Here is a 120,403-nt window from a genome sequence, read left to right as displayed (position 1 = left end):
ATGCCAAAACTGGAGTTGAGAAAAATGTCCTCTTTTTTTATTTTGATCAAACTTCTCTTTGAATAGTTATTTTTGTTGTTGCTGCTGCATTTTTCCTCATCACTGATCATTTGTGTCCTGTTCAGAGCAGTTTTTCAGGTTTATGTGTTTTGAGTTGACCAGGACCTGTACATGATAAAGTGGCTCATGCAGTCCGAAGGTAAACGGACCAAAGGCCTGTGGTGTTGTCATACCGCCTTTAATTGGGATTTGATGAGAGCGAAGCGCTTATGCCGTGGAAATCACTATCTCATGCCGGTCCGAGGAGACGTTTTGAGATGCATGTTGCCTAAATCGCTTCAGAATCCACCACAATCCCGACTGACTAATACCTCCCTAATTAATCTGGACGGGGTTCTGCCGGATCCTCTGTGACCCTGGAGCAGCTCTGAGCGTCTGATGCCCAACACCACCTCAGGACACCTTATTACTATAATATCCCCAGAGATCTCCTGGCCAGTAATCTGTGCCACACGAGACAATTTTACTATTAATCCGGTTTAGCATAAGCATCTGTCAACAAAGTGGTTAAACAAATGGGAAACCATACATACGACACACACACACACACAATATGTACATGCAAATATTTTAGTGCACATATTTATAAAATAGAAATACACCTGCCATCATAATGCCACCTTGTAAACTGATGTTATATAAAAATTCATATGTAATGATGTAATAATAACATGATTTGAGATTCTTTTTTGGTTTTCAAACATAAAAAAACACAACAGCAAATAAGGGAAAGGAAGGCAACAAACTTATGATAGATAGATAGATAGATAGATAGATAGATAGATAGATAGATCATTGTTCATTATTCTCCTAGAACATCAGAATGGAATGTTTACGAATGTTTGTAATGTTTCGTGTTCTATTTGGAATCTTTAAAGAAACCTTCAGTGCTGAAGTCTCTCAGTTCTGGACGAGATCACAGTATTGTGTCTGACTGAGCGGCTGCAGACTGCATATGGCTCAAAACGAGTCTTAATCGTGCTTTGGGGGCAGCTGATGGTAAATCTTCACACGGACTGCTCAGTAAAGGTTGCAGTCAGGTGAAGGTTCAGATTTGGAGGCTTTTATCTGATCTGTCTAGAGCTACACTGATCTGTCATTATATGAAGGGATTTGTGTATTCTGAAAGTTATGTGTGTTTGTTGTGATGAAGCACAGAAGCCTTTGTTATTGCACTAACATCTGTTACCTGTGATAAATCACCATTCTGATGCACTCATAGAAGACTTGAACCAAATCTGTTTAACACGGTCAGAAATAGGGTCCATTTCTGTCCCCCAGGGGACAATCTACACTAACATACCTCATAGAGCTTATTATTGGACATCAAGGTAAGGGTCAAAAATGTACATACATGTTCCCAAGCCTATGCCAAGGGTACAAAAGCTGTACCCTTGAGGGTCCACCCCAGGTGACAAGCCGTTGTACCCCTAAAGTTACAATTATGTACTCTATTTTCTGAGAGTGAATAATACTTAAATGAGAATAAAACAAATGAGAAAAAGCCATTACTAAAAAGTATTACTATATTGGTTTTTTTCCAGCAGTAAAAAGTATTATCAAATATATAAATAGATATATATATAAGGTAAAATGTGATTTATCAAAATGTTGTAATTATATTTTATATGATTCTTATTATTAAATGAGGTGATCTAATTAAAATAAAACAAACATTTAAATTAAATGAAAACATTAAAGTGAGGAAATAAACAACAAAAGGAGAGAAATGAGCTCAGTGAAGATCATTTTCTACATTAATCTGACTCTCAGACACTGCTGTCAACACACACACACACACACACACACACATCAGACATATCACACACACACACACATCCAATCTGTTTTAACACTTTGAGAACAGACTGACTCCAAATCTTCTTAACCCTTCCCAAGCTTGTACAAGAGGATGAATCATAAGAAGAAGATGGGATGTGTGTGTGTGTGTGTGTGTGTGTCACTTATTGACTTATGGATCGATACTTCAGACAGTGAATGAGGCTGGAGCAGATCAGAGTAAAACACTTTCTTAATTGACTTGTAATCCAACATTTCTGTGGTTTTCATTTCTCCTTTAAACTGTAAAGCATTACGGCTGCTTTGAAAATTTTTAATTGTCCTTCTAAAACTTTATTTAATTCAAAGGTTCTATAATTAATTTTATAGAACCTTTGATTTATACAATTTTAAGCAAAAACATTATCTCTGTTTTAGAATTATTACATTTAATTGGTTTGAGTTAATATTATTGCTTTTTAAAAAAAAGAAAATAGCATTAAAATATTACATTTACATAAATTAATAAAAATAAAAACATTATGGCCATTAAAGAAATATTACATTTGTCCTGCTTTTTAATTTATTCAAAGGTTGGTTTTGTTTAAGTTAATGTTATTGCTTTTAAAATCACTTTTAATATGCAAAACCTTAAAAATATTGAATTATTAAATTGATATATATATAAAAAGTAATAGTTGCATTATCATCAATGAAAAATGCATTAGCTGTGCTTTCTGTCATTATTTATTTTAAATATTAAAATACAAAATTTAATAAAAGAAAATGAATTAAAACAATGTTTTAAATGTTTAAATTTATGTTTTTTCCAAACATTATTTAACATGCAAAGCAAATCTGCATATATTAAATTGAACTTAATAAAAGGTTATAAGTTAATTATAATAACTGAATAATGCTGCAGCATTTCTTTTCTTTTTTTTTTTTTCTGCAAACCAACCAGACCAAACATGAATACAGACAGATTAAACATTTACAAAAGCAATCAGATTCTAATTGTATGCACAATATGCTTATTAATGATCTGGTCTTTGTTTATATGAGTTATGATCCGATAAGCTGAGTTCATGAAGTGTCTCTTCACATTATTTCCAGTCTTGGCATAATTAATTAGGCTTAAGTTGGGCTACTTCTGCTGAAATGAGCTGTTAACACGGCCAGCGGGCAGAAGCCGCGGGTGGGATGGAGTATTACCTCGGCCTAGAAATCCACACAAACACACTTAACAAGTAAATGGGTGGAGAACTAATTAGTGTTATCTGCTTATCATGGAGCACCTCATTTACCCAAGACAAGAGCGACACACAATCACAAAAATGTGCTCAAGGGGTGAAACACACACACACACTAATACCCTATTGCAAACAGCTAATTACAAACTCGTTTGCAAATCAATGCCACACTGTTGCCGTATCCCCTCCTCCCTTCCACAATAAAAAACACAAATAAACACCCGCTCCACTTCCCTGTGTGTCGTTGTGGAGTGGAGGAGAAAAGATAAACTGTTTTTCAATCAGTGCAATAGGAAGAGTACAAACACACACACACACGCACACACATACACATGTTTGTTTTTTGTGAAAAGTGGGTTCATCCCATAGGCATAATGTTTTTATACTGCACATATAACTGTATATTCTATCACCAACCCTACACCTAACCCTAACCCTCACAGGAAACTTTGTGCATTTTTATTTTCTCAAAAAAATTCATTCTGTATGCTTTATAAGCGTTTCGAAAAATGAGGACATGGGTTATGTCCTCATAAGTCACCCTCTCCTTGTAATACCTGTGTCATACCCATGTCATTATACAGATATGTTGTCCTGATATGTCACGAGAAAAAGAACACACACACACACACACACACACATTTATATATATATAGACGGTTTCAACGGCATCAACATAAACAAACGTTACTGCGCGTGAGCGCTTTTGTGGACCTAACTTAACTTCCGGTAGACTCCAAATAGAATCAATAACAACAGCCAAGTCCCTCCAGAGTAGATATTTTTTGATAACAAACAAAATGTTTGCTTCGTGGATCAGGCGGACTTAATGAAAATGCTAATTCATTATTTGCCAACAGGAGATGTTTTAAAGCATAGACATAAAGCGCGAGAAATATGTTTCCCCAGTAACAGCTGTAAACGAAGCAGAGCTGGTACGCTCATACGCTGCTATCACGCATATAACATGCACGTCTTCTTTCAGAAATACAGCGATATAAAAACACCCGTGCCTCGTTTTGATATTTAAACATAAATGTAAGGAATTATTACTATTAAATGTGCAGTACGTTACGTTACTCATGTTTATTTAACGAAGCCTTTTTGAAAATCGATCAGTTTTAAAATTGTGGCGAGTCTCCAAAAATAAATAAATGTATGGGAAACGCATCCCGCAGCACAAACACCTGAGCCCAACTTCAGTCTACTCATCACCTTGGCTTTAACTGCGTTTGTAGATGGCACCGCAGCCAGACCGATATACACAACACAGACCGGAAGTTAACTTAGGTCCAGGCGCGTGCGCCCGATGAAACCGTCTATATATATATAAATATATATACATATATATACTATATATATATATATATAAACAATACAAGTCTAATTTCTAAGAATTTTAGGACATTGTATTAAGCTATTTTACTAATTGGGTAACTAATATCATTTTTATTTTTCTATACAATATAATGTAATATTCGTTCACTTTTTATCTTACTTATATTTGTATATTTATATTATATTATATTATATTATATATCGCACTGTTGTACTTACAGCAATAGTTTTACAGAAAATAAATTGAATCATTTAAAACAACTTTTAGTTTAACGTTAAGACGTGTGATGCAAATGCAAATTTATATCTTAATGTAACTTTCAGGATTTGTAAGCTTGTGAAGTTCATTTATTACAGTTACAGTTAAGCCTATTTTAAATTATATTAATATTTCACAGTGTTACTGATTTTACTGGATGTTTTTGATCAAATAAATGCAGTCTTGGTGAGCAAAAGTACAGTGTATATACAGTAGATTAGATGTTATGATTGGCTTTTCTTGACCTCTATGATATCTGATCATAACAGCAGCTTTGGTTCGCAGGACTTTTTAAGAGCTCAGGAATAAATGATTTGAATCTGCTGTTATTCTGTGATATAACAGGTGTTACTGGAATTGTTTAGGAATCCTGCAGGGCTCATCCTGACGGCTTATTCTCACCTAATACTTTAATACTCATTAAGGCCTGCCTCTGTGACTTCCACCATCACCCTGATCTGCTCACAAGCCCCGCCCACACTGGCCTGCCCATCACAGAACAGCAAGGAAATTGTTCTTTAAAGGTGCAATGTTATAATCTACAAGCATGAGAATGCAGCACTGTGTTAGTCTTTTATTCTGTTCAGGACGAAAGTTAAGTGTAGATTTTGCCCTGGTTTTATACTGTTTAACATCTGCATTGACTTACAGTAATAGAATATTCAAAAATGATAAATCTGTCTTTTATTCTCCTTTTCTGAATCATTTGACTAAAAAAACTATTCTCTTGCTGCTGTTTCCTTCAGTTATCAAACTTCAACTAAAAATTTCAGCTTTGGATAAAAAAGTGCAACCTTCTCTCTCACGCACAAGTATAAATGTAACTTTTAAAAAGGACTATGTTGTTTAGACCAATTTTTTTTATCAGACATTTCTTTTCCTAATCTTTTTCTTGGCAGTATTTTTTTATTAGGCGTATAATCTTTCAAAAAGGATTTTTTTCCATTGCTTGTGAACATGTGCATTTAAAACTGTATTCTTTATTCATCTGATCAAACTGTACTTTAAAGTGTTTTCATGTAAGCATTGCGTCATGTCCTGAAGTGCGCACCTGGGCGTCCATCTGTGTTTGTGTGAAATCCAATGATGCACAGGCTATAATGCTGCTGGACTGCTCTCCTGTGTCTCTCCTGCTGTTTTAGTGTCGTCTTTCATTAGAGCTGCCCTACACATGATCATGGACATGGTATTAGCAGGATCGGTTTAAAACACCGGCAGCCAAAGCATCCAAGCACATGTCTCACTGCCCCACTGATGACAGACAGCTTACCTTCTCTCAGAGCTGCCTGTGATTGGGTGAGATGGGTGTGGACCAAACAAAGTGGAGGTGCCAGATAGATAGATAGATAGATAGATAGATAGATAGATAGGTAAGTCGCTTTGGATAAAAGCATCTAAATTAATTAAAAGTATGAGGTGTCCAAGTCACAACATCTAACTACTGGGGTGCCTCAGGGCTCAGTTCTTGGACCACTTCTCTTCTCTGTCTACATGGCATCATTAGGTTCTGTCATTCAGAAACATGGCTTTTCATACCACTGCTATGCTGATGACACTCAACTCTACCTCTCATTCCATCCTGATGATCCGACGGTAGCTATTCGCGTCTCAGCTTGTCTAACAGACATTTCTTCCTGGATGATGGACCATCACCTTCAACTCAACCTTGCCAAGACAGAACTGCTTGTGGTTCCAGCAAACCCAACGTTTCATTACAATTTCCCCATGAACATGCTGCACAACTCCTTGTTCAAGCTCTTGTTCTGTCCAGGCTGAACTATTGCAATGCTCTCTTGGCAGGTCTTCCAGCCAGTTCTATAAAACCTTTACAATTAATCCAGGACGCGGCAGCAAGATACATTTTTAATGAGCCGAAAAGAATACATGTCACACCTCTGTTTTTTAATTTGCACTGGCTTCCAATAGCTGCTCGCATAAAATTCAAGGTATTGATGTTTGAATACAAAACCACCACTGGCTCTGCACCAATTTACTTACATTTTTATTACAGACTTATGTGCCTCTAGAAGCTTGCGTTCTGCAAGTGAACGTCGCTTGATTGTGCCATCCCAAAGAAGCACAAAGTCACTTTTACAGACTTTTAAATTAAATGTTCCCTCCTGGTGGAATGACCTCCCCAACTCAATCCGGACAGCTGAGTCCTTAGCCATCTTCAAGAATCGTCTCAAAACACATCTCTTCCATCTTTATTTGTCCCTCTAACTCTAACACTCAATATTCTAATTCTATTCTTAAAAAAATCTAACTACCTTTCTAATCTTTTTGTATTCTACTTTTCTTTTCATATATTATACAATTATAAAAAAATACCTCAAACAACTTGCTCTATTCTTTTTTTATTCTATCTGTTTTCTTTTTATTTATAACTAGCACTTATATATCATTGCTCTTTTGTTGTTTTTGATTGCTTCCATTGTCCTCATTTATAAGTCACTTTGGACAAATGCGTCTGTTAAATGCCTAAATCTATATGTAATGTAAAATATATATTTGATGATAGATCTCTGTGACAGCATCAGCCTCTCACCCCAATCTCTGTTTACTGGAGTCAGTAACAAAATCTGCTCACACTCTCGTGAGTTCCTTGCGTGAGATGAGAAACAAATCGGTCAACCGGAGGGAGATGCTGGGCCCAAACCCCCTCACAAGGCCCAGCTGTCCGAGCCGCACGGGGAGCGCCTGCCCTTCTCTCCCGGCTCAGGCCGGCTAATCTCAGGCCTGCCTCCCTCCTGCTAGCGCTGCTGCTAATTGCTTGTGTCATAAAGCTCTGTGACCCAAATAAGCCTTGCTCCCCAAAGCTGCTGGGATAAGCCCCACTTTACCTCACCAAACCTGCTTAATAAAACGTCTTATCCACACCAACCCCTCACCCATCATGCCTTCTGCTTCCTCTGCCACATTTCTTTAGGCAAGAGAAGAGAGAGAACAAGAGGCCCAATACAGGAATGTACCAGCAGAGATGACAGACGCTATACATTTCAGAGACAACATTTAAGTAACACTCCGTTATTCTGTAAATGGCTTGGATTAAAGAAACAGTTCACCCAGAAATGAAAATTTGCTGAAAATGTTCTCACTCTCAGGCTTTTTTATTCAGATGTGGAGAAATTACATCACTTGTTCACCAGTGGATCATCTGCAGTGAATGGGTGCCGTCAGAAAAGAGTCCAAACAGCTGATAAATACATAACAGTAATCCACACCACTCCAGTACATCAATGTCTTGTGAAGAGAAAAACGAAAAAAAAAACAAAAAAAAAAAACATAATTAAAACATTTGTATGCCAAACTTTTGCTTCCAGGTAAAATATGAGTCTTCCCTGCATAATGATGCTTTATACGGTAATAAAATTATGTAGAATAAAACTAAATAAATAAATGTTAACTATGACATCAGCACAAATATTGTCATTTATGAAATTAAAACACTTGTTCCCAGCCAACAAAAATATGTTGCTAAGTTATTAAAATGTTGTCGGAACTTCTTTTTATATGAACATTCCAAATAAATGTTTCGGGAAAGGAACGTTCTGTTAGCGTTACCGGAAGAACTCTGAGAGAACGCTCCCTGTCAGCTGGTGTCAGTATTTCACTACAGCGCAATTCGTCTCTCCAGAAACGTTAATGTCTTTATTATGATAAGAACTGAATGATTAAGGACGATGGCAAAATAATCTAGTAGACTGTGGCAGTTCAATCTCGTTGAGCAACTGAGCAGAACCGAAATAAACGGTTTGTCTGCGCGCTCCTCAGCACTGTTTACTGTTGTAAACGCGCCGATCTGCCAGACTCAAGACTGATCTAATCAGAGGAGGTGAAGAGCAGCTAAACCTTCTGACACACAGACACACAGACACTAATCCAGGCGCTGTAGTGCACGGAGTTTCGGGTAAAATACGACTAACATGATCCCACACAGGTGATCTGGAACATGAAACTCACACTTGGTGCCCCCTACTGGTTCACTTCTGCAACGACACGCGGACGTTTAGAAGTGTAGGCTTCACTGACTAATAAACTCACATACTATATGTCTATGCAATGAGACTTGTTAAAAAAAAATTACGTGATTGTGCGCGACTTCCGGTCAACTTTTTTAATGGCTTTGATCTACAACAGCGGTTGCCGTTTTTTGCTTTAGCACCCGGATTTTACATCAACAAAGTTGGCTACCTAAACAGTTTAATTTACTTCAGAAATAAATGAAAGCGTACTTAAAATCAAACATTCATAAAGTATTGCATTACTATTTAGACCCAACAATACACAAATTAGCACAGTTAATGTGTAAAACACATCTTCCATGTAGTTCTGTCTCTCATATAATTTTGTGAAATTATACAGTGCATCCAACCAAACTCTATATTTTGGCTGAAATGCATCTGCCTAATTTCACTACTTTCTGCCAAATGACAGATGCATTTTGTGCTTAAATGCCACTGAGTTTGACTGGATGCATGTTCCTGTCAACAAAAAAACAAAATAATAAAAAAATAATGGTTGTAGTGTTTTCTCCACCTTTATGAAAGATGATATATGTCTATTTAAATATCTTAAAAATTGCACAATTATATTGTTAATCACATTTAAGTTTTCCTTGCAGTCAAGCACCTAGAATACAACCAGATGAGCACTCACATATGCAAGAACACTATGTTGTAGATAGATACAAAACAAGCAAGTTGATATAATAACCAAGCAATTATTCACAAAATATCACCATTCAATAAAAACTAATCCGGAGTTAGTTGCATAATCATGTGCAATCAAATAATTACATGTCCACATGTCACAATTTTATAAAACTTAAAAAAAACTTTTTTTCAGTTTCACAACAAGTTTTCTGGATTAACAGCATTTTTCCAGTGTCACAACATTCATGCTTTCATTACTACACAACACTAACAAATAACCAAAACACTCCTTTGACAAAAATTAACAAAATATTATTAATGGAGACTAATGTTAAAAAAAATTAAAATAATAACACTATTGCAATCAGTAAACAATCTTATGAAGTAAAAGAAAATTGGTTATTTTTACCCAAAAACAAAGGATAATATATATAATCCCCATTCAAGTGTTAAAAACTACAATGCACTGCTTGTACTAAAACCTGTACATACCTGCATTAATCCAATGTTGCTTAATTGTCATCTACCCCTAATCCACAGTATAATTAAAACACTAATATGATTTTCAGACACCACTCCCCAGTTGTGTAATATCATCAGACGTCTTTAGAGTCTCTATTAGCATAAAAGTCTTAATATGTTAATAGCTTTAAATCTAATCTGTGGGTCTTTACGAGAGCTTGTCTCGACTGTAACTCAAACACGTGTGGCGTTACAGTCACTTCATGAGATACAGCTGCACCACACTCTTTCTCTTATAAACTATACTGTACAGACTCACTGTACTGTAATATGAACCATCAGTATTCAGCTACTGCTTAGCGGGAGAAACGTTTCTCAGACACTACAGGCTTAAACAGAGTTTTTCATGCACTGATTTTGGGCTGTTTGGCTCTTCATGACGTGTTGTTTCAGTCTAGTGAGAAGAACACATCCAAATATGCTTTTGGATGCTTAAAATTTGTTTTTAAAATATTGCAAATATGCTTTTGGAGTTTATTGCAATTTATCTATTTGTGTCTGTAGATTTCAGTTGCAATACATGCCTTTTTCTCAAAATGGTTTTTTTCTCTATACTTCAGCAGCACATACTTGGATTTGTTTATATAATACCATTCACCTGATTTTATACATTTGATTCCTAAACACTTTTGTAAAAATCTTCTGTAAAAACCCATTTGACTCTGACGTCAACCAAATTAAACAGTTTTGAATCCGGCTTTACCCATTTCTGCTCAGGAAATGTATGCATACTTAATTACATATTTAAACCTTCACAGTTTTTCAGAAAACATGTATATTATAAAAAAAAAAAATATTAAATGCAATTCTTAACATAATCAATTAACTAGAAAAGTATGATAATAAAGTCTCACATGGGAGTCTTGCCTTCAGTTTGGGGGAAAAAAGTGAAAAAATGTATTAAAATGCAGTGAAAACCTCAGAAAAGTGAGATGGAAAGTAGCATAAAAAATCTAATAAATAAGTTAACTTTGAAGACATTTATATCTTGTCCTCAAAACCCAAAGGAGTTACAAATGTACCGAAAACAAAACATATAAATAAAAAATCTTTATTTAGTTTCTCTCATTAAAAGCGTGAAGGATCATGTCCTCAGCTTATAGATCAAATAATGAGCGTTCAAGTACATCTCCTTTGACAGTACAGTTCTTCATGTTTTGAAACGAGTGGAGATTTGTGCATCACATTAAGTCTGGCAGATGTTGGTCAGGAGTCGGTGTGATCTCTCTCATTAGCATCTGTTTTCTCAGCAGTGGCGAGGTGAGGTCGGATACTTGGCCTTCAGGCTCTCCTTGAAGCTGCGGAAGAGGATGCGGTTCTTCCGGTTCTCCTCGTCCTTTCTGCTGTGAAACTCTCCCTGGACCTTGAACCCTTTGTGCACCACAAACGCATTGCTCACCACAGAGAACCTGTAACCGGCGACGTGAAGCTCACAGGCCTACAGAGAAGAAAGAAGTCAGTCAGTAGGTAACAAAGCAATTGAATGAATAATGAAAATGCATATTTGGTATGTATCACACCAGATCCCAGTCCATTTTCCATCCACATGAACCAAAATACTGATTAGTTTTTCAATACAGTATATACACTCACCGGCCACTTTATTAGTACACCTGTTCAATTGCTTGGTAACACAAAATGCTAATCAGCCAATCACATGGTAGCAACTCGATGCATTTAGGCATTTATAGATGTGGTGAACATGACTTACTGAAGGTCAAACCGAGCATCAGAATGGAGAAGAAATGGGTTTTAAGTGAATTTAAGTGAACTGCTGATCTACAGGTATATTCAGAAAAATACAGAAAATACAGAAAAATATATAACATTAAAAGTTTTACACCGATTAAAGTGCAGACCAATAGGTATCACTTTACAATAAGACCTCATTAGTTAACCATTAACATTCACAATGAGCAATAGCTAAATTTGCTAAAGAAGTTATTAATCTTTGTTAAAAAAATTACATTGTTATTAAATATTGGAAAACCTAAGATTAAAAAAAATTGGCAGTTTATATTAACTAATGCTAACTAATGAAGCCCTAATGTAAAGTATGAATATATTATAGCAATATCTAGAGCATGTAATGTAGTAGTGCAGAAGAAAATGAAGAAAATGTTTCAAATTAAATAGCCTATTAAGTCTAAATGCAAAAGTATTTTATGTTGCTGTAGCTCAAGTTGTAGAGCATTGAGTTAGCAAGCGCAAGGTTGTGGGTTAGATTCTTGGGAACACATGTTAGGTAAAAAAAAAAATTGTTAGCTTTAATGCAATGTAAGTCGCTTTGGATAAAACCGTCTGCTAGATGCTTAAACTTAAGTATTTGGTGCAGTGAGGAACATCATGGCGAATACACAAATCTGAATGGTTATTTAATATGATTTACATATGTTTTAGAAAGTAGTGCAGCTGCTTTATTTATGGGGTTTCCAGGCTGCATTTTCTGCAGTTTAGTGCCATCTGCTGTCAGAGAGTGAATAGCACGTCTCTCACGTGTTCCTCATGTGCTTCTCATGCATGCTTGTTTACATCAGAGCGCATGCTTTTTTTTTCGAGCAGCATACAGTGGTGTTGTGCATTTTGACCAGTGAATGGGAATAGTATTCTTCAAATGCATTCCAAATTCTGAATAATTTGTAATATATAATTATTCACAGTATTTTGAAGTGCCCACGATAACAATATCATGTATATTCATTACCGTGATTTATCGCATTACCGAATACCAACATGTCTAGTGTGTATATTTGTTCCTGCTCTAGTCCACCTATCGATCGACTCACCTGACTGATGCGGTTGAAGCCGTACTGCCTGAAGCTCTCATCATAAAGAGGAACAGATTGAGCACCGATGTAGAAAGGCTCCCACGGATCGGCCCAGTTGATGGTGTACGCCACCTCCAGGGGCCCAGAGCTCTTGATGGCCAGGTTGACCCACTGTGAGTAGTTAGTGGGAGCTTGACAGCGAGGGCAAAGCTCATCGTAGAACGGCCGCACCTCACCCACCTGATAGAGCTGCACCAGCTCCGACTTGGTCGCAGGCATCTTACGAGTGTGTCTGATCTCGAACGCAGGAAGCACGAGGACCTCGTCCGCGGCTGGTTCATGCCTCATCAGCATGGTCACGAACTGGTGGTGCAGATTGGCACTGGGTATCATGTCGATATCGATGACCAGGATGTAGGCAGCGTCCGTGCCGCTGCGGGCCACGTTGCGGAGAAGGTTGTTGGGGTACGAGACGTTGCTGCCGATGGCGTAGTTCTTATACCTGTCTCGGTGGGATTCGAGCTTGGCGAAGACGCCGGAGCAGCCCTTCTCCTCCATACCGGCGAAATGCTCTCGATCCTGGTCTGGAAAACTGGCCATTTCACCCGAGAGGCAAACCAGATGGAAGTCCACCAATTCTTGAACCTGTGGGCAGAAAATGCTGAGGGCGTAAACGAACGCCGTGGCGAACTTAACATCCTGGCCGTTGGCGAATATCGCGATGGATAGAGGATTCTGCCAGCGCTCCAACAAAGCGTTCAAATGGTGAAGGTTGTTGATAGTCGTATGCGTGGCCAAAGCCAGGTGGTGCGATCTGGGATCCGCTCCTGGCTTCTGATTGGTCAAGAAGTCGCTTTTGATTAGGTTTTTATACACACGGTACTGTCCGCTCCCATCGAAGATCCCACCTGTGGATAACGAGTATCTGAGATGTTCCCGTCTGGGGTTCTTCTCTCCTTGGTTTGCTGTCTTTTTGGAGCCGAAGAGCTCAGAATACTTGTATCGCTGCTGTTTGCCGTGCAATTTTGAGAGGAAAGACAGATATAAGAGCTGCAACAATGCAACAACAAGAAGTGCACTGAGCACCACCTTAAACACGGAGCATTTTTTTGAGAAATGCATTACAATTACTGGTACCTTTTGTTTAATGTCAATGAAATGTTCTCAATGAATGCTCGCACAGATCAGCTAGGGTTATCCAGCTCTCTAGCAGCCCTCATGCATGCAGCTGACATTGCATTGAATTGCAATGCAGCGAGATGTAGTGCAGGTCAGTTTAAAAGGGAATCGATTTACATGTTTATATACATGCACTGAAAACACGCCTGTAAAAAACAGAGGGAGAAACGCGTTCGCGTACAGCACGCACTGCGCATGGCGGCGTATATTTGTTTACCGTTCCGGTTACCGTAAACTCCCTACTAGAACGGGCTCGGCTCATCGCTCGTGTTCCGGCGTGCGTGTATGTGAGTAGAAAGATGGAACATCAATGAATCGTTTTTTACACACTGATTATTTGTAAGTATGATTATTTATTGATCAGATATAACATGCAGTCGCAGCAGACGAGGTGGCCGAGTGGTTAAGGCGATGGACTGCTAATCCATTGTGCTCTGCACGCGTGGGTTCGAATCCCATCCTCGTCGGAACACGTTTTTGACTTTTGATCTTGGTTTAAGAAACAACTCCTGGCGTTTTTGCACTATACTTATATTTTGTTTGTTTAAAATATAATATCGTTACAATAATAATAATATTATATTATAATATGAGGGCTGTGAATCTTTGTGTAGACAGTGGTTCCATTCACGATTCATAGGTTTTCGATTCGATTCAAGAACGATTTTTGAACAAATTCAGAATAATTCAATTCGATTCAATTATAACGATTGGATTCTGCATTCACAGGAATATTTAAATGGTTCCCCTAAATTATTTTAATTATTAGTCAGCAGGAAAATTACACAGCAGCCGTTGTGGTTACAGGGAAAAAAATTAAAATATGATTGTTGAATGATAACGTGGCATATGCAGAAAATTATGTAAGCCAATATACACAGTATATATAATGTTATAATACGAATGCTAGGCTGAGAAAAAAATTAAATTCTTATAAATTGTTAAAACACTTTTATAATTCAAATTAGCCACTTACATTTCTGCTCCGTCCATGCATCAAATGCACAGCCTTCGGTATGATGACCAAGAGCCTTTGAGAAACTACATAAATGCAAAACTACTTCACTTTAATATTACTGAACACGAGTCCTGAGGAAAGATCACGCAGAAGGAGAGATGCGAAGCACGAGGACTGTTCTTCCTGCTCGTATCATTTAAAGTTTATCTATTTTGAAATCATTGAATCGCTACAAAATTCGCGATTCATTCGATTCTTAGCGATTTAAATCATGTCCGAAACTGACGATTAGCGATTCAAAATCAATGTTTCAAGATCATGAATTGCATCGTCAAGAGCGTGTAATCGATGCATCGATTGAATCGTTATAGAAGGCATTTTTATTTTTCAGACTTTGGAGCCCCCTTCAGTTAACCCTGTGGAATTAACTGTCGTAAATACAGGCTGTCATTTCGTTAGTGATCATCAAACTAGTGAGCTTTTTTTCCCATGTTTAATTTAGTGATACCTTACACTGATAGATATTTAATATTAAAAACAATAATGGTAAAAATATAAGTAATAATAATAATAAAAAAAAAAATTAAACTTGCATTAGTGACATCAAATCGACATCATTTCTGAAACACAGAAGTCCTTATATATTGATTTTGCCTTTTCGTTCCTAAATGAAATTCCTTCAAGATACAGATAACTAAACAGATAAATCTCAACTTTACAGATTATGAACTTAAACAATGTGCTAAATTCACTTAAGCAACTAAATCCGCATCTGGAAGTAATTCGTCCTTGTGCAAAATTTCAGATTGTGTCAGTTCCTGTTGAAATAATAGGGAATATGGTGTTGTTTCATCACCCAAACTTAGTGATTCCCAAATCTTATCTAATTCAAACAAATCTAAACTATTTGATTTTATCTACCTTGAGACTTTTTATTTTTGTTAGATTTTTTTTTTACGGTATAGTGCTGCATGGTATGTACAAATTACATTATGATTACTTGAACTGCTATATCAACATTTCATCTCAAAACAATGAAACACATCATAGTCTTTGCATCGACTTTAAAGTGCATTTAGACCTCTTTCAGTTTTTAGTGAAGGTGTCTCAATCTGCATTAAAGCTGTTGTTACAAACAGCCATCTTGTATAATTGCAAAAGAATATTATTAGTAGCTCTATAAAAATAAATATACTACTAATAAAAAAAACGCATTTAAATTGGTATATAAATAGATTTATTTTACAGATTACTGGTGGTAAACAGCAACATGCGTGCCCTTTTTATTTTTTTACAAGTGTGTGATTGTACTGATGAAAAAAAACACGCAACACTCTGAACAGATTTCGTGCAATTCTGTATTTTTTAATTCAAAAACCAAAACCACCACAAAAACAAACCAAACATAAAAAGGCTTCGTCCGCAGGTGTACAACAGTGACATAATGAATGATGGAGGCTCACCGTATGAGAAATATCGTTCACTCTGCACCAAATATTACAAAAGTGAAAGTCAAGCCTCAAAAACTATTTGACATTATGAATTTATGCCATCCGTTTAGACATGAAACATGTTTACTGACTATTTATTTGTAACAAACTGGACTGAAAAGGAAAGGATGGAAGTTGAAGTTCATTTTGTGAAGTTGTGAGTTGTATTTTAATATTAAGGATGTACAAAAAAAACGTGCATGAAAACCGAGACTTTCACTCTCCAACTCAGTCTCTCCGCAAATATTAAACCCCCAGTGATTTCTACCCCTCTAAGAGTAGTCCACTAGGAGACGAGCACCCCGGCGCCTCCTTTAGAGCCTCCTCCTTCGCTGTCTTTGGCTTGACTGGCGTCCGCTTTGCCCTGTTTGTCGTCCTCTCCGACTAACCGGATGTTGTAGCGCTCGCGGTACTCCGTCAGCTCCCGCCCTTTCGCCTGCATCTGAGAGTTAAGCGAGTCCACGATCTTCGTAATCTGATTGGAGAGAGAGAAGTGAAAATCACGCGTCGTTTATGACGAGCAAACGTTTGTGAGTCCAGCGGCAGAGTCATACCTGTTCTTTATTGTTTTCCAGCGCGGGCATAACTTCTTTGACGGTCCTCTCCACCAGCACACCGCCAACTAAACGAAAGCACTTCCGCGACGGATCGACCTCCTTTAGCGTCTCAATGACGAGGCTGTGAGGAGGAAGTGATAGCATTACACCCACTGCTCACTAATGGATGCTCTGCAGTGAATGGGTGCCGTCCGAATGAGAGTCTAAACAGCTGATAAAGACATCACAATAATCCACACCACTCCAGTCCATCAGTTAATGATATAATATAGTGAAGTAAACTTAGGTGTCCCACCGAGGGGCCGGGTGGCAGTTAACTGATGGACTGGAGCAGTGTGGATTACTGTGATGTTTCTATCAGCTGTTTGGATCCTCATACTGACGGCACCCATCCACTGTGGGAAGGAAAGGTTTGACAGCACATCACTTCTATCAAACACACCTGTGTTCATTGATCTCCATCTCCAGCTCTGCAGCCTTAGAGGCCATGCCGCGCTGCTCCTGTCGCATCCGCTGGAAATTAGCCACCACCTGATTCACACACCAATAACACATGCATATTAATACTGTAGTAAGTTGTAAAATAATACAATTAAAAAATAATAGTAAGATAATCAGGTTCAAGTTTGTATAGGTAATTATAATAATTATATATGTTATGTATATTTTATATATCACAATATTCATAAAATAATAATAAAAATATATGTTTGTGTGTGTGTGTGTGTGTGTGTGTTGAAGGACAGAAATAGCGACAGATGCGCAGACGCTGTTCTGTCCTTATGGAGGCAGGAGGCATGTACTAGTTTATAACGGATGGAGACCTAGATTTAAATAAAATCACTGAGTCTTTTATCTCTCGTGCAGCAGATGTCTGAGGTTTGCAGTGTTATAAACCAGCACAAGCGCGTCTCAGTCACTACACGCGCGTCACACCCCACGAACGCGCTTCACAACGAGACCATTGTGATTAATACACCGTGGAGCGTCGGACGCTCGCGGCTCTGTTGTTTATAGCAGGCGCGCTCTGGTTCTGTCGCGCCGCGTAGATGAAGTGTTCGCGCGCTACTGTAATAAACACGATGCGCCGTTACCTGCTCGGCGGACGGCGTGGGCTGCTTTCCGCCGCTTTTACCGCTCGTGTTGTTGCTGCTGTTCGCCGCCATGATGAACTGCACCGCACCGCACGAGTCAGGACCCCAACGGTCACATGAGGGACTGACCTCGAACATTCCTGACTGAAAATACTGCTCGCTAAGGCGCTTTACTCGTTTTTTTAAACCACACACTCCCATATTCACCTGCCACATTATTAGTGTAATATCAATCACACACACACACACACACACACATATATATATTATGTGTGTGATTGATCCTTTGTGCTCTGCGCTGAGAAAAGTAACACGTAATACGTCACAGCGCGCTCTCAGGGCTTTTTCCTCAATTGTGATAATTTAAACCTAAATAATTCTGCTGTTAAATAGATTTGCATACCGATACTGGTGATAAAAAAAGAAAAAGAAAATGCAAGGTACGTAAATAAAAGTATAATTTAGGCCTAAACTACTGTCCAGCCTTTGAGGATCAGAAGGATACAACTGATGTTAGCATACTGGATTAATATGAAGGGACAAGTTGATAGCCACCCAGCTAAAGCTATCTTAAAAGATTGCTGGGAACATGGAAAGTCCGATTACAAAAGTTTTGGGTGGATTGGCGATGCGAAAGCTGAGAATATTGGGTTACATAAATTACAGTACTGTTCAACGGTTTCAGTCCCTCCTATTCCACCATGGTTTTTCCCTATACCAGATGTAGATTTAGGCATTCATAAGAAAATAAAAAGTAAGTCAAAGGAAGTAGCAGTGAGGGATATTGTTAAATATTATCTGGATATGCATTTCCCTAAAGACACATTCACAAGAATACAGATAATTTATCAGTATACACAACAGAGCTGGTTGCAATTTTGTTGGCCTTGGAATGGGTAGAGGGAAATGAGTTAAATAACTCAGTGATTATATCTGATAGTTATTCATCTTTAGAAAGCATAAAAAATGGGAAATCTATAAGAGATGATATAATTAATAAAATGTTTATGGTTTTGCATAAGTTAAATGCAAAGGATTTAAAAATCAGGTTTCTCTGGGTACCTGCACATGTTGGAGTGAAAGGGAATGAGGAGGTTGATAAACTTGCAAAACAAAGACTGAAACACAATAGAATATTACAAGTTCCATATAGTAAATCTGAAGCTAAAACATTCATTAAAGCATATGCAAGATCAAAATGGCAGGAGTATTGGGTGGATGAAGATAAAGGAAGGCATTTATATAATATACAGTCAGAAGTGGATATAGGAAGGACAGAGTGTAGGAGTAGAAGAGAAGAAAGTATAATTACACGGTTAAGAATAGGACACACTGGGCTCAATTCTTCATTGAAGATAATAGGGAAACATCCAACAGGGAACTGCCAATATTGCAGTCATTTAGAAACTGTAGAACATATTTTATTTCAGTGCACAAAGTATAGCCAAGAAAGAAACCAGCTTTTTCAGTCTCTCAGAAGTGTCAATCAGAATAATTTTACAATGCAAGGTTTATTAGGGAAAGCATCCAGTAACATTCATCAATTTGTTTTTAAGTTTCTTAGAGACACCGACTTAGCCAGTAGGATTTAATTATTATTATTATTATTATTATTATTATTATTATTATTATTTATTTATTTTTTTTTTAAGATCCAATATCTCCTGATTCACACTCCAGCCCAGTCGGTGGCGGTAATGCACCGTTAAGTTGGTTTGCCAACCGCCATAAAAAAAAACTAAAGAAGAAGAAAGAAGAAACTACTGTCCAATCAGAAGCAGCGTTCTGACATCTAAGCCCCGCCCACACGGAAGTATTATGATCGCACGCTTATTTAGCATAGACAGTAAAAGAATAAGTATTTAGCCAAATATAAACTGTAATTTAACATAAAACGACGGGGTTGTCCTTTAACTCACACTCGTATTCTGAGAGTAGAATACGCTCAATCCAGTGCCGTCGTGTTTTTTTAAATGCGGTTAGTTAGTTATTGTGGCTGAAATGGGCTCAAAGTTCAGTGTGAGCGAGTGATTAACTTACACAGTAAAAGAAAGGTAATAAACTGAGTTTGACAGTGTGTTGATGCGTCTGTTCGCTGCTCTGAGACATCGAGGGCTTTCAGCTGCTGTGGGTTTGTCGGCTTGGAGATTGAAGGCAGTGCGAGGACAGAGCAGGCAAGAACTAATGCATGTTGTTTTGTTTCAGCAATGCAATACTTCTCATGCTCTGGCATGTTAATATCAGAGCCTCTTTGTTGTGTTTTAGATGTGCACGAGCTTCTGATGACAGAAGTGTCAGGAAATACATGCTTTAACTTCATTTGTTGTTATTGCAATATAAATGGACAGCTATGACTTGTCTGGTTACTTTGCAGTGCAGTTTTCATTAGTGTCCACGTGAAGGCCTAACTGTGAAACTAAGGGTCACACGTGTGATCCTCAGCAGTCAAAACAGACTGAAGACATTATTATTATTATTATTTTGCTTTAATGAAATGCATGTACTATATTTAATTGTTTTTTAAATTATTTTATTTTATTATTATTATTTAATTTGAGATATCGTGGAACTACAGATTATGCACAATTTATTTATTTATATATATTTCTGAATTCTGTGTTTTACAAAAAAAATAAATATATGATCAAAAGTATTGGTACAAAAAGCAATGCATTAAACTTTAACAATTTAATTAATCTTTTAAATCCCAGGGAACACATGTTAGGAGAAAATTGTTATCTTGAATTCAATGTAAGTCGCTTTGGATAAAAGCGTCTGCTAAATGCATAAATTTAATTTAATTGACTTTACTATTATTATTATTTTTTTTGATCAAGGCCTTTTACTTTTTGGCAAATACAGTGCTGAACAATTTAGAAATTGTGAAATTCTTAAAAAAATAAACAAGAAAAACAATTGTAAATGTTTTTAAATAGTTAAAATTAATAATATTTAATAAATGTTATTATTACGCTGAGATGTACTTCCCTCTCTACAATAGTAATATATTTTTATATAATAATTTCTTCAAGTTAAACCAAACTGATATTTTGAGAGGGTTTGTAGTGAAGAGCTTTGAGTTTCTGTTTGTTTTAACAAACTGTATAGTAATAATAATAATAATAATAATTATTATTATTACTTTGAGATGTAGATTCTGTTGCGCTGTTGTAATTAAACTGTTAAAACAAACTCTTGTTTTGGCGGTTTGTGGTGAAGAGCTTTGAGTTTCTATCCGAGGCTGGTTTTCTCAAATGAAATGCACCTGAAATGAAGTCCTCAGGAGATGCTCATAGAAACACAGGCACATTCTTCATTTGTTTTGTCAGGATGTCGTCATCGTCATCACTTCCTGTGGCGGCTGTTTGTCAGATGACCTCCACCCCTGACAAAGAGGCCAACTTTAGCACTTGCACGCGATTGGTGGAGCAGGCCAAAGAGGGTGGGGCCTGTATGGTGTTCCTGCCGGAGGGCTTCGATTACATCGGCTCCAACCGCGAGGAGACGCTGCAGCTGTCTGAGAGTCTGGACGGTGACCTCATCAGCCGTTACTCACACCTGGCCAGGTACGACACGGAGCAGAGATACTCGACCGACCGCAGCTGAGGCTGAGGAGATGTCTGTGTGTGTTTCAGGAAGCTGGACGTGTGGCTGTCTCTGGGTGGCTTTCATGAGAGAGGACACGACTGGAAAACGGACCGGCGCATTTATAACAGCCATGTTATCATCAATGGACAAGGTACGTCGTCTCATGTCTGGTGCTTTGGGTGCATCACAGTTTTGGAGCTGTGCATTGCACGTTTGGCATTTTCTGTTGATAAATGAGGTGATTTATTACTGTAATGCATTATTTTTTTTATATTTAATTACTAAATAATAATCATATTTATTTAATAATTTATATATATGAAATATTTACACTATTAAATAGTTATAAAACTACTCTAATATGATTATTTAAAATATATATTTTGTATGAAATGTACAATATTTGTCTGAAAATACAAGTTTTTTTATATAATTAAAATCAGAAAATGCTACAATGGAATTTAAATTTAAACTAATTTAAGTTATGGTTTATATTTTCTGCATTATGGTAATGATTAATTGTTTGTTTGTTTAATTATTTCCATCCATATTTAAAAATAAAATACAGTAACTGTAATTTAAGCTTTTTTAGTGTACTTAATTGTCGGGAAAATATTGTTACACAGAAATAAAATGTTTTAAAAAATCGTCCTGGCATAGGCCTTTCATTTTCATAATTCTCAGATTATTAAAAGTGATTAATTACTATGATATTATTATTATATAAATGTTTTAAAAATATCGTAATGCATTGATTTTTAAATAAATAAACCCAGTGTGAATTAAAGACTCAACATCCTGTCATGTTTAAAGATAAGAAATACTCATATTAGATATTTATTGTATTTAAGTTGGATATAATTACAATATTTCAGTAAGTCAAATAATATTTTAGAATTTTTATTTACGGTTTTTATCAGCATCAATAGCAGTTTTCATAGCAAGATCAATGTTTATACAAGAAACTTATATTATTACCATAAGAAAATGCATTAATTGTCATGAAAATATTGACAAAATTCATAGTAGGAGATGGTTTTCTGCCACAGTCTGCAGTAGCGTGTGTGTGTGTGTGTGTGTTCAGGGGAGCTGGTGTCCGTCTACAGGAAGGCTCATCTGTTCGATGTGGAGTTGACGAGTAAAGGAGTGTCTCTGAAGGAAAGTGCTTTCACCGTCCCCGGACCTCGACTGGTGTCTCCCGTCCAGACGCCCATCGGAAAGGTGCTTGAGCCCAGAACAACCCCACAAGCAGCCGTAGGACTCTCAGCCTCTATCTGAAGGTGTGCTGTAGTGCTGTCATGCTGTTGTGTTCGTCGCAGGTCGGTCTTGGCGTCTGCTATGATCTGCGTTTTCCTGAGCTTTCATCAGCGCTGCGGAGACACGGAGCAGAGATCCTCACTTACCCATCAGCCTTCACCGTGGCCACAGGAACGGCACACTGGGAGGTGAAAACATGCCATTAAACCAAAACGTTGTATTGCATAAAAAGGCCTATCACTGATGATGATTTGATGATGCTAAGTTAACAGTTTGGTACCAATGGTTGTAATCAGGCTCAGAAATCATGTTTTCCTGGCGATTAATGGATAATTCAAGACCTTGCAAATGGTTGTCGAAAGCAAGACTGATATTTAGTAAGACATTGACCATCAGTGATGTCAGGCTGAGTGTGAAGCGGATGTCCCCCTGACAGGTGCTCCTGCGGGCGCGGGCGATCGAGACGCAGTGTTTCGTGCTGGCGGCGGCGCAGGTGGGAGCTCATCACCCGAAGCGGACGTCGTTCGGACACGCGCTGGCCGTGGACCCGTGGGGTGAGGTGACCGGGGACTGTGGGGGGTCAGATGAGGCTTTAACACTGGTGCAGATTGACCTGCAGAGACTACGGGACGTCCGGAGGGACATGCCAGTGCAGCAGCACCGCCGAGACCAGCACTTCTACTGCAGCCTGGACTGAGTGATAACAGCACACCTTTAAACAACACAGATGTGTTTGTGTTAAATAATATGCAATGGTGAATTACTGTGTGTTTAATCAATGACTCTGAACTGATGCTTATTAAATTTGAAGTTGGATCAGAAGTGCCTTGACTGGTCTGGTGTCATTTACTTTATAATATTCCGTTCTTTTTAATGATAATTTTGTTTTATTATTATTATTTAAAACCCTCCTTATTGCTCCATTGTTTACATTTTTTGTCACTTTTTTTTCATGTAATTATTAGTGCTGTCAATTAATCAATAAGTTTTTCTTTACATTATACATGTGTATATTATGTATGTATAAATACACACATACAGTATATTATTTTAAGTTATGTATGTTTATTCATTTATATATTCATATTGTTATATTTATATATTTAATATACATTTTTATGTACTAATATACCATATACATAATAAATATACACAGTTTTTAATGCGATTAATCCTTTACAGCATTATTAATTAGATTTTATATAGAAATCGCATATTTATGTAAAATTAAAATATAAAAATAAATTATAATTTATATATTATCAAATATTAATTATTCAATGCAGTATGCTTTATTTTGTAAAGATTTATTATTTTTCAGTATTATTTTTTATTACGTTTCAACCGTTCCTGTTACATAAGTCTTTTATTGCTCTATTGTTTTCATTCATTTAAATTTTTGCTGTAATTTAATATTAAATTATTCATAGCATCACAATACTATATATAGTACCAAAATAACACAAACAACGTCAACATATTATGCAGTTAACTTTTTTGCTCCATCATTATTCTAATGAACATTTATTGTTTTTTTTTTATTATTATTAATTGCTTTATTATTTAATTTAGCATTATGATAATATGTTTTAAATTAGATTATGAGTTTTTTTATTTATGTATTATGAATCTGGTTTCTCTTTGATGACGGAGGAGGCGGAGTGGTCACCGGAAGTGAACGTCACCGTCACGGGAACGGGCCAAAACAAGCAGCGCGACCACCGGTTCTCGAGAGGAGGATGTCGTTGCGTGTTTGATTCGTGCTGCTGGGATGATCTGCGTCTTCAGAGCTCGTCTCGGGGCATCGCAGAGGTAAGACGCTCGCCTCCGCGCGGTTCACAAGCACCTGTCGGTTCATTTCATCGGTGATAACATCAAGTGTCGCTTCACAGATGATCTCGTGCACGAGTGTGTGTTAAACACTGTTTATTAATGACACATGAGAGAGAGACATCAGACGACTGAGATGCACGTGCACATATTCAGGCAAGATGAGATTCAGATAAACGTGTGTATGTGTATTTTTAGGTGTGTGTGTGTGTGTGTGTGTGTGTGTGTGTGTGCGTGTGTGGGTTTGTTTGTTTGTGTGTGTGTGTGTGTGTGTGTGTGTGTGTGTGCCATAGAACATAGAATGATAAAGATATTTTGGAGTTTGCTGGTGATCAAACAGTTGGTGGTTCCCATTGACTTCCATAGTAGGGAAATAAATGCTATAGAAGTCAATGGGAACCACCAACTGTTTGATCACCAGCAAACTCCAAAATATCTTTATCATTCTATTTTCGAAATAAGAAAGCAACTCATACAGGTTTGGAACAACATGAGGGTGAGTAAATGATGACAAAACTTTAATCACATTTTGTGGACAATTTTGTACATTGTGTGTGTGTGTGTGTGTGTCTGTCTGTCTGTCTGTTGTGTGTGTGTGTGTGTGTGTGTGTGTGTGTGTGTGTCTGTCTGTTTTGTGTGTGTGTGTGTGTGTGTGTGTGTGTGTGTGTGCGTGTGTGTGTACAGATTCTGTAGTGAGTGGAGCTCTGTTCATTATCATGCTCGTCACTGATGTTGAGGCGCTGCTGTCTTCAGTAAAGAGTCACAGATGAATGTGTGAACTTTCACAACAAGTCTGTCACACAACACTGTGAAACATGACTGTGGTTTAACCGTAAAAGACTGTTAAAATGCTACAGTAAAAACTGTCAATTGGTTAACAGTAAGTTTCCATACTATATACAGTAGACTAAATAAATGTAAATACTGTTAAAATTACTATTTTTTTGGAGGAGTGAAATAAGGAAAAGTCATTATATGATTTAGGAAAAAATCAGAATCCCCTGCTGCATGACACTTCATATTTGGTGTTTTTTTTTTTTTTTTTTTTTTTTTTGTATCAGTTGCAGATATAAGTGTTTTACATTAGGTAAAAAATGTTAGCCTGAATGCAATGTAAGTCGCTTTGGATAAAAGCATCTGCTTAATTTAATTTAATAATTTAATTTAATTTAATTTATATGGAAGCCCGTTTCCGCCAATTAATAAAACGTAAAAAAATTTTTAAGTGAAAACAGAACATAAAATAAAAATCTAAATACTATCATATATTACTATAAACGAGTATTGAACCTTCTCATAGTAGTTCATATTTAAATCAGAAGTTTTCAAAATATTTAGAGAAAAACTGAGTAATTGAAAAAAATAAATAGATAGATAAATATTTATTTAAAAACGAACAAAACTTAGATTACAATTATAGGCTAGAATTGAATCTAATAAATAAAAATAAAAAAACAAACAAATTTGATTAAATTAGGAAAAGTGAAGTAAAAATAAATATTTACTAAAAAAGTAAATAAACACATACAGTGCTGGAATGAGTAGAAAATAATAATAATAATAATAATAATAATGAACTTTCCAAATAATATTAATTAAATATTATCAAAACTTGACATACTAAAATAAGAAGGTAAATGTAGAACTAATAAATAAAATCTATTAAATCTGTATAACATATATATATATATATATATATATATATATATATATATATATATATATATATATATATATATATATATATATATAAATTAGATATGTGTCACTGGAGCACAAGTCTCTGGGGTGTATTTGTAGCAATAGCCAAAAAAAAAATTGTACGGGTCAAAATATAGATTTTTCTTTTATGGCAAAAATCATTAGGATATTAAGGAAAGATCACGTTCCATGAAGATATTTATTACATTTCCTACTGTAAATATATCAAAACCTAATTTTTGATTAGTAATATGCATTGCTTAGAACTCCATTTGTAAATGAATAATTCATTTAATATACTATTAAAACTATAATAGTATATCAATGATAGCTGTTGTCAAATGGACTATATTAAAGATTAATTCATGGGATTTGTGTGTGATTTTCCCGTTCATAAAGTTCTGTAATGTCACTGAATGGCGCCACATTAATATTTTGGCATTAAGGAGCCAAATGTGTTGATTAAGGCTGTGTGTTTAATTTGAGTGGTTTAAAGTCATCTGGGTCTGGTCTGATCGTCAAACCGGCTCATATACAAAGATCTTCCACTTTCACCTTTGAGCATCTTCTTGCACAGACACAATTGAAACGAAAAAAAAAAAAAAAAAAAACTGACAAATGTCAGGTTTTAATATATTCACGGTAGGAAACTTACCTAATATCTTAAAGGGGGGGTGAAATGCTCGTTTTCACTCAATATCCTGTTAATCTTGAGTACCTATAGAGTAGTACTGCATCCTTCATAACTCCAAAAAGTCTTTAGTTTTATTATATTCATAAGAGAAAGATAGTCTGTACCGATTTATCCCGGAAAAACACGACCGGCTGGAGGCGTGACGTGTGGGCGGAGCTAAAGAATCACGAGCGCCAGTAGGCTTTTGCGTTGAGAGCGTTTGGAAGCTGTGACATTACCGTGAGGAAAAAAACATCATCCAAAACAAACCATGGCTAACAGTCAGATTCAGCGTATATTTATGATCCAGAATCAGATCCAGAGGCTGAAACTGAACGAGAGCAGCAGAAGCAACGACTCGCACCGAGCGGGGCTCGAACCCGGGTCTCTGGCATGGGAGGCGGACGCACTAACAAGGAGGCAGAGATATTTGAAGCAGTTTTACTCACCGCCTGCGGTTCCAACACACGATCGTGACCCTTTTTCGTTGCGACTGCATTATCCTTAAGAAATAAACGATACGCAAATCCGTCGTCAAACTGGTCCTTGTTTGTAAAACAAGCATCTTCGAAATGCAGGGAACAAACACAAACACTTACACAACTCCGTTGATGCTCTGTAAAAATAAACTCCATCCACTGGTCCCTTAATGCTGTTTCTCTTTTGGTAATCTGTGCAGGGTTGTCTTGCCCTGGCAACCAAAAACACACTCCTTTTGTGACATTTCACGACGCTCTCGCTCTGATCAGTGAAGTCTGTTGTGCTCTCAGTGCTCTGCTATACGGGAGCGCGCGCTCTTCCGGCAGAAGTGCCTCAGGACCCATATAAGGAAATTCCGCTCCATCTAACGTCACACAGAGCCACACTCGAAAAACATTTTCAGAAACTTGTGACAAACCGGGGAACAGAAATACTCCTTCAAACGTACAACTTAATTTTTGAAACTTTGTCCATGTTTAGCATGGGAATCCAACTCTTTAACAGTGTAAAAAACTCAGTATGCATGAAATAGCATTTCACCCCCCCCCCCCCCCCTTTAATGGAACGTGATCTTTACTTAATATCCTGATGATTTTTGTCATATAAGAAAAATTAATTTTGACCCATACAATGTATTTTTGGCTATTGCTCATGACCTCATCCCTGTCAAGACCTGATCGACACACTTACCAGGACCCGACAGGGCTGGCCAGCACATTGCCTATCTAAAATATAGTGCAGAGGAGGCGAAACAAAACTGTATGTATATGAATATCTATATGTGAATTATTATATGAAAAGAATATCTAATAAAAAGTCAAAGGAAATAATTTAAATGATTATCTGTAAGTTATGAGGTCTGTTTTCTGTGACTCTCTCCTGAACCCTGAGAAAGGTTCTTGGATCTTTCTGGGCATAAAAGAAAACACTCAGATTGAAGTAAATCAATTGAATTTCTTGCTTCAACTCGATTAAACCCGGGCCGTCCTCCAGACAGTTTGTTTCTTGACAGAGCGTCTCTTGTCTGGAGTCAGAGACCGGCAGGATTCACGTCTCATGATTTGCCTGACAGATTCATCTATCACCTGATTCTCCCTCTTCATTCAGTTACAGAGCAGCTTTAGACTGATTTCTGAAGATCATGTGACTCTGAAGACTGGAGCAGTGATGCTGAAAATACAGCTGTGCATCACAGGAATAAATTACAGTTTAATATATATTCAAACAGAAATCAGATATTTTAAACACAAAAGTTTACTTTCACAAAAGTACTATTTTTACTGTATTTGTATTAAATAAATGCAGAATTAATTAGCAAAAGACTTCTTTCAAAACATAAAAAAATCTAATAATATAAAATCATAAAAAAGATATTAATAATATTTATAATTATTATTATTCAAACCAGTATGATAAATAAAATATTTATTTATTTAATAATGCATTATTATTATTATTATTATTTATTACACAAGAATTATATTTAGAATATAATTATTCCAGAAAAATTATTCATGATTTTATTATTCATATTATTATTATTATTATTATTATTATTATTATTTGTATAATCATTATCCAAATGATCAACATCAATGTTTGATTACATAAAAAAATGATGATAATAATAATACTTATTATTTATTATTACTATTAATTTACTAAATATATATACATTTTTTACATGACTAAAAACAATGATAATTATAATAATAGCAATAATATAGTAATAATAATTAATTTTACCTATAAGGCTTTTTATTTTTATTTTATTTTGTTTTTAGAAATTATTTTATTTAGTTTATTATTAGTTCATTTGTTGATTGTTTATATTAACAACAACAATATTAATAATATTTTTTTCTCGTATCATGCTGTCACTTTTTCGGTCACAAGTGGAGTTTTAAACACGATCAGACGCTGGCGTTGTGAAGCTGGGTAATTATTTCCACCTTTATTGTTATTGTTATTATTATTGATGTGAGTCCAGAGGAGGCTTGTGATGAAGACTCGTGATTCAGAGAGAGAGAGAGACGGAGAGAGAGAGAGTGAGAGAGAAGGAGAGAGAGAGGTTTGAAGGAAATAGAAGAGGAGGGAAGCTCAGTGTGTTGTAATGAAGCGGACAGCGTGATGTTATGATGTGATTTGAGACGTTATGGAGAATAAACTCACACAGACTCCAGCTTCTTCTGTTCGGTGTCTGTTTTCTCTTTTCCAAGACTCTTATCAGTTGAGTACTGCGTCTGAAGTCAAATACTGTGTTTTCCACTCGTACAGGAGTATAACTTTACTGTGGTGAGTTTACATACACTGTACTGAATGATGAAACCTAACGACAATACATTTGATGTTTTATCTATTATTACTAGCATCCGTATTGTTATTATTCAGGCATACGTGACACAATAGTAATATTTATTTGTGTATTTAATAATAATATATATTATGTTATTACTTGTATTAAATATTTGTAATATATATGTTTTATAATATAACTATGTATTCAACAATAATAATAATAATAATAACAAAAAAATAAAATTTTTTGTTGTTTTCATGCAAACCTGTATTGCATTTATTTATCTATTATTTAATAATATATTTTTAGATTATTATTGTTTTTATGATTATTCAAACTTGCATGAAAAATAGAACAATTTATTTATGATGTACTACTAATAATAATTATTTATATTAAAATGTATTCAATAATAAGTGATTATTATTCAAACCTGTAAAACATTATGCATTAATGCTTTTATTAATATTATTAATAGTTATTAATATTTTTGCTATCATTATTCAAACTTGCGTAACACAAGTAGTAACATTTATGTGTTTATTAATAATAAGAAGAATATAGTAATAGATAGTATTATAATAATAGTATAGAATATAGTAATTGTTCTTGTTATTTTTGTGATTATTAGATGATAATAATATTGTTATAAAAACATTGCCTGAATCTGAGTATCTGACCGTCTGCACGTGTGACTTATTTACAAGCTTCCCGTTGTAATATGAACATGTTACAAATGTTTGCTGAAATATATTAAACACAGCTGTCATCAAAACAATGTTTCAGGAAGCGTTTGTTACACATTAAGAAGTGTTATATATCTGTTTGCATGATTAAATAGACTCTCATTCGTTGACGGTGTCTGTGAGGGTCTGTGAGGGTCTGTGAGGGTCTGGGCTCCTGGTTCTGCTGTGTTTGCTGAATCACGTCGGCTGAGCGTCTGTGTTTGTCTTCTCAGCGTGTCGTGCTGCTAGATGGAGTCGGAGCAGTTGTTCAGCAGAGGTTTGGGCAGGAACAGCTACAACAGCATCACCAGCGCCAGCAGCGACGAGGAGCTCCTCGATGGAGCCGGGGTCATCATGGACTTCCACACCACTGAAGACGACAGCCTGCTGGACGGGGACACGTCTCCAGGTAAAGCGGGTGCTCCTCACACACCAGACTAATCATCATCTGAGCTGCTTTTAGCACTAATACACATTTCTTAACAACTCTGCCTGAAAATATCCCCTTGATGTACTTCCTAAGATTTGACCTTGATATTTCAATAATTTAACAACACATTTACATTTTTTTTTGTTATTGCTCTTTGATGTCAGTTAATGCTCACATGACATGCAGGAAATAAAAAAATATATATATATTTTTAATAATGATATTTAATATTTATGTAATGTTTAAAATTACATAAATATTTAAAACATTATTAAAAATATATATATATTTAAGTATAAGTATGTAAATATTAATATTTATGTAATATATAATACATTGAATACAATGAATTTATTTAAATTAATATTTTTTTAAGTATTCAATATGCTAACTTGAACTAACGATGAAAAATGCAGGTAAACATAGAAATTAATATTATTTATTATATTCAGTATTTATTCATACTCAATATATGAATACATATTGAATCAAATTATTATAATTATAATGTTTTATATGAATATTTTTCCTTTGTCAATATTTTATAATATTTATAAAATACGTTTTTTTTTTCAATACAAAAGTAATTTATTTTTAGATTTATTCAGATTTTTGTAAATGTAAAACTAGCTGATTTAGTAAAAATAAAAACAGGAACTGTGAAAAAGCTGCTAAAAGACTAATTAAAACCAGCTGATTTAGAAATAAAAAAATAATAAAACCATGTAAGTCCAGCTCATTTAGCAAAAACAGCTAACAACCAGCTTAAACCAGCTGACTTAGCTAAGAAAAAAAAATTAAAACCAGCCTAAGCTGGATGTCTAGTCTTAGCTGGTTTAAGGTTGGGTAGTCTTTTTATCAAATCAAAATATAAGTGTAAATGAGGTAATGAGAGCTCCTCTGCTGCCATCTACTGGTTGCACTGGTCACTGACGTCTGTGTTTCTAATTTTACACAAGTGTTTTTACCTCAAAGCTTATAAAAATAACATTCAAATTGGATCTTTTTAGAGCTGTAAAGTGCTAAAAAAATGGTTGGTCAGAAACAATGTTTGTGCCTCCATTCGCTCGTAGTCTGGAGCCCTGATTTCGTTCAGACGGTGGTTCACTTCTGACGCACAGCTGCTGGGTTTCACACAGAGCTTCTTCTGTAAGTGTGTCAGTATCATCATCACCGTGGGATGAACACATGCCTAAACCCAGGTCTCAAGGCTGCGTCTGTTGCGTGAGATCTGAGTCGGGCTGCTCATTTATTCATGAGTCTCTCGTGGATCCCACACAACAAGAGCTTTGTGTCCGTGCAGCGGCGAGGAGTCGCCTTTCAGTGTCGCGCAACAATCTCTGCCCCGTCAGACTCTCTGGAAACTTACCCGTCCGACACGGGCCTGAGGCGAGGGAAAGTTTGAGACGCACACAGAGAGCGCCGAAACATCTGAGTGAAATATATCTCCACTTAGAAGAGAGAAAGGACACATGGGAACCTGTGAGCATGAAGTGCTGTCTGTGGGTGCAGGGTCTCTGGTGTGAGGGTCGCTGATGAAGCTGAAGACACCACCGGACTGAGACCACGATGCTGCTCTGATTTAAACACCACAGTGAAAGCCGAGAGCTGATCACATGATCACACGCTCCAGAGCGGTTACCTGGCAACAGCAGGATCACCGCTGAAGGTAGATGGAGATTTCGTGGTGTGTGTTTGGTCACCTTCAGTGTGTGCTACTGGTTCTTGCTCTGTCCTGGATACTGGAGTGAATCTGTGAGATTATTTTGAGACGGTCTACTTTGTTGGGCAGTGAAATAAGGCACCAGGTGTGTGTGTGTGTGTGTGTGTGTGTGTGTGTGTGTGTGTGTGTGTAACAGGTGGCAGTGAACAAATGTGGTTGCTGAGTGTATTTAATGGTCGACTTCAGCTGTGCTCAGCAGGAAACGTCTGTTCCTTCCTGAAATAGATATATATATAGAGAGAGAGAGAGAGAGAGAGATAACCCTTAATTATGTATATGTACAGAATTTTTATATTTATGTATATGTATTTATATCCCTAACCCTAACTTTTTATAGTTTCTTTTATTATTTCTTATATGTACACACCTATTTAGGGAGAGAGAGAGTGAGAGATAAAAACATTTATGAATATTAATATTTTAGAATAAATATTAATATAAATATTATTTGTATAGCAAAATATATAAAATTATTTCTAAATCATTTTAATTCTACAATTAATATTGATACAAATATTCAATATTATTATTATTATCATTATTAAATAAAAAGTTTGTATGTAAATGAATTTATATAATAGCTAAAGTATAACACACACACACACACACACACACACACATATATATATATATATATATATATATATACTTGATAAATGTATTATATTTATTAAGAAAAACATACATTATAATAATTTGTATAATTAAGTGCGTGTGTGTAATATATATATATATATAATATATAACATTTATAACATTTATGTAAATACTTGTGGTATAGTAACATTATTAAAAATAATTATTTGAATGTTAAATTGAAATGACTGGAGAAGCTGTGGTCAGAAAGGTCTGAAATGGTCTGTTTTATACACAGTGTTTTGTGAGCGGCTCTCATGTCTCGTGTAGGCTGAATGATCTCTGATATCTGTTTTATTTTCTCTTACGGATGACATTTGAAGACATCCTAATATCATTTTAGCGTGTAGTGAGCATTGCCTTGTCCAAATACCCACACTTGTGGTCTTGTCTATTTGAGAGTGAGTGTGCGAGACAGGAAGTAAGTGTGCGAGACAGTCTAGATCTTAAAAACACCAAAGTGCAGTCCCCTTAACACACACTTAATCTAAAACTAAAACTGGAGAGCGGTAATCAAGGCTTTGGTGTATCCCATCATGCATTATATTCTGGAAATAAATCACGAGACTTTGTGCCAAGATCGAGAGAGGTCACAGAAACCTTTCCAATGTATGTTAAATATTAACAATAATTAGATATTACATGTCATTTGGCAGTAAAACAAAGTGCTACACGTTTCATTGCTGCATGGATTAGTATATTTATTTTGTACAACATTCGGAGCTGCTTTTTATCACTTAATTAGAAGCACCACAAATTAAAATTGTCATGTTAGAGGGACTACTGAACAGACATTTAGAAGTTGATTTTAAAATGCAAAGTAATGAAATAAATCTATGTAAACACTTGCATTTTTACAACCATGTAAGTGTGTCCCATCAGTAATGAAGAGTTTGACACACTTGTGGTCTTCACGTTCTCTTGAACACTTGGGCCATATACAGGAAAATACATCATAGAAGTAGTCAAGTGCAGAGACAGTGAGTGTGGGGATGGATGCTGTCCCAAATAGTACCCTAAATCCTTGTGTTTTTTTTTTATTATTATTGAATCACTCAAATCAAACATTTTACAATAGCCAGGGGTTGACACAGAAAAAGAAATACAATGGAAAAAAAAATACATAAAAATATGGAAATGTTTACATTAATACACTTAACAGGTTTCTTGTTTATCAGATTGTAAATAGATGTTAGGTATTGCTTAATTTCTGATTTCAAAATAAGAAACAATGGTTTATAATTTCCGTATTTGCATTTATGTATTTAAACTAAACTTTGCCAGCAACAGTAATAAATTAATCAAATAGTATTCTTTATGGAATGACATGCAGTGAAAAAACAAACAAACAAATAAAACATTTTCAAAATAAAGGTCTACCTCGGAGTCAACACTTTCGTGACGCAATGCCGCTTTGACTGTCGGGTAGAAGTCTGCTGGCACATAACGTCCACAAAGGGAGCGCTCGCGAGCGCACTTCTGAACGCTAAAATGACAAATGTGACATCCCTCGGTCTCGTGGACTGAACAGTACGTAAGTGCATATGAAGTGCTCTTATTTGGGACAGGCCAAGGGGAGTGCGCAGAACGCGACGTGTAAATGCGTCCCGGACGCGCTGACGTCATCGGCTGCCGCATCGACGCACTGCAGTGACGCAGTGACGCTGGTGTTGGTGTTCTCGAGCGCAGCTGATCCGATCATGGCCGCTCGCGCTCGCCTGTGACCCGCGGATCAGGACCAGTATGGAGGAGCAGGACTCCGCCGACCCGTATCTCCCGTATGACGGCGGAGGGGACGCGATCCCCCTGCACGAGCTCAGAGGTACGGCGTTATTCACACACGCGCGGGTTCTGTCAATGTCACTGACGCTTCGGGTGTGTTTGCCGTGTGTGTTCTTCTGCGACACCGTCTTCATACACGCTTTGCATTTACAACACACAGTGAGACACATTCATATGGCTTTCATATGACACATTCATATGACATTCATAACACATGCAGTGTGTTAATCCTGCGTGTGTGTTTCAGAAGTAATAATACGTGTGTTTTCTTGATTCCTTGTGACGTGTTTTGTGCACGCATATGTGTGGCTCATAATCAGGCAAATCATTTACAATCAGCTGACGTGTTTGGGTTTGAGGAACAGATGAACACTGTGTCGTGTCGTGTCGTTTTGTTGTTGAGGATAATGTTGCATGAAAGAAACGTTAACTGAAATAAAATCATATATGTCGCATATAAAATCGCATCAGATTACCCTTTTTAAGCACTTTTTCTTACTAAACTGTTAACCAAATGGGATTTGTTTGCTATTAGTAATTGTAATAATAATAGTAAATGTGTGTATATAGATGTTAAATTAAAGAATTATATCATATTACATATTTTTTAATAGACTTTAAGTACATCTAAACAATTTTATAATAATAATAAATATGATGTAAGTAATTTATAATGATAATTATATCATTAATTGAATAAATTATTATTCAGCAATCACAAATCAGTGGAAAAGCCATTGAGTTTCATTGGTCTAAACATGTTGAATCTGTTATTACACAAAGGCCATGTTAAATTTTAGGATTTGGTCGTTTTTAACTTCATTTCCACTGAATTTCTCCCCAGATTCAGTATTATAGGAATCATGCCATTAGTGTTTCTGTATGACTGCTGCACAGAAGACATCGGTCTCTTTCTTCTTCTCTGCGCTGGTGATCTGCACAGGAAGCACATGCAGTTTGGGGAAAGCAGCTGTAAAGATGTGGGTTTTGGGTTGTGAAGGATGAGATTGGCGTTCGCACAAGCACAAGCTCTTTCCAGATCATGGGTCTCTCTGCTCCTTCAGCGAGGGTTTGATGTGTGCGTGAGTCAGCACAGGCGTGATCTAATCGCCGTATCCTCATCTTTCGCTCCGAGGGAGACGTGTGCTTCAGATGAACTGCATCTCCGCTGTGCATTAATATTGCTCCTGTGAAGACGTCGAGTGGGTTTTTGATGGACTTATGATCTTCAGGCGTCATGTTTCACTGGGACCTTTTCCTATGAGTTCTAACAGATGCTGTTAATAATAATAATAATAATAAAACAAGCTATTAATATTAATACGAAGCAATGAGAATGTTAATAAATATTCCATAACATTATTCATATTAATAAAGTATTACATAATAGCTATTGGTTATTGTTTATTAAAACATTAATGCTAATTAAATAAACAAAATGGTTAATAATTCATGCGTTAATCGTTAGAACAATATATTAATATTAAAACAAAGTATTCAGAATATTAATAAATATTATTAACATTAATAAATGACTAGATAATAGCTTTTGATTATTAAAAACATTAATAATATTTTAAAAATAATACATTTATTAAATAACAATGTTAAACAAGCTAATGCTATTAAAACAAAACATAGGAATATTTAATATATTATTAATATAGAATATTAATGAAGTATTAAATAAAATAAAAATACATTAGCTGTTTATTAATTTATCAATATTATTTATTGTTACTATTTGTACTTATTAAATATTAAGAGTACTAATTATATAATAAAAAATGTAATTAACAAGTATATAATTATAAATTAAGTATATAAAATATACTTATTTGTACTGTAGTATTTATTTTAATAAAGTATTTAAAATATTAATGTCTTTTTAGCTGTTATAAAAAATATATAAATTCTAATTAAATAAATACATGTAATAAATAACAAAACTATAAATCAATATTAAAACAAAACAATACAGATCTTAATAAATAATATTATATTTTTTAAGTATTAAAATAAGAATAGCCATTGATCATTAAATGTGATAATTGCTAATAAATACTTATACATAAGTAATGTTTATCAAATAAAATTCTTGCCTTTTTTTTGAAGCAGTTGAGTCATGCTTTGTTTGTTTGCGGTTTTGACCTGTAGCCCCACACACACTCTTCATCTCCTGCTGGTCTAAATGTAGATCTCTGCTGAATGCAGCCTGTGTTTGTCCTCGCCTCATTATGCATGTGTTTATATTAAGACCAGTATCATTTCTTGTGCCGTTTCTGGCTTTACGTTGTTTGTCTTTTCATTGGTTAGGTTGCTCACAGCGAGGTGCAGGCTTTCTAGAAAAGGGAAGTGTGTGCAAGCGTGTGTTTCTCGAGCGTGTGAAGCTGTGCTCTAGCAGCGGTGCGTGTCTCTCAGCTCACGAGATCTGAAGAAAAGACGATTAGCTGCTGATTATCCGCTGTGGTGCTACAAGTAGTTTTGGTGCCTCAGAGTTTAGTGATTCATTTATAGAAGGGTTTGTTCTGTTCACTAAATGCATCTAAGAAACGCTGCATAATAGGGGTGTAACAAGTCACTCCTGTTCTTGATGCAACAATTACAAATCCTACTTCTTGAAAACATGGATTTCTCAATCATGAATCCATTGCTTCAGACAAGAAAATGTGCTCTTCCTCGGGTCGTCGCAGATGTAGATGAGTTTGTTTCTTCATCAGATTTGGAGAAATGTAGCTTTGCATCACTCACTCACCAGTGGATCCACTGCAGTGAATGGGTACCGTCAGAATGAGAGTCAAAACAGCTGATAAAAACATCACAATAATCCACACCACTAATGTCTTGTGAAGTGAAAAGGTGTTTTTAAACTCAAACCGTTCGAGTTCATTGTTTCAGTTGTTTAGAGCCTTTCGGGGCATATTTCTCTCCTGATTCAGACGAGACGACTTTTTCTCTTGAGAACGCAGTATTATAGGCTTGTTTTTTTGGCAACAGTTTGAATTTAAAGTGCAGTGTGGATTATTATGATGTTATTATCAGCTGTTTGGACTCTCATTCTGACGGCACCCATTCACTGCAGAGCATCAACTGGTGAGACAGTGATGTGATGAAAAGTAAAAGACACATCTAGAGAAGCATTTGCACAATCCTTTGAAAATACTGAATCAGATCATTAATTGACATCATATCTGACTGAATTTAATCATTCTGAATTCGGGAAAATCGCTCCTGAATCGAATTAAAGAGCTATGAACTGAATCGACCCAAAGATTCACACCTAGCACTGCTTGTCTGAAAGCGGTTCTTTCCCTTACTCCTCTCTGTGTTTGTTTGTTTAGGGTCGAACTACGCCATGCCTAACGGAGGGGGCGGAGCCGGGGCCAGTAGCTCCACCCACCTGCTGGACCTGCTGGAGGAGCCCATTCCAGGTGTGGGAACCTACGACGACTTCCACACCATCGACTGGGTCCGAGAGAAGTGCAAGGACCGAGAGCGACACCGCAAGGTAACGGACTTTGAATGCCATCACATTTTGTTTATCTATTATTTTTACAATTCATGCATTAATTCATTTATGGAATCTTGAACTCAATCTTTTAAATTGTTTATTTATTGTTGTTGTTACTTTTTCATCAATAATTCAATCAAACATAATTCTTTTACTCCGTTTTTGTCTGTTTCCTCAATTATATTTGCTCTGCCACATTGGAATCCATATTTACTACTTTTTGGAAACTTGAACTCCATCTTTTGCATGCATTTATTCACATTTTTGGTTGTTGATTATTTTTGGAAACTTAAACTAAATCTATATATGATGTATTTTTATTATTTTTTTCATTATGCATTTATTTGCAGAGACTAAATGGATGCAAAAGATAGGATTAAACCTTACAAATAAATAATAAAAGTAATAAAAAGTAAACTGTAGTTTAGTCACGATTTATTATGTGTGCATTTAGGCAGATGAACTTCCTGCTTGATCGTGATACTGTGGTTTTCAGACTGACCTGCTGCAGGGATGATGTCAGATAGAAACTGCAAGTCTCTTTTTACTCATGCTTTCTCCGTCTGTGTAGATAAACAGTAAGAAGAAGGAATCAGCCTGGGAGTTCAGCAAGAGTCTGTGTGACGCCTGGTCTGGGTGGCTCGTGGTCACGCTAACAGGACTGGCATCAGGTAAACACACACACACACACACACACACATATACACACACACATACGGTTTCTCTCTAGCTGCTTTTCTTTCAGACTCACTTTCACAATCAGATCCGCCCACTGTAGTTTCACACACACACACACACACACACACTCTGCACGAATGGAAACACAAGCAACACTGTAACGCGGTTAAAAGTGTCTCCTTTCAGTTTAATGCTTCTTTGCTGAAGAACCTTTTTAATTACATTTAGATACAAAAAATTGGTAACACTTTAGTTTAGGGACCAGTTCTCACTATTAACTAGTTGCATATTAGCCTTTCCTATTATTAACATACTGGCTGTTTATTAGTAATTATAAAGCATATATTCTGCATCCCTAACCTAAACTTAAGATCTACTTTACCATCTATCAGTCAGCAGCAGGTCAGGAGTTTGAGGCAGAAGTCATAGTTAATAACGGGAACTGGATCTTAAAATAGTGTCCAAAACGTTTACTGACCCTAAACCTTTCAATGGTAGATTGATTTATATTTATTTATATTTTTATAAATAAATATAAAATATTTATTTTTATATTGCTATACAAAGATTTTATTCTGAAAGTTTTGCAAATGCTGAATGAAATGCAATTATTTCTTCAACTCTGTTTTAGTTTTAGCAAACATGAGCTCATGCACCTTCACACAGGAAATAAAATGTTCCTCCACAAAACTCAATATTGTAGTCACTTAATAACCAACTCACACACACACACACACAGCGCAAACACTCTCTCACACACACAGCAAACATACTCTCACACACACACACAGAGCAAACACACTCTCTCACACACACACACACACACACACACAGAGCAAACACACTCTCTCTCTCACACACACACACACACACACAGAGCAAACACACTCTCTCACACACACACACACACACACAGAGCAAACACACTCTCTCACACACACACACACACACACAGCAAACACACTCTCTCACACACACTCACACACATAGCAAACACACTCTCTCACACACACTCACACACACACAGCAAACACACTCTCTCACAGACACACACACACACACAGACTCGAACTCTCTCTCACACACACTCACACGTTCTCACACACACGCACACACACTCACACATGTTTGTTTTTGTGAAAAGTGTGTTCATCCCATAGTCGTAGTGGTTTTTATACTGTAGAAACTGTATATACTATCGTCCTTCACCAACCCTACACCTAACCCTTACCCTCACAGGAAACTTTGTGCATTTGTACTTTCTCAAAAAAAAAAAACTCATTCTGTATGATTTATAAGCGTTTCGAAAAATGGGGACATGGGTTATGTGCTCATAAGTCACCCTCTCCTTGTAATACCTGTGTCATACCCATGTCATTATACAGAGTTGTGTCCTGATATGTCACAAAAACAACAGCACACACACACTCACACGTTCTCTCTCTCACACACACGCACACACACTCACACTTTCTCTCTCAAACACGCACACACGTTCTCTCACACACACACACTCACACGTTCTCTCTCTCACACACACGCACACACACTCACTCACACTCTCTCTCTCTCACACACACACACACACACACACACACATTCTCTCACAGACACTCGCACACTCTCTCTCTCACACACACACACACACACACACACACAGACTCGGACTCTCTCTCACACACACTCACACTCTCTCTCACACACACACACACACACACTCACACTCTCTCTCACACACACACACACACACACACACACTCTCTCTCTCTCTCACACACACACACCTTCTACAGGAACAATCGCTGGAAAGAAATGTTTCTCTTCTACTGTAAAAAGTGTAAATGCTGCAGTAAAATCTTACTCGATTTACTGAGTTTACCTTCCAAAGACGGTGAAAAACTGTAAACAGCTTACAGTCAGACATTATAATTAATTTCACTATAAAATACTGTGAAAAACAGAAGTCCCTGCTTAATGCGTCACACATGAATATAGTTGTTCTCATCTCTCTTATCAGTGCATTAGAGGGGTTTGTGGGACATTTTCTACCTTGATTTAATGTTGTGTGTTACCCTTCGTGGGTTTGAAGTATCTCGCAGTGTGTTTCTTAATTTTCTTCATCTCAAAAAAAGTGTCAAATCTTACATTTCCCTTTCATTAAACCTGCAGGAGCCCCGTTTCCAAGCAGTGTACTGATAGATTACCATTATCTTGAATGAAGTGAAGACACAAACAATACGTTACAGTACATGAAAGTGAAAAGGCTATGTTTGCAGTGCTCCTCAAAGCCACAGTGGCTTCTCCTTCTACATCCTGAAGTGTCCTCTTCCTGGTTCCCTCAGGAGCGTTAGCCGGAGTGATTGACATCGCGGCCGACTGGCTGAACGATCTGAAGGAGGGCGTGTGTCTCAGTGCCATGTGGTTTAATCATGAGCAGTGCTGCTGGGACTCCAACGAGACCACCTTCGCCGAGAGAGACAAGTGTCCTCAGTGGAAGACATGGGCCGAGCTCATTCTGGGTCAGGCCGAGGTCAGTGTCTCACTGCTGTTCATGCTTTTTACACCAAAGACACATTAAACTGAGCGAAAGTGACCTCTTTTTTTAATAAATGATGTTCTTTGAACTGTTTTCGACATCATGATTCCTGAAGGATAATGTGAGACTGAAGACTGGAGGAAAGATGATGCTGAAAATCCAGCTTTGATCAGAGGAATAAATTAGAGTTTAACACATAATCAGATGGAAAACAGTTTTTTTGAATTTGTAATAATATGTCACATTTTTTCTATTTTTACTGTGTTTTTGATTAAACAAATGCAGCCTCGGTGAGCCGAAGAGTCTTCCGTCAAAAACACTGTTTTAAAAGCGTACTGATCCCAGATTGTGCTCAGAGTGGTTTACACAGAGGATCTGGTTTTATTAACGGCTCTGGTGTTTTGTGCTCTAGGGTCCAGGCTCATATATAATGAACTACTTCATGTTCACGTTCTGGGCGCTGTCCTTCGCCTTCCTGGCCGTGTCTCTGGTGAAGGTGTTCGCGCCGTACGCCTGCGGCTCTGGGATACCTGAGGTAAGAGTAACGTGTGGTAGTCTTTCAGTGATGATGTGCCTGTGTACTCACTCCTGATGTCTCTGTCTCTGCAGATCAAAACCATCCTGAGCGGCTTCATCATCCGAGGGTATCTGGGCAAGTGGACGCTGATGATAAAGACCATCACTCTGGTCCTGGCCGTGGCGTCGGGCCTCAGTTTGGGGAAGGAAGGTCCTCTGGTGCACGTGGCCTGCTGCTGCGGAAACATCTTTTCCTACCTCTTCCCCAAATACAGCAAAAACGAGGCCAAGAAACGAGAGGTTAGAACCTAGCTGCATTCTTCTTCTTAAATAGAAATCTGAACGTTGGCTACGGTTTCAGTCTGTAAGGATGAGTTTTCCGCCTGTGTTTCTCTGTCGGTGTCTCCGCTCGCAGGTTTTGTCGGCGGCGTCGGCTGCTGGTGTGTCTGTGGCGTTTGGGGCTCCTATCGGAGGCGTTCTGTTCAGTCTGGAAGAGGTCGGTCTGCGTTTATCTGATTAAAATTACTGTAAAAATGTGAAATATTATTATGATTTGATATGATGGTTTTCTATGTGAATATATTTTAAAATGTTATTTATTTCTGTGATCAAAGCTGAATTTTCAGCATCATTACTCTAGTCCTCAGTGTCACATGACCTGTTTTCTTTAATGATGTATTTTAAAAATGACACCGAAATCCACATATCAGCCATAATAGACTATCAATACCATCACATTTAAATTTAAATAAAGAAATAAAATAAAATAGTGGCTGTAAAATATATATATATATATATCTATTTTTTACCAGATTACAGATTTATTTATTTTTTATAAAAATTTTAATAAAAGTAAATAAAATAATTTAGTGGCTGTAAAAAATTTTTTTAATTTGTTTTTATCAGATTACAGATCTGTTTATTTTTTATTTACATTTTATAGCCATAAATGCCTTTAATTTAAAATAAAATAATTTAGTAGCTGTACCGTTTATTTTAAAAATAGTTTTTATCAGATTACAGAATTATTTTTATTTTTTTAATAAAAAAATGTATGCCCATTAAAATCCCTTTAATTTTAATAATTTAGTGGCTGTAAAATTTATTTAAAATACAGAATTATTTTTATTTTTTTAATAAAAAATGTATGCCCATTAAAATCCCTTTAATTTTAATAATTTAGTGGCTGTAAAATTTATTTAAAAATCAGTTTTTATCAGATTATAGATTTATATATATATTTTTATTACAATTTTATGGCCATTAATTGCTGACTTAATTGTTAACTTTTTATTGAATTTTTAAAAACTTTTTACACTATTTTATTTTTTATTGTATCAATCATATCAGCCATAATAGACTATCAGTATTGGTCTACTATCAGTATCACAACTAAAAAAGATAAGTGCTGGGCAATATAAGCAAATATTTCTAGAAAGATATATGGAAATCTTTATGGAAATGTAACTTAAAAAGCACCTTGACATTTTCCTAAGTACTAGATCCATTGACCTGTGTGTTTTTATTCAAACCGCCCTGAATGATGCAATGAAAGCGCTCCATAAATAAGCAAATATAAAAGGCCTCTCATCTGTTTCTTGGACTGATTCCAGAGAGGTGTGTGTAACTCTGATCTCTCTCTCTCAGGTGAGTTATTACTTCCCTCTGAAGACCCTGTGGCGCTCGTTCTTCGCGGCTCTGGTGGCGGCGTTCGTGCTGCGCTCCATCAACCCGTTCGGAAACAGTCGTCTGGTGCTGTTTTACGTGGAGTACCACACGCCCTGGTACCTGTTCGAGCTCTTCCCCTTCATCCTGCTGGGGGTGTTCGGAGGCCTGTGGGGGGCCTTCTTCATCCGGGCCAACATCGCCTGGTGCCGTCGACGCAAGTCCACGCGATTCGGTACGTGCATCACCTTCACATTAGTGCCATTTACCTTCATTCATACACTGTTAGAGTTTATGTGGGAACACTTTACAATAAGGTTCATTAGTTAACATGAACTAAACATGAACAATACTTCTACATCATTTATAAGTCTAAGTTCATGTTGATTTAAACATTTACTAATGCATTATTAAAACCAGTTGTTGTGCTTGTTGACATTATGACCTATTAACTACTGTATTTTCATTAACAACGATTTATAAATACTGTAATAAATGTGTTGTTTATGAATACATATACTGATATTAACTTATTGAACCTTGTTGTAAAGTGTTACAGGTTTTGTTATTATATATTGCATTATATCTTAATTTTAGTGAAACTTTTTAATATTTTGGCTGCGTTTTTGTCATGTTTTATTTTTTAATGCAATTTTCCTTAACATTTTAGACCTTTTTTAAATATGCATTTAAAGTTTTAGACATATTTTTTGTCATTTTTATGAGTACATTTTTTAAATACACTTTAATTCTGTTAGTGTAATTTTTAATAGTTTTTGTTTGTAGCATCTTTTGAATGAATTATGCATTTAAATAGCGATTTTATTGTGTATTGCTGTACACCCAATTTATTAAAGTTCAAGTAATTTTGTTGTTTTATTAATAATAATTGTTTTATATATTGAAATGTTTATTAGTGTAATTTTAGTTAGTTTTAGTAGTTTTGTTGGCGTTTTTTTTTCATTTGTTTATCGTTTTATACACTTTTAAACAAAGTTTGAATAATTCTGTTGTGATTTTGTAATTAGGTTTTAGGGGTTTGTATAATTTTAGTAAGTTTTATACATTTTGTAGTGTTTTTGCTATTATGTATATGTAATTGTAAAGTTTAAGTAATTTTGAGGTATCTTGGGCATTTTCATTTGTTTTAGTTTTTATTTTAAACTCTTTAATTTTATTTCAGATGATGTCTATTCAAAGTAATACAGTTTCTTTATGGTTTAACGCTGATGTTTCCCAGTGTTTGCTCTGATTTTGAACTGCAGTCTGAGCTGGACGTGTGTTTTTTAGGTAAGTATCCGGTGTTGGAGGTGATCACGGTCGCTGCCATCACGGCCATCGTGGCGTTCCCGAACCCGTACACGCGGCAGAACACCAGCGAGCTGATCAAAGAGCTGTTCACGGACTGCGGCCCGCTGGAGTCGTCTCAGCTGTGTCAGTACCGCAGTCAGATGAACGGCAGTCAGGCGTTTCCCCCGGGATCGGACGCCGCCGCCGCCCCCGGCGTCTACACGGCCATGTGGCAGCTCAGCCTGGCGCTCATCTTCAAAATCATCATGACCATCTTCACCTTCGGACTCAAGGTCAGAAAACTGTGCTTCTCTGTTGTGATTTAGTTTTGTTACGGTACCAAAATATCAGTATTCGGTACGATACCAGTGAAAATCCACGGTTCTCGGTACCAATTTCGATACCAAAGCAAAACACAAAAATATGCTAATTAAAAAAACAAACACTTTTCACTAAAAGTTAAACTAATGCCATTCTTTATACTAATTTACAATTGTGTTTAAAGTTTTCCTACAAGTAATATAATTATGAAAACAAGTAAACAAGTTTCACCCGAATTGAATTTGTCTTTTAATTAATGAAATTTAAACTCCTTTTATTTTTTGGTAAATAAATGGGATTAGCTATTAAAATTAAAACATGGAAGAAATATTGTGTGATTTATTTCTTTAAAAATCAAGTTTTATAAAAAAAATTTTTAGGCAGTATCACATACATTCAACTAAATAATAGTAATATTTCTACCACATTGCCTTTATGTAAAAACTTTTATTTTGACGAGCTACTTTTGGTTTGGACACTCAAATTAAACAGTAAAATGCTTGTGAAGTGACTCAGAACAGTTCTCAGTACTTAAAGAAACCTGATACTGTGACATTTTCATTTTTTTTGTACCGAATTGGTACCGAAGTACCGGGTCTTTTGACAACACTAGTTGTGATCTCGCAATTTTTATTGTTTTTAAGAATTGCGTGTTATAAAGTCAGAATTGCAAGATATAATTCACAATTCTGAGGGAAAAAATTCAGAATTTTGAGACAAAAAGTCGCAATTCCATTGGTTAATTTTTTGTTCAATGGCAGAAACGGTTTAAATAAAATAGAAACTTTTTTATAATGTATAGCCATGAAATTATATAAACAAAATATCTGTGAGCTCTCTTTTTTATTTACTTTATACGTAGTTGTATCTCGGCCAAATATTTTCATATCCTAACAAACCATACATTAATAAAAAAAAAGCTTATTTATTCAGCCTCAATATTCGTTCAACTTATTCGGTTTAAAAAAAAAATTGGCCCTTATGACTGGTTTTATGGTTCAGTGTCATATATAATAAACTTACTTACCAGTTTGGCCAAAATGTGCACACTTGATTTGAGTGGCTGTGTTTCATGCTAAAAATGCTAACACTACATTATATTGCCAGATGTGTGCTGAAGATTGTGTGTTTGTTGTGGCCAGGTGCCGTCAGGTCTGTTCATTCCCAGTATGGCCATCGGGGCGATCGCGGGGCGTATCGTGGGCATCGCTGTGGAGCAGCTGGCGTATTATCACCACGACTGGTTCCTGTTCAGAGAGTGGTGTGAGGTGGGCGCCGACTGCATCACGCCGGGACTCTACGCCATGGTGGGCGCCGCCGCCTGTCTGGGTGCGTACGCATGCTTTGAGCGCTCTCTGCGTCCTCTGCTCTTTCACAGACGCTCTGATGTGTGTGGTGGTGTTCGTGCAGGGGGCGTGACGCGGATGACCGTGTCTCTGGTGGTCATCGTGTTCGAGCTGACCGGCGGGCTGGAGTACATCGTTCCTCTCATGGCGGCGGTGATGACCAGCAAATGGGTCGGCGATGCTTTCGGGAGGGAGGGGATCTACGAAGCACACATCCGTCTGAACGGTTACCCCTTCCTGGACGCGAAGGAAGAGTTCACGCACACCACGCTGGCTCGGGATGTGATGCGTCCGCGGCGTAATGATTTGCCGCTCTCCGTGCTGACGCAGGACGACATGACGCTCGCCGAGCTGCAGAACATCATCTCACAAACCAGCTACAACGGCTTCCCCGTCATCGTCTCCAAAGAGTCGGAGAGACTGGTGGGATTCGCCCTGCGCAGGGATATCACCATCGCTATAGGTGACTCAACCCCACATTTATTGCAGTAATTCTCACGCTGCTTTTCATATTACGGCGAAAACTGATGAAGCCTGGTTTAGTACCATTTTTAAGTTATTTTCTGACGTTTTTATCTTGCCCTCATGATGTATAAAAGTGGGCATGAAATTAATTTTCTAAATGAATATAAAGTCTGCATTTATCTGATTAAAAATACAGTAAAAACTGATCAAAGCTGTATTTTCAGCATCATTACTCCAGTCTTCAGTGTCACTTGATCTTCAGAAATCATAATAATGTTCTGATTTGATGCTCAAGAAACATTTCTAAATATTATCAATGCTGAAAACAGTTTGTGGAAACTGTGATACATTTTATTTTTCAGGATGTTTTGATGAATATAAAGTTCAAAAGAACCGCATTTATTTGAAAGAGAAATTCTTTATTCTAAAATCTTTACTGACACTTTTGATCTATTTAATGCTGAATAAAAGTATTGTTTTATTTCTAAATTAAATAAAAAATAAAATAAAAAAAATTACTTTTATCCACCATATTAGTCATATATCAGCCATGATAGACTACCATTAAAAAAAGATCTTTTTTTATTATTTTTTATTTTATTTAATGGCCATACAGTTTAAATAAAATGTATATTTTAATTATTTTTTTTTTCGTACAGTTTACATTTGTTTTATTTTAAGGAAAAATACATAGTTGTAATTATTAAAGATTTATTGTCCCCAACTTTTGAATGGGAGTCTATATGTAAAGGTGGATTTTATTTTTTTATATATATATATATATCTTAATATGCATTTTAAATTAGAAAGGTCATGAAAATAATTACAAATAATCAGTTTCGTTTGTGCAAAATATATTTTTGAATTTTTTTCTCTTCTTTTTTTGGTGTAAAATGTCACCTGGATGTGTTTGTATCAGTTTATGAGGTTATTGTAGAAATACACATCAGAGTTTCTCTGTCCACAAAGATGACTGAAAGATGTTCTCTTTATTTCTTGTCTTCAGAAAACTCCCGGCGTAAGCAGGAGGGAATAGTGCTGAACTCACGGGTCTACTTTACCCAGCATGCCCCGACCCTCCCAGCCGACAGCCCTCGGCCGCTGAAGCTGCGCAGCATCCTGGACATGAGCCCCTTCACCGTCACTGACCACACGCCCATGGAGATCGTGGTGGACATCTTCCGCAAGCTCGGCCTGCGCCAGTGCCTCGTGACACACAACGGGTGAGTGTCCGCCGGGACGCCTCATTCCCTCCCCGTCTCCTGTGCAGTGTGTGTTTAAACTAACCAACGTCCCGTCAGCGCACACACACACACACGTGTCTGCTGATGGGCTTCAGTCGTGACGTCATGCATCGGAGGATTCACATGCATCTCTCCTGTTAAACCACTGACAAAACACACTTCCACTCACAGTAGAGTAGATCAGTCACACTATATTCAGTGATTTCACTGCTGTTACACGTTTTTTAATGCTTTTATTTGTATATTTAAGTTTATTAGTCGCCTGTCTTGAGATAAGATGCACAATCTCGCAGTGTCCCATGACTTGCAAGTATAAACAATTATAGTTATGTTAACCAACGGTTAAAGTGTTTCAAATTATTACTAATATTATTATTAAAAATATTACTATTATATTTCAATATTTAATTCATAATTCACCAAGACTGAAGGAATTGATGGTTGCTCAGAATTCACCTTTGCATCACAGGAATGAATTACATTTTAAAATGTTTAAATAATAAAAAAAAATTATTTAAATTGTAAATGATGTATTTATGAACAGATAAACCTGGAATGGACTGAGACCTTTTTTTTTTTTTTTTTTTTTTTTTCAGAGCTTATCCGATCATGAGCATCGGCAAAATTTTTCTTTCTTTTTTTTTTTTTATTTATTTATTTTTTTTAATCAACGTAGAATCTCTCTACTTCTGTGTGTTTACCTGATCATCAATCTTTGAATGTTAAACACATTTCTACTAAATACAGACAACTTCATTATGAAGAAAAATAACAGTTGAAAAAATTAGGTCTTCACGATTATTTGAACGCGATTAATCGCGATTGTGAGGCGTATTCAGTCAGTAAAAGCCGGTTCTGTGATTAGTAGTAAATCTCCATCACCTGCTTTCAGATGGAGCAGCATTTACTACACAAAGCCTCAGTTCTCCGACAAGCTACGCTACATCACATTCACAATCGCAGACGATATAATTGTAAGATTATGAAATCGACAAAAATGTTTCGCGATAATGATTGAATCTTCTGTTTATTCAGCTGCAGCGAGGGCTACTACTTGTGATCACAGAACTGTTCTTCACTGAAAGATACGCATGACAATCGCAGCTTCTGCCTAATCATAATTTAGTGCATTAGCGATGTAATTTTACTTAATTGTGCAGCCCTAGAAAAAATACCTTATCATAATCTAAAACAAAAATACTATTATAAACTAGGTTAGTGGATAATTCAGTAGCAAAATAATAATTTCTGCAATTTTTTTGTGTGTTGTGGACTAAATGTAAACATCTTTTATTTACAATATCTTACTCGGATAATAAAAAATAACATGCATTTAGTATGCTCTCTCTTATTTTAAAATTATTCACATTTTCACAGATTCTGCAAGGGGTTCCCAAACTTTGACATGCCACTGTACATTTAATTAATGCACAATACATAAACACTTTCAGGCCTCAAATATCAGTCTGCTTAATTGCATTTTGTCTCACATTTCATTGATTATTATATCGAGTCAGTTATTAAAGTTTTATCATTTAGCCTTTTTAGGAACATTTTTTTGAATTGCAACATTCAGCACATTTTTTTAAACCTAAAATGTTGATTAGTAAAACCACACTTTCGTTAACGTAATGTGAAGAGTTTTATAAAACCTCACCAAGGCAGCATTTATTTTGGTGGAAAATGCAGTAAAAACAGTAAAGTTAAGATATCTATTAAATAACTGCTCTCTCTTATTTCAGTATATCTGAAAATGTCATTTATTCACGTGATGCAAAGCTGAATTTCCAACAGCCATTAATTACTACTACCTAAGTTTATTAGTAATGTCAACCACATTTGTTTAATTTAAGCTTTTTAATGATATAAGTGTATTTATACTCCAATGTCCCTGTACGGTAAAGTCACTGCTCTTAATCTTAATCAAAGAATCATTTTTATTTCGCACACACTGTGACGGCTGATATTTATTACATTTTGATTCTGTTTAGTTCATTTGTTTAATTGCAACTCAGCGCCTGATTATTTTAATGATCTCTGTAAAGTTCTGTTCATATTGCTTCTGTTGTCTTGTTCCTCTTATGTTGTTTTGATTTCTATTTGTTTGTACTTGAGTTGTTGGTGTAATTTTTGTTTGCTAAGTGATGGTGGTCACGGTGTGTGTTGCAGGATTTTATTGGGCATCATCACAAAGAAGAATATTTTAGAACATCTGGAAGAGCTCAAGCAGCACGTGGAGCCCTTGGTGATTAGCCCCTCCCACTCTGCCTGTTAGACTCCGCCTCTTAGGAGGGACGCATGAAACTTGAGTGAAAAAAAGAAAAAGAGTTCTGGATCATGGTTGCCCCAAAATACCACTAGTTAGAGATGCTTAAACTGTACATGTTGTGTATGGATACATTTATTGTAATTCCTACTCACTTCTATTCACTGATGTCTGCGAGAGTTTTTATACCACTTAACTCTGAAATTGATCTCATTTTGAGATTTGAGGCAAAAACTTAATTGTGTGACAAAACTGAAATCGCAGTTATCGCGAGGCGGTGGAACTGTCCTGCATGTGGGGTCCAAACACTACATAAGGTGCACCAATTTGTGGCCAGTAACGTGTATTTAAGGAGTATTTTAACCTAAAAATGAAAATTTTATGAAGATGTGCTCACCCTCAGGCCATCTAAGATGTTGTTTCATCAGAACAGATTCGGAGAAATTTTGCTTTACTTCACTTGTTCACCAGTGGATCTTCTGCAGTGAATGGGTGCCATCAGAAAGAGTCCTAACAGCTGATTAAAAATGTCACAGTAATCCACAGCACTCCAGTCAATCAGCTAATATCTTGTGAAGTGAAAACCTGCATGTTCGTAAAATAAATAAATAATAATAATCCATCTAAGTGTTTTAAATTCTGGCTTAAATACAAGTGCATAATCATTAATAACACTTCCTCCAGCGAAAACGTCCATCTCCTGTCCTCTCACATCAAAATCCACCTTCAGATTTGTTTAGATCGGTTTTGTACCATTTTCATTTGTAAACCGTTCTTGATCTGTGCATATGTTTCTCCCGATTCAGATGAGACGACTTTTTAACTGGAGAAAGCAAGATTACTGGTAAAGGACTCAAATTTTAGCAATGGCTTAAGTTAAATACACCTTTTTTTCCACTTCTCAAGACATTAGTTGATGGACTGGAGTGGTGTGGATTATTGTGAAGTTTTTATCAGCTGATAGGACTATCTTTCTGACGGCACCCATTCACTTCAGAGGATCAAATGCTAACTTTCTCCAAGTCTGTTACAATGAAGCTATGAACTCATCGAGTCATCCTGGAAATTTAGAAACATTTTGACGTTAGTGAAGCTAAAGTTAAAAGCTTTTTGGACCCCGCTCCCAGGACTTTATTCGCCTGCAGACATAATGTCTCCTGTAAGATTTGCTTTCACTCAGCTTGTTGCTCCTGTCCTCGTCCACACCTGCAGGGTCCACTAGTCTGTCACATTAGCCCTGGTGTCTATGAAATGCACCTCTATGTAGCCCCTCCCTTTCAGTTCTGTGTTGTGCACGTGTACTCACAAAGCACTTCTAATACACATGCCGTGATGTCCTTCATCTGAATTTGATTTCTTTGTTTGTGTTCCTTTGCTAAATTCCTCTGGGGGGTGCCTGGTCTGCGTCGGCTGGGCTACAGATCGATGACATCTGACCCCTCGCGCAGCTCCGCCCTTAAACGATTGGCGAGTAACAGTCGTGTGTAGCGGGTTATTTTCTCATTCACCAACATATCTATCCATCTCTATAGTCATACTAGGATGCTGTGTTACTATTACGATTTGGTGTGACTCTAGAATCCTAGCACTTCCTGTAGTATGTAGTCAGCTGTTCCTGTCCCCTAAACCAACAGTCCTCACCTGTCTCGAGTCCCAAACCCTGTCCTCTTTCAGTCGTCTTGACGTTCGACCTTTTCACTCTCTTCCTGTCACAAACGTCTTGCAGGCATTTCACGAACATCTCACAAAGGCTTGACAATCATTTCACGAGCATTACATTCCTCTGGTTTGGATGGACTCTCGCAATCCCAGCTCTCGTCGAAATTGTCACACCTTTTTTCTGTGATGCAGACTGTCATCAAGCTTAAATCCCTTTTTCACAAGCAAAATCAAGAGCATATATAAAGTTAAAAGTTTGTCGAACACTTGCATTCGAAAGTTGATCAAGAAAAAAATTTGTGTTTTGGTATAGACATTGTATCTAGTTAGAAAAAAGCAGTTGAGGTGAAGCGTTACGTAATGTTTCAGAAGTAACATGTATTGCATTCTTAATTCACTTTAATTACTTTTGTACACTGTTACACAAATAAGTAACAAGGTAAAAGTAACAATGTGATAGCTTTTTAAAAATTTTTACACTTCCTCTTTTTTCTTTTTTTACTGTTCTCTCTTACTGTAATCGAGTAATGTATTGCACATATGTTGAAACATCTATATTTTTAAAGCTTATCAAGGAAAATTAGTGTTTATGTACAGACGCTGTATCCTTTTAGAAAACCAGTAATGTGCGTAAAGTGTTACATGTTTCATAATCACATTGATTTAGAAGTAACGCCTGAAGTATTGTATTACTCATTATAATTCAAACCATACTGCACAAGTTACTTTTATACACCTAACTAAACAAAAGTAGAGGAAAGTTACAACGTGGGGTAACTAATTGCTGCTTTAAAAAAAAACGTTACACTTTGTAACGCAGTAATGTCTGTACATTGCACATTAAAGTCTACCAAGAAAATTTATTCATCGAATTATATTTATTCAATGCAGTTTTTGCATTACTCTTTTGAATTCACACTAAAGTGCAAAAGTTGCTTCTAAACGCACAAATAATTTGGTGTGTGATGTAACTCTGTGTGACTAATTGCTTTTTAAAAAATAAAGTAATACTTTTTCAGCAGTAATGTGACACTGTAATGAAGTATTTCAACATAAAACTTTATTCACTTAGAAAAATACTGTTACGGGAAAAACGTAACAAGTAACACATTACAACATCACACTGTTTTAAAAGTAATTTGCTTCTAGTTGCATTGCATTAGTGGCATTTCTTAACACTCTAATGGCCAAGTTACTTTCGTACAAGTAATTAACACTCAAAGTAGGAGAAAATTAACGCTCTGGTTTAATTTTATATTTTTTAATTCAGTAATTCTTTTGAATACTACTGTAATGCAGGTACATTGCACGACTCTTTGTCTTTGCTTCAAATGACTGTTCTGAAATGCCACTATTTTTGGGGATTGGAGTAATGTAATGCTCATTGTGCTTAGAATTGTGTCTATGCTGCAAATGAGTGATGCAACATGACAAAACTTTCAAATTAGTAACGCAATAGTACTTTTTACGCTGTGAACAAATCAAATGCACAGATTCTATAAAGCCTTTAAATATGCTCTTGAATTTGTGTTGGCTTTCTCGTTCTCCAAGGCCAGAGTGTGTGGATGAGATGGAGGCTTTCACTCCCTCTGTTTTGCAAAACACTTGCTTTTCACTGTGTAGGTGCCGTCGGCTCATAGAAATAACATAGTGTAACACAACATAATCTTCCACATTCTCTGTCCTTCTTCAAACCAGAGACTGTCAGCTGTCTGTTGCCAAGGCTGAAGTATGGGGCCATCAAAATTGGTGCAAAGATTTGATTCTGAGGCAAAACGAAAATAGAGTTATTCAAAATGCATTTCGTTGGGATTTCCTTGCAAAACTTGGCAACAGAAGATGTTAGTCGTCTGCAAACGTGTCAAAAATGCACTAGTAAGTTTCTCTATCTCTTTCTGTCTCTCTTTTATAGGCGCCTCCTTGGTATTATTACAAAAAAAGATATCCTCCGTCATATGGCCCAGATGGCAAACCAAGACCCCGAGTCCATAATGTTCAATTAGCATCCTCCCCTTCCCACTATGAGGAAGATGAGAGAGAAGAGGAGGTCCGTTTACTGGACGATTCATCCCTCTGACCACACGCCCCTCCGGTACCCTGAACCGCCCGATAACAAAACAAAAAACACTACGCCAGATGGGACCCCACCTCTGGATACTTGCACAAGGCTCCAAAACGAGTCTTTCGAGGAAGAGTCTGGCTGCTTGAAAATCGTAATAATTTTGGGAGAAGCTTGAGTTTTGGACGTCCCAAGTGGATGAACTTTCTACAAACCCCTAACACGCTAAACTAACTCTCACGTGCACATGCAAAAACGCCCAAGACACCTTGCCGGGTCCTGCTTATTTGGCCTCTTAGCCTCCTGCCTGAAAAAAATGCATCATGAAGAGGTGAAAGGTCAAGATGAACCGCTGGAAACGCGAGGAGGGACCTTCACCGCTGACCGGCGTGACCCTCACTGCCCCACCAAAACCTGAAATGGACCCATAAAATTGTTTACTTGTAGTGTGTGAGAGGTACAAAAAAGATGGAAAACAAGACCGTTTTTGAACGCACCTCAACATTCCAGTCAGGATCTGATGCCGAGAAGCCGAAGAAACGTTCAGTGTCCCGTTCGTAATGGATACGTTGCCCGTGCAAGTGATTTTTGCAAGCGACCGGTGAGCATCAAGTATTCAGCATTGGGAGATGATCCAACACACAAGCGTGGGTTTTGGGAGGAGAACAAATCCTCTTCATTAATCGTCTTCGACCTCAACACTATGGCGGGATTGTAGGTAACGAGCCAAACGAGTCTGTCTGACTGGTCTTTGAGTGCCCACACTTTATGAAGTTCTGTGCTTTCCATTACTGGGAATGAAAAACCAAGACGCTTTTCTTTTACAGCTGCTATATTGGCTATTATATGTAAATGTACTACGCAAATCCAAATAGTTTAAAAATTAATAATGTGACTTGATCAACTTTTTTTAACTTTGCAAACAAGCATTAGTGTTCAAACTGCTGAATGTTGGCTCCAGTAAAATTGCCATTCTCTGTATGCTCACATTTTGTCCAACAAGTGTCTACTGCTGTTCATCCCCATCTGACTCATCAAATGTTAGATGGGCCTGAAATCATAAATTAAACATCTCCAATTGATTATCCACATCTGACAGCGAAAGGATAAATCCCACAAAGAAATGCCCAGGTCATAATTCAACCCAAAATAAAATATGTATTGGTGGTAATGAAAATGAAACCCATTTTCACACCATCATCATTTGCATTTTATTTGCGAACTTGATGTAAAAAAAAATGTTCCCAGTACTGAACCATATATGGCCAATCATCATGAAAATGCATTAAAAAATATAGGTTTAAAAAAACAAGCTTCATTATGCTAAATATTTTTCCTGGTTTAATATTGGGTGAAATATGACCCATGCCTTTTTTGTGAGTCTAAAAACTACATGTAAATACTGGCTATATGTATAAACCCAACTAAACGGTTTCTGGAGATTCGGGCACGACTGCACAGTTTTATTGGCACTGAAAAAGCGATGATGAAATGTGACTGTTAGAGATCATAAGAATGAGAACTCTAGTTTATTTTGTGATTTGCTGCTGTTGTTGCTTTTTTTTGGTATTCTCGGAAATTCATGGCACAGTTTTGCACAAATTTGACACTCGTGGTAACCACTGCTGTATCCCATTCTGTTTGATTCCCATTTTACGTTTGAATGACATATTCGTACGTAATTTCTTTTCCATAAACAAGGCCGAAGTGTTGTCTTTTAACTGATTGGTGAAATTCTGTCCTTTCGCATTGTTTCCAATGGTGACTGGCATTACCGTCTCCCTCCTCTGATTGATTGACAGTAAATGAGTCAATGTGGGCGGGGCCTATGTGTTCGCATTAGCAGTTAATGTTCTTCTGTTAATCCGTAAAGAAAACAATATTATGTATTGATCTCATTTTTGTTTTGTTTTTTTATTTAAACTAGTGCTAGAGTTGTACAATATGGAGAATTTTATGTATGATTGATGGTTTGATTGTACATTAAAAAAACAAATGTGTAAAGATTAAATCGTTTTAAATGAAGAGTAGATCCTGTGTTTGCGTTGTATTTTAAATGGGATTTTATCACTAAATGATTCAGAACATACTTAATTATTTACAATGTTTTTCGAAAACAATGTGTATGAAATCAGGCAGATGATACATTAACAAGCCCCTCTGTAAAAGCATTTATAAAACTAAAGTTTGGTGTAGGTAAGTGCTGCTAAAGTGGAGAAAACTCATTTTGAGAAATCGGCCTTTGAAGATGTGTTACTGAATTGTACAGACTCAAATAGATAAACCGCTTAAAAGTTGAGCAACCTGTTATAAAAAAAAAAAAAGTGTTTGCCTGTAGCATCTTAACATAAAAAAGCATAAACATACTTAAACATGTTAAAGTGATAGATATATATTACTAGTAGTACTGGTTTAAAAAAAAAAAAATACTGCACCACTTTATTTGCTTGTTGAATGCGACTGTATGGTCTCTAAACTTTATAGGTTTTCTTATGAACATAATGTTAAAGATGGTAATGGTCTACTTAAGCGACTGCTAATTTCACACAGTGTTCTATAAGCTTAAAAGGCTAATTTCCACTGTCGTCTTTAAATGTGTGATTTCTGAATTTGTAGAGCCGTTGAGAGGTCGTTCCACACTGTGTGCAAGCGTATGGTTTCTCTTGTGTGGTTGCACAGGTCATTAGCATCTGCACCAGACTTTCCTGCCTGAGGACAGGCTGTCTACACTCACACGCACACACATCAGAAATTTGTATGTTGTGAGACGAACTGGCCAGGGGTTCAGAAAGGGTGAAAACCTTGTGTGATGACAGACCAAGACGCGCATCATTCTGAAACTGACTTCTCTTCTGCTTGCTCTCAGTTTGACTCTAAGATCAGCACTTTTTCATTCTCCTTACAGAAGCAAATTACCATGGATCCCAGATTCTTGTCTCGAGTTTGAAGGAACAAATCATTTTCAAGTGTTTAACTATTTGATGTCAAATTGAATTATTTAAGCTTTTTAATAGATTAAGATGCAAGCATGAAATGGTTTGTTGCATCTGTTTTCCAGGAAATGCAAAATTGCTAATTTTCATAAGCCAAAAGTGAAAGCTCTTTACCTTTATGAAGCATGTTCACATTTATCTGTCAGCTATAATGGAATTAAAACATTTAATGAAAGATGCTTTACAGTATTTAGTCAAAATTTGACTCGTTCATTTGAGTTATTTTACAAAACAGTAAATTTCCCCGGTATTCATTTTAAAAGTATCAGTGGTAATCAGCTTCTTTTTTATTTTTATTTTTTTGGTGGATCTAAGTGAAGTTGTATGCAGCACGCTCAAGAGTTTCATTGTTCCACTGTGTGGCTGCTCAAAGGGACTTTTCCCGTGTGTATTTGTGGCTGTTCCCAGAGGAAACCTTTCATTTGAATGGGTTTTCAGAATAGCTTTCAGCCTCTTTTCATCTGCAAATGTTTTGCTCTCTGAACATGTAAATGCATCATGGCAGTGTTTGTGCAGGTGGATCTGCAGATGCTCTGTACGCGGAAAATAACACGTGCAACAACACAGTCTTTCTAATGTTTGTTATCTTTAGACTTTATAGTCTGCCAGTTCATATAAACATCAGAATGTGTTTTTAGGTGGCCCTTTGTTGACAGGTCTCTAATATCTGGTGTAAACATGTTAGCATTTACTCATAGGTAGTCAGTTCTTTTTAATGAAGTTGTGTTTTTCCCCTCACTTTTGATATTTAAATAAGCAGATTCACAGGGAAACACTTTCGCTAGATGATGCACACGGAAATAAACCTGCTTTAGTTTTCGAGCCTAGTAATTTGTAATACAAGACTTTGTGTGTGTGTGTGTGTTTGATGAATGTTAAGTTTGGCAGTTAAATGGTCGTGCTGTTTTAAACCTGCAATGAATTTAAAGATGAGTCATATGAAAACTACCGTGCTGAAGGCATGAGTATGGTTTCTACACCGATTGGCATGTGTTCGTGGCTCCTGAGGTTTCCCAGCTGTAAAGAAAATGTTGCTACACTGATTCTTACCGTGAATGGATGCACATTAAGCACAAAGAACATTTCTTCTGCTTAATCTTGATTCTAACCACTGATCTGCTTCGATGGACCGATTGTAACATGCATATATTGGACAATCCAGTCGATTCCAAAGAAACAGAAGATCGAGTTCTGCTCTGCATTTCTTTTCAATGAAGAATCTCTGAACAATTTTCATCAGATTTTCTTTCTTATTATCCAGTAATTAGCATCACACACCGCGGATAGCACACAAGAGGTCTGCTAAAGATCGCTTCATCTGGAAAGCGTCCGATAGATGTCTTTTAAGATGTCAGTTTAAAGCTGCAGTAGGTAACTTTTGTAAAAATATATATATATTTTTTTTACATATTTGTTAAACCTGTCATTATGTCCTGACAGTAGAATATGAGACGGATAATCTGTGAAAAAATCAAGCTCCTCTGGCTCCTCCCAGTGTCCTATTGCCATTTGCAGAAACTCCATCGCTCCCGGTAAGAATAGCCAATCAGAGCTGTGGCCCGTAACTTTGTTTGTGTTCAAAATGTAAAAAAAAAAAAAGTATATAATAAGCGAGTAAACCACCATGAATCCATTTTCCAAACCGTGTTTTTAGCTTGTCTTGAATCACTAGGGTGCACCTATAATAAGTGTTTATATTCGGACTATTTTAGATTGCTTCGGGGATACCACGGCGGAGTAACCCAGTACCTTCCTGATTCTTCATAGACATAAACAGAGAAAAGTAGTTCCGGCTACGATGTTCTTCCGCAAGACGCAAGCAGTTCTGTTTATTAACCGCTAGAGCGTCAAAAGTTACCTACCGCAGCTTTAACATACAACTCAAAATCAAAAAATTGGCATTTTGATGCTGATATTTACATATTTTATGAAATTACTTTTATCAAATGCAGTTTATCATTGACTGACAAGCCACACGGAATTATTCCACTTACATTACACTCAAGATTTTATTTAATTTCATGCTATCAATGCAGCGTTACTACTACTAATCAAATATTTTTACTTAAGAAATCTACTTTTCTATGTAAAATTAAATGTAAATTTTGAATCTTGCATGAACTATTCCTTAAAATCAGACAATTGAGGACATATCCACGTGCAAATCAATAAACACTTTCCCCACAATCTCGATCAAGGCCGAGTTCAATAATGCATTCAGCTCTTCAAACAACAATAAGCATGATGATGAAATTGTGATGATACAAAGGCTTATGAAAAGATCCGAGTAAATGAAGACACACAGGAAATCATGGGTATACAGCAGCTTTATTTCACTACTTAAACAGCCATCGCTTCCTCTGACAATCCTGACCAGGAACATTCGTAATGGCTAGTGCTTAACCAGTTAGCTAATTTACAGCAGTGCAGTTGACTGCTAGATTACTCTAAAAGTAGAGCCCCCCCCCCCCAAAAAAAATCAAGATCAACACTGAGGAATTCTAACTTGTTAGCACTGAAACTAAAAGGTAAGCCTTTTTAAGAAGCAAAACTGTGTTTCTAGGACATCAGAAGAGATTCAGCATTTTTATTGGGGCTCCGTTATAAAGGACTCTCTGTTTGATCCTCAAAGAAAAAGAAAAAAACCTAACTGTGCATTTGAAATCAAAAGTAATACAGTAGTATTACTAATGTAATAACACCATCGTTACAGTAACAGTATAAAGACTCCAGTGGAAACTAAACTGAAGAAGTCTAGAAATCTCAAACTGAAATTTCTACAGTGTTATTCAATTATCAAAGCCTGACGCAAATGATAAATAACACATAGCAGACGAGATCGCACGAACAAAAGCTTCGTCTCTCCGAATCCAGCGCTGAAAACAGATCGACATGCGTTCTTCATGCATTATAAGAGGGAATTACTGTGCACGTCACTTCTGAAATATTTTCACAAATGCTTGATTTCTACTCAATGAAAAATGCACTTCGACCTCAAACAGTAAGAGTTTTACTTTCAGCCAAATTGTATTAATCAGTCGTTCCTTCTCATTCACTTGTGAAATGAATAATCTGTAACTACATCCGACAGAACTACTTTCTGTCTGCTGCTTATGATGTGAGATGTGAGCTTTGTGTCCCTCAGTAGACCTAGTTTCTGTTTACTACGGGAAAAGAAAAAAGAAATCATGCGCAAACCTGGATTTTCTAAATAAATAGAGAACATCACTCTAAAATACATTCAGCATGAGTATTCATTGTCATGGGATATTTAACTTACACAGGTCAATCTCACAAAGAAATTACAAGGTTATATTTTACCACAAAATTGAACAATTTTTAGGTCTAATAATATTTTTTAAGGGATTGTGACTACCGTTTTGAGTGAATTACATTACTGTAATGTTTAAAAAATGTAATGAGACCATTTCATGCATTAGAATAGATTTTATAAATGGAGGGTTGTCACCAAAATGTCAGCATAATCAAGAAACTATTAAAAATGGGCTTTATTTGCTTTATGCAAAATATGAATCTGTTTTTTTTTTTATTAAATTTTTTTTTTAGGTAAAATACGACCCAGAAATTTGAGTTTTGAGAGATTGACCCGAACACAAATGCCACGCTTCCTCATCTTTCCTAAGATGGCTTATAGAAAGCAACTTCTGAGAAGAAAAACTAATCTTGACCTTTTCGTTCCCCAAGAAAATGCATAGCGAGGTCATTATCCTTCCTTCAGGATATTACACATGGCTTTCATAAATGACTTGGGTTTTCTGTGCAACACCATCATCTTGTACAGACTCCGCCTTGTTTTCCTTAGACTCCGCCTCCAGAGCCAGCTGAGCCAATGGGGGTGGAGAGGAGACTATGTTGGAAAGAGGCGGAGCTTCTATGTTACAGCATTCTGCTGCAGCCAACGGTGGATGAACCGAAACCTGAATAGCTATGTGCTGAGGTTGCTCGTGAAGCGACGCATCGTCCGAGTCCACGGCGGGAGAATCGCTGCGTTCCCTTTCTCTCGCCCGCTCTCTTTCATGCAAGATCGTGAAAACATCATCAGAAGTGCCGGCAGCTGTCAAGTCGTGACCCTCGGGTGCTTGCCGGACAAAAGTGTGTCTCATTTCCTCCACGCCGACAACCTCGAGGATCTCCTCCATGAAGGTGCGGCAGTTCATGATCAGCGGCGGGAGCGGTATGCTACGTGCTAACTCCTCGATGTAGCGCGCAAACTCCATGGTCTTGAACTGCGTGACCTTCGCCAGCTCCAGCGTTTTTGCCGAGGTAATGATAGGAATACGTTTCGCGATCTCAAAAGCCTTTTGCAGCTTCTCTGCACCTTCCGTGCGGAAGAAGTCGTTGATGGCCTTCTCGGTTTTCTTCAGATGGCTGCTCATCATGCAAAGGCGAGTGATGTTCAGAATCATGATGATGGTAAACGTCACTAGACACACCACCATGTAATACACACCCATATCTCCGTTGGTGAAGACCACGCGCAGAGTCACTGTGCAGTTGGCCTTGCCGTGAGCGTTGGACGCCACGCACGTGTATTTGCCGCGGTCTGCGAACGTGATGCTGGTGATGTTGAGGACGCCGTTGTCCAGAATCCACCATTTTCCATCTGCAAAAAAAGAGAGAGAAAAATCACTTACTGAAGACTGACGGTTCGATTTGTTCACTGAAACCAGACTGAATGAACTTGAAATGTAGGGCTGCACAATTAATCAAATTTTTAAATCGCGATTACAATAGGTCCAGATCAGAATATTCGATTATTCGAATATTCGTTCGGTGGGTTGGCATTTTATTTTACATTTTGAGATTCTAATAGTAGTTTTACTTATTTTTTAACACCTGGCATGATTCAGGGAGAGAGGATAAAAATGCAGAAGACCTCAGCTGTGTGGGAGCACTTTAAATTGTGGACAAGACAAAGGCAGTGTGCAGGATATGAAAATTGAAACTTGCCTACCGCAGCAACCCACCATGCGTGAAGTCGACTGGATGAACGGTTCTCGACATAATAAAAATGCAAACAGACAGACACGGAGATTCCTGCCTTTATTAGAGAGAAGAATATGTTCAGCCCCTCCCTTTTGAAGCTTCAAATATTCGGTGTTGATTACTACCGAAGCTTCAAGGCACAAAAAATGGTGTTCGGACCAGCCCTAGATTACAATTATGGATGCCAAAATTATGCAACTGTTCAAAGCGCCAATTAATCGTTCGAAGTCCACTTGTTATTCTGCGTGCTTAAGATGCATCTACACGATATCTCGAGGGTTTTTCCAATCATTTTAATATTAGTATAACATTACAATACCATTCATATTTTTTTACATTTAAAGAAACCAATCCTATGTACATTGCACTAAAGGTTTTTCAGTTAGTGTTTTCAGCTTGTTTATTTTCATATAAAAATAAGGCATGCAGTTGCATCAAACAATGGTATAAACGATGTAAATTGTGATAATAGTAATTAATAAATTGCAATTACAATTTCAGGGGAAATTTGACAATGATTTCTGTCATAATCGTGCAGCCCTACTTGAATGAAATATACAAAAAAAAAAATCATTAAAGCCTTTGACTTGTGACAAAGACTACTCCATTTGTCAGTATATTCTGGCCAAGAATTGTCTTATAGTGAGTCAAGATCGTAATATCACCACAAAGTTTAGTTATGACTGGTAAATGTATCAGTAATTACCCAACTTTAAATGGATATTGAATAGTTATTTCGATTAATTGCACAGCCCTAACGACAATTATAAAATATACAATTCAATTTACACCAGTCATACAAAAAGAAAAAAAAACATCCAATGCTTCATTTAGTAGATCTAAAGTGGAAAAATCTTATGTCAAAAAGGTACATCGCCATCTTAAACCTGAAGTAATCTGAAAACACCTGAGGTTGTAATTACGACTTCCAAACGAGGACATAAACATACCATTAGATACGAAAGACATCGTAAGTGATCTACCACTGTTTGTTTTGTTTTACTTGCAATTAGGGTCATTTATATGAAATAAGTGATATTGCCATAAAACAGCATTAAAAAGTCAAATATCAATAGTAATGTATATCTGTGCAAAAACACCTGAAGAAATTAACAGAAATGTGTGTAGACTTTGAAATCATAATTTCCAAAAGCAATAAGCACTAAAACAACTCAAAGCGAAACCTGCAGCTCTGGCTCACGGATATATCATTTTTTCTTCCTCTTATCTTCTAAGATCTGAGATCTAGATCATCTGACGCCAGTAACCTGACATGGACTGATTAAATCCAACCATTAACCCATCTGCAAAACTGCTGAAAATAGCAACCCACTAACTTGTACAGTTTAAACCAATCACATAAGAGCGTGCCATATCAGAATCAAGATGCCAGAACAAATAGTTCCCTTTTTTTTTTAGGTTATAATGCAAGAAAGGGAACTTGATATTACAACAAAATGTTCACACTGAATAAGCTGATGGGGGAGGTCACATGCAAAGTGAAACTGTGATAAAAGGTTAAAATCTAGGTGTGCAAATCAGGTTTTACATGAACAATAACCACCTTTCCACCAAATAAAGAACATAGTTGAAGACAACATGACTAGACATGTTTCCAGACTAACCAGTGTGAATATAAACACCCTTCTTGTAAACCCAGTTCCTCAAGATGAAAGTACAAAATGTTCTGTGAACAATGCAGACATGATTAATCGACTTTGCATAACCCACAGACATGCATTTACATAAAGACAATGATCTAGGGTTGGTTTATGCCTCGTTTGGAATTTAAACGTACACCTTAAAACGTACACCTTAAAACCTTGTCCAAAGGATGCATATAAATTACGCACAAGCCACCTGAGTTTAAAGCGCTGATGGGAATTTATTAAATCCATTTTTGGCACCAGTCCATCAATGCATTACTTACTGGCAGCTAACTGTGGTCATTTAATCAGACCTTCACGAAACAATTCAGCAATGCATTATGTAAGTAAAGTAAAATCATTTGATCTTTAACTTCTGTCTATCAGCTGTTTGTGCAAAGTCAATGATATTAAATTAAAATGGACTATTTACTTTCATTATGCTAAATCTTGATCTTATTGTGAATGAATAACATGCAATGACAAATCAAATTAGCTTTCCCTTTCATTTGATGTAATTCAGGCCCAAGTGCTGCTTATTTAACAGAAATTGAATTGAAAAAGAGGAACTGCAGAGGAACTGGTGAGCTAGTGATGTAATGCTGCATTTCTCCAAATCTAATGAAGAAAACCTCATCTACATCTTGGATGACCGGAGTACATTTTCAGCAAATTTTCATTTTTGGGTGAACTATTCCTGCGATATAAATTCAAGCCTGCAGTGTCTTTCGGTTCATAAATGCGGTGCAGGATGAAACCCTTCAAACTGTCTTTAGTTCACACTAATTCTTCACAGAGTAACACTCCCAGTCAAAATTCACTAGCCAGGCTCAACTGAAGAGCAGGAAGTTTTCTGTGTCACTTCAGTTAAAAGACTGTAAATATTTTTTCATTAACTAAGCATGCACGACACCATCGGTAATCCTCCAAAAGTCACTCACCAGGAGCTCAAATCCATAACACTCCAGCTGGGAGTCACGTTTTACATCACCAGATTTAGAGATCAAATGGCTGCATATTTCAGATTAATCTCGAAAGAGTGGATGTAATAAATAATCACGGAAAATATCCACAGTCTTCATTCCCAGAACAAATAAAACATTAAGTGCCTTTATACATTTAAGAAAATAAACCTAAAAATCAGTTAAAAAACAAAAACAAACATGGCATTTGTATCAGCACATTAGAACGATTTCTGAAGGGTCATGTGACACTGAAGCCTGGAGTAATGATGCTGAAAATTCAGCTTTGCATCAGTGAAATTAATTGCATTTTAAAATGGTTATAATAGATGTAAATAATATTTCACAATACTATTGTTTTTCTCTATTTTATATAAAATAAATGCAGCCCTGGTGAGCAGAAGGCCGCACAAACTTTTGAACGCTAATGTAAAAAAGTAAAAAAAAAAAAAAAGGTTGTTATAATGAAATCCTTTGTTTGGTTGTAAATATTCACAGATGTCTTCCCACTTGCTTGAAGCAATGACTAAACTGAACACTACCTGCCATACACTATTATAATGGAAGTAACCTTAATTACACGACGTAGATCAGATTTATATTAAGTGTAAATGGATTAGGTGCAATGATATATGAGAATGCATTGGTGATTTTTACAGTAAACATACCACTTTTCTTAACGTCAAGCAGGTGTCCGTGCGAGTTGAACCACTGGATATTTGGAAAAGGGTCGCCGGTGATATTACAGTCAATTAATGCACAGTTCCCCTCGCGGGCGATGATCTGGTTTACTTTGCTGAGCACCACAGGAACCAAGCCGTCCCCATCTGCCTCCGTCCCGTTCTCTCCTCGGCCTCCATCCACCACAGAGATGTTGAAAGCCTCTGCCACACAGAAACCAATCGCGGCCACTAAATAAATGATCACGTATCCGTTCACCTGGTTCATTTTCTCTAGCTTTCTGTAACAACCCTCAGGATAAGATGTTATTCTCCACCGGTCCTCATGTTACGGTCACTGGGTATTTTTGAGCTGGAGAGAGCACAAACTGTCCATGCTCCTTCCTCCACTGAAAACACAAAACACATTGAGAACAAATGAATGAAAACATCTGTCAAGATGGCCTTTTAACTCAAGTGTAGCACACAAAAGCGGTGACTCCTCCTCCTTCTGTGTGAGCTTAACAAACAAGAATAAAATGACGTGCAAAAATATAAATAAAAATGACTCATATTTGTGCGGCGGAAATCGTCATATAATGGTTTAAAAAGTCAAATAAAGCCATTTAACAGGATGGTTATTTATAACACTCACACATTTAGTCTGTATTTGACGTTATATTGCACAACCAAACAATGTGCAAATTGATATTAATACATTTATAAAGAAAATGAAAAGAAAACAAGTTAAAAAGGATATTAATACACGTTAATAATATGACTTAACGTCCGTTAACGTTACATTAAACGCAATGGTAAACCGCTCGTACTATTAGCCTAATGTGGGTTTAAAATATCATACGCGCAACAAATCGATTGATTTACTAAACGTTAATGTATAAACCAACGACGACAAGGTTTATGTTGTTTGGCAGTGATATTTAAACAGTTTTAACGCCCGAATCATATCTGACCAGCTAAAATCTGTTGAAAACAGCTCAAGCTAACTGCGGCTAACTAACGTTAGCCATATGACTACACCACGGAAGACACATATGATACAGATTTTTATTTATTTATTTTTCACATTCAACGGCTTTAACCCATACCATTCAACGTTAAGAAGAAATATAACACCTTAAGTTTACATATATTTTACGTGAATAGAGAAACACAGTCACAGTATAAGACGCTGCTAGCCGAAAACAGCCGCGTTTCCTTTGGTTAAATTTTTTTTGGTAAAACGGTTACATGTTCAGCGCTATTTAACGAGATTAACACCATCACGTACCCGTTGTTATTAATCGATGCTCGTCCTGAAATGTGAAGCTCTGGGTCTGTTTCTAGTTGGGAGCCGATGATAATGACCCAGAAATAATGCGCTGTGAACGGATCCGAGTGACGCGTTATGTGTTTGGTCTTTAGCTCCTCCCATCATCTCAGTCTGACTGCTTCTCCACTAAAGTCCCTGCAGTGTTTGTTTTTACCCAACTGACCCAGTTCTTCCAGTAATTGGTTGTGCATCTGACTTTGTCATCAAGCTTGGCTCATTTCCTCAGTTAACAGGTTTTGCATGTAACTTACTGTGAATGAGGAATCTTTTCCTTATGAAAGAATACAATGCCATTCCTGTGGTATACTATATACTACATACAGAGCTGTGTAGATTACTTGGAAAGTGATTAAGTGACAGTTAACCAATGACCAACCGTGAACATGCAAATGTGATACTGAATTATTAAATACTTATTTTAAAATCCCAGGAGTACATCAAATAAAAAATATCAGGTGAAAGATGTGTAAATATTGTAACGTAATCTGTTATTACCCCTGATTGCATACAATACATATAGTATGGCACCTCTGACAACTATCATGGTAATCATTCATTACTCCAAAGTACAATCTGATATGAGCACTGTATTGTTATATATGCATTCCCCCTTGGACATATATAAAGAAATATTAACCTAAAGGTCGTGCCATTGTTTTGTTTTTTTTACATGGTTTACAACCACGTAAAGGCAAGCTAATGTGTATCGATTTATCTCTCCACCTATGTCACTCCAGTTCCAGTTTAAGGATTAACTGCCCTTGTTGGTCAAATTTAAACCTGAGGCACTTTGACCATTTGTCATAACCAGCGTGTTACACTAATAAAACCCCAAGAAACTCACGTACACGCTATTAATCTGCCTTCGTACGCACTTATGAGTGAAGAGTTTATGCACAATCACACCAAGATTTATCACAGCTGTCCACGTGTGTGTGTGCGAGCCCTTCATAAGCACTTTCTTTCCCTGAGTGGTGTACACAAGGAGTCTGTTGTGTCACAGAAACACCACACAGTGTGAAATCCAGAGATCCAGTGAATGCGTTCAAAGGTTAAGGGCTTACATTCTGCTCTGTTCAAATCCACAAGTTCCCTACTGAAAAACGTTTAAACAATGCAATGGGATTTTATGCAATTAAAGAGCTAGTCCGTCCTAAAATGAAAAATTCTGTCATCATTGTATGCATTTTTTTTTCTTCTTTTGTGGAGCACGAAAGATGAAATTTCCAAGAATGCTGGCTACCAAAACCATTCCGGCTCTCGTTCACTTTCTTACTAGTATTTGGTTGTCTATAATATGGAAGTAAATGTGACCCAAAAACATTTGGTTGCCAACATTCTTCTGAATTTTCATTTTTTGGGTAGATGATCTCTTCAAATAAGGAAAAGGTATGGTAAAGGAACAAAACTGAGTGAGAATCAGCACTACATACAATAATAGAGCTAATTTATTTATTTATTCAACCATTTTGTGTCTAAAAGGACCAACATGCACTATGACACACAAGTCTGATGGACTACATTCGTAAATATGGGTTAATAAGTATCAAATGGGTGACCCGCATGGACTGTTGTCAGATTTCTGGCAAGCAGAAGTAAACTTGCAGGGTAAACTTCTGGTGTATATGGAAGACCATTGCAAATACAATTTTTCTTTACCATTTGCTCAAACAGTGAGAGAAAAAAAAAAAATCAACTGTTGCATTCCCACAACTTTTCATAATATGAAAAAACTGATCATTAGAGTCATTAGAGTCCATTAGTCTACTGCAACGTACCAATACAGATACAACTCGTTTGTGTTCAGGGGTGCATTTCCCAAAACCACAGTTGCTAATCTGTTAGGAACTTAGTTGGTTGGCAATGGGAAATTGCATTGCAACCAACAAAGTATGTTTTTGGGAAACGCATCCCAGAACGGCTCGAGTTACTAGCAGCTAACTAGTCATTATTAAGAAATTCACAAATCAACGGCTTTAACCTTCACAATTCACCATTAAAGATTTATAAAGTAAAAGACTATTGCAATAAAAAAAACATTCACCTGACCGTGGGCTTCTTCTGGTTAAACATTTTACACATTAAACCAGTTTTAAAACCACACAGGACATCAGAAAGGTGTCAGTTTCACGTTTGTTCATCTGAAAGGTGGAAATAAAAGTGGGACATTGTGTATATGTGGCATGCGACAGCCGCATTTAATAGATTTCAGCCCCTTGATTCCTCTTCCTGGGAATCAGCCGCTCACATGGCTTCCTTGATGAGATCAGCGAGTCTCCTAAAAGCCTTCGGATGAGGAGGAAAGAGCCATAAATGACAAAGAAAGGCCTTATTCTGAAGCACAGATGAATATCAGATATACTATTAGTAGGCATTGTATCAAACGCTGTATATTCAGTAGGCAGCAACATGATATCCTGACGATTCGGTTTCCAAAAGATTACTGTTTTCAGCATTAATAGTAATCAGAAATGTGTCTTGAGCAGCAAATCAGCATATCTGAATGATTTCTGAAGGATCGTGTGACACTGAAGACCTTGCTGTGCATGAGAATATACACAAATATATTTGTGAACGTGTTGTACCTCATCGATCTGTTGAGGAGTGGAGAGAGAAAAGGCGGCTCTAACGTACGGACACGGATCTGAGCTGTTGATGTTGAAAACTCCTCCAGGAACCAGAAGAACCTACAAACAAACACAGTTAACCTGACTGGGACCGGAGATCATTATTCAGATTATTCCCTTTGATCAACACCTGCTGACCCAGAACCGAGGCTTCAGGAGAAACTAAAGTCAGGCAAGATGTAAACTGTATTACACAGATGTGTGTGTGTGTGTGTGTGTGAACCTCTTTCTCTAACGCTCTCTCCATTATCAGCTGCTGCGTGTCTTTAATGCCCTTGAGTTTAATCCACAGGAACATGCCGGCCATGGGAGGATGCCATTCAGCTACATCTACAAAACACACAGGAGAGAAAGCCATCCCAGATGTAGATGAGTTTGTTTCTTCATCAGATGTGGAGAAATGTAGCATTGCATCACTGCAGTGAATGGGTGCCGTCAGAATGAGAGTCCAAACAGCTGATAAAAACATCACAGTAATCCACATCACTCCAGTCCATCGGTTAATGTGAAGTGAAAGCCTCTCATTCTGACGGCACCCATTCACTGCAGAGCATCCACTGGTGAGTGAGTGATGCAATGCTACATTTCTCCAAATCTGATGAAGAAACAAACTCATCTACATCTGGGATGACCTGAGGGTACCTTCCCAGCATTTCTCATTTTTGGGTGAACTGCTGCTTTAAATACTAGACTAGTGTCAGTAATAGATGCGAGTCAAACCTTTGAGCCATTTGTCTGCGGAGGAGAGCATGCTGTTCCTCTGAGATCTGTAAAAGTCAATCACCCTGAGGAAGAGCCCAAACAAATGTCAGCCATATGCACATCTCAACAACGAGTGAATCATGCTAAGCACAGAACCCTGTGGTAATTTCTAAAACGACACAATTATTTGACTGATTTGTTAAAATCATAAATCTCACCCGTCAATGTGCTTGAGAAAACCACCTGGACCCCAGTTATGAAGCAGCTGCGAGACCATGAGCTGAAAACACCAAGAGAGAGGAGAAAAACAAACATATCTGAGACTTTGAGTATCATTATTCATTCGGTTATTTTCCTTGGGCTTCAGTTTGATTCAGATGCTAGAGACACAATGTGTGTCTTTGAATCTTTTCCTCCTGATCTCTTCTCCTGAGATTCATGCTTGTGAGAAAAATAAAAGTTCAAATTCATCTGCTCTCCGCTGGGAGCCGAAACACGCGTCCTGTACAAACACACCTCCTCCTGCTCATAAGAGCCTGTCCCACACGCAGACACACATCTCTGTGCTTTTACTGCACGTGTTTAGCAGCTGTGCATTAAAACCAGAACACAAGGCCTGTGATTCAGGGATTACAGCTGGAACGAGGAAGAGCGGATTCAGGACAGGAGAGTGAATGAGCGATGGATGAGACGTCTGACCTGTGTGAAGGTGCTGGTGTGCATCGTGGAGGCCTGGATGTGCAGCACCACTCGCTCCACCAGCGGCTTCGGTCCGGTGACGAACCCTATCCGCAAGCTGTCAGGAAAAACACAAATCATTCAAGAAACACTCCAGCTAAAAAAATAAAATAAAAAAATAAGTTTTATGAGTGATTTTATTCTTTGGTACAATATAACAACTATTGAATAAAATTATATTTAATTATAATTTACATAATAATTAATCTAAATAATAAATTATTTATAAATATATAGTTAATTCAAAATATTTTTTTTGCATGTGTATATATATATATATATATAAATACATATTTATACACACACACACACACACACACACATATTTAATTATCTATATATAGATAATGTTATTAAATTATATTTACATATATATAAATGATTAATATAAATAAAAATGACAATTTCTTAAAGTATAATGAAATAATTATATCTAATTATATTTAATATTGAATAAAATGATAATAAATAAATATATATATATATATATATATATATATATATATATATATATATATATATATAAATGAATGATATATTAATATTATAAATTATATGTATTAATATAAATGATTAGTGATTATATAAATAAATAAATATATATGTTTAACATACTAATATACTGTATTCTGCATAACTGCATTGTGAATATCAATTATTTAATTTATTACACACACACACATATACATATGCATATATATATATATATATATATATATATATATATAGTTATTAAATTAGATATACATTTTTTGTACGTAGTTATTTGTCACATTTTAAATACCTACCATTAATACCTACAAATAATTCATACAGATCTATTTTAATAACTATTTTATATATATATATATATATATATATATATATATATATATATATATATATATATATATATATATATATATATATATATATATATATATATATATATATATATACACACACACACATCATTCAGTCATACAGTGTACACAAATTATATTCAAATGTCATTTTCCAAAAAAATAATAATATATAAATAAAATGAAAGAAAACATTAGTATTACCATGGTTAAAAAGTGTGGTAATAACATAAGAGGACAGAAGTAACTGACAGGGTTTCTGGGGTATACCTCTGGTGTTTCCATACACTTCCCTTACACAAGACTTTCTCACTCCCTGAGGAAAACACAGGCTTTTCCACACTTTTCTCTTTGAGTCAATACCATGAGTGTGTCTCGTAACAAGAACAGCACTGTCCCGCTGACAAACACCCACCCCGACGACAGGATCTTAGAGAAGGAATCCGTTCGTAGGACGCGGCCGTCTACGTCCATGGACAGAAACGTCGGAGCCCACGGCTGGAGGACAGCAGAGCAACAGAAGAAGAGAGGATTACTGAGTGTTATCTTATCACAGCAGCAATTCAGAGGCTATCAGAGAGGTCACAGTATGACTACTGCTACATGATTATAAATCACACAATACAAACACACGCCGTGAATAAAGCGATTAATCAGAGGAACTTACTTTTTGGAACTGCAGGAAATAGTATGGGTCATCTTCAATGATAAGAAAATCATATTTCCTGGCAAGCTGCAAATTAAGAACACAATAGTAAGCACATGCGACATTAGTCAACTGCCATTGGTCGAGAAAAAACTAACAGCCCCGCCCCTAAACTCACGCTATTGGTTGAGAATAAACAGCAATATTTACACTTAAAACACAAACTTTAATTAAACATGTAAAAATAATATTAAAAATAATATAGTAGAATAGTAAACTATTACTAGAATAGTAAATCAATATGTTTAATTAGATTTCATTTTTATATTTCATTTTAGTATTATTTATATACTTGCATATCATATATTAATATTTTGAATTCACTTTTGTTTTTATATTTTCAGTTTTCATTGAAGTTTATCATATTATATATATATTTAAATTATATTAATATTCTAAATTAGATTTAATTTAGTATTTTCAGTTCTTGTTTTAGTTTAGTATTATTAACATACAAGTATAGTATATACTAATATTTTAGTTTAGGTTTTATTTTAAGATTTTAGTTTAAGTAATATGTTTTGTTCTTTTGTAATCTTTTTCATTTTGGGGATAAAGTTTTCTATATAGTTTTAATTTATTTTTAGTAATTTTAGTACATCAACGTTATTTCAGTTAGTTGTCAAAGCAAATTATTATTTATTTTTGTATTTTATTTCACCTTTGTTTTAATTGGCAACATCTGAAATAAAGCTGAATATTTTATATATACATTTAGTATAATATTATATGATTTTTTTAAATAACATAATAGAAAGAGCAAGTAAATGTCACACAAAACATCTCAATACACTGGTAAGTGGTAATGTTGTGCAGGGAGCCTTTAGGCCAGATGTACGTTGTGTGCAACTCTGCTTGCCTCATAGACTTCCTGTTTCCTCTCATGGGTCATGGACGCTCCAGTGGGATTGCCTCCATTCGGGATGGTGTACAGGACTCTCGGGATGCTGCTTCCTGGTTTCTGTGCCTCTGCGGGGTCCCACTGCCCCAGAATCTTCCTCAGGTCTGCAGGGATCATCCCGTGATGATCGCTCGGCACGTTAATGAGGTTACAGCCCAGCGGCTGCAGCTGGTGATCAAAGAGTTAATGTTTACATTTAATGGGTCGAGACAGAGATAGAGAGAGAGAGAGAGAGAGAGAGAGAGAGAGAGAGGGAGAGAGGGAGAGGGAGAGAGAGAGAGCGAGAGAGGGAGAGAGAGAGAGAGAGAGAGAGAGAGATCACAGGTAAATTATAAAACATGGTGAAGATGGGAAATGTGTTGCGTACGGCCGCCAGCGTTCCTGAGTATGTGGGAGCGTCGAGGAGGACGTTGTCTCCAGAACTGACCAGCATCTCAAAGATCTGATGAACAGAGCGAAGGAGAAAATTACCATGTGATATGATCTTCAATTATGGCACATATTTCTATATTAATATCACTAATAATATCAAGCACTAATAATATTCTCAGTTTATCAGGAACTTTATGCTCTTCTTATGTATCCACAAAACATATATTATTATATTATTAGCATATTACATATGTTATTTTAGTACCATTGAGATGTAGTTTTTGGTATATATTTATTTATTTTTACATTTTCTGCTTAAGTTAAAGTTTTAGTATTTTTGGATGGGTTGTCATTTTTTCAAAGATTTTGTTCATTTTATTTCAGCTGTAGTTATGTTAGTACATCAAGTGGAATGGAAACTAAATGAAACCAAACTTCAGTTCATGTTTATAATGCTAAATTCTCGCGTTACAAACATCCGGAGGAACAAGAGCATTTATTAGGGACAGTGTTCTTTTAGTGTCATTATCAGTGTTGGGGAAAGTTACTTTTAAAAGTAATGCATTACAATAATGCGTTACTCCCTAAAAAAGTAACTAATTACGTTACTTAGTTACTTTTTATGGAAAGTAACGAATTATGTTACTTTTGCGTGACGTTCACGTTACTTTTTAAATATAAGCAGGGCTTGATTATTTTTAATAAAAGAAGTTATATTTATAAAAATATAAAAACCTTTCACACCAAAAAGTGTTATGAATAAACCTCAGACTGAAGGAAAAGTAAATTCACGTCTGCACAGTAGATCGCAGGAGAAGCGCACAACGCCTCTGTACTTCCCATTTCTCCCAATATGGGGACAGGAGACTTGTCAGTCAATAAATAGGAAAACAAAGTAACTGGTGTTACGTAAAAAAAAAATTTACATTTTCTTGTAAATTAAAAAGTAATGCGTTACTTTACTAGTTACTTGAAAAAAGTAATTGATTAATTTGCGTTACTTGTAATGCATTACCCCAACACTGGAGACTGTTCTTATATTTTTATAACTATCATAGTTTTGAATTTATACTTTACTTTTTTTTTTTAAGTCCTAGTAATTTTGTGTATTTGTTTCATGTCTATTTAGTGTTTTCATTAAATTTATTCCAGTTTTAGTTATTTCAGTACACCAACTCAAACTTAATTAAAATGAGAAATGGTGCCTCGGAGTAAAGTTAAAATAAAACATTTAAGATAATGTTTATTTTAAATTTAGTAAAAAAAATTGTTAATACATTTACATTTATGGTATTGTGTGTCTTTTAGTATAATTTTTTATACTATTACAGTATTTTTAAATATATAAACGGGATTAGTTTTTACACTTTATATTTTAATTTTAGCTCTTTTTTGGAAGCTTTTATCTACATAAATGTAATTTATTTTAATTTAGTTTTTTGTCATTTCAGTGTGTCAAATTCAACCAATTTTAGTAAGTCGTTAATTAGTTAGTTATTTAGTTAGTTTTAACTTTTAAGGTAATTTTCAAATTATTTCACATTTATAAAAACAATGTTTTTTTTTATGGTTTCAGTTTACACTTATGCATGTGAGAAATAATTTTATCCACATCCACAACCCATTACGTTTGCGTTTCTACTGCAATGCTCTACTGTTTGCGCTACAGTTAATTATAATAACCCTGAATAGGGATGCATACGTATATTATATTAGGTGACCATATTATTATTAGCCACAAGTAGCACTTTAGATCCATCTGATTAGTTCCAGATTGTAAAGGGATGATCTGATGTGAGATGTTAACGGTGTGGGTGTACTTTGCAGAGCCCCTCCTGACTGCCGGTGGTGACACACATCTCCATCTGTCCTCTCTCCGGACTGAAGCCGGCGGTGGGAGGATTGTGGAGGCTTTTCTGAAGATCCTTCATCCACGAGAGCAGCTCAGGAATACTGCGAACACATGGACACGCATACAAGCCATCTAGTGTTGTCGATACTTTTTAAAGGGATCATACGATGCTTTTTTAAAGTTCATTATTAGGTGCATTTGGTGTAACAATGTTGACATGCTTTAATGTCCAAAAAACACGTTATATTTAAAATACTGTGAATTAAAGTAGGTCCTCTAGGCTCCGCCTCTCTCAAACGCGTTGTTTTCTACAAAGTCTACGTCACTATGTGGGAAGATTTACATAATAGCCCAATCACGAGTCGATGGTAAAAGTTGCTTTCCATGGGGGGCAAATACACGTTTTATGGCGGTTAATTAGCATTTTAGGGAATAAATATCATGTTCTTGTGGTCACTTAAACCAGCGGACATGAAAAACAAACTGTAAAAGTATCCCAAAACTGCAGACTTGGCAACACTGGACCGCTCCTGTATTTGCGCAAGCGCTCTGTGAATATAAATAGCATCAAAGATTTCTATGTCCAATGTGTTTACGCAGCGTTGAGCGCTGTAGCCAATCACAGACATGTTTGTTGAGCACATGAATGCAACAGCCAATCACACGCATCTGCACTGAATCATTGCGTTACCAACAAAAAACCCCCAAACAAACAAAGTATGAACACTAATAAGATTCATTGTGGCGTATAGACCATTTTAGTATTAAATATTTTATAGACTTATTTTATAGAAACTTATTATCAGAGCTGGGTAGTGACTTATTACATGTAATCAGGATCTAAAAATTAGGTACTTCTCATTAGATTATATAACGTTTTAAAATCTTCATAATCACACTTGCTTTTTTATTGATTACATGATAAGATATTATTCAAACAATCGCAATAAATTATTCAGAATTTATTGAGTCTCCCAAATTCTTCTTTTTTCATCTTTTAAATGTTCTGAAATAGCCTACTGTTCATATACACTCAGTAAAGTCTTCCAGTTCTGTGGACATTCACACAGAGATCAGTAAGCTATAGTTCAGGTGTTTCAAAATCTACTGATGATGAACACATGCATTTTTTCAAGCCAGTGTGTGTTGTGTGGTACCCGTATGAGCCGGAGTACTGTAGCGCTCTCTTCATCAGCGGCTCGTCCAGCACCAGCGCTTCGCCTCCCTTCACTTTAATGGTAGCCGACTGGAACGGGAAGGTGTTGGGATTGGGAGCTCCTCCGGCCAGAGAGATCAGAGACGGGGGAGATCGCTGCTGAAGCTCCGCTGGACCACAACGACGCCACAAATCAGGCCACACCGCGGTTTACAAACAGTAAAATAATAAAACTGTATAAATCAGACTCACTCAGTATGCGAATAGGGGACGGTCTTCTCGCCGCGCTCACAGCTGTCAGAAAGCGAGCGTAATTCATGCTTCTGATGGGACCTAGGTGGAGAACATTTTATAAATTAGACATTAGAAATTGTGATTTTCATTTCTTTACGTTTGTATTACAGGGTTTGTTATACAGGAATGCAAGTTTGAAAATTCAGAATTTGGAAGCAATAAAAAAAAAAACTAATTAATTTAGAAGTTTTGAAACGCTGTAAAAAGCCCAAAGATCTTTGTTAGATATTAAATGGTTCCAAATTAAACTAAAAGTATTATCGAGATTTACTGGATTGAATGATATGAGCGTAACAGTAATTAATCACTTAGAAATTGTATTTGTAAAAGCCTAATAATGTGTCCCTCATTAGATAGAAATTGGGTCTAAATTATGATATGAACTCCAGAAAAAGAGAACAATGTTATGCAGCACATATTCATGAATAGAAAAGGCAGAGAAAAGTGATTGTAATCTTTGTAATCTTTTAATGGTGTCATGATGATAATAAAAGAAAGTAAACTTTCACTGCAGTCGCTTAGAAATAACAAAAATCCCATTAAAAGATCTATATGGATAAGTAGGAATTGGTTCCAAATGATGACAAACTCCAATATACATATATGATTAATATTTTGCAATCGCAATTCCTTTAATCCAAGTCCTTTAAATGATATTATCCAGATTTAATGGATTGAATAGTATAAATAGAAGAAACTGAAGCAATGCAATCAATTAGAAAGAAGTTAAAGGCCAATTAAAGAATCCTTGAAAGATAGGAATTGATTCCAGATAAAAAAAAAAATGTAATAAAAATAAAAAAGAGAGAAAATGGGAATGTTGCACATATTCATAAACAGACAAAGTAAAGCGATTTATTGTGCAACAGAAGGCATTCAAGGAACATAAATTTGCTAATCTAAAAAAATACTGAGGCCTATTCTTGCTGATGAAAAGTTTAACCATGAGCTTTTACATTGTGGCCCATCAAAAAAGTATATGTTGCACACATTCTTATGTAAACAAGCAAATAAACGTGATTAAGAAAAAAAACGATTATGAAAGTTTGGCTCACTTAAAACAGAATTGGTGTGCAGCAGGTTTTTCTAATTCTATTCTGTGTTGAAATCGTTATGTTGACAGCTCGTTATGAGTGAAACCATAGCACGTGTGAATGGAAAACATAAGTGAATGTTCTGCCGCCTGGAGTTCATCTCAACTCAGACATGCGTCAACCCACGCAAATTATCATTCATATACTACAATACACAACACGAATCATCCGAAGAAATTCAAACTTTGCAAAACGAGGCGATAAAGCCTAACCTCTAAAGAACATTACTGACCCGTAACTTCCCGTACCGCAGATTGTCTGGCGCAATGCTTTCTGGGCCGTGTAGTTTTCTTTCTTTAGCGTGCGAAAACTGAATCCTACTTTGGACTATATTTATATTTAATTTATATTCGCTAAAAGCGTATTCGTTTACGTTTATTAATTACAGATGTACTTAAGATGCAAATGAACACCAACCCTTGACGCTTACCCGGTAATCACAAACGATTCTGATTGGTCCAGCCCTCAGCGGCGCAGAGAAAAGTAACAGCGAAAACGTGACATCGACACTATCTTTACATTTAGTCGTTTAGCAGATGCTTTTATCCAAAGCTACTTACAAATGAGGTCAATAGAAGCAATCAAAACCAACAAAAGGGCAATAATATGAAAGTGCTGTGACAAGTCTTAGTTGGTCTGACGCAGTACACGTAGCAAGGTTTATTTTTTCGTTTTTATAATAAATAAAAATAAAACAAGTAGAACAGAAAAAGAATAGGGAAAACTAGTGTTAGAGGGTCTTTTTAAATAATAATAAAAATAAAACAATTCAAAAGAATCTAAAAAGAACAAAGAATGGTTAGTGTTAGTGGGACATTTTTATAATAAATAATAACATATAATTTACAATGAGTAACAACTACTTGTTTTGGAAGTTTTTTATTCTATTTATTCATTGAATAACAATATAGAAACATTATTTAAGAAAGAAATAACGTATTAATGAAAACCCCGACAACTCCACTACATTACCCACAATGCTCTGCCGCGAGGAAGCACATTTTGTAAACAATGCTAGAAAGCTAAGGGAGTAAAATAGAGACATTAACGGGAGGCTTTTCCATATTAGTAGTGTGTCATAGTTGATATTTTATTTTAATACAGGAGGTATAATTCTTTCAATAGTAGGTTTAGTTCATTAACAGAACTGTTTTATTCCGTTAATGGGCGGTTTGCACAGGAATTAGCATGTTAGCGTTCATCTGATGATCTGTGCTCTGCAGTTGAAGAAAAAGTCGTATATGTATTCGACATGCTTATTGAGGTGATTAATTAAGGTCAAGCTCTTTTTTCGTGTCAATGGGGAAACGGAAAGAAATGATTCACCCCAGATTTCTCGCTGGTAAGAGTAGAAATGCGTTAGAATTTAGTTTTATTCACCCACGTGTCTCTTTGTGTGTTAAAACCGTATTCCCTAACATTCGCGGATGTAAAACCGTATTCCCTAACATTCGCGGATGACTTTGAGTTATTTAATTCCGTTTTTCTCATATGAAATGTGTGGTTGTTGATGTTTTTTTCTGCAGGGAGCGGGGATGATTATAACCTGCACAAGAAGAAACACAAGAAGCATAAGAAGCACAAGAAGAAGCACCATCATCACCGTGAAGACGGCCACAGTGTGTCCTCCGAGGCGCTGGAGTCAGACTCAGGGATGCTGCTGCTCAAACCTCCTCAGCTCAAGCTCAAGATCAAACTGGGAGGACAGACTCTGGGCACCAAGAGGTCCGGCACTCTGCCTGTTTCTGACTGAGACTTCTGAACATCAGCTTTCATATTCCTAATGATCTTCACTGAGAAGAAAACTAACTACACGTCATCTTATTTATAGTTCAGACTTTTTTGAGCAAGTAAAAGGCCCTTTAATGTAATTCTACAAATGTCCATCTTCAGCTCCTGCTTTTCTGTATTGATTTTTATAGTAAATATATAAATAACTTTAATATTTGTATATAATATTTCAAGATGAACACTTAGGTTCCCTTGGTTATCCAGACATCGTTATCCAAAATCATGTTCAAATGTGAGCATATAACTTCACATAACTTAAAAATAGACTCACGTGTAACAAGATGGTTCTTAAAATCACCTTTGCATTGAAAACCTCCCTTTATTTATTTCGTTTATTAAAAAAACCTGTGTGCATTGAAAGCATCATCTAATTTGGTAAGAAATAAATTAGATTGAGACTTGTAAACATGAGCATCATTTGATATCAATTAATGCACAGTACAACGATTCACAGGTGTCATTTTCTTACTGAAATAATGGAGTGAAAACCAGAACCAATCTCTTATACACTGTAGATAATAATGCAACCAGTCAAATTAAATGCATTGAATGAATAGTTCAACTCAAAAAAATAACACATATTCAACATTCAACAATGCAGTTTGGAAGAAAACTGCAGAGTAGATGATGACGGTGTTTGTTTTTGGGTGAACTGTTTGAAATGCATGCTCTGGTCTAAAGATCACCACATCTGAGTGTTTGAACCCTGCATGAGGCGATCTGATCAAGTGTAATGTCTTGTTTCAGTGTGCCCACGTTCACAGTGATCCCGGACTCTCTGCGCTCAGTGTCGCCTGTGAACGTGGAGAGCGATGACGATGAAGACCATGACGAAGACGACTCTGATGATGATGTGCCGTCAGAGGGAGTTCCTATCGAGCAGTACAGAGCCTGGCTTGGTGACTGCAGCACTTGGATATAGCCAACACACACATGTTTCAGTGAGTAGCAGCCGGTGTTAATGTGCATGAGTGTGTTTGTGTTGGTCATACCCAGATGAAGACAGTAACCTGGACCCGTCTCCTGTGCCCGACCTGGACACGGACTCGCTGCTGGGAGGCCCGATGGATGATGAGGAGCGCTGGCTGGACGCGCTGGAGAAAGGAGAGCTGGATGATAACGGAGAGCTGAAGAAAGAGATCGACGAGTCTCTGCTCACAGCCAGACAGGTGCCATAGAAAACACACACACTATCAAACACAGCACAGCCTTAACTATACAAAAACTCCTCAAAACCTCCAAATGGAGATGTGCAAACCTCAGCATAACCAGACATGATGCAGGGTTATTGTTGTTAACTTTAAAGGTGAAATAACAGAAGATGGAAAAACTTAAATGTTACTTTGGTTATTTTTATTTCTAATTTTCATCTGAAGCATTAAGATAACTAACTGGAAAAACTGAAAGTATAAAAGCAAATTCAAATTATTAAAGCCGTAATAGTTTATTAATATTATTAAAGTAACACCAACATAATGCATCAGTTCTACAGTACCATTCAAAAGTTGGGTGTAAATGCATTGTTTAAGTTTTTTTAAAGAGATTATTGCTTTTATTTAGCAAAGACACATTAAAATGGTCCAAAATGACAGTGAAAACATTTATAATGTTACAAAAGATTTCTATTTGTAATGCTGTTCTTTTGAACTTTCTATTCATCAAAGAATCCTGAAAATTAAAATGTATCAGTTTCCACATAAATATGAAGCAGCATGACTGTTTTCGACATTGATAGTATTCGGAAATGTTTCTTGAGCAGCAAATCATTATATTAGAGTGATTTCTGAAGATCATGTGACAATGAAGACTGGAGTAATGAAGCTGAAAATACAGCTTTGATCACAGGAATAATTTAGAGTTTAATAAATATTCACATAGAAAACAGTTATGTTAAATAGTAATAATATTTCATTATTTTACTGTACCTTGATTTTTTTTTTTTTTTAATAAATGTAGCCTTGTTGAGCAGAAGAAACAGTCCTTGTAGGGTTTATCTCCCTCAATATGATTTGATGAGCTAAAAATGTAAGTATTTGACATTTAATTGATCTGACCAAAGTTTCTTCTCCATGTAAAAAGAAAGCGCTCTTACATAAGCAGCAGAGCCAGCCGTTACTGGAGCTCCCCATGGGATACAAAGAGAAGGAGCTGACGGCCGAGATGATGCAGAAGCGAGAGGAGCGCGCCCGAAAAAGACGCCTGCAGGCCGCCAAGAAGGCCGAGGAGAACAAGAACCAGACCATCGAGAGACTGACCAAGACCAGCAAGGCCAAGATCAAGAGCATGAGGGAGCGCAAGTCCAAGCAGGCGCAGCTGCCCATGGTGAGGTACAGCAGTAACGTTCAGGGCGCCGCCGTCTCGTACCCCGCCGGGATCCCCGTCCCGACGCCCGCGGCCCCGCGACTGCCTCCTCCCGCTCCCGTGAGCTGTGGCGTGTCCGGATGCTCCAACCTGAAGAAATACTCCTGCTCCAAGACGGGGACGCCGCTGTGCAGCCTGCAGTGCTACAGGAAGAACCTGACACTGGTGCAGGAAGTGGCTTGAAGAGGTCTTTGTCAAATAGTGTATTTAAAAATAGTAAGTCGATGCAATTATGTTGAACAAAGACAAAATTCTTTGATTAATGAGTGTAAAATCATGCTGAAGTTGATTCATTTGATGAAACACAAGCAATAACACTTTACAGTACGGTTGGGTTTCCTGAACTAACAATGAACATTTTTTACTGCTATTATTATTCAAACTTAATGTATAAATGCACACACACGTTGTTAACTCATTGTTAGTTTATTCATAACAAACTAATTAATATTAAATTACACATCATAAGCCATTTAAAATGTATTAGCAGTTAATAAATGCTGTAGACATATTTTCAATAGTTAATTTATGATGTCTAATATGTTAACAAATTTAACCTACTGTAAAGTGTTACCCAGTCATTTTTAGTTTATTTTGTGTTTGATCCAATTCAATGTGACAATTAAGAATTGCAAATTATTTACAAAGGGATTCTTAAATAATGAGGATGAGTTTTTGTGTTAAATGGTTGATAGAACTACTTTGAATTGAATATATTTCCACGCAAATCATTCTGTAAAAACATTGTTGCATTGAATTTGAGTATAGAGATGTTTTGTAGCACGCTCATGCTTGCAATTAATTATGTAACAGACATATTGTTGAAACTACCCAGACTTGAGCCTTATTTTTGTAAAAAGACTGAAATAAAGAACAGTTGAAGTAAATCTGCATTCATTTATTTGAAAAATGAGGCACATTTGTTGGTTGAACAATGTATTACAAAACTTGCCTTCATGAAATTACAAAAACATTTTCATTTCACAAAGTTCAGAAGTGTTGTTAAGGCTTTGGTTATAAATACTGCGTTAAAAAAAATCTTTCACTTGTTCCAGCGAGGAGAAGTCACATTAAAACCATCATATCATGATCAGTTTTTTACTGCTGCTTAAGTGTTCATGAGAAAGTCAGTTGTGCCTGTCAAATAAATCCTGCATAGTTTTAGGTATTAAAGTTGTCTTCTCGGTTCATTCGTTTATTGCTACAGGCATTGGGTAAAAGCCCACAAAAACATTAAAAACAATCATTTTATTTCAAAGGTATATTTCAGCCAAAAATGAAAATGTACTCTCAGGTCATCCAAGATGTAGATGAGTTTGTTTCTTCATCATATTTGGAGAAATGTAGCATTATATCACATGCTCAGCAATGGATCCTCTGCAGTGAATGGGTGCCGTCAGAATGAGATAAAAACATCACAATAATCCACATCACTCCAGTCCATCAGTTCAAACAAAAAAGCTGCGTGTTTGTAAAAAAAGCCAGAATCCCTAACAACACTTGCTCCAGTGAAGATGTGGTCTCGTCTGAATCAGGAGAGAAATATCAACAGATCAAGCACCGTTTACAAGGGAATCAGTCCAAAACAGATTTTGATGTGAGAGACTATCAAAGCTTAATGGACATTGACAGTCCGTTTGTTTTATGAAAAGATTACAGACAATTAACCAAATTAGGTTTAACGCTTAAAAAAACTGCAGAATAATTTGTTAATGTAAAAACTATTGTAAGTCTGGAGGTTTTTCAGGAAAATAATCAAATCAGTCTGGCCGAGCGTTTAATCACGAGCCCCAGAGGCACAGAGCAGAAACCTTCTCAGTCATCTCAAGACTATTAAGTCTGTCTGTGAGTTTACCGGAGGTCAGTGGGCAGAAAAACTGAGCAACTGTCTGAGCTTTTCTCAGCTTTCATCCTCTAATGTACCTCCGGGTTCAACTATTTTACTGCTGTAGATGACTACGGAGCAAAATATAAATTATGAGCCACACATTTGTTCATTTTATTCAGTTGAACTTAAAAAATTCCTTTTGGCTCGGTTTTAAAATTTCAAGCATTTTGACCTCAACTGTAGGGGAAAGATACAACATCTCACACTTACCTAACAGCTTAGATAGATTGTATCTAAAAACGAAAGCACATCAAACAGCACCTCCACCTGCCTTCGGTAGATTTATACACTCTTCCCTTCAGGGCATGCAATTTCCCTCAGTTATTTCAGATAAACGGTCTAATTGCTTTAGTATGGAGGGGTGTTTGAGGAATAATCGTAAAAAGCTGCTCGGGAAAGAGTTTGGAATTTCTCTGGTCTGTCACGGGAAGAAAACGACTGCGGGTTCCTCTTGGATGTCCTTTTAGGACAATCACTGTAAATATGCTGCACAATTGAAAGAACAGCTTCCAATCGTGGAACATAAAACAAGAGTGTTTGAAAAGCAGTTGTGAGAGAGAATATGAGTAAAACCAACCACAACACCAAGCTGCAACTTGACTTAACAGTTTAATTTGTCTTTAATTCATTGTTAATTAATTGTTCTGCTTGACAGACAAGTTGGCACGTATCTGCTAAATGAAATATTCAAACATAATGGAACTTGAAACACGTGAACAACAGGACATTCTGGAGACCCCCACCAAATTACGTCCAATTCCACCCATAGGGGGTGCTACAACTGAAAAACTAGTGATGGAAGCTTTTGAAGTGCATATTAAAGGTGCCACCTGTAATGTTTGGCAAAAAAAAAATCAAGTCATACTCCACATTCCATACCAGATGGGGGCAATATGCCTCAATAAAGTGAATTGGTCTACTCTAGAGTAACAAACGAGAAATGGCATAGTCTCTATGCTACTTTCACAACAACACTACAGCCATAGCCGAAGCCTAACTGTGCGTTCACATCGCCGGCGTCTAGAGCGTCAAAAATCACTCTTGCCGCTCTGCTCACGACGCTGCAGAAAGATTTGTGAGCGCTCAGACGCTCTAACGTAGATCGAATGCTTATTTTGTATTTAAAGCGGCCGCAAAGCAAACAAACTTGTTGATCTGGTGCAGACTAACCACAAGGAGTTATAAGTTAACCTCATTAAAGGGGGGGTGAAATACTATTTCATGCATACTGAGTTTTTTACACTGTTAAAGAGTTGGATTCCCATGCTAAACATGGACAAAGTTTCAAAAATTAAGTTGTACGTTGGAAGGAGTATTTCTGTTCCAAAAATACTCCTTCCGGTTTGTCACAAGTTTCGGAAAGTTTTTTTCGAGTATGGCTCTGTGTGACGTTAGATGGAGCAGAATTTCCTTATATGGGTCCTAAGGGCACTTCTGCCGGAAGAGCGCGCGCTCCCGTATAGCAGAGCACTGAGAGCACAGACAATCACTGATCAGAGCGTCGCCAAATGTCACAAAAGGAGTGTGTTGTTGGTTGCCAGGGCAAGACAACCCTGCACAGATTACCAAAAAAAAAAAACAGCATTAAGGGACCAGTGGATGGAGTTTATTTTTACAGAGCATCAACGGAGTTGTGCAAGTGTTTTTGTTTGTTCCCTGCATTTCGAAGATGCTTGTTTTACAAACAAGGCCCAGTTTGACCCATTCTTTGTCTAGCTGTGCTTACCGATAAGAATTTCTGCACACTTACTGTACTAGAGGGACTATGTGGGACCAGGCCATGGATGATGAGTTTTCCCCCTTTTTTTCCCAGCATTTCCTCTTGAATGGTGAACGACACCCAGCAATGCCTTTAACAAACCGTCTCTTTCAGGAGACGGCGGTGATGAACCACCGAGACGTTTGGGCTCTAGGTCACTGTGATTCAAAACAAAGAGAGCAATCGAGAAACATGCAATAATACCCAATATACAGTGGCCTCAAAAAGTATCTGGACATGTAAAATGTCTGAATGTCATTATTCGCAGAACTACCTTTTTTTGAGTCAGCCCAGCTTCTTTTGCTAAAACCTACAACACATAACTACGTTGATAAATAAGAACTAAGAAAATGAAATCAGCTTCATAAGGTTGAAATCAACAGCAGGTTTTATTTAAGTATTGCTTATATACAATTACAGACTGTAAAAATGACTTAAAGTTGTAAATAAACAAAGATTAATGGAATAGGTTTCTACCATTTACATTTCTTAATTCACTGTATTTCCTGCTGTAAATAACTGTAAAATAGCAATTTCTATGTTATTATTGTTTTATTTTTAGTCTAGTTTATTAATATTTTAAATGCATTTAATATTTGTTTTCATTTAAATGTGAAAGTTTTGGTCATTTTTTGTTATGAGCTAAATTATTTCTATTTAGCTTAATTTATTTTTATTTCAGTTTTATTAATTTTAGCACTCCATCTTAAACTTATTTTTATTTGTTAGTGGACAAGGCAAACATCTCATTTGCGTAAAAAAACGGGACATTCATTTTTCAACATCACAATTTTAGGTTCCAATTTAGAAGAAAAGAAAAGTTTACTAACTGTTTTTTTTTTTGTATGCAGTTTCTCAATTGATAAAAGCTGAAACTGCATGTAGACATAATAATTATACAACATTTTGGAAAACAGTGAATGATCTACTAGTCACTACTTACAAACACAATATTCCAGATGAGAAGACATTTGTTGTTTCTGTGGAAACATTGCAGTCTCTCACTTTTTGCTACAGACTACATTTCAGCACCACTAAGTAAGCAATAAATTATACAAGAGTAAGTACTGGGAAAAGCCAAAAATCCCAAAGCTTTGAAACCCAATCCTCTCCTTCAGTCCAGAAAAGCTCTGTTCTGTATTAAGCCAGTCATTGTTTTCTTCCCCATTTCTAAATTAAGCCACACTATTTCTGGTGGTCAGCTCTTGGCAACCACATCAATAAATTCACTAAATATGGTGAATATAATTTTTTATGATGGCTGACTTTCCAAATTGGAAACAGAAAATCCTCTTAACAAATGAGAGAGGGCTGAAAATTTTCCACGAGGCTAAATGTGGGTCAGAAGAGAACACTCAAACGAAATAAACCAAACCAGCTCCAGTACATGTATCCATTTCATTAGATTTATATATTAATAGAACAAAAGTATAGACATGACGTAGGCTGTTTACATACATACTGAATACAAATGCATGCAGATTGACAGCGAACAACAAAACGAATTTTTTATAGCAAAGTAACTTGAAGATATCTAATTGGCATTCCAGTTATTATTAATAATAATTGTAACTTGATGCATCAGAATCAGTTTCTCTCCCTCTATCTTCCTCCTTATTTTCGCGGATTTCGGTCTCGAAACCTGTTCCGGTTCCGTCTTTATAAACGAGTCCAAAATCTTGTTTTATTTATTTATATATATAAAAAAATGAATAGCCTAGCCTAAATGTCATATCACTTTCTTCGATCAAATAAAAACTATCTAAAACTAGTTTTGTGTTTTATATGTATATGTATATGTATATATATATGTGTGTGTATATATATATATATATATATATATAGCCTATTTATTTACTTCTAAAAGTATTTAATATTTATTTTACTTCAGTAAAAAATAAAATAAAATATTAATTCCAGTAAGTTCACACAGCCAAAACCTTAAAAAAATTGACTTTGGTGACATCTGGTGACATATAATGACATAAAAAAATATTAAAATGGTACGAAACAGATAAGAATAAACAATAAAGCTAGCAATCGCATGTTGTATGACTTAACTTTATTGAATCGAGTCTATTTGTGTGCGTGTGTGTGTGTGTGTGTGTTCAGGTTATTTGCTCTGTAACTCTCCTACAGATATAATTCATACAGCAGACCAAACACCTAGCAGTGGTTAAAACATGTAACTGCAGCTTGATTTCCATCCCGGAGCGATGCTTGAAGTTGCATGACAGGACTTACTTATCTGAAGCACCAACATATGAAATCAACATTTATTTGTTGTTCCCTCTACAATTCAGATTCACTTTTATGTATTAACCTTAGTGTACTTGGTTTAACACCCATGACAAATACAGCCTGCTCAGCACGAAAATGAAGGTTGACACCGAGCGAGGAGGATTGTGGGTAATGACAATATGCACATCTTAAGTTGTACACTACATGCTTTATTAAACGAAATAACATTTATTTCAGTTACAGACTGCTTAAACATATGATAATGAATGTATAGTCACAAAAAGTTAAGGGCTGATGGATTTCAACACAAGATGATTAATCACCGCTACTTCACCCAATATTACTCAACGCCCTTTTAACGTTATCAAATTAATCCGTTTACGCCTTAATAGACTGAAGCGCCGTTCTCTACATTGATAAGCGCGAGGAGATAACGAGGAGTTTGGCGCGTTGTTATTAGAGTCGCTTTAAAGTCGCCGCTGTGACGTCATTGCGCGCCACCGTCATTGAGTCTCATGTACGCGCTGACGGGCTCTCCGCGGAGCAACTTGAGAAATTAAGACTATACTTTCAGGGATCATTTCTATAGTTATTAACTAGGAAATGTGTTTCGAAAGAGTTTTGTCTTCCAAACCACGATGATGAGTGAGAATGTGCTTCTCTGAGCGTGAATCGGGTAGTGAACCGTGATATAATCACAGGAAACTACTATTGATGAACGTTCATGATTCTTTTTTGGATCAATGAGGAGAAGTGCATGATCCGAGTGGTTTTATATATACAGATGTAATAACAAGAGATATCAAAGAAAAACTAATGAAATATTTAAGTCAAGTATGTGTTTCAGGATTTATATGAATGTATGTCTAATAATAGCTGATACTTTAATAAGTTTAAAATGTCATTCATTTAAAGTCATAATCGTGGTTTTAGAAATACTTCAAATCTTCGAATTGTACTTAAAAATAAGTGGAAATTTAATTATGACAAAAAGCTTTATTTATGTAAAATTATCTTTAATTCATATATCACTTTTAAAAGGACACGAAAACTCGGGTTTCCTTTAAAATAAATGTCATAAACACACATGAAAAGGCAGTTGTAAAAAAAGATATCACCAATTAATTTTCAGGCTTCAGGAATTTTTTTTATGTACCAAACTTTGTGTAAGGTTGATTCTCAACTGTATTATTAAAGATCTAACAAAAATATTTGATACACTATATTACTTTATGCAACACGTTTATAAAATTTCCATTAACTCGTTTTCTCACTAAACACAGTGTTATACAGTGAATAATCTGCATATTAGTGTGCTGTTGGGACAGTATGTTGAAACATTAAGTGTAATAACGGCCTAATTGGCCAGATTTACATGATAATTTCTAATATTTTATAATTATATATTGAAATTTTCCTATTCAATTTTTGTATCTCCCAAAATGCATAATAAACATGTTTTTAGTCCTGGTGTCGATACAGTTATATCGTAACGAATCCTCGAAATCACTTGCCCCTGGGAGTTTGATACCTGTTTCGAAACAAATAATTGATCACATACAAGTCATAAATGAGAGTTCACGCCCTCTTGTAATTACCATATTTTACGAGATTCTGACTTGTAAAAGCGTTCACGTCCTTGTAGAACTCGTCATTACAACTTGTGATCTGGGAGTACCACGTGACCACCGCAGGCTCTGTGTAGGTGTCGATAGTGTTGCTATCCATGTGTCTATGTTGAAAAGCAATCATTCCTATTTCGAGAACGTGAACAGTTCGGAGTAGAACGTCATGTGCGTCATCTCGAAACTACCCAGGTTGTAAGATGTAATTCTACGAGGATGTGAACGCTTTTTAAACGAAACCTTGACTGAACGCACCTTATACCATTAAACATATAGTTTCTGTTTAAAATATATTTCGCTAATATGTAGCTTTTGTGCGTTATTAATCAGGACTTGGCAAGCTAAGACCCAACTTGAAGAAACTAAATATCATTCTCCTTTTCGAATTATTCATATTAAGTTTTAAACTTGATTAAATTAATAAAAAATGAATCTACATTATAAAACTGACCCCTGTTTTAAACACTTGTTCATGGTTTCACCAGATCTACTATTGTCAACTTATATTTCGGCACATTTGGATAAACTGTGAGTTTATGTTTAAATGGTAAAAATAAAAAAATAAAAAAAATAAATAAACAAAAATCAATTCTAAATGCAAACAATCATCTTTGGTGGCAAACTAATTGTTTCCATTGGCAATTTTTGGTTACACTTTCACTACATTTCTTTTTTTAATTCACAGTATTCTTTATTTTTTACAAGAATGGTGTTTTGAAGGAATATAAGACTCAAGGTACTTAGTTCACCTAAAATAAAAATTTGCATAACTTTACAACAGTCTGATGTTAGAAACATTTTAATAATTGATTATTTTTGTGTTTTTTTTTTTATTTTATTTTTTTATTTTTTTATACAAACATGCAGCTTTTTGTTTCACAGGACATTAACTGATGGACTGGAGTTTTTTAAAATTATTGTTATGTTTTTTATCAGCTGTTTAGACTCTCATTCTGACGGCACCCATTCACTGCAGAGGATCCACTGTTGAGAAATTAATGCAAAGCAACATTTCTCCAAATCTGATGGAGAAACACACTCCACGTATTGGGAATTTTCGGCAAATTAATTTTTTTTTTAGTGAACTATATCTGTAAATAGTACAATCTACAGAGGGTTTTGGTGGTGGTTGCAGAAGGCAATACATTGTGCAGTTACAAACACCAGCCGAAAGGTTGTGCTGATGCTCAACTACATAACCAACACAAGTTTTCAGTCAAGAATGGTTATTACAAAGGTAACAGGCTTAATGTATTGTTGCTAATTTATTAGATTAAATAATATATACACTAAAATATTATCTAACTGCGTGTTAGACCTTTGAAAGACAAGCAAACACAGATGTAGTGGTTCATTTATCACTTATAATGTGATCCTTATCACACTGAATCATTATATTTCAAATATCACTGTTATCTAGTGGCTTTAATGCTGACAAAATATTTATCAGCTCCGTGTTTAAATGGTCTGTGGAAAGACCATCCCAGAGACAAATGAATTAGAGCATTTCAGAATAAATCAAACATGATACACAGTTAAGTATTTTGTATATTATTGATTCAAGTAAGATAAAGTTATCCAATATAGATTAGTTAATAACACTATTACAGGCTCAAGGCTTTATAAACACTATAAAGCCAAAGCCTCTGAGTGTCTAAAGCTCTTCTGAAAGGTTTATTATATCTGTAGATGCTGCTGATGCCACCATGTAAACTTTTCTAGGAAGGATACCAGCAACAAGTGCTTTAGTCCAATCTTTAGTTCCCCGAAATGTCAGTGGGATTTCAAACAATGAAACACATTGACACATGTTGATTATACACTCAGTTTCAAAACGATTATGAGGATTATGATTGCAGTATATAAAAGCTGAGTCACTATGAAAACTCCAAAACTCTGAAACACTGTGTGACTTTTTGACATTTTTTGTGGAGAAGGTAAACAGGTTGAGACCTCAGATTTCGCAATCTGTCTGATATCATCGAGAGATCATGAAGCTATGAAACATTGTGTAACATTTCAACCTCTTACTATTTTTGCATGTAAAGATGCCATTGAGCATTTGAGATCCTCTATATATGTCCATATGATGTTTTGCCAGCTCACGTTTTTTAAGCAGGCTGTACACATTGTTGGTTATGATGTGTTAAATTTTGTTAATCTAAATATGAGTACCACAATAGTTTCAGATGGCATGAAATGTGTCTTTATAACACCTATTTTTTATTGCATACTGAAACAGCCCTCTTAAAAGTTTTAGTTTTATTTTAATGTCAACAGATGCTGGAAATGCTATTGCTTTGATCTTACTAGAACAAAGCTCAGGTTTTGATTTAGTTGACTACAATTTATTATTTTATTGTTTAAAAAAACTGTGTTGTCTGAGAGGTATTGATTTTAATTGGTTCCAGAGTTTCTTAATGAACAGAAAATTATCTTGTACATACAGGACAATATACTTCCAGTGCTCCTGTTAACTAAAACGATTAAAAATGAATCGGTCATTTAGCTGAAATAAACTTATAACAGAAATAACAGATGAAAACAGACACTTTTTTCAATTCAAATAAGTTGACATACTTAAATTAGTAAAACTGTAAAAAAAAAATATACGTAAACATAAAAAACTAATAAAATTACAAAAACAAATGAAAAACTTAAATTGAACTGAAATATAAATATAAAAGCAAACAAAAATATGAAAATAAAATCAATTAAATATATTACTAAATACTATAATAATAAATAACATTTAAGTTGCTTCTTATTACATTAAATCAATATAACATTTTGTTTAAATTGCCACAAAGGCAAACATTTTAACCATTTGAAATAGTCTGCACCAATAAATCATGCACAATAAACCCATGACCGTGCAAAGTAAAGGTATGCAAATAGGGTAAATTTGGATTTCATGTTAACTAATTCTTAACTTATTCTAAATCTTCCATGGGAAACAGATGAAACCAGCTCTCTTTAGTCACATCACTATCTGGGATTCAGAGACACAATAACAAAACTTGCATATGTCATTCCTATTTTTTGTTTACTATTGCAGGTTTTAAAGTCAAGATTAGACAAGCCAAATAACTGAGCAAACAGCTGACTGACCTCTTTTAACTCAGAAATGTAACTTAAGTCAGAAATATGTGAAACGACTGTAAGGCTTGTTTTATTTTATTTATAAAGGCACTTGATCTAAAATGCAAGGCCGCAGATTTCCTGTGAGAAGAAAAAATAAAAAAAGGTATGAATAAATAAATCTCTCATTCTATTTGCCAAGCAAGCAGGGTCAGGTATAAAGCTGCTAGACCTCCTTACATAAATGATTTGTTTGTTAAGTAAATCTCACTTCGGGAGACAGACAGTCAGTCATGCTGAGATCAACACTGACGCAGTCCTGCTCCTCTGGTCTCTTTTTGGTAATCGCTTTAATCATATGTTTACTGAGCTGCAGTTCATTGCAAGATAGATATCTAATCAGTTACGAGCCAGTCTCTGTTCCAAAACGTACTACAATAACACTATTGTTCGGAAATGGGGTCAGTTAGAAGTTTCATGAAAGGCTCACTGAAGCTGCATTTATTTGACCAAAATTACAGTTAAATATTATTACAGTTTAAAATAACTGCTTACTATTGGAATATATTAAAGTGGGGGGTCTAATGCGGTTTCATGCATTCCCAACTGAGCCTGGTTTCTCCCAAGGTTTTTTCTCCATTTCTGTCACTGACAGAGTTTTGGTTCTTTACCGCTGTTGCCTTTGGCCATCTCAGTCGGGACACAGTTTCTGACAATATTGTAATCTTGATTGCACAGACAGTATTGGAAGACAGCTGAACATGATGATGACATCACTGAATCAACAAACTGACTGTGGCTGGAAAATGACTCTTTCTTATTGTGTTCCTGTCGATCAGTATTGTATAAAGTACTGTACAAATAAAGGTGACTTGACTTGGCTCATTTACCCTTGGCTCATTAAAAAGTTGGATTCAGATCGCCCCGCTTGATCCACTCGATGCCTTTTCGGCGGCATCCGTGATGTTCTTGACTGCTTTCCTGAGTGCAGTCCCTTCACTCCAAGCATCTTGAGGGCCCTGATGATGCACCTGACCTCGATGGGATTGCATTGGGTCCTCCACCCCCTTGCTTCGGCATTTGCTGACTGCTGTTCGTGCCCCTCTTCCTCTCAAATGCCTCCTCCATCCGGTCTTCACAAGGAACAGTCAACTCCAGCAGGAGCACTTGCCTTGTTATTTCGCACACCAGGACAGTGTCTGGCCTGAGTTTGGTCACTGCAATGGGAATCTGAGCTGTCTCCCTCGACATTTCAGCCGCCAGTCAGCTGTTGTTGTTGTTTTTATACAGCTGGACATAAGATGGAGTATTTCTGTGCCAAATACACCCCTTCAGTTTTCGTTTCTCAAGTTTCTGAACGTTTTTTAAAACCGTATCTCTGTCTTTTAAGACTTTTGAGACATGAAGGATGCAATACGATTAACAAGAGATTGACTTTAACTTTGCATGTCCCCTTTAAAATGTTATTTATTCATGTGATCATAGCTGAACTTTAAGCATCATGACTCCAGTCTTCAGACGATGAGTGACGAATCTGATTACAGCATCTTAAAATGACTGCCTTAACATTTCTCTTGTGGCTTGTACATAGTGGAATAAAAAGAGAGAGGAATTGTTTTGTGTTAAACAGACTGTTTTTGAAAGCTGCTCTTAATTTTCTTTGATGACTACAGTGTTAATATTTAAATATTTTAATTATAGGCCTATTATTCATTGTAGTTCACTGGAAAACATTTTCAATGGGGAGTAAGCTATTAGCCTAATCTTTTACTATCCTGATGCACTATGAAATTAATGTGGGGCAAATTAATTGTAATATTAATTTAATAATAAAAGCAACCTAATAATAAATAGAATGTAAAAGGCTTACATTAAATGGAACATTAATGCAAAATTCTCCAATAAAAACACGAATAACATATCAATTGATTTTCAGATGGTTTACTCTTTAGAATTAATTTGACCAAATTAGTGCTCAAAAAGTGAGTCAGTATTGTTTTTATACTTTGTGTGTGTTAGCTGCTACATACTTATATGCATATGTAGTATAAATCAGCATTACAAAACATTAAATAAAGCCATTTACAGGCAGTTCATTGCTAGTACTAATGCATTAATCAACATTAATTAATAAAGATGTTAATGTGAAGAGCTGCATTGGTATATTTGCAAGCTAACACTAACAAAAAATAAGTAATGCTGAGCAGATGCATTGTTCATTGTTAGTTAATTTTAACTAATGCATTAACTAGCATATTCGTATGCATAAGTTAACATTAAAGTGCCCCTATTATGCCATTTCCAATATTGCCTTTCATGCAGTGTGTAAATTATGTAAACAATCTGTAAAAATGAAAAGCACAAGAAATAAAGTTAGTGTCTCCAAAAATAAAGAACTGACTCTGAAGAGCCTAAATGGCTTGTTAGTACTTCTACACATCACTGGTAACACGTTTGCATAATTCCTGCCTTTTTTTCTACACTTGCCGGCCATTAACAGCTTGGCCCAGCCCACAAACACTGTAGCTTGTTCATGTTGAGAACCCAGTGAAAGTAATTTAGTTTTATTTCCATTTAAAAAAGTTGAGGCTGCATAGAATCAGTGGTTAAAACCCACAACAATCCAACCCCGAATTTTTCATGTGTTGCCATCATGTTACTGATGAATGCTTCTCGATTCCTTGGAAGTTCAACCCAGGATCCAAAAATTCCTTGATCTTGAAAGATGAGCTCAGTGCCCAGTTTATTTGGACCAGCTGCTCCACTGAATCAAAGCCTGTAAGAATCCTAACTACAGGGGTTAAAGCTTTTTCGGGGCTCGAGGGTTGCATGCGGCGAACACATACACTGTGTTATTTGGCAAGCAAAAGAAGAAAACGATTTTCTTTGGAACTAGTAACTTATCTGCCATTGCCATTAGCCCTCAACAATCTCAGACTACAGCTGGTGGGCTATTTGAAAGAGCAATACCAAAAAAGTTACTCACTAAAATATGGTGCAAACACATGTAAAATTAGGTAGTTTTTGATATCAAGTTTTGCTGGTTAGCTTTGTCCTTGACAGGGTACAAGATGACCTACAATCTAAAACATGACTAAAACATTTCTGAAATGGCTTTGTTCAAAAGAAATAATAGTATATTTTATATTATGAAATTAATATTAAATAGGATATATACAAACACAGTTATGTCTACAGAAAACTACAGTTCAGTTCAATTAACAACAACTAAAACTTTAAAATGTTCCAAGAAATGGTAACAAAAACAAGGTTTGTACAGATATTGCAAGATACAAATCCAGGACTTTCCAAGGAAATGCACTTCTTTTTTGAGATTTCAAGGATTAAAATCAGATATTACTTATTAATTAATATTGTTATAACAAAATGGTACAAATATAGTGCAGATAAAGAAGTGTGAAGTCTGCACACTGAAAATTACTGCTCCAGAAGAATTTAATCAATCAAGGCACAGTATCAATGTGAGGTGAAGTCAACTTTAAATAGACACAGGTGATACTCTTAATTAGGCACACCCAATAAATCTTGTTTTAAAAACTTTTGAATATGATATAAAAATTTATTTAAAATAAATTTAACACTATTAAAAATAGAAAATTATTATACATAAAGTGTAATATCTTCATTTCATCACTACATCTACAGCGATATCGTTGACTTGATTGCAAATAAATGCACATACACTATCTAACTGAACAGAGATGACATCACTGAATTCAATGATGAACGGCCTTATTATAACTATCATTTTGCATTATTGAGACACTGTTTTCCTAATGTATGTTGTTCAGTTGCTTTGACACAATGTATTTTGCTTAAAGCGCTATATAAATAAAGGTGACTTTGACTTTAATAGATGTTCATATTTTCTATTGAGTGTTCAAAATACTGTACAGACCTATGTCAATGGGCGTATTGCTTCTCACACACGGTAGACCAATGAAATTGAGATGCAGCTGGCTTACTGACAGAATCAGGATATTATGTAGGTGAGAGTTAGTTCATTTGCCTCTCATTTTACACATGCTCAGGTTTATACGTCACGAAAGTTTGTTCACAGAGGAAGGTACTGCCAAACAGAGACACTTGTGACTGCTTGCACAGGAATCCACACACAAAAAAAATACTTAGAAACTGCCAGTGATTTTAAGTGGATGAATATCAATATTAACTCTATATTATCACTATTATGCTATATATTACTTTTTTTTCAAAGGTGGAGATATTTCAGCAGTATCAGCACTGGGATTTATCTGGAGGTAAATCAATAGCTAAACTTGAGAGGTTGTTGATCTGAATGTGAGAACATTCGTATTTGTAAACTGAAATTTACACTCACAGCTCTGATGTGAAAACCTGAATCTTTCAATTTGCACACACAGACAATTATCAAAGCACCCGTGTTTTGAATTAGAAGTTGTAGATTAATAGTCAAATGTGTAAAATGACATACACAAATGTTTACGACATAGTTACTTTTGCACTTTACTTCAGTTTCGCTGCACAATGTCAAGTCGGCACTTACAACCTCTCAGATCTGGCATTACAAGTTCTGACGTTTGCTACTTATTTTGCGGTATTCCTGTTGCAAAACGCACTTGTGCACTTGTATATGCAGATGTGAGAGAGCCGAGCAATAATAATCAACATGCATAAAGCATAAAACACAAATTTCTTTCTCGGCAAGTCGTGATGGCTGGCGTTGTTCATTGGACAGGTATTGACCAATAAAATGTTTGCACCAAATCCCCGCCCCTGGCTCTGCTCTCTCATGTCTACATAAATAAGTGCACAAGTGTGAGGCAATAATAATTGGCCTCAAATAAAGTATCAAAACCAAGTACATGGTTTAATTGAACAAGACTGAGCACATTTACATCCACACCAGTAAAATTATAACTCACAAATATCAGCTTATTAAAATAACCAGTTTTCCCCGTTTACTTGCATATCTGACTCAGAGCATTCCATACATTTGTCAGTTGTGATGTTAAATTAAGCTTGCAACATCAACTTGCAACATGTTGGGAAACTTATAGCACATATGTAATCCTCTCATGCAGTTATAAATGCAGCATTGTGACTGAACAACTTCTACTTTCACGGCACAAGATGAGAACAATTTTTGTATCAGTTTCTGAGTCATGAAAAGTTTTATTTTATGATATATTTCCTTCTTTCTTTAATGCAAGATGTTTACTCGGTCTAGATGCACTTAAATCTGCACTAACTATGTGTTCCTGTCATGTATCACACATGAGCACTTGAATAAACTGACAGAAAGTGTGTTATTGCATTTACATGCTGTGCAGAATTGGAGTAAGAGGCAAAAAACTACCTCTTGTGAAAGGTTTATGCTTATGCCGTTTATGATCTTACTCTGATAAAAGAAAAGGGGTTAACACATTTACAAATACATTTTCAGCTTATTAAGCGTAATCAACCATTTCTTAAGATCGTTCATGTAAATGGGCTCACTGTTAAACACCACAGACTATATAAAAACATGGACGTAGTGTCCATGATGTCACCCGTAGATTCCTGACAAGCATTTTTGAAGCTCAAAGTGTGCAGAGCGGGCCGTCGCCATCTTGGCAGTGCGTTACCGCGCAACTCTCCTGGACAACCGAAAATGGGCAGAAAGGTGGGAGCTGGTTGCAGAAGCCACGCCCACCTAGCGCAACCTCACTGTCAGCAGCAGCAATCCACCTGTCAATCAAGTGGGCACGCCTTAATTATGCAGAACTTTTAGGCTTAATATAATTTAAACGGATGAGTTCTAAAAAAAATTCACCCCCCTCAGAGTTATCATGAATGGCAAAATTAGCTATATAGACCAAAATAATTTTTTACACCAGGCTGTAAACATGTTTTTTCCTGCTGTAAATTTGGGCATCTATGGGACGGACTCCCTTTTGCAGCCAGCCTCAAGTGGCCAGTCAGTGAATTGCAGTTTTAGTCACTTCCTTGTTGGCTTCATGAGAGAGAGCGGGAGGTTGCCACTTGTTAAATACACAATATGCCTATATTATAACAAATAACTGCAGAGGGCGCCAACGGCCTGGTGAAGTTTCATGTGATTCAACAAGTTTTAAGGGGACATATGATGCGATTTCAAGTTTTCTTTTTCTTTGGAGCGTTACAAAGTTCAAGTTCAAGTCTGCTTTATTGTCAATTTCCACATGTACAGTACATACAAACAGATAATCGAAATTGCATTACTCTCAGACCCCGGTGCATACAGATAACATTAACATTAAAGCCAAAAAAAATCTAGATCAAATATAAAATGTAGATATAACTACATAATAAGGGAATGTAAAATGTAAATAAAATTTAAAATGAAGTTAAATAAAGCAGCGCAAGGCAAATGACAGATATAGTGCAAATCAATGAAGTGAACAACAGTGCAGATAAAAGATTTTTAGTGCAAAAAAAATCCCTTATTAAAAATATCTTATTAGGTCTGATTAAAGTGACAAGTGACAAATGGCTCAAGAGCAGTTATTTTATTTAACTGACTGATGAGGTAGTGGAATGACGTCAGTTCCACTTCCTGACAGCCTGGTGGATGAAGCTGTCCTTCAGTCTGCTGGTCCTGGCCTGGAGACTCCGCAGTCTCCTCCTTGATGGTAGCAGGCTGAAGAAGCTGTGTGGTGGGTGAGTGGGATCACTTGTGCTTTGCTGGTGAGACTTGTTCCATAAATGTCCTGGAGGGAGGGGAGAGAGACACCAATGATCTTCTCAGCTGCTCTCACTATGCGTTGCAGAGTCTTTCAGCAGGACGCATTGCAGGCGCCATACCACACAGTGATGCAGCTCGACAGAATGATCTTGATGGTGCCTCTGTAGAAGGTGTACATGATGGGGGGTGGGGCTCAGGCTCTCCTCAGTTTGCGGAGGAAGTAGAGACGCTGTTATGGTTTCTTGGCCAGTGCTGCGGTGTTTTCAGTCCAGGAGAGGTCCTCTGTGATGTGCACACCCAGGAACTTGGTGCTGTTCACTCTTTCCACAGTCGCACCATTGATGGTAAGAGGAATGTGCTGAGTGTGTGCTCTCCTGAAGTCAACAACAATCTCGGTTGTCTTCTCCACGTTCAGAGAGAGATTGTTGTCACTGCACCACCTGGCCAGGCGGCTCACCTCACTCCTGTAGTTTGTCTCATCTTTGTTGCTAATGAGACCCACCACAGTCATGTCATCTGCAAACTTAATAAAGAGGTTGGAGTTGTGTGATGGTGTGCAGTCATGGGTCAGCAGAGTGAAGAGGAGGGGGCTCAGCACACATCCTTGGGGGCCCCAGTGTTCAGTGTGATGGTGCTGGATGTGTTGCTGCCGACCTGTACTGCCTGAGGTCTTCCAGTCAGAAAGTCCAACAGCCAGTTCCACAGCGAGGTGTTGAGCCCCAACTGAATCAGTTTGTAAATGAGCTGCTGAGGGATGATTGTGTTGAATGCTGAACTGAAGTCTATGAACAGCATTCTGACATATGAGTCCTTTTTGTCCAGATGTGTGAGTGCTAAGTGGAGGGCAGTGGCGATGGCATCATCGGTCGAGCGGTTGGACCGATATGCAAACTGGAAGGGGTCCAGGGAGGGGGGGAGGGCAGACTTGATGTGGTGCATGACTAGCCGTTCAAAGCACTTCATGAGGATGGGGGTAAGTGCAACAGGACGGTAGTCATTGAAGCAGGATGGAGATGGCTTCTTCGGAACTGGAATGATGGTGGTAGTTTTGAAACGTGTGGGAACAACAGCCCGACTGCACAGTCTTTCAGTACACGCCCAGGGACGTTGTAAGGACCCTGAGCTTTGCGTGCATTGATCCTGCTGAAGGATCTCCTCAGTGATGGTTTTTGTGACCGTTACATCATCAGTACACTTATTGATGTAGGCAGTAACAGTCTCTGAGTACTCCTGGAGGTCAGTGGTGTTATTGCATGTGGCGGCCTGTTTAAACATGTCCCAGTCAGTTGTGTTGAAGCAGTCTTGAAGAACCTCTGATGATCCTTCTGGCCACACTTTAATCTGTTTGTAAACTGGTTTGGTGACTTTAATGAGCGGTCTGTATGCAGGCATTAGCATGACATTGATTTGATCTGAGGCTCTGAGGTGGGGGAGAGAGGGGGGGGTGGGGGGCTTTGAAAGCTCCTTTCTGTGTGGTGTAAACAAAGTCCAAAATGTTATTACCTCGTGGTAATTACTTTGTAGTAATCGAATGTAGTCCAGTTTACTCTCCAACGAGCGTACGTTAGCCAGTACGATGGTGGGGATAGATGGCTTGTGTGGGTTAGCCTTTAGCCTAGCCCGGATACCTCCGCGCTTACCCCTCTTCTGCTTCCTCTCACACCGCTTGTGGCGCCTCCGCTGTGGGCGAGATGCAGTAGTGGGGGTCAGTGATGGTTAAGGCCTCCGTAGCAGACCGAGATCCCGCAGCTGTTCCGCGTGCGCCAAGTTTAACTGTAAAAATGCGGTTCTGCCGAAATCGAGCAGAAACTCGCGACTGTATGCGTGCTTACAGACAGGTAGACATGGCGACAACATACAAAAACACTGCAACTCACAAGACAAAAAACACGAAAACACCACTCTGTCGGGACGGAGAGAAGCCGTTGCGTGTGGACGCACCGCCATCTGATTGTTCATAGATAAGATCCCTGGAATTGCAATGACTAAAATCTCAAATCAAAATTAAGACTCTCTCACAGCCTCCTAAAATGGCTCATTCACACACACCCCTCCACATGTCTATGTTACTATGTGGAAATATTTGCACAATGCTGCCCAAATGTTCCCGCAAAGAAAGAAGGTGTGGTTTCATCTAGTGTGCATGCACAGTCTTATGAGCATGTCAGGAACTTCTAATGGTAGCTGCAGTGACACGCTGATTTACCAATAAGTGCTTGCCTTTTTTTACAAAAGGCGGGGCTTCTTGTGATTGAGCGGCCATATTGAGTGTTGCATTTTTCCCTAGTGACATGTCTTAAATAAAGTTTTTTGAACATTAAAGCATGTCAACATATTCTGTTACACCATTATATGACCCCTTTAAATTCATTTAATTTCAATGTTTTGACACATGCAAAGTCAGAAACGTTTATTTTGAAATAGCGATGTACAATAAATCACATATTTAGAAATATGATGTATTCTCCTGTGTTGGCATATGTTTGAATGATTTACGTTACAAATCAAGTGAGTTTTCCCAGATGAATGTTAACCAACTCAAACTAACCGCATATGCAGAGGAAGAGATTATCCCCTTTCACACATACAGTCTCTATACTGGTAAATTACCGTTAAGGGATCACTTGTCAATGAGCCCTATTAGAAAAATTCCAGGAAATTCGTTCTGGCAATTATATCGCACTCGAGACCCAGGCTTCTTTTCCATTCATCAGGGCTTTATTCAACCCCAACAAAAATGGTACAAAATGTTTTTAAATGGAAACGGTGGAGCGTTGAACACCCTGTTCTGATGATGCAAGAGTTACAACTATGGCAGCCGAGAAGGCCTGATGAAATCATTATAAATACTTTTACTTTTAGTTTAATACTGCAAAATACGCTCTATGTTACAGCCACTGTCCTTGCCATCCAGAATAAAAGACATCCCAATCAAGTGAAGGGATTTGTGGAAACTGTGGTTCCTAATTATATATGACCATATTATTTTTATTGTTCAAATTATGGTTATCATACTGTTGTTGTGCTATGATATTGTAATATTTACCATTATATAATCAAAGGAGTATAGAAAAGCTTATGAATGTGTCACTCCACAATACAATAGCAAAATATATAAATATTTATAGTATTTTTATGTTACGTTAATCAGTGTCTAGCACACCTTCCTAATGAAAAGATATGGACCAGAAGACATTGCAATTACTAAATGATATGTAGAGAGACTTAAAGAAGTTCCAGATCTATAATTGTGCTTTTATTATTTTAGTTATTTTGCTTTTAATGTAAATAAACGTGCAAACAATATATTTTCTCTTGTGAATTTATTTTGATGTTAATTACATTGTGTGAGCTGTCTATTTAATACTGCCTGGTTTATATTCATGTTGCTGCTGATTGGGATGACATTTTTTACACACCCACTAAACCAGAAAAAATATCTCATGACATACACGATTGCACACCGTTTCCAGGAAACGGTGCACGCGGTTTGAGCTTGAACTTGCCCCAGATGACGCATGTCTCGTGTTTATTAGAGCAGAAACTTCTGATTGGCTAGTAATGTTAGTTTGGCTGAGAGTGAAAGCTGCATTCCTCTCAAACATTGGTAGGCAAACTCATGCACTCGAACATGATATCAAAAAGTGTTTTTAAATTTAGGATGACTTTTTATTTCCTGGAGCCAAACGCCGCCTTTCAAAAATCCGGCTTGTGCCCAAGAAGGCAAGTTTAATTATATAGTACATTTCATACACAATGGTATATTAAAGTGTTTTAATATAAGAAAGTAAAATAATCATTAAAAATAACTAAAATAAAATAAGAAATTTAAAACTTGTCAATGTCAATGGGCGTATCGCTTCTCAAACAATGTAGACCAATCACAACAGACCGGGCCATCTGACCAATTAGAGCAGAGTAGGCTCACGGAAAGAAGGGGAAAGCAGAGGTGCCCAACCTTTTTCTTATGAAGGGTCAAAAATCAAACTTGATTGAAAATAAACACTGCATTATACCAAACTGTATTAAATCAAAATTAAAGTTTCCATGGTTCCCATTTGTAATTGGTTCATAATATTTTAAAATAAAAATTATTCTGTAATCTTCTTAACTTCTTAACTAAGTTGTATAGTTCAATTAAACTCACAGTTCAATGAAACAGAAAAACTCCCATTTATAGCACAATACAGTTCAATGGCCAATACGAGTATTCAAGATAAAACCAACCAACTACAAAATCAGAGACCTCAAATGGAGACATGAAGCTGGTCCTTACTTTATAAAAGTTTTCCAAATTGAGATGCAGCTGGCTTACTGACAGAATCAGGATATTATGTAGGTGAGAGTTAGTTCATTTGCCTCTCATTTTACACATGCTCAGGTTTATACGTCATGAAAGTTTGTTCACAGAGGAAGGCACTGCCAAACAGAGACACTTGTGACTGCTTGCACAGGAATCCACACAAAAAAAAATCTTTAGAAACTGGTAGTGATTTTAAGTGGATGAATATCAATATTAACTCTATATTATCACTATTATTATGCTATATATTCATTCATTTTTCAAAGGTGGAGATATTTCAGCAGTATCAGCACTGGGACTTATCTGGAGGTAAATCAATAGCTAAACTTGAGAGGTTGTTGATCTGAATGTGAGAACTAGTCCTATTAACATTCGTATTTGTAAACTGAAATTTACACTCACAGCTCTGATGTGAAAACCTGAATCTTTCAATTTGCACACACTGACAATGATCAAAGCACCCGTGTTTTAAATTAAATTAGAAGTTGTAGATTAATAGTCACAAATGTATAAAATGACATTCACACAAAGAAAATGACATGCACAAATGTTTATGACATATTTACTTTTGCACTTTACTTCAGTTTCGCTGCACAATGTCAAGTCAGCACTTACAACCTCTCAGATCTGGCAGTACGAGTTCTGACTTTTGTGACTCCTTTTGAGGTATTCCTGTTGCAAAACTCACTTGTGCACTTGTACATGCAGATGTGAGAGAGCCGAGCCAGGGGCGGGGATTTGGTGCAAATGACAACATTCTATTGGTTGATGTCTGACCTATGAACAACGGCAGCCATAACAACTAACATGCATCGAGTAGAGGTAACTGCAGCCTGGAGCAATGGGCATGGCAAAAAGGTGGGCGTTCCGGAGGCTGCAGATTCAGGACCACAGATCTGGGCCGCAGTTCTAGGACCCTAGTTTTTTTGTGACAGCGCCACCTACCGTACTGGACGATATAGCGATGGCTGCAGTTTCAGGACCACAGTTCTAGTACCCTGTTGGTTTAATTTGCAGTCATGTTACTTTGTATATAGCATCAATATATTAATCTCAGCAGTATTTGTTTTTAAATTTGAGTTTTGATTCAAAATGCAGCAGAGGTTAATTACTAAATTTGCTTTGAGTCACAATTTTAAATTTAAACATGAATTTACACAAAATATAAATGAAATATAAATTTTGTAAAATTGATGTATATCAATTTTAAAACAATTGTTAAAAATGAAGAACCTTCATATATATATATATATATATATATATATATATATATATATATATATATGAAAAATGAAAGTCCTTGCAGCATGTGGTGCATCTCTTCAGTTCGGGCAGGGATCTCCATTTTTGGATTGTTATATGTATCTTGAAAAAGAGAGAGTCTACTTGTTAGAATATTTTGAGATCATGAAAATATCCCTAGTGCCTTTTTTAATCATCTGTCCTACAATGAGCCTAACCAAATCCATAAAATAACTCTATATTGGCCATGCAGAACATGACAGAAACTAACACATGATATCAATGGACTGTATGTGGACTAGACCTGCAGATTAGGCCAAATTGTAACAAGCTATTAAAATTGCCAAACGCCTCATTCATCATTACAAAACAATGGCAAAACAACAGGCTAACACATACTGCAGCTAGGCAGTCAGTGCAGTTTAATTATGAAAGATATTTTATACATAAATATGGTAAAACGATGACTATTAAGCCAGTATTCACACTAATACATTAAGCTGCAGGTAAATCTTACAAACCGTACATCAACCATGCTCTTGTCATCTGATAAGTTTAATTAATGTGCAGGCTAGATTCACTTATAATACTTCGTCATTAAAACTCAATAAGGGTTTATGAAATCATGGCCACGAATTAACGTCGTAGTAATTCATAAAACTAGCTCACAAATTCTTAATTTGTTGAGATTTAATTATTAATTCATAGGTAGCAGTTCTCACTATGTAAACTTCGCACCGTTTAAATGTTATAAAATAAAACTTAATTAAATATCGGTACTCACCGTCTGATTGCTGTTCATGTCGTCCATCTTTAATTAGTGTTGATCCAGTACAGTAGGTGGCGCTTATGGAGTGAGTTTTGGTTCTTTATTACATGCGAGAAAATAAAAGATCTGAGAGAAAAAAAAAGTTTGAGAGAAAAAGTTATCACACTGATAGCAAAAAAACATTTCATGAGAGAAAAAATAATATTTGAGAGAAAAACTTTTCAAGCCAATAGCAAAAAATAATAATATTTGAGACTAAAAAAAGGTTTGAGAGAAAGTATTTTCTCATAGAACATAAAAAATATACATTTGAAATTTTTTTATTATTTCTGAGAAAAAAAATCTCTCTCAAAATACTTTGAAAAAAAACTCTCAAATATATATTTTTTGCTATCAGTGTGAAAATATTTTCTCTCTAAAAAAAAAAAGTGTTTCTCTCGAAACGCTTTTCTTTGCTCTTGATGCAATTTCTTGCTCTCGTGTCAGGATTTTGCTTTCACTGTGAGAATTGTGTCATGGGCGGGGCCACGTTCCTATTGGCCAGTCGGGTGAGCATCGTCTTGTCTTGGGAGTCGAACTGAATCATTACACCATTGTTCGGTTCACCTGCATAGATGCCGTCTCTGCCTTATGGATAGTTAAGTTGAGCAGTGAGCACGGACACTCCAATGTTTGGGCAAGATGATGACACACAGCTGGCTGAGCAAGTTCAGTATCACTGAAGATTAAACATTAAAAAATAGCACTCATATTCATGAATGAATGTGTATTATATTATTTGCTTGCTAATCGCTAGTAAAGCTAACCAGCCATCATGCTAGGTAAACTTGCAAACTCACCTGGTTTATATGCTATCTGTGTGAAAATATTTTCACACAGATAGCAAAAAATATATATTTGAGAGTTTTTTTCAAAGTATTTTGAGAGAGATTTTTTTTTCTCAGAAATAATTAAACAAATTTCAAATGTATATTTTGTATGTTCTATGAGAAAATACTTTCTCTCAAAACTTTTTTTAGTCTCAAATATTATTATTTTTTGCTATTGGCATGAAAACTTTTTCTCTCGAATATTCTTTTTTCTCTCATGAAATGTTTTTTTGCTATCAGTGTGATAACTTTTTCTCTCAAACTTTTTTTTTTCTCTCAGATCTTTTATTTTCTCACATGTAATAAAGAACCAAAACTCACTCCATAGGCGCTGTCACAAAAAAAACGAGTGTCTTAAAGCTGCTGTCCAAGAGTTGCGGTCCTGAAACTGCAGCCTCCGGTTGTGCAGGAATACCCTTCTCGCCTAAAGGCGAGCCATACTCTTAATCGCTATTGGCCTATAGATTAATAGAAAGTGATAAATTAAACACATAATCCTATAAAACCAATTGAAATTCATCCAATGTAAAAACAAGCTTAATGATGTAAATAATATTATTTTAAATTACTTTCGAAAATACCTTCAAAATGGCTTACTGACGTAATCACCACCGCACTTTTAGGTCTTAGTTATCAATAATCAAAAACAGATTATAATTATTTTTGAGAATACAAACGTCTCTTAACTAGGTTAGTCGCACTTGCTGCTCTTAAGTTAAAGTCATTTAAAGTCAGTTGTATTTGTTAACATGAGTGAACTAACAAGAACAAACAACATACAGGTGTATTTTTATTAACTAACAAAGTTTAATAAATACCGTATCAAATGTATTGCTCATAGTTAATGTTAGTTAATACATCAGTCAACAAAAGAAAACTTTATTGTAAAGTGTTACACTAGAAAACCAGGTTTTGCCTGATAGAGAAAAATTTGTAAAACGTTTAAAAACTAATAAATTTATTTTAAATTTAAAAATTAAATTTTTACATTTATTAGTCAGAAGAGTTTAGTAACCTTTTAAGTGACATTAACCAATTCAGCAAACAGACAGGTTTATCCACTAAAACATTTATTTAGCTTTCAGTTTCAGTCACCAATTCAAGTAAAAAGATATAAGTAGAATAAAATATAAAATAAAAAAGACTGCATGTGTTGTCACTAACAGAAGTGCAAGTGTCTGAGAGTCCACGTCTGCAGCCAGACCCTTCTCCATTATATTATTATACAACTGTACTACTGACTCTTCACTGAGTAACAAAAGTACATATGCTTCCTGTGCATGGTTTCTAAAAGAATGGAATCAGAAAAAAAGTTGACTGGCATTCATCTATACAACAGCTTATACTAATATTTACATTTACATTTATTCATTTAGCAGACGCTTTTATTCAAATCGACTTACAATCGAGGACAGAGTTGAAGCAATCAAATACAACAAAAAGAGCAATTATATATGAGCTATAACAAGTCTCAGTTAGCTTAACAGTGCATGTACCACTCCAACATGTTGGATTAACTTCCAAAGAGTGAATGTCCTTCGAGTGCACTTTGGGCAATGGTACAGTCAAGGCATGAGGATGTAATACAAGAGGCAAATCATTCAGAGTAAAATTACTGACAGTGCTTGTCTCCATCTTCTAATGTTGAGAATGTGCTTCTGAAGGAAAGTCAGTGTCTTTCTCAGGTGTGGTGTATATGCAATGTTGAAAGCAGAATACATCCACAAGGCTGTTATGAAGGCTTCATCAAGACTGGTGCACTGACACACATCTGTTCCATCTTCTGTCACCACACTGAGCCCTCGGACTATGATTGCCATTTTACAGTCAGTATCCATCAGGTGTATGGTAGGAAAGGTGTAGCCGGGTCCCCCTTTCATAAAATAAATAAATTAAAAGAATAACAACAACAACAACAACAACAATAATAATAATAATAATAAAGAGAAAAAAAGAAAACACCTTTCAGATTCATCAGATTCTGTTGCATCCTCTTTGGCTCAGACAGTGTAGCTACATACACTGCAGAACTGCAGAAACAATCAGAAGCTAATGTATAAGCTTCACGATATACGATGCATTTCATGTTCTTGTCTAGACTGATAAATCTTACATTGTTTTCTAAAACTAATGCTTTACATTTTTAACAGATGGGCTAAAAAGATACAGAAGAATATTACCTGAAAAGATTTGAAACCAGATATTTTACAGTTGATGAGTTTTTTTCTTTAATATACTCACTCCAGCAGGTGTATTTTTTGAGTACATCCTCCTCAGACATTCCTTCCGTCCTTTCTCAACATCTCCAGGAGAATGTTCTTGGCGTGCGGTCTTTGATATAAATAATAATAAAAACATTGAACTTCATAAACATTTAGATGATGGTCAGGCAGTGAAGAAGTGGTGTACATACAAAAAGGATTTAAATATCTGTAGTACAGTATCTTCCTTATTAACCTGCACTAAGTGAAAATGTAAAATTGATTAACAGTGAAATAATAAATTATGCATATGGCAGTGTGCTTCTACAATAACCTGCAAGTGGAGCACGTTCTGCTTTACATTTCAGGTTAAGGGATGTGTCTGATGTGCTTAAAACACAAACTTGACTGATTGTCATTTTCCAGCAAATAAAGATTACATCTTGTTACTACAATATCGTGTATGATTATGTTGATAGAGATAAATCAATGGTTAAAAAACAATTTAACTTACACATTCATTTCTTTCTATATTTCTCTGGAAAGGGTTCTTCACTTCACAGTGTGCTGGCAGCTTGAATATACTCTGCATTAGTTGCACACCTGGCAGAAAGGTAGAAACAAACTCTAAATTAGAGTTTTTTTATTTTGTCTAATCGTCTTCAGATTGTGAATTGATCATAGTACAGTTGTAATAGCAGAGGTGGTAATAATTATTATACTTACAGGATGTATTCTGTACTCTATTGTACAAAAAGGACGTAGATATAAACTATCATCTCTGAAGGATTCGCCTTCGATGCGGTCATCGTTTGTCTCACTGTACATATGTTTTTCAACAACAATAAACTAATTACTAAAGCTGCAAGATATAACGCAAAGGAAAAATAATGATCGTATTGTAAGAAACTTATCTTAATATACATATTTGTGGTATATAAAGTATTGATAAACGTATAAACAATGAATAATTAGCTCACGTCTTATCGCCGCCACCTTGTCTAAGGAAATTACGTAAATGTATATTTACTGCTGATTGGCCAGCACAGTAAAACTCTTTTCACCAATGAGAAACCTTTTGACACGCCCCTACCTTTTGACACGCTCATTGCTCCAGGCTGCAGCTGCCCCTGTCTCACATGCATAAAGCATAAACCACAAATTTCTTTCTTGGCAAGTCGTGATGGCTGGCATTGTTCATTGCACCAAATCCCTGCCCCTGGCTCTGCTCTCTCATGTCTACATAAACAAGTGCACAAGTGTGTTTTGCAACAGGAATACTGCAAAAGAAGTAGCAAAAGTCAGAACTTGTACTGCCAGATCTGAGAGTTTGTAAGTGCCGACTTGATGTTGTGCAGCAAAACTGAAGTAAAGTGCAAAAGTAAATATGTTGTAAACATTTGTGTATGTCATTTTCTTTATATGTATGTCATTCTACACATTTGTGTTTTGATCATTGTCAGTGTGTGCAAATTGAAAGATTCAGGTTTTCACATCAGAGATGTGAGTTTAAATTTCAACTTATAAATACGAATGTTACCAGGACAAGTTCTCACATTCAGATCAACAACCTCTCAAGTTTTGCTACTGATTTACCTCCATACTTTGTGTGCTAGACAGGCTGTCAGTCAATGTAGTTAAATTTTTACATTGCACGGAAGAAATCTTATTGTTCAAAAACTTTTAGTAGTGGTAGTGTATTCAGATGTAACTCTCCTTTGTAACCATTAACATTTCATAAGGTCCTGTAATTTAAATAAAAAAAATTCTCAATAACTGTAACAGATTACAGTTAGCCTACATTTATTTTGTAATTAAATTACATAACTCCATTACATGTAACTAGTCACTCCCCAACACTGTGAAGGGGACATGAGAATGTATTGCACAGAAAGACTGACCTGCCAGGTAACACGTCAAAAGCCAGATCACCTTAATGTTGTCTGTTTAGCTTCTTTCTCTGTTTTTGCTCTTTTCTTTTGCTCTTTTTTCACCTCCAGCCTCCTTTCCCAGTTCCTCTGCTTGTGCATGACATTCTTCTGCAGGAGCAGTAAATCAGGAAATTAATTTATCTTGCCATTATGAATCACTGTCTAGGCTTACAGAGCACACCCTTTCCCTTCGGTCACACACAGGATCGAGCTCCACATCGATGTGGAGAAAGTCCAATTAAAGCCACACTTTCTCCACAACAGCAGCTCTCTCATTCCATTTGGTTTAATGTCTCAAGTGAGATGGATGTATATTCCTCACAAAGCACCAAAAATCACCAAAAAAACGTTTGAGATATAAGTTCAAGTTCAAGTCTGCTTTATTGTCAATTCTTCCACATGTACAGTACATACATACAGAGAATCGAAATTGTGTTACTCTCAGACCCCCGGTGCACACAGATAACATTAACATTAAAGCCTAAAAATCTAGATCAAAATATAAAATGTAGATACAACTATACAATAAGGGAATGTAAAAAAAGACATATAATAAAATTAAAAATAAAGTTAAATAAAGCAGCACAAGGCACATGGCAGATAGAGTGCAAATCATAGTTCAGTGGGGCTTGGGACATAAGAGGGGAGTGGGGGCAAGTTCGGGAGTGAGTTCAGCTTCCTGACAGCCTGGTGGATGAAGCTGTCCTTCAGTCTGCTGGTCCTGGCCTGGAGACTCTACAGTCTCCTCCCTGATGGCAGCAGGCTGAAGAAGCTGTGTGATGGGTGAGTGGGATACCTGTGATACAGAGGGCTTTGCGGGTGAGACTTGTTCCATAAATGTCCTGGAGGGAGGGGAGAGAGACACCTATGATCTTCTCAGCTGCTCTCACTATGCGTTGCAGAGTCTTTCGGCAGGACGCGTTGCAGGTGCCATACCACACAATGATGCAGCTCGACAGGATGCTCTCGATGGTGCCTCTGTAGAAGGTGTACATGATGGGGGGCGGGGCTCTGGCTCTCCTCAGTTTGCGGAGGATGTAGAGACGCTGATTTGATTTCTTGGCCAGTGCTGCGGTGTTTTCAGTCCTGGAGAGGACTGCGTAAAGCTTTTCGTGCATTGATCCTCTTGAAGGATCTCCTCGCGTTGTCTGGGGTCAGTGTCATCACCTGATCGCCGGGAGGAGGTGGAGTCTTCTGTGCAGTGGTGCTGTTTTGTTGCTCAAAGCGAGCAAAGAAGGTGTTCAGCTCATCAGCAGAGAGATGTTGTTGTCACAGGTCCGTGGTGGGGGCTTGTATTCCGTAATGGTCTGTATCCCCTGCCACAGGTTCCTAGTGTCTCTGCTGTCGCTGAATTGAAGAGCTATCATCCTGGAGTGCTGTCTTTTAGCCTCTCTGATGCCACGGGACAGGTTGGTCATAGCTGTTCTCAGGCCCACCTCATCTCCAGCTCTGAAGGCAGCGTTCCGTGTCTTCAGGAGTCTGTAGACCTCCCCTGTCATCCACGGCTTCTGGTTGGCCCGGACAGTGATGGTATACATACAGTAAATGTATGTGTGTCACTATGAAATGAGAACCACAGATACTGATAAAGTGGAAGCAAGTTTTGACGTTTGCTAAAGATCATTTCCTTTGACAAACTGAAAGAGGAAGAAAAGAATAACTGAAAACACATTAGATTTATACTGGACAAAAAGAAAATAAAGCCACTGTAAAAATCTTTCATAAAATGACACAAACACCAACTGTGGTGAGTATTTTTAAGGTGTATTTTATTAGTTTTTTTCACCTGTGACATGTCTTTAAATAAATAATATTATTGGATTAATTTACTTTCAATGGCAAAATTTTATATACATAAATGCAATTATGCCGATAATAAATCATTATAATTTTGAGCTAGAAGTTCAGGAATATCTAAAATCTATGTATAATCTGATAAACAAGAAGTTGTTAAGTGTTGATGTAGCCTATGCTATCATTTCCATGTTTTTATTTAATTATTATTATTTTATATGTATTTTAATTATTATATATATATATATATATATATATATATATATATATATATATATATATATATATATATATATATATATATATATTTAATTATATTTCTTTGTTATATATATATATATATATATATATATATATATATATATATATATATATATATTTTTTTTTTTTTTTTTTCTTATTTCTATAATAAATTCCAGCTTATCTACATACATTGTTTAACCAGACACTTTTGTGATCCAAAGTGGTTAACAAAACAGGAGTACAGTATAAGTGATTTATAATCATAATGGGATTATAACATCAATGTGTTTTAGTACAAATATATATTCCAGATGAGGCAGTTGAGTTCAGAGACGTATATATGATAAGTGTCTCTATTAGGAAATCCCATATGCATGTGACAAGGGAAGTTTTCATGTGTTTGACTGTTGATTTCTCTTTCACACAAAATATAAACCATAACTATAAACCAGCATCATACACTGGATGATGCATCACACAAAGAATCATCCCCTCTTTAAAATAATCATATTTTTGTTGCTTTGCAGGCTAAAAAGAACCAAAATTTTGTTTTATACAACTGTATGTTCTCAGTGGAGCATATAACATCCAAGTAAAAGTCAGAACACCCACAGAAAAAAAAGAAGATTCACTGAGTTGGAAAAAACAACTTTTGTTTTAATTCCTGCCTTAAGTCTGTTGGGATTTGTCTCTAACTAGATTTTGCAATATTTGCACTCTTCTTTGCAGAACTGCCGAAGTTCAGTTTAATGTTATGGTGAGTGTTTGTGGACTGTGGTCTTCCAGTCATTCCACAGATTTTCAGTGGGGTTTAAGTCTGGGCTCCGACTGGATCCTGCAGGGACATTCACCTTTTTCTCATTCAACTGCTGTGTGCTCAGTTTTACTGTGTGATTTTGGGTCATTGTCATGTAGGAAGGTAAACCTTCTTCCCATTGACTTCCATTTCCATTTCCATTTAGATTTACATTTATTCATTTAGCAGATGCTTTTATCCAAAGTGACTTACAAATGAGGACAGTGGAAGCAATCAAAAACAACAAGAGCAATGATATATAAGTGCTATAGTTAGCTTAAACACAGTAGCAAGGGCTTTTAAATAATAAAATAAAAAGAAAACAGATAGAATAGAAAAAGGTTAAGAATAGAATTAGAATAGTGAGTGCTAAAGTTAGAGGGACAGATAAAGATGGAAGAGATGTGTTTTGAGACGATTCTTGAAGATGGCTAAGGACTCAGCTGCTCGGATTCAGTTGGGGAGGTCATTCCACCAGGAGGGAACATTTCATTTAAAAGTCTGTAAAAGTGACTTTGTGCTTCTTTGGGATGAACAATCAAGCGACGTTCACTTCCAGAATGCAGGCTTCTGGAGGCACATAAGTCTGAAGTAACAAATTTAGGTAAATGGGTGCAGAGCCAGTGGTGGTAGACTAAAACCCAAGCATGTAATGCGGTTAATTAAACTCTTGTAAAACCTGTAAAATAAAAAAATCTATATATAAAATTAGCTTTAGATGTAGGGCATTCGATTAACCTATGATTGTGTTATTATTTCCAAATAATGTTCAGTGTCTCTACAGGCCAGGCCATCCTGCTCTACTGATGAAACCAAAGCTGATTAATGTCATATTTTCCGGTGCAATATGCATCATAACTGAAATCAATATAAAATGTGAATGCTGTCCCGGAAGACAAGTTTCGATCAATACAGTATTGTTCAAAATAATAGCAGTACAATGTGACTAACCAGAATAATCAAGGTTTTTAGTATATTTTTTATTGCTACGTGGCAAACAAGTTACCAGTAGGTTCAGTAGATTGTCAGAAAACAAACAAGACCCAGCATTCATGATATGCACGCTCTTAAGGCTGTGCAATTGGGCAATTAGTTGAAAGGGGTGTGTTCAAAAAAATAGCAGTGTCTACCTTTGACTGTACAAACTCAAAACTATTTTGTACAAACATTTTTTTTTTTTTTCTGGGATTTAGCAATCCTGTGAATCACTAAACTAATATTTAGTTGTATGACCACAGTTTTTTAAAACTGCTTGACATCTGTGTGGCATGGAGTCAACCAACTTGTGGCACCTCTCAGCTGTTATTCCACTCCATGATCCTTTAACAACATTCCACAATTCATTCACATTTCTTGGTTTTGCTTCAGAAACAGCATTTTTGATATCACCCCACAAGTTCTCAATTGGATTAAGGTCTGGAGATTGGGCTGGCCACTCCATAACATTAATTTTGTTGGTTTGGAACCAAGACTTTGCCCGTTTACTAGTGTGTTTTGGGTCATTGTCTTGTTGAAACAACCATTTCAAGGGCATGTCCTCTTCAGCATAGGGCAACATGACCTCTTCAAGTATTTTAACATATGCAAACTGATCCATGATCCCTGGTATGCGATAAATAGGCCCAACACCATAGTAGGAGAAACATGCCCATATCATGATGCTTGCACCTCCATGCTTCACTGTCTTCATTGTGTACTGTGGCTTAAATTCAGAGTTTGGGGGTCGTCTCACAAACTGCCTGTGGCCCTTGGACCCAAAAAGAACAATTTTACTCTCATCAGTCCACAAAATGTTCCTCCATTTCTCTTTAGGCCAGTTGATGTGTTCTTTGGCAAATTGTAACCTCTTCTGCACATGCCTTTTTTTTAACAGAGGGACTTTGCGGGGGATTCTTGAAAATAGATTAGCTTCACACAGATGTCTTCTAACTGTCACAGTACTTACAGGTAACTCCAGACTGTCTTTGATCATCCTGGAGGTGATCATTGGCTGAGCCTTTGCCATTCTGGTTATTCTTCTATCCATTTTGATGGTTGTCTTCCGTTTTCTTCCACGTCTCTCTGGTTTTGCTCTCCATTTTAAGGCATTGGAGATCATTTTAGCTGAACAGCCTATCATTTTTTGCACCTCTTTATAGGTTTTCCCCTCTCTAATCAACTTTTTAATCAAAGTACGCTGTTCTTCTGAACAATGTCTTGAACGACCCATTTTCCTCAGCTTTCAAATGCATGTTCAACAAGTGTTGGCTTCATCCTTAAATAGGGGCCACCTGATTCACACCTGTTTCTTCACAAAATTGATGACCTCAGTGATTGAATGCCACACTGCTATTTTTTTGAACACACCACTTTCAACTAATTCAACTAATTGCCCAATTGCACAGCCTTAAGAGCGTGCATATCATGAATGCTGGGTCTCATTTGTTTTCTGAGAATCTACTGAACCTACTGGTAACTTGTTTGCCACGTAGCAATAAAAAAATATACAAAAAACCTTGATTATTCTGGTTAGTCACATTGTACTGCTATTATTTTGAACAATACTGTATATTTCATATAAGCAAAGATTAATTTGTGCCTTTAAATCATGCTTTAAATACAACTCATTTACTTACAGCAATTGTAGCAATCATAAAGCGTAATACAATATTGTGCAGTAGCAATTACAACAGACAACACAAGTGATGAGTATAAATATAATGCTTAAGATCATAACTATAAAACATTATGAACTTGAGCATGTAACAGGGGTGAGGGAATCACTCACAGTCACAGTGTTTATCTTGATTCTTGAAGGACTCAGCTGCTTGGATTGGATTGACTTCCCAACTTTCTGGCAGAGGGTAGCTTATTTTCCTCAAGAATTTGACTGTGTATTGCCCTGTCCATGTTTTCTTCTATCGTGACAAGTCCTCCAGCGAAACAGGATATTAGCACCTCCATGCATTACTGGAGGAATGTTGTTACTGGGATGGTGAGCTGTGTAGGATTTCTGATTTCTGAGGCCAGATAATACAATTTTAATCTCATTTCCCTTAGGATATTTAAGGTATGTTTTGGTAAAGCTCAGTCTGACTTGATGTGGCATTTCTTGAGGAGGGGCATTTTTTCTTGCAACCCTCCTATACAAGCCACATTTGTGGAGAATCTGTGATGATATCACATGCACACAATGACTACTCTTTGTGATTAATTCCTGTAACTGCTTCAGAGTTGCTGTAGGCCTCTTGGTGGCCTCTCTGATCAGACTGACTTTTGTGTCCTGATCCAGAGAGGGTCTGTGTTGTACCAAATACCTTCCAATAATCAACTTCACTATTCAATGCATTGATGTCCAGACTTGTGCCTGGGTAACCCCCTAGGATAAAACAGAAACTGTGTCCGTCTTCATTTCAGGATGCAAAGAAACAAAATGCGATTATTTTAAAGGGGGGTGAATATTTTCGGCTCATCCGGCTAGACAAGGTTATCTTGCCAACCATATCTGTCTGTCTTATTGTCTATGGTATAATTAACTGATGAAGACATAAAACAAACAATGTTGACAAAGGCATATCTTGTTTTAATGAATGGGTTTTTGTGAATGGGGAGCTGTGGCAGTTTTTTGCAGGATAAAGTCTGGAAATACTCATTTCTCCTGAATTATCTTTTATCTTCACATTCAAATGCAATCAAACGGTTAGCATTTTGTGACTCACAAATTTCCTGCACAATGTACAGATAAGAAATGAGCCTGTTGTGAGTAATCTTTGGTTTTCATATGGAGGTTCATTCTCAGAGGCATGAGATTTTAATGTGATAAGTAAAATCCCAAGAGAGCAGGTCGATTTCTTTAGAAAACAGACTGTCGTAATTCTCACACATGTTCTCAATAAAAACTTTTTGTATAATGAGTGATGTTCGCGATAGATTGAAGTGGTCGCATAAAGCTCTCATTTAAATGTATGGTTGTTTAACCACTTCTAAACCATCTGGACTGAAACCACAATGTGAAATGCAGAATGCAAGAACAACTCGTGTTGAAAATGATTTCTTGAAAAAATTGTACTTAGCCGTTTAATGTTAAGTGAACAGAACTGATGTTATTGAAGAAATGATTTATTATAAAACATCATCCATACATTCCAGTTTTTTTTCCAGTGAAACGGCAATTACAAGCTATACCAAAAACTTTGATTGTATCAGTGTAAAATGAAAATCAATGTACAAGACGGTAATTGTAGTGTATAGCATACACATCATTTTGGTTCATCTTGAAGTAATTGTCAGGACAAACACGTATCAGTCAAAATGAGAGGCTCAAGATAAAAAGACAATATTTAACAGGAACCAAAAATCTGTCAGTGATGACAAAAGTAGCATACAAGTGTTAAAAACTCGTCAAATGAGTCTTGTGAGTAGTGAGAATTAAAGAAATAGAAGTTACAACATCAGTGTCATCTAAACTTTCTTGATCACACGATCCTTTCTCTCAATGAACTGAATGAGTTTTTTAACCCATGGTGTCCTGGGGTTCAGACAGATCCTCTCTCCACTCGACAAACCAGCACTGAAAAGATACAAAATATAATTTATGTAGAAGATACTGTTGAAAAAAAATTCTCTTTTAAAAAATGTTGTTCTTTTGAACCTTCTATTCATCAAAGAATCCTGTAAAAATATATATGAAGCAGCACAACTGTTTTCACATTAATAATAATCAGAAATGTGTCTTGAGCAGCAAATCAGCACATCAGAATGATTTCTGAAGATCATGTGACACTGAAGACTGGAGGAATGATGCTGAAAATACAGCTTTGATCACAGGAATAGATTACATGTTTACATTCACACAGAAAGCAGTTATTTTAAATTATTATAATCTCGGCAGTGCTTTTAGGGTTTTGCTTCAAAATACAAATGTTTTATTAGAACCTCAGGGTGTGTGTTTACTGTATGTAAATTATGATCAACTGGCGGAATTCATGCTTGCTAAGTTTTGTTGTAAGACATATTATAGCCTTACACTGCAAAACTCATTCTCAGACATTCACATTTACAACATCTGGTCTCATAAACGGGATACCAGAATGTTATTTCGAGGAGGCCTCAAAGCAAATTCAGTGTACAGTGCCCAGAATTCCTGGTTGCTAAAAGTACAATCAAAATACTTAAGAAAGACACGTGACTGGTTTGAGGAAACAGCCTTACATAACCTCAGTAGTCTTGCAGTGCGGGCCTCTGGGCAGGATCTCCACGCGTCGCAGGTTCTGTTGCGGGATGATACGTGACTCCAGTTTGAGACACACGCATCGGCTGTTGTAACCCGCACCCAGAGGCTGCACGGCTGAGGGAGGAACGACACGACCGTTAGCAGGCAGTGAAAGTGTGTTACACAACTGTAAACTAACATGTGATTTAATCACTTGTGCAACAGGGGTTTGTGAACGGACATGTGATCTAATCACTTGTGCAAAAAGGGGTTTGTAAAATAGTAGCGTGCATCGGTTTTGAGGAAATGTGTTCTATGTAAGGTCATCACGGTTCTGTGGAAGATGCTGAAATCTAGATGGTGTACACAGGCACTCAGATGAGAATCACCGGCCACATTTAGAATACAACTGCCATGTAAATAAACTTAAAAAGACTAATTTCAGTTTCAATTTTGACCGTGCATATCAAATGCTTCATTCACACCATGTCACTGTGGTTTCGAGTTACTTGTAGCTGTTCACACCTCTGCGCTATCAATCCCTAGCTCCTATTGAATCTGAGGTGGTCAGGTGGTACAAGCTTTAGCTCTCAGAAAACTCACAGTTCACAAGTTGTAATTACGAGTTCTGCCAGGACATGAATGCTTTTCAGTTGGTATCTCGTAATCACTGTAATAACGACATGGCATGAACACCTAAACTTCCAAAGTCACATGATTTCAGTGAACAAGGCTTCTTTATGGTGTAATTTTCAAAATGTTTCTAGATGGTGATGTATTTACTATATATGGCTGCTTTAAAAATATATGCACTGTTTAAAATATTTTTTAATATATTTCACCCTGGTAAACCATCAACAAACCAGCTAATTACTAGAAATTTAAGCTAAATATAACGCACATATAGTGAAGATGAAGCTTACCATCAGACAGAATGATGCTGACGCCAATAATGGTTAACATCAGGAAAGCGTTCATGATTTTTGAAGTTTCTGCAGTGGATTTCTGTGTACAAACTCTGAAGATCAGATGCTGTTAGTTGAGCTGCTGCATAACCTTATATATTATGATTTCAAAGGGCTCGTGACCTCTGAAGTAGTGATTTTATTTCACTTCCCTTATTGTTCTGTGTGTGT

General features: G+C 36.4%; 8 protein-coding genes, 1 long non-coding RNA gene and 2 other non-coding genes across 21 annotated transcripts; 5 read left to right on the top strand and 6 right to left on the bottom strand.

Annotated features, from left to right (window-relative positions):
* Nucleotides 1-8,001: 8,001 nt before the first annotated feature.
* Nucleotides 8,002-14,070, bottom strand: LOC113096683 (beta-1,4-glucuronyltransferase 1-like). Its single transcript, XM_026262096.1, has 2 exons — nucleotides 12,653-14,070; nucleotides 8,002-11,304 (listed from the first exon to the last, which is right to left on the bottom strand). The coding sequence occupies exons 1-2, from the start codon at nucleotides 13,754-13,756 to the stop codon at nucleotides 11,113-11,115; spliced, it is 1,296 nt and encodes a 431-aa protein (XP_026117881.1). The 5' UTR covers nucleotides 13,757-14,070; the 3' UTR covers nucleotides 8,002-11,112.
* A 128-nt stretch (nucleotides 14,071-14,198) lies between these two features.
* On the top strand, nucleotides 14,199-14,280 carry trnas-gcu (transfer RNA serine (anticodon GCU)). Its single transcript has one exon. It is a non-coding gene; the product is annotated as a tRNA-Ser (tRNA).
* A 1,827-nt stretch (nucleotides 14,281-16,107) lies between these two features.
* On the bottom strand, nucleotides 16,108-18,066 carry LOC113096676 (prefoldin subunit 2-like). Its single transcript, XM_026262086.1, has 4 exons — nucleotides 17,913-18,066; nucleotides 17,261-17,349; nucleotides 16,816-16,939; nucleotides 16,108-16,736 (listed from the first exon to the last, which is right to left on the bottom strand). The coding sequence occupies exons 1-4, from the start codon at nucleotides 18,048-18,050 to the stop codon at nucleotides 16,548-16,550; spliced, it is 540 nt and encodes a 179-aa protein (XP_026117871.1). The 5' UTR covers nucleotides 18,051-18,066; the 3' UTR covers nucleotides 16,108-16,547.
* Nucleotides 18,067-18,235: 169 nt separating this feature from the next.
* Nucleotides 18,236-23,590, top strand: LOC113096679 (deaminated glutathione amidase). Of its 2 annotated transcripts, none has more exons than XM_026262090.1 (6): nucleotides 18,236-18,352; nucleotides 21,242-21,478; nucleotides 21,548-21,651; nucleotides 22,585-22,721; nucleotides 22,820-22,945; nucleotides 23,194-23,589. In XM_026262090.1, exons 2-6 carry the CDS (start codon nucleotides 21,243-21,245, stop codon nucleotides 23,452-23,454), a joined length of 864 nt encoding a protein of 287 aa, XP_026117875.1. In that variant the 5' UTR covers nucleotides 18,236-18,352; nucleotide 21,242; the 3' UTR covers nucleotides 23,455-23,589. The 2 variants fall into 2 exon arrangements, with proteins under 2 accessions (XP_026117875.1, XP_026117874.1); XM_026262089.1 differs by lacking the exon at nucleotides 18,236-18,352 and adding an exon at nucleotides 19,622-20,086 and having other exon boundaries at nucleotides 23,194-23,590.
* Nucleotides 23,591-24,432: 842 nt separating this feature from the next.
* Nucleotides 24,433-56,622, top strand: LOC113096644 (H(+)/Cl(-) exchange transporter 3-like). Of its 7 annotated transcripts, none has more exons than XM_026262052.1 (16): nucleotides 24,433-24,569; nucleotides 30,699-30,874; nucleotides 38,378-38,544; nucleotides 39,119-39,218; nucleotides 41,568-41,755; nucleotides 42,174-42,296; nucleotides 42,371-42,577; nucleotides 42,693-42,773; nucleotides 43,925-44,177; nucleotides 45,233-45,525; nucleotides 46,696-46,882; nucleotides 46,964-47,362; nucleotides 48,371-48,587; nucleotides 50,778-50,853; nucleotides 52,296-52,354; nucleotides 54,446-54,581. In XM_026262052.1, exons 2-15 carry the CDS (start codon nucleotides 30,715-30,717, stop codon nucleotides 52,308-52,310), a joined length of 2,466 nt encoding a protein of 821 aa, XP_026117837.1. In that variant the 5' UTR covers nucleotides 24,433-24,569; nucleotides 30,699-30,714; the 3' UTR covers nucleotides 52,311-52,354; nucleotides 54,446-54,581. The 7 variants fall into 7 exon arrangements, with proteins under 7 accessions (XP_026117837.1, XP_026117836.1, XP_026117832.1 ...); XM_026262051.1 differs by having other exon boundaries at nucleotides 52,296-52,341; nucleotides 54,446-54,580; XM_026262047.1 differs by lacking the exon at nucleotides 52,296-52,354 and having other exon boundaries at nucleotides 54,446-54,610.
* A 3,272-nt stretch (nucleotides 56,623-59,894) lies between these two features.
* LOC113096633 (microfibrillar-associated protein 3-like) lies at nucleotides 59,895-67,295 on the bottom strand. The gene is made up of 3 exons (XM_026262020.1): nucleotides 67,151-67,295; nucleotides 65,869-66,269; nucleotides 59,895-62,209 (listed from the first exon to the last, which is right to left on the bottom strand). The coding sequence occupies exons 2-3, from the start codon at nucleotides 66,146-66,148 to the stop codon at nucleotides 61,329-61,331; spliced, it is 1,161 nt and encodes a 386-aa protein (XP_026117805.1). The 5' UTR covers nucleotides 66,149-66,269; nucleotides 67,151-67,295; the 3' UTR covers nucleotides 59,895-61,328.
* Nucleotides 67,296-68,630: 1,335 nt separating this feature from the next.
* LOC113096639 (kynurenine/alpha-aminoadipate aminotransferase, mitochondrial-like) lies at nucleotides 68,631-78,863 on the bottom strand. 3 transcript variants are annotated; one of them, XM_026262041.1, is made up of 14 exons: nucleotides 78,709-78,863; nucleotides 77,341-77,421; nucleotides 77,090-77,258; nucleotides 75,901-76,033; nucleotides 74,076-74,150; nucleotides 73,667-73,876; nucleotides 72,769-72,834; nucleotides 72,517-72,599; nucleotides 71,221-71,317; nucleotides 70,740-70,801; nucleotides 70,540-70,604; nucleotides 70,043-70,149; nucleotides 69,778-69,879; nucleotides 68,631-69,478 (listed from the first exon to the last, which is right to left on the bottom strand). In XM_026262041.1, exons 2-14 carry the CDS (start codon nucleotides 77,405-77,407, stop codon nucleotides 69,437-69,439), a joined length of 1,278 nt encoding a protein of 425 aa, XP_026117826.1. In that variant the 5' UTR covers nucleotides 77,408-77,421; nucleotides 78,709-78,863; the 3' UTR covers nucleotides 68,631-69,436. The 3 variants fall into 3 exon arrangements, with proteins under 3 accessions (XP_026117826.1, XP_026117825.1, XP_026117827.1); XM_026262040.1 differs by having other exon boundaries at nucleotides 78,689-78,710; XM_026262042.1 differs by lacking the exon at nucleotides 78,709-78,863 and adding an exon at nucleotides 78,438-78,619.
* A 594-nt stretch (nucleotides 78,864-79,457) lies between these two features.
* LOC113096638 (INO80 complex subunit B-like) lies at nucleotides 79,458-83,515 on the top strand. 2 transcript variants are annotated; one of them, XM_026262039.1, is made up of 5 exons: nucleotides 79,458-79,740; nucleotides 80,003-80,201; nucleotides 81,015-81,166; nucleotides 81,264-81,436; nucleotides 82,347-83,515. In XM_026262039.1, the coding sequence occupies exons 2-5, from the start codon at nucleotides 80,131-80,133 to the stop codon at nucleotides 82,809-82,811; spliced, it is 861 nt and encodes a 286-aa protein (XP_026117824.1). In that variant the 5' UTR covers nucleotides 79,458-79,740; nucleotides 80,003-80,130; the 3' UTR covers nucleotides 82,812-83,515. The 2 variants fall into 2 exon arrangements, with proteins under 2 accessions (XP_026117824.1, XP_026117823.1); XM_026262038.1 differs by having other exon boundaries at nucleotides 79,458-79,818.
* Nucleotides 83,516-89,074: 5,559 nt separating this feature from the next.
* Nucleotides 89,075-89,287, top strand: LOC113096702 (small nucleolar RNA U3). Its single transcript, XR_003288566.1, has one exon. It is a non-coding gene; the product is annotated as a small nucleolar RNA U3 (small nucleolar RNA).
* Nucleotides 89,288-108,274: 18,987 nt separating this feature from the next.
* Nucleotides 108,275-111,350, bottom strand: LOC113096691 (uncharacterized). The gene is made up of 5 exons (XR_003288565.1): nucleotides 111,214-111,350; nucleotides 110,039-110,551; nucleotides 109,827-109,915; nucleotides 109,353-109,442; nucleotides 108,275-108,984 (listed from the first exon to the last, which is right to left on the bottom strand). It is a non-coding gene; the product is annotated as an uncharacterized LOC113096691 (long non-coding RNA).
* A 6,808-nt stretch (nucleotides 111,351-118,158) lies between these two features.
* LOC113096641 (permeability factor 2) lies at nucleotides 118,159-120,340 on the bottom strand. The gene is made up of 3 exons (XM_026262043.1): nucleotides 120,191-120,340; nucleotides 119,267-119,402; nucleotides 118,159-118,625 (listed from the first exon to the last, which is right to left on the bottom strand). Exons 1-3 carry the CDS (start codon nucleotides 120,243-120,245, stop codon nucleotides 118,517-118,519), a joined length of 300 nt encoding a protein of 99 aa, XP_026117828.1. The 5' UTR covers nucleotides 120,246-120,340; the 3' UTR covers nucleotides 118,159-118,516.
* Between the last annotated feature and the right edge of the window lie 63 nt (nucleotides 120,341-120,403).

This window comes from Carassius auratus, unplaced genomic scaffold, assembly GCF_003368295.1.
Source record: "Carassius auratus strain Wakin unplaced genomic scaffold, ASM336829v1 scaf_tig00216014, whole genome shotgun sequence".
NCBI lineage: Eukaryota > Metazoa > Chordata > Actinopteri > Cypriniformes > Cyprinidae > Carassius > Carassius auratus.
Note: the sequence above shows the minus strand (reverse complement) of the source record. Positions and strands in the feature narration are given on the sequence as shown.

What these genes read in the sequence shown, in the direction of transcription:
- LOC113096683 (XM_026262096.1), bottom strand. Translation starts at nt 13,756, where the DNA reads ATGCATTTCTCAAAAAAATGCTCCGTGTTTAAGGTGGTGCTCAGTGCA. An exon ending in GCTTCAACCGCATCAGTCAG is followed by an intron (nt 11,305 to 12,652) that starts GTGAGTCGATCG and finishes TCTTCTCTGTAG; the next exon opens with GCCTGTGAGCTTCACGTCGC.
- LOC113096644 (XM_026262048.1), top strand. Translation starts at nt 30,715, where the DNA reads ATGGAGTCGGAGCAGTTGTTCAGCAGAGGTTTGGGCAGGAACAGCTAC. An exon ending in GCGGCTCTGGGATACCTGAG is followed by an intron (nt 42,297 to 42,370) that starts GTAAGAGTAACG and finishes CTGTCTCTGCAG; the next exon opens with ATCAAAACCATCCTGAGCGG. An exon ending in ACGCAAGTCCACGCGATTCG is followed by an intron (nt 44,178 to 45,232) that starts GTACGTGCATCA and finishes TGTGTTTTTTAG; the next exon opens with GTAAGTATCCGGTGTTGGAG.
- LOC113096638 (XM_026262038.1), top strand. Translation starts at nt 79,776, where the DNA reads ATGGGGAAACGGAAAGAAATGATTCACCCCAGATTTCTCGCTG. An exon ending in CAGACTCTGGGCACCAAGAG is followed by an intron (nt 80,202 to 81,014) that starts GTCCGGCACTCT and finishes GTCTTGTTTCAG; the next exon opens with TGTGCCCACGTTCACAGTGA. An exon ending in GCAGTACAGAGCCTGGCTTG is followed by an intron (nt 81,167 to 81,263) that starts GTGACTGCAGCA and finishes GGTCATACCCAG; the next exon opens with ATGAAGACAGTAACCTGGAC.
- LOC113096679 (XM_026262089.1), top strand. Translation starts at nt 19,995, where the DNA reads ATGCGTCTGTTCGCTGCTCTGAGACATCGAGGGCTTTCAGCTGCTGTG. An exon ending in CGTTACTCACACCTGGCCAG is followed by an intron (nt 21,479 to 21,547) that starts GTACGACACGGA and finishes TGTGTGTTTCAG; the next exon opens with GAAGCTGGACGTGTGGCTGT. An exon ending in TCCAGACGCCCATCGGAAAG is followed by an intron (nt 22,722 to 22,819) that starts GTGCTTGAGCCC and finishes TGTTCGTCGCAG; the next exon opens with GTCGGTCTTGGCGTCTGCTA.
- LOC113096641 (XM_026262043.1), bottom strand. Translation starts at nt 120,245, where the DNA reads ATGAACGCTTTCCTGATGTTAACCATTATTGGCGTCAGCATCATTCTG. An exon ending in CAGCATCATTCTGTCTGATG is followed by an intron (nt 119,403 to 120,190) that starts GTAAGCTTCATC and finishes TTCCTCCCTCAG; the next exon opens with CCGTGCAGCCTCTGGGTGCG. An exon ending in TGCAAGACTACTGAGGTTAT is followed by an intron (nt 118,626 to 119,266) that starts GTAAGGCTGTTT and finishes GTATCTTTTCAG; the next exon opens with TGCTGGTTTGTCGAGTGGAG.
- LOC113096639 (XM_026262040.1), bottom strand. An exon ending in GTCCCCTATTCGCATACTGA is followed by an intron (nt 77,259 to 77,340) that starts GTGAGTCTGATT and finishes GTTGTGGTCCAG; the next exon opens with CGGAGCTTCAGCAGCGATCT. An exon ending in GGAAACAGGAAGTCTATGAG is followed by an intron (nt 72,835 to 73,666) that starts GCAAGCAGAGTT and finishes CTTAATTTGCAG; the next exon opens with CTTGCCAGGAAATATGATTT.
- LOC113096676 (XM_026262086.1), bottom strand. Translation starts at nt 18,050, where the DNA reads ATGTTCGAGGTCAGTCCCTCATGTGACCGTTGGGGTCCTGACTCGTGC. An exon ending in CCACGCCGTCCGCCGAGCAG is followed by an intron (nt 17,350 to 17,912) that starts GTAACGGCGCAT and finishes TGTGTGAATCAG; the next exon opens with GTGGTGGCTAATTTCCAGCG. An exon ending in ATGGAGATCAATGAACACAG is followed by an intron (nt 16,940 to 17,260) that starts GTGTGTTTGATA and finishes TCCTCCTCACAG; the next exon opens with CCTCGTCATTGAGACGCTAA.
- LOC113096633 (XM_026262020.1), bottom strand. Translation starts at nt 66,148, where the DNA reads ATGAACCAGGTGAACGGATACGTGATCATTTATTTAGTGGCCGCGATT. An exon ending in GCTTGACGTTAAGAAAAGTG is followed by an intron (nt 62,210 to 65,868) that starts GTATGTTTACTG and finishes CTTTTTTTGCAG; the next exon opens with ATGGAAAATGGTGGATTCTG.